This window comes from Bacillus rossius (assembly GCF_032445375.1).
Source record: "Bacillus rossius redtenbacheri isolate Brsri chromosome 9 unlocalized genomic scaffold, Brsri_v3 Brsri_v3_scf9_2, whole genome shotgun sequence".
Classification (NCBI taxonomy): Eukaryota; Metazoa; Arthropoda; class Insecta; order Phasmatodea; family Bacillidae; genus Bacillus; species Bacillus rossius.
Window position 1 is genome coordinate 2838849 of NW_026962013.1, and position 144179 is coordinate 2983027.

Here is a 144179-nt window from a genome sequence, read left to right on the forward strand (position 1 = left end):
CAGCCTGGGGAGTTCTGATCCCAGAATAATGTAAAGAAACAATGTGAAGTTTCAGCTAAAAATTAATACTGATGCCATTGCATTTTTTTTTTTAATATTAGGCTGGGGAAAAAGGTAGAAATTTTATTCTTCCACAGCAATAGTAGTTTTCCTTTTTATGGGTGATTAATATTTCTTTGTGTTATTTTTCTGTCTGAAATCATTTTAAATGTGATACAGTAGAAAATATTTATTTTGAGCCAAAGTTGTAGTCATCCTAAAATTGTATTTTACAGTCCCTAAAAAATATCATTTGAGGTGATATACAATTTTTTTTCAAGCATTAACTTTATTTGAAAATTTAGATTAAATTTAATATTTTCTTAGTTTGGTTAAAACAAACCTCATTATTGGAAAGTAACAAAATTATGGTCCCTTAGTTTGTATTGTTGAGGTTTGGTTGTATCACCTATTGAGATGATACAAATTTACAAACTGGATTTATTCAAGACTCAAACCCAGAGCTCCTCTCACGGAAGTGAAGATGAGGAGTAGGTACTTGCTGCTGGTGAGTTCCAAGACAGGGCATGAGTGTTACCATGGGTCAGGACTACAGGACAGGGCATGCGTGTTACCATGGGTCAGGACTGCAGGACAGGGCATGCGTGTTACCATGGGTCAGGATTGCAGGACAGGGCATGCGTGTTACCATGGGTCAGGACTGCAGGACAGGGCATGCGTGTTACCATGGGTCAGGACTGCAGGACAGGGCATGCGTGTTACCATGGGTCAGGACTGCAGGACAGGGCATGCGTGTTACCATGGGTCAGGACTGCAGGACAGGGCATGAGTGCTACCATGGGTCAGGACTGCAGGACAGGGCATGAGGGTTACCATGGGTCAGGACTGCAGGACAGAGCATGAGTGTTACCATGGGTCAGGACTGCAGTACAGAGCATGAGTGTTACCATGGGTCAGGACTGCAGGACAGGGCATGAGTGTTACCATGGGTCAGGACTGCAGGAAAGAGAAAAAGCACTTTCGTCAACAGTATCCTTTATTTCAATATTCAGTAAACATGAAACATGACTGGTCTATGAACAGACATGAGCAAGTGTGAGCGAGGAGAGGATCGAATGAACAGCTGTGTGTTTGGGATGAACAGGAAGGTGGGTAGAGAGAATACGGGGCAAGAAAAGCAGTTTTACAGTATAACACAGACATGATAAAACAGTCCACTTCTCAACTAAGGCTTCTGAATTCAGTCTCTTACAAAAATACTGACACATGGCACCGGAAATGTCGCACATCTCAAAGGGGCTGCGTGGGTGGTAGTGTTTTTCGTAACTTGCAAGTTTCTACAGTTTGCGATGTTTTCTTCCAGATGCAAAACCCAGCACTTTGGGATATTGTGTTCAAACTATTCACCTAGCCCAATTTACACTTTATAACTACGTATCAGAGAAAAAAAAAACTAAGTCTCCCCACCCTCCAATTTTTGTTGTCTTCAAGAAATAAATTTTACAAATCTGGTCCTGGTTACCATGCATCTCAACACTCATAATTTCTGTTGGTTTCTTTCCACTGCTGCTGCATGTGAAATTTAGATACAATATAACATTACCATTTTATAAAGATCTGTTAGCAATAAGTTATTTAAAAATGCTACTGTGCTATGTATGTTGTGGTCAATAATAATAAATATTTAATAGGTGTAGGGGCTACACATTAAAAGTATCTAAGAGGTTTTAAGCTTAATATGAATCATTATATTTTTCTGGATTCCTACTCTTTAGACAATCATAATGATAAACAGTGTTTTTATGATACCAACCATCTAAACCTTTTTTAAATACTACCTATAATGCAACATAAATATAATAAGCCTCATTTTAATATTTTTTTTTCCTATCTCAGAGAAGTTACTGTGACATATTTTTTTCCCAAAGGGGGTGGGAGGAAATGAAGTCCACCTCCAACATTAATCCACTTAAGTTATCAACCCCATAAAACATCGTGTTTTTTTTGCTCTACTGGCTTGCATTTGGAACAAAACACAACACAATAAATACCATCACAAACTGTCTAGCCAAGGTTCCCTACCAACACCACGCAGGCCCTACATGTGCCCAAAATTTCATCGATTGTAATTACAATTGATGCAGTAATACAAGCATTATTTCATTTTGCAGTGACGCAACCAATCATATCTCCATCACAAATCGCACAGACCCTCACTAGCAATTGCACTTATTTAACTACATTCCATCACTACATAAAGATTTTAGGAGCTTATGACTAATACAGACACTAAAATACTGAAACTGTGTTATACACAAGTTACTCTTTTCTGCAAATATCTGGATGAAGTGATAACAGATTTAAAAAAAAAATTATATCCTGAATAAAATACTTTTTAATAGAACCTACATCATATCATTAATCTTAAACATATCATTGTCTCATTTGTAGCATCACGAATCTGCTTACTAAAAATATGTTTCCTAAATTACCAAATTTTTCTGCAAGTTACCAAGGACGTATCCGATTCAAAACGGAATTCGACAGAAGGAGAGGTTTATTTGTTGGAACTCAGCATCTCTCATGGGTAGAGACCGGAAAAATTCGTGAATTAATTTCGCGATAGGCTAAAATACAAATAGTTATACCTCAGTGCTGCCTCTGCCATTGGCTCACAACTCATCTCGATGACTCTGGGCCAATGAGAAACACGCAACCAAAGCTTTATAGAATCACAGGCTGCTACGTTGGGACGTCTCACAAGACAGCAGCCAATGAGTGGATGACATTTGACCGAGTGTACGTAGAACTATGGAGTTCATCCTGCAAGTCATTGAACCCGCGAATTTTTCCGGTCCCTACTCATGGGTCTTCGACACCGTCCAATAATTAACAATAACGAAAGGAAAAAACTTTAGGAACTAAAAAAATTTTGGAACATTAGTTTGTGAAGATTAGTTACAAAATGTTTCTAACTACAGCTCCTTGTTTCTATTAATTTTTTTTCCATTTTGGAAGGGGGCAGCTGCCCCCTCTCCATTTGTAAAATCCCTTGTAATTTACTAAATACATAAAAATTTTAAAGTTATTGGCTAAATATTTAACAGGAGCCATATATATGGGTTGATTTTTTTTCACTACTAAAAAAAAGTATTTATTTGACTAGTACAGTTAAAAGGTCGAATTTACTCAAGGAAATAAAGAGAAAGAACAGAAATACCATGAAAAAATTAATTTACAATATTAAAATAATATTAGATGGCAATTTTTTGAAAATACTCGTTAGTAACAAATGATGACACATGAGACAGTACCAAATGAACATAATTTTTAAATACCAATTGAAATTAAGTTCTTGACAAATGCTTTACAGTTTACATACACAATATTAGTTAGAGGAACACTGATATTAAGAACTTTTTTTACATGTGTCTTAATGAAGTAAACAATATTTTGACTGCAAAAATAATGATTCCTTAAAATTAAATCAAATCGCATATTATATTAACAATTACTGTAATCATTAAATAAGATATTAAAAAATTAATTTGACATTATTTAGTTATAATCTAAAAAAATATTTTATCTAGGACAACATTAAGCATGTATTTAAGGGCAACAAAGAAAATGTAGCATACCATTGTATCAAGGAATAGTTCCCATTAAAAAAAAAACACAAGTCAAAAGAATTTTTGGATTCTTCGACAAGTACTGAAAAACACTGAAAAATAATATATTTGCTGGCGTACAGTGTTAGATCAGTAATGTTGTAGCATCTTTTCCAAAATAAAAATACTTACTGTGATTTACACTTACATACCATCTGGAAATACAAAACAGCTAAAATAAGTTCTTTCGTGCTGAGTTACAAAAATATGAAGAGCAACTTTAAAGTTCAGTAAAGCTATACAAATTATTACCTACAGTGCACTTTGCGCTATTAATCGTATACCTGTCTAATAAACAAAAACTTACATGATAGTTTTAAAATACTCTTACGGTAAAATAAAACTGTCTCCCAAAAGATATAATTTTTCCCTTTTGTTTACTTTGTATAATATATTATATTATAATATAAAACGTTTAACATCACATCTTAACTGACTGCTTTTGAAATTAAATTTCTGAACCTTAGCTGTCACAACTGTTTCAAGAGACCTGTACAAATCACAGATGTGCGTAGAGGCTATAATCTGCATCTCAGTAGGAAACAACTCTGCTCTGTTAACAACTCTGCTGTTTTAATTGAATATTATGAAAATAATTTTTTTCCAAAAATTAAATATAAAAAATATTATTCAACACAAAAACTAGTCTAATATAACAAGTTTTGATTGTATCAACAAGTTACATAAACAAAAAGACTGTGATTACTATCACATACATACTCTACTCTTAAATAAAAAAACACTAAATGAACAATAATAACAAGATAAAACCATGCATATAATATGTATTCCCCTTTTAAGTTTCCACATATTTAACAAAATAAAGTATCTTAGAGATAATTTAAGGATTTAAGTTAGTTTCGAATTAAAACCAACCCATACAGAATACAAAGGTACTCATACTTTATCCTTTACACTGATTCCACTATCATAATAAAAATATCTTTACAGTACACAACCAGTAATATAGCAGTTCATATTTAGCCCAATCCATCACTAATACATTTTATCTTATTGCATTATCATTTGGCACTATTTATTGCTTTACATCACTTTCACTTTTTAAAGTTTACTTAAAAAATTTTAATTTAAGTTTTCAATTGCATTAATTAATCATCAATATAAAAATATATACAAAATAAGTTCTACCAACTTTTTTAAACCAATTTATGTACAATATTGGGAAGAAAAATTTCAAACTAATAGTCATACAATTCAGTATAAACTTGCTTATAAAAGGATTTAATTAAAAATGGTTAATAAAACAAAATATTTTTTTTCTTAATAGTTCTGAAATAAACTATGTAAAAGGTTGTGTGACACAATGGAAAAAAAATAACTTTTTGCGAAATAATGGAAAAATCTCGACACTGAAGAAAAATTGTATCGCCTGCGGGAGGGTAAAAAAAAAAAAGTTGCTGTAATGGCTTTGAAGTGATAGAGTACTTAAGGCAACTTTTAATTTCTTTGAATTTAAGAAGCTCAGAACTGTTTCGACTGCAGCGGGTTCTGAACCCCCACGCGTCATACTGTGAACCACGCCGGGTCTCTGGGATCGAACCCGCGACCCACCAAACACCTTTACAACACACAATTGATTGCACTTAATTTCCAAAAAAAATTTGTGAACTGATACAATGCAACACGTATTTTCACATAGCTTACTTACCCCCTGCCCTTAAGGGCAGCGAGGCAGGGAACAACAATAATGATATTATTTCGAAATTTCAATTTAAATACCTATTCCTCTGGTATAAGTAGCTAACTACAGAAGTGTGTTTATTAAATAACTTCTTGTAAAAATCTACACACTTTGACTTTCAAACCAGCTTAAAAATTTTTTCAACTTGAAGTAATTTATTTGTGACTCACTTCCTAAAAAATTTTCATTTCTCTCAATTTAAACTTGACACCATTAGCAGAACATTACATCATATTAGAGGTGTATTTATTTCTGTACGAAAATAAAAATACATTAGAATAAATAGTTTCCCTCAGACTAAAAAAACTTAATTAAATACATAGTAATGCGCTTAAATAGTAGTATATTTCAGTTGATTAAGCATATGTCATAATTATAAACCACATTACATAATTGTGCAGTTATAACAATCCTCTTTATAGTTGGAATACCACCATGCTAATAACATATCATGGAAAAAATATATATAAAAATTAAAATATTTTGTTTCATGAATAACTTTCTATACCAGATGTACCACTTTGGAAAAAAATAAATAATTACAAGTGTTTTTACATAACAAACATACAATACATACCTATATCAGCTATCTAAAATTCCTGCCTTTTCATCAACTGTAATTACAATCTTTCTGTGAAATTTAAGCCCTTTTTTCACACTACAAGTCTCTGCACTTCAACAAATAAAAGTAGGAAGAAATACTCAACAATTTCACCATGAAATTTATTTCCTCTACAAGCAACAATTAGCAATAAACACACTGAGGTAGCAGCACATATTTATAGTTCAAAAATTGGCAAACATGCATTTGATCAGATTCACTAAAATACTTACATTAATAACATTAATAAGGATGCTATGAATTAATTGTACCTTGGAATGACTAAGTGGCAGTATACCTGGAAATATTTGAAATATTTGTGATAAAATTAAGTAACTCTTATTATAATATAATTAAGTAGTATTATAACTGCTGAAAAAATATTGCTTCCTTCTTTAACTGCCTGCTGTTAAGAAACAGCTGCCTACAACATTACCATAGTCAAGTTATTGCTTCATCAGACCACGCAAAACAATGCACCAACATTTATAAAGTGCACCTTAACATTAATATTAATAGTATGTAATTGAATGGCAATGATTATTGGCCTTGAAAAGCATATAAATAGTATCAAATTTATTTACCCTCACATGAATTTTGTTCCCATGTACACATATATAAAAAAATAAAAGAGAAAAATAAATCAAACAGTGCTCTTCCAATCATTACTTCAATCTGAAGTACATGCGTACGTAATCATTCAAAATATGCATCTGTTGAAAAATTTTTTTAAGTAGTACTGTTACATTCTCTTACTGTGGTTAGCACCAAATAAACATTGTAGTTTCAGAACCAGATAGCACAGCCACTATTCGCGCTGTCTGTCTAAAAAATAAGACAGAAAGTAAAAACCCTACGAATAAAAGAAATAATATAATACTCCAGACTATTAAATGGTGAATACCTATTAGTGTTTTACAAGCCACAATCAATGAGATAATAATAAAAAAACTTAAAATATTTAAAAATTAACAGCAGGTTGCAAACTGATGACAGGTTACAACACAAATTAATCCCATAGTTTTTAGACGTTAAAAGTATGAGGGATACCATTTTTTTTTCTCCAGTGTCAGCACCAAGAGAGAGGTAACCTTAATTTTGTAACATATCTTCCAGTAGATGTCGCCTCTTCTCCGCACGTGTGAAACATACTGGGCCACCCTCACGTCTCCACATGTCCATCGAAATGACGCGATGAACACTCCTCGCTTCGGCCAGGGACGTAACTAGGACGTAACTGGAGGGGCAGACGGGGCTAACCCGACAGTTATTTTTACCATCGATATTTACTTGAATGTCGGAGTTGACAGGAAGCACAAAAAATGTTGGAGAGCAGAAATAAACTGAATTACTTTTATCGAAAGACGCATACATATATGTATCATAAAATATTTTTAAAAACTGGTATTTTCCGCATACCATCCAACTTGCGATGTATTGAAAATTGAATGACCGCAAATAAATCTGTTGATTTACCATTAAACTCGGATAAAATATATTTGAAATAGTGTGGTGGCGATACGCGGTGTTGTCGGGAAAAGTTTTGGTTTTGGTTGGGGAAAAAAAAAAACAACTGGGAACCAAGATAAGTAGACACATGCAAAATTCGCGGATTCATATGGCGAGATAGGCTAGCATCAAAACAACTATACCTTCGTACCGCTCCTGCGATTGGCCCACATTTTATACGGGGAACTGTGAGCCAATGGGAAACACTAAACCAAGAAAGTGCCGAATTACGGACAGCCTAGTTGAGGCGTCTCACGCGTCAGTAGCCAATGAACAGGTGTCATTTCCGCGAGTATTTAAAAGACTGTGGAGTCTATCCTAGAGGTCAATGAATCCGTGAGTTTTGCAGGTCTCTAAAGATAAGTTCTTGCCCCGGGTGGTGACTAGTCCGGTCACGTCACTGGCCACGGCGGACAGCGATATGCCATTGGCACTCTGGAGACGTTTGTGAACTTCTCGGGAGCTCAACTGCACCCTCTCAGCGGCACCAACAGTCAACAATCGCACGCCAAGGGCCAGTGAACTGAATTCGCATACAGAAAATAACTTAAATTACCATTCCATTAAAATTCACATAAATATAAAAAAAAAATCAAGTTCAACCTTATTTGCATGTATTTACGGAGTTGTCAACTGAAACTGAAAGTAGGCGCAATACCTGCAAAAGCAACAAGCAAACCACTTAGGCGGAAATGAAGTGATGTTACAAATTAACAGAAAATTTGTGCTGCAAAAGCGAAATTAAAAAAAGGATACAGTCTACCATTAGTGGCATGTTTTAGTGGTCATTGGTAATATGTTATATTCTGAGCTGGTATGTCAATTTACATCTTACAAATTTAACTTACTAAAACTTTTGCAATAATCACATTATCTCTCAACTATTTTTACTATTGCAACGGGAATTGAAAGTTTTACATGTGTAAATTTAAGTTATTTTTATTTTTAATTTTATTTTGCTTTTGTGAATTTTATTATATTTTAAGAGTTCTTTTAAAATGATGTTTCTTGCTTACTCATTATCCTGTGGCAACCCTTAACACACGGATACTGGGGGTTCTCACAGAACCAAACGAAACTAACATCACCAGATATGCCCTCTCTGAAAGTGCTGTTCACCAGGTGATTGACTGACAGATCCTAACATAAGGGATAAGATGAATTATTTTTTTATTTTTCAAACAAGTACCAGTGCTACACTGCACTAGCTGTTCTTGTTTCGGTTGCATACATTGTGACTTGCGTGGACACAACAGGCATGGTAAAAGGTACAAAGCATTGCACAGGGTGGAGCAACAGTCATCAACGTTACGTAACATGCCACCACGGGTAAACGTAACAAGCAGATGTCAATAGACGGTTCAGCAGGAAGAAGGGTATAAATCTGGCTGACCTCTGAGGACACATGGTGTTAATACTGTTGACAGTTCCGGTGGGATTCTGGGAAACAATGGAGACAGTTTGGCATCGCAACGCCTCCCTCTTGCGTCGCACACAAACACATCCTCGTTTTCATTTCCATTTTTAATCTTTAAAGATGCACGCCACCGAAATGGAGAACACGAGCAAATTCTTGGCACTCTTGATTTATTTCAGCTCAGCTCGAGTATCACAAGGACAAACTACAACTAACTTAGCCTAACTTACATATCAAATGTACATCGGAACAGTGTGTCTTGATCGCAAGCTGAAAACATCAATAATTTGACAATATTGCCTTAATATTAAATTTACACCAGAAAAAAAACAACTTGTTTTTTATATATTTTTTAATAGTCAAAATAAACTCTATGTAACATATATAAAATAAAGCATAAACATCTACCATTACTACTGCAGGAAATCTACTGGATATCACGATATATCAGGAAAAAAAAGACAGGCTACAATAATTTAAAAAACCAATTAAATATACGTATGTGTATAAGGAGTTTCTAAAGTGGACACCTACTTGTGGAATGTAAAGCTGGGAGCCATGGTGTGCTCAATGAGATTACCCCTACTTCTCTGTGCAAGGCACTGAACTGTGTAGTCACTTCGTTGTGCTGCCGGTTACTACAGAAATTTGTGTAGCAACCTTAATTTTTTTTTGGTGATAGTTAATATGAAAGTTACATGTAGATATTCCGACAAAAAGTTCATTTTAATATCAAGAAACGCGATAAAAAATTTTTTTTTGCCCGGTATGAGGAACTAAAAAAATAAATAAAAACCTGTTTACAATAAACAAAATTAAAAAATATATATATATTTTTTAAATTAGTTTGAAGTTTGAATGTTATCCTACCATAAATAAAATCCGTTGTGGGTACGTTCAGGATATATGTGAATATGAGCCGGTGGTGCGGAAGTGTAGCTAGCGTCGACTTCCACCCGGCCACGAGACTCAGCTGGCTGGTCCCCCCCCCCCCCCCCCCTTATCCTGATGTGCCAGGTGTTTTACTGCAGTTCAAGTCTTTTTATTTTTGACGTGACAACGTCTAAAAAATTGATGAACGCCAGCTGCACGCAAGCAAAAGGATGACTAATTGTCCCGTTACGCACATTGCCCCGTTACTCAGTCCCGTTACGCTCATTGTACGCTTGCGCCGCATCTATCTCTCTTCCATTCGATTGGAACAACCATCGATTTGACTTTTTCGAGGCACATAAACCTTGAAACACTCCCATTCGTTTCCTACTTTTCCTATCATCGTCCTATCCTTAACAGAATAACACAGATTGGAAGAAGTTAAATAGCAAACATGTATAAAAGTTATAGTTAAAATAATCAACATATTTGAATTAATGAGTGCAAATAAAAGTAAATTTATCAATTAAATTGTAGATTTCATTTCACTCCTTCTTTGTATCCATGCAAAATAGTGATAATTCAATAAAAATGATTCAATTTTATTCATAAAAGTATGCAATTATTTCATAAATGTTTTGTTATGACGTCACGTTAAACTATCGTCCGTAAACCGACTTTACAAATAACCAATTTTTTTTACGAGGTTTCAACATCTGTCTCAGCTACTTTATTACGCATGTTGTTTAGGCCACTTGACTGTAATTGTAATATGCTAAACGAGGTTGAGTATCCTCCTGCTAGGCAAGTATATCATGGCTCTGGAGTTCGCACGATGTACTGTGAATTGGTTTTTTTATTATAATTATTCTCTCAAGCATGAAAGTCCTTAAACTATTTGTACAATAGTTTTTGCATTGCTAGTTGTTTAGTAGGCCTGCACCACACTTAAATGATTGATTATGGTATAAGCTTAGTTCTTTTGTAAACAGTTAGGAGGGCTAATAGGAATGCCTAATTATTTGAGGGGTCCGTTGATGCGAATTTTCTTATTTGATGATTGTGTTGTTGGTTTCCTAAAGAATGTATACAAATTACTGTAAAGTTACAACGTTAACACGAGACCCAAATGTTATTGAGCTTGCCACTTGACACGTTTCATATGAGCACAGGAGTTTCACCTTGATGTGCAATGAGTTGAAGGAAAGTGTGTACGACTACTGGGTCTGTGAATCCAAGACTTACACATGTATTCCCTTGATTATTACAGAGTCTTAAATTGCGTACATTTGTAAGTTTTTAAAGCCTAAACTACTTGCGCTAAGTACTCTTTTATGCAGCATAGAGGCTTTTGAAAATTATTGTTTGTGTTACTGGAATAAATTATAAATTGTTGCCTGCCACTTGAGTTATTTTTCACCGCTATACCTTACCTTACAATTGCGTTTGAATGTTTCTTTGAATACACGATAGAGTCAAACAGAGAGTTACTACAGTAGGACATAATGTGTGTTTCTTGTTACAAGTCTGCTTGCTTAGCTTGAAATAAAACTGTATTTTAGAACAATAAGCGATGCAATTCATTCACCAGACATGCAAGCACCTAAAATAGTTTTTTGGATTTATGCAAATTAAGTAAGTAAATATTTGTTAACGTTGCAAAAATATATGAGAGAGATAACATAACATTTTACTCTAAGCCAATAAATGAAATCCACAGATAATTTTTGTGGTTAATATATATAATAAATATTAAAATTAAAAAATTGTTAATTTGTTTGATGATAATGAATTTAATAAGTTTTTGGAAATTTGCGCTTAAGTGAATGGTCAGACTTGTTACTTTGTAAAACGATGTTAAATTCCATTATATTCATATGCTAACAAACAATTTTAACCATATCTCCTGCCCATATTTCACCCAACACAAGCCACTCAATCTCTGGCTATCAACTTTACCTAATCTCCCGTGGCTGGGATACCCACAAAATTTTTTTTAAGGAATGTTTCAAATGATAATCATCAAACATTTAGTGCCTTCTATGTCATTACTTGTCGGATTAATTTTCACAAAATACAGTATAGCAACTTTATAAACACCGGTGCCTTGCAAATTACAGAAGTTAAAAAAATCTTACTGCCCTGTTCTCCACACTACATTATTACATTACAGTTATAAGCACTAATTGTAACATGCATACAAAAATACACAACTTTAAAAGCACAGTACAGTATGTATTTACACGTCTCACACACTTAAACACTTGCACAAAACAGCAAGATATCATACCTTAAGTTGAGAAAAATATGATACTTTAACAGCGACTGCTGTGGTCACGACCCTCATGACTGTACTCCATTGTTTCCAACGCGATCCTCACCATTTTATTACAACCACATACTTCTAGAGTTAATATTAGGAGAGACATAATTCCAAACAGTTTGTTCAGCTAACACACATTTTCTTTTCACCCATTTGACACAAATCCCAACATCTGCCATCATTCAATGTGTTTGACATCACAGTTTGATCTTTCTTTCACACACAGAACATAAATGTTGAAGAAATCAAAATACGGCAAGGCAAGGAAAATTTTTGCTTCTAACTTTTGCGTAGTTGGTGAAGAACTTTGCACTTGCGCCTGTTCTAAATATTTAGGCTACTTGGGGGACGAGCTAACTTTATTAAACTAACTGAATGCTCGCCAATTTTTAAACTGCCCGAACAATTTGAGAAGTCACAAATTTTCGGTCAACCTGAAAGCAAGATGTCACCATTAACTGTTGGAGTTTGAACTTTTCTGAGATTCATTTCTCTCAAAACGGCAGTGCTCTCACTGACGACGAAGGAGATGGTGAAAAAGAGTCTGCTTCACTCGCAAGCAAAAAAATCATTAATAGGGTCCGGAAAAATTCGCGGATTCGATGACATCTAGGATAGCCTCCATTATCCTCTGCACATCTCAAGTAAACACGCGTGTTCATTGGTTACTAAATTGTGAGCCGTCTCCAATGGGTAGCTTGTGATTCGACGCTTCTTTGGTCGATAGTCTCTCATTGGCCCAGAGAGCTCCAGTTAAACCGCGAGCCAATAGCAGAACCAGCAGAATTGTACACATGTTTGAATTTCAGCCTGTCACGAAATGAATCCACGAATTTTTTCCGGTCTCTAATAATTAAGAAACAAAGTGTGAGGTTTGTCTCTGGCGCGTGCAAGCAATGTCACTCGACAAAGGGCTGAGTCTTCTCCGAGGAGATAGCCAGAAAACGTTTCTTTTCCTCCATCTGAAAGTCTGATCATTGGCTGGCAAGAGGGGAAAATGTTCCTTGCCTGTCGCCGCGAAGAAGCGACCTCTCGGGGGTACAGTCGGTCCACCAATGAGGTTGCTGGACCACGCAAAACCAGCAGAAACAAAAAAAAAAAAAAAAAAAGGTCCGGCACAGTTGCGCGGACAAGGAACGGGGTGGAAGGGGAATTTACCTCAACATGTTTCTCTCTATTAGTAACAATATATCACTGTGGTCTCACTTAGTTCCAGTCTGGTCTGCGGAGCTTGCAACTGCCAAATGCACTGACTGGCTACACCACCGCGCACAAGTCAACACGAAAACATACTAACCCAATCTGCTACGTGTGGAAAAAAAAATTGCTTTTCATCTTAAATTCGGAAGTAATTTTTTTCCACTGCAGGTCATTAGAGTTGGACGAGATGGTGCAGAATGTAATTCATTAATGCAGAAATTGGGAGTGATTCTAGAAAACTCAACTAGCTCACGACAACATCCATCATGTTTCCCAACTGCGGAAAATACAGGTTTGACCCGACTGGGAATTGAAAGTGGAACGAACACCTTTTGGTAAAAAGCAAAAGATTTCTTGCCTTATGCCGAAGGGCCTGGTAAGATAAGGCTTACCAACTTACTGTAGTCGTTAACACTCATTTACCCAAAGTGGGACTTATAATCACTGGACTAGCACTGCACTGGAGGCTTCAGCAGGAGTTGAAAGAAAAATGAGAAAAAAATATATTACTTTTACCACTTTCCAATTATGTGCGAGCAACGGGCAAAATATGTGATATTACTTGACTTAATGAACCTACGTGTATATAAAGGAGAAAGCATTTATTGTTCAATCTCGTCCTTGACAAAACTGAAATCCAACCAAAGAATACTTTACTCCCCATTTGAGGGTAGGAAAAAATTAAAAGACATATTATTGAAACTATATAAATTTTTTATTGTCTAATATATGTTAATGTGTGGGGGTAAACTCTGTGCATGAGTGCTAGTTGCAACCTTCACACACCACAACACATTGCATCACAGAACTCTTGTGGAAGCCTTTAAGTAATGGTTCGCAACTTCAGCACCATTTTCCTCTCACAAAATATCTTACCAAAATTTTTATATAGATTCAGTACCAATTATTGTTTTTACAATACTTGTAAAAATGCCCAAACTCTAAAATTCGATTATCACCTTTACAATAGCACTCTAAAATACATCACTTTATTTTTTATTTTACACAATGCACAGCTAAAAAAATTCCATTCGGTATCAAAGATGCGGTGCAGCTGTTCCGCAGTTGATTCGTTTCCTGCAAAACAGTGTGACCGAATCTTTCCAAGTTGATGTTTGAACAAGTAACTCCGTTGAAACACTCACGACAGTACACGGTACATCTAACTGCTACTGTGCATATTGCACAAACAGCTCACGTCAAGGTTAGGAGAAGCCACCCAAACATTTGTTAACAACAGGAACATTTGTTAGCAACATTAAACTTACAGCTGACACAGAACAAATGTTGAGATATTAGTAAATAATTAAAAGATCAAGACAAATACCGAGGTGACGTAAGTGAAAACTGCCCATTTTACAATTAAAGTGTTCATTTTTTTGGAAAAAAACAAATTATGTCCTACCTGAAAAGCAGTTATGACAATACCTTTATTTTAACTCAATTGAATGTTTAGTTTATTAACTACTTTATGAATGCTGGAATTTTCTCGAAATTAATGTTGATTTTGGAGTATGAATCTTGAATCAGAAATATATTTTTTCTTATCACATGATAATACATGTGACAGGTAATCTTGAGTGTGAGAAATATTTACAAGATTGCTTTCATAGAGATGAGGTACCTACACTTCAGTCAGAAAAAAATGAAACCAGTTCTATTTAACATGGCATTATTGATGTATATTTGAGTTTGATAAACGCTGAAGACTTTTGTAAGATTTTTTTTTCTCGCTGCAAGGTGAAAAACTCATGAGTCAGATAAATGAAAACTCTGATACACTGATGACACATTCTTGAGTGAGCGGCACAAACTGTGGTTCCTGTTCAGAGATAACATTGATGGACATTCTTGACAAGTTAACACATTTTGTTTTCTTATAGAAAACAGATATACTCTTGATGGTGTAATATATTTTTAAAATAAAAGGAACACTGATTTTTCCCAGCACGGTTGCTGCACATCCATAAACACAAGTGCATGTTAAAACGGAAGTTTTAAAATGACTAAAATAAACTGCTGCCAAAGGTTACTTAAAGAATGGTTAATTGTTCATGTTTCAAAGCAGACCTTTTGCTACGGCGCTTGGTTCGTTCTGCTAGTGCACTTTCTGCCATTGCCTCATTAAAAAATAACATACAGCACACGAGTACTTACTCGCTCTAAAACTGTCAACTAGTCTCCACGAGACAATAATATCACTGTTTGAACTACTTATGTCAAACATTTTTTTCATACTGTTGTAATATTGCCTTTTTTTGTAATTAAAAATTGAAACAAGTAGATTAATTTAAAAAAAAAAAGACTTCAAAAATATTCGAAATTAGCTATGAATATGAGCTTTATATTCTTCACATGAAAAATCATTAAGCTTATTTCATTCTAGTTTTATATTTGAAATTAACTAGTAACTAATTAGTGTAATTTCAAGTCGGAATGTCTCACGTGATAATATGTTTGGTTAACTTTTTATCAAAATAAGATGGATGACTTAAGTGTAGTACACAGATTAAAAACAAATTGTTCTGCATTACTTGACACTGACACTAACATATCTGTAGTCGTATAAGTTTGCACAAGTCATAAACTCATAACACATGTTCAGAGAACGCGGATACACATTTGAACAAAGAAAATACTTTTCAAGTTCCCATAAAACGATGAAGCACAATTGAGGAGACATTCATTGACATCTACAAAAATGTGAATTATTTATTTAAGCATCCTCTTTCACAACACACATTTCTCCTTGAATGGTTTTCTTCCTCTTTTTAACACTTGTGCTTCTGGTAAGACACTTGGTTAAGCACATGAGACTTAGAAAGTTTCTTCAGGTGGCTTGAGCAGATTTTAGATTTATACTTCATTTTATTACATTCATTTACTGTTCATTTTGACGTTATCAGATCGTAAGTACGTAGCATAAAACAGTTGCACCATCTACATACTCAGCAAACTGAACTCAAAATTTAATTAATTTTTAATTAAACAGACAAAATACTCCAGGTGAAAGATAAGTATTAAAAACCTAATGTTTTGAAAGATTTCTTGCTTGCATTTTAGTTTTGGTTGCTATTTATCACACCAAAATATGAAGCTTTTGAAATAGGGTGTTAAAGATATATGCGGTAAATCTGGTGGGTACATATGATAAAAAATGGAGGAGGGGATAGGGGGGAAATAGACTGAGGAAATACAGGAAGAGAATGGTTAGAATACACTTCAGTAGATTATAGCAGCTGTAGGATGTACTATTTGCGGGAAAATGCAAAATGACGATCAGGATTTGAGAGCCTAGAGTTGAATCAAAGTCGGTCCGGGGACTCAAAGAACATAAATACATCTCATTCGCTGGCCTCTGTTGTTCTGTAACACTAATGCACTGTAGTGTGAAATGATAAAATTGTTCCTTAGCTATTCTGTTCATCAGTCTTTGAAAAAGGAATGATAAATACATCGTCTATACACTACCACATCAATCAGAATGTCTTTGAGCATGTTTATGGAGGGAAACAAGGTTTAAAATTAGAGAGTTTGACACTCTTATTGCTGCAGGCACAGTACTGTTACTGTGTTATCTGCTAAAGTTGACAATATCGGCGACCCTGATAGTTACTGCTTGTTTCTCATCATATCACTACTTTCCAGCAGGCATGAAGATCAATCTATCATCTTCGGTGTGATGACTAAAAATCATTCTTAAGTTATTCCATCTTGTTAGTTAAATCTCATCTAGAAATTTCTCACTACATACAATTCAATACTGTGACCTACATGTAAGTATATTAACCACTAGTTTCAGTTTCTTTAGTTTTGTCACACGAACAAGAAAACTACACTTCTGTTGGATTACAGAAATACATAAAATGGCTGTCAAAGCTGACATTTACTACATACTTTAAAAAAAATTACACTCAACATTTTAATTATGATATTGGCACATTTCCTAACGAAAACTGATATTCTGAATACCTTTCCACCACTTACAAAGGAAACGGTACACAATACAGTAAACCCTGATACAGATGGTTATAAATATTTCCACACAAAAATAACATTGATACAACATAACAATCTTTGTTTGCAGAGACACTTAAAAGTGAAAAACATGTACACTTCATGAATTTTGACTAACAAATACTTGTCAAATTAATGTCTGGGCATAACTTTCCACTGGCCTATGACGTGAGCGGTACACAGTGTGTAGTGCTACCAAAGCTTCTTCGAATTGAAAAAAAAAAAAAATGACATTGAGTATGGAAGAAATAACTGTAATAATCATAAAGATAATTGTCAATGCATACTGTATAGTGACAAAAAGACTGCTATGGACAGTCACCATCAAAATGTAAACATCACAGAAATGCTAACTTATCAACACACTCTCGAGCAAGTAGCTGCATCCCCAAATGTTAAGTAGTTAATAGTTGATGTAATACATGAAACATATTATGTACTGTATTGTAATACAAGGACATCTAACAAGATTAACACCATGTACTAAATAAACGCTACTGTGATTCAAACATCAATTATATTTTGTGCAGCGTGACAAGTCTTAATAATTTTTCAGAGTTTGCAGGGAGGGAAACCAACATTTCCATTGAATTTTTCAAACATGACATTAGTTTTTTTTTTTTGAGAATGACTGAAAGTGAAAATATATTTCAGCGATCAAGACACAGGAACAATGACACGAAGTAACAGTTATTGCTAGTCTACGCTATCATAGAAGAATTCAGCTACTTACTCAGCAGGGTTGAGCATTTTCACGTCCTCCCAACAACACACATATATAATTATTGCACTGATCTCAAGAAGAATGAAGAAGGAAAATATTTGAAGTGGAAGGTTTTTTTTTTATTAATATTCATAATACTTTAAAATTTACTCTTAATTAGTCTTGACTACTTGGATCGGTCAAAATTCTTCACCTGAAGCAGTGACTTGGCTGTAAAGACGGATCACTTTGGAAAAAAATCACATTCTCACTCTTGGTATTGCTCCAGAAATGTTGCAAGTGTGCCAGTGATTCGCTCGGTCCGGCAGCAAAACGTTTGTTTGAATTCTCCGCTGGGACGAGCACACCCCAAAGTTTTTGGTCGTGTCTTGGCAAATCGCGCACCCCCCCCCACGTTTTGAATTCGGCCACCAGCCCTCGCGTGGACGGCCAATCACACGACACCGAGCATCGGACATGTTAAATCTCTACAAAAATAACGCTGATGCAAAATATTCTGAGCTACAATTTAACTAACTGCCCTCTCTTTTTTTTTATCACATACCACTGGGGGACTCATCTGCTACGTTGCGAGCACTGCTTTTTTTTTCTCCACCGGTCAAACCTGCTGTCGTTTCTTCACTGGCAAGTGTAAACCTTCACACGCATTTTCTTCTTGCAAATACAACTTTTAGGATCACAATGCTGTGTGTTCTTTCAAAACAAAATTAAGTTAATGTAAAATACTGAATTTAATTTATAAAATTTGATTTTTTTAGTATCTCTACACCAAACAAAAACAGTCCTACCGATCGCACAAACTGCGCGAGTTGCGCCACGGTTGCGCGCGGGCCTGCTGGCCGGACGACCAGCGGAGCTACTTTCACCGCTGCGAGTTGTGTATGTGCGTGGTGAGGTGCTTGGACAGGTAGTCGGCGCGCGCGAAGCACTTGCCGCACATCTCGCAGTGGTAGGGCCGCTCGCCCGTGTGGATGCGCAGGTGGCGCGTGAGGTCGCTCTTGCCGCCGAACGCGCGGCCGCAGAACAGGCACACGAAGGGCCGCTCGCCCGTGTGCTTGCGCACGTGCAGCTTCAGGTTCTCCTTGGAGCGCACGCACTTGCCGCAGAAGGGGCAGGCGAAGCGGCGCTCGCGCTGGCGCTCGGCGGCGTCCAGGCGCGCCAGGTTCAGGAAGGACGCCTCGTGCGCCGAGCGGAGGGCCTCGCCCGCCGCCCCCGCCGCCGCCGCCGCCGCCGCCGCGGACAGCGCGAAGGCCAGGGAGTCGGCGCTCTCGTCCTGCTCGGCGCCGCTGCTGCTGCCGGCGCGCGGGACGGGGGGTGTGACCCCTGGGCCCTCGAGCGACTCGTTGGTGCTGGACACCTGGTCGCTGCCCCCGCTGTCCGTGACCGTGGACGTGGCTGGGGGCGGCGCGACCCTCCCGCCGCCGTACGGGCCCTGGATCATCATGGCGAGCACCCGGTCCCCGTAGTCGGATCGCAAGGAGGGAGACGGAGACGACGACCCAGAGGAGCCATTCTGCCGCGCGGCGCGCGCGAACAAGTCCTCGCCGGGCGACTTGGAGTGCAGCCGCTCCAAGGCGTGGTTCAGGCGGTGCTTCTTGAAGGACTTGAGGTAGCGGAACTGCATGCCGCACACGTCGCACGTGAAGAGCTTGTCGGCGGGCAGGCGCGCGCGGTGGTTCTGCTCGCGGTGCTTCAGGTAGGCGGAGCGGTAGCGGTAGCTCTGGCCGCACTGCTCGCAGCGGAACGGCTTGTCCTCGCCGGCCTCGCCGTCGTCCTGGCCCGAGCACTGCCGACCAACCACTCCGTCAGACACAGTCGGTCAACCACCCCTTTTCACGTGACAACGTCTTATAAGTACAGACCTGCAAAATTCGCGGATTCATTCGGTGATAGGCTAGAATTCAAACACATATAGGCCTACCTCTTAGATAATTTTGCTATTGGCTTACTGTTCATCTGGACGAATCTCAACCAGTTATAAACACTCAAACCAAAGAAGGATCGTATCACAGACAAACCAGCTGAGACGACTTACAAGTCGGCAGCCAATGAACTTGCGTTGTTTGCCCGAGTGTACAGGGGTATGTGCAGTCCATCCTGAAGGCCATCGAAACCGCGAATTTTGCAGGTCTCTACGCAATCAGCAATCAGCAGGTACGGTGCGATGCCATGTGTTACGACGTGGCAATGACGAGGAAGACGCATAAAGCAGGGCATCTCCCAACACGTCCTACCTGCGTGGCGCGCACGGCGGAGACACGCGAGAAGGGCCGAGGGGACGCACGCACCTGCAGGGAGTGCTGCAGGCCGCAGTGCTGCTCCAGCAGCCAGGCGGACGGGAAGGCGGCCAGGCACACGGCGCAGCGGAACAGCCCGGCGGACAGCGGCCGGTCCTCGGAGAGCGCCGGCGAGGCGGCCAGGGCGCGCCGCTGCAGCAGCCCCAGCAGGGAGCGGTCCCCGTCCAGCCCCACGGCGAAGGGGAAGGGGAAGGGGAAGGCGGGAGTCGAGGAGCGGCTGCTGGGGCTGCTGAAGGGCGGCTCCAGGGGGCGGCGGTGCGCAGAGACCACGGCGCACGAGTCGTAGCGCCCTTCCACCAAGGTCACCTCCTGCGGCACGCACACTCGTCACACTCCTTCAGGCCCTGCTTAGTGCGTCGCTCGTCATTTTGAGGCGCTATTTCACAGAGACCCGGAAAACTTCGCGGATTATTTTCGTGATAGGCTGAAATTCAAACATGCGTACAATCCTGCTGGTTATGTTATTGACTCGCAGTTTAACTGGAGCTCTCTGGGCCAATGAGAGACCATCGACCAAAGAAGCGTCGTAATCACAAGCTACCCAGTGGAGACGCCTCACAATTTAGTACCCAATGAACACGCATGTTTACTTGAGATATGCAGAGGATAATGGAGGCTATCCTAGAGGTCACTGAATCCGCGAATTTTTCCGGTCTCTACTTATTACATATATTTATGAAGAACTATCTCAATACTGGGAATGTAGAAGTATATGTATGTCATAAGCCCAACACAGCTGAGCAAACACAGAAATTGAACTTCTAGTGAGTGGCTGCATCATTCAGGCAAGGAAAGTCAGTCCTTTGATATATTATTGAAGTAAAACACTGATTGGCAGCATTAAAATGATTTATAGTTACACAAATAAACCAAATTTAAGAGTATTTTTTACTTAAACGTCATTTATCCACAGGGAAATTAGTTATTTGAGGAGTTCTTCACTTTAATAATTCACCAGAACACCAAATGTACTTTCTTACTTCCAAGATTACATCAGTGAAGGTAGTTTCATACCATGTCATAAAATAGGCATTTAATACGGAAATGACAAAAAGCAAGTAAAACTTAGCTCTATACAAGTGGTCGGAAGGATATTTTTAACATCAAAGACAGTCTGGACTCTCAAAAATGGAACCCCTAAAACCAGAATTGAAAAATAAAAAAGTTAAACAAAAAAGAACTGTTTTGTTTACACCAAGTTTATTTTTTGTTTAAACCAGCTTTTTTCATTGCATTTGTTATTTTGGTTCTCAGCATGTTCAAATAAAATCCATACATCATCTTGCTTTCTGCCACTCATGCTGAACCAGAAAAGTTATAACATCAAAGAACTGAAGTCCAGCGAATCTACAAATCTGACTGGGACTTAACCACAGAAAGGGCGTTTCCACACAGGAGGCTTATTCTCCATAGAATGGGTGTTTCTCACATATGATTTTTTTTTAATAATAAATTTATTTATTTCCTCTATTTTTTACACTCTATCTACAATTCACTAATTAGTTAAATCTTACAGAAGTATTTAGCTGGGTATAATTTATATAATTAATGTTAAGATCTTGATTAGTACATATTTTTTGTTCCTGTAAATCACAAAAAAATTAATGAGCTAACTTTTGTTTCTATTAAAGTGAAATCAGGCCTTTCATTAAAAAAATTAAGATATTCTACTTAAAAGTACATTATTTAATTTTTTTTAAATATATAACAACAACTTGGTTTAAACCAGCCAACACTGCTACAACTGTTTCTCAAATTAACGTGGACATGTAAATTATTTTTTAAGAGTCTGAAAACTGTTTTTTTTTCAACCTCGACCTTTTATCTTAAATACAGTTGACTGTGCTTCCAAAGATACATTCAGGCACCTAATTCATGGCATTAGTTGAGTACATATAAAACAGATTGGCTTGATTACATCACGTCCTTTGAACGAATCTTGCAATAGAGAAGATTGTTTTAAAACATTTTTATGTATGTCCATAGATAATATCAATAGTGTTTTGTAAAAACAGCTTTATCAATATTGCCCACTATAAAAAACACAATGAACACTCATAACTTGAGCCACCCTGTTTTGCCGAGATTGAAGAAAAATATTTAAATGTAGACACCTGTACACGTATTTCACTTACTTTTCCTTAATTCACACAAACTATCAACTCCAGATTGCTTCTTGTGCCTTATAACAGATGTCAGTATCACCTGACAGCCTACTTCATCCAAAGAGTGCACATAAAACTTTGACGCCAGTCAAGTTTTTCAACGTTGTAAGATACATTAAAGCACGCAAACATATTTATTGCAATAAACAAATTTCAAAAGCAATATAGGAAAACCTACGTGTATATACTCGTATATACCCAACAAAATTATTATTTTTACAGTTTTGGTATAGCTATTACGATACTTCATATGTAATTATTCCTAGTGCCATGCTCATGTGCGATTTTAAGTGCAGCAACGTAAATTTATTTTTAAAATATTTTAAAAGCTGAAATAGTTACAACAGGAATTTTTATGTAAAACTATTTTGCAAGATTGCCTGTGGCTCAAATTCCAAAGATTTCTTTCAATTAGCAATAAACTTTATATATGAGTTCGTAACATGAACTCGTGTAACACAGCATTGAAATGTTTCCCTATCATCAGTTAACAAACAATAAAACTTAACTACAAAGTTACTGAAATGTTAGATAGGAGGTAGTGTCAGCTAAGTGACACTATATTGAAGAGCTTTAAATAAAATTAATCTTGATATAATGTTGAGCCCTTAATACATCATTCATTTCTAACTGAGAATAATTGTGCATGAAATTAGGAACATAATTGAGAGTAGCATGAAGATTGTGAGATTAAACATTTATAGTACTCTAATCACCAACATAGTGGATAGAAGAGTATAATATTACAACACAAACTAGTCATACCTAACTTTTCCAAAAACTTAAAACTATGCAGAAACACATGAAATTTTTTTTTATAATTTTAAGACAGGAACCTTAAATCATCTCAATTGTATTCACATTTGAGGAAACAACTCTCTTTACAGCTGCGTGATGTGATATAGAAATAGTTGAATTAAATACCAACACTTGGAAAGAAAATTTAGTGGAGATTTTAGTTAATTAATTTTTTAATTTTAAATTAAATTTTTTTGTCTAACAGTCAAATAATGCAACACACCTCTGCACAACTCAAAGCGTGGGGTGCTCGATATCATTTGTCTTAAATTTCCTATCACTAATTTTAGGATATAGTCATTACATAAATGAAAGAAGAGCGCACTCCACACTTTTTGTTACACAGAGTTGTGGTGCATTATTTGGCTGTTGGGCAAAAAACTTAATTTTAAATGATATATTTTTATTATTTTTAGTTCATTCAATGATAAAAGCTTCTTTTTTTTTAATTTTTTGAATGACAAGTTTATTTATGTTTCATATGTCATTGAGTTAACATTATGAACTTTCTGTTTGCTGTCATGTTAGTTCAAGCAATAGTGTCAAAGACTGGGCAGACACAGAATCAGACAAGACACGGCACAAAATGATGCGAAAACCCATGATGCCACGCAACAGCACAACATCATCTTTCCATTACATCATATCTTCTTGAAATCACATTTTTGTCGTGGTACTCCTTCAAAGATGGATAATATAAAATACATCTTTCCTGTACTAAATATATTAATAAATCTGCATCTAGCTCCATACTGAGGGAAAAATCGATCAATATAACTTACAAGTGAATACTTACTCAAAGTAACAATGAAAAACGGTATTTAACCAGTCATCCATAAACACACTACCATAGAGTAAATAAGGGTATGTACACTACGGGATGCCTTTTTTTGACAAATTTTTTTATACTCGCATATGCGTAGAACACTGTAGCCACCAGACAGTCTTGCTCGCGATGGAGTTGAAGCAGTCATTCGAGTTGTCGCCTTGCGTCTGATCGCGACAGTTTTGTGGCGTCGTGCCGCGTCTGATTCTGTGTGCATTGCTTTCGTGTAAAATACACGAAAGTCAACTGCTGCGAGACAAAATGTTGCAATGTGTCGTGTTACCTCATTCTGCTACAAGTGCCACAATAATTTACGTTTCAGGTGAACACGTTTCCCCAACTCCCTTATGTGACTATGTAGGAGTTCAGTAAAACTCTGCATATTTTATTTCTATTAGCCAAAGACTAGCCTATAATTTGTTTGATAATATTTATTTTTGGCTCGACAACTTGGGTAAATAGAGGGGGCGATTTTTTTGAGCTCTTAAAATTTTTTTGGTATTTCATATTTTTAATTGTATTTACCCAGAGTGTGTCGGGGAACCCCCCTTCCATGTTGGAAGGAAGGTGGGTTTCAGGGTCACACTACATCTTTCTTATTTCAAAGTTATTTTAGTTATAATAGGACATTTTATCCCCAAAACAAAATTTGGAAAATATTTTAGCAATATCTCCCCTATATTTCGTGTTCTCTAACTACTTATCCAATCCAAACGATAAAATCCATTTAGTCTGGAGCACTTTGGCATTCCAAAATTTAGAAATTTCTTCATCTTAGGATGTAGGTATTTACTTCTGAGGTTAGCTTTACGAACCTTTGATTAAGCAGTGTGCACGATGTTAAAAAAATTAAATACTGAAGCGAAGCAATTCGTGGCATAGGCATTTCAAGCACGTCTTTTGAACTGTCATACACGGTACTTCAAAACGAGATTCTGCCATAACGAAAATGTGTATCTGTTTCATGTCCGTTGGGACTGTGCTCGTGGTTCAGACACAGAAGGCCACACGACCAGAGCAGAACCAACGGCCAAATATTTTGCCACCTGCGTAAAAAAAGGAAGGTACGGTACTCACAATCTTCCACACGGTCGTCAGTCTTTATTCCCATGAAAATATTTAAAATATTTGAAAGCAATTGATAACCATTCTAGCAACTTGCACTTCTTTCACACGTATCTTTCACGTGTATCTTAAACGTGTGATGAGTTCCTTCAGACTGCCTTTTGCCTGCACCATTGGATAAAAAACAGTCTCAGCTGCTATCTCACAGTTTAACAACACTCAAGTTTTCTGAGTCACATCTGTTCATAATTAGCATTCAACAAACTGTTAATGATAGCATTCTACTACTTCTCTTGAGTTTTGTCTATTCAAAAATATATATTTTTAGAAAAAGTTTTTTTTTTAGGTATGGTAATTTCTCTGACACACATTATCTTAGATTTCATGAAGGAGCATCCGAGCCAAAATTTTACCAGAAAAGTATATAAATTTTGGTATCTCATCATTATATAATTAAACATGAAGCAATATAAATATTTACAAATAAAAATATTGTAGGAATAAATGTCAGTTTTTTACATTTTATTTTTCAAAAATTTTCATACAGCTATGATATGCATGTTTTGTTTTTTAAAAATGCAGAGAAAATAAAGCATTGTAGAAAGGCAAACTTAACATTTTCAACCAATTTTATGAACATAGTGAGGACACAGAATGAACAGAAAAAAACAGGAACAAAACACAGTATCACAATGAACCACAGAAGTCAAGTTTTCTTAATAAACTTTGAAAACACACAGGCAACACGAAAAAGAACACATGCAAACATACCTGCACTTTGTGAATGTTCACTAACATTTGCTATAAAATAAAAATTAAAAAAAACTCTGGCCAATAAGCTAAATTTTAAACTCAATTTCAGCACATCTCTCAGCATCTCACATGAAAGTACTAAAATTTACCAAAAATTATTCTTACCTCCACTACAGCAGTCAGTGACTGCTGATTTGACTAACATAACAGTACCAGCTTGTCCAGCATAAATATTTTGCAAATGAGAAACTAAAATGCTTTGTAATAAGAGATTAAGAGGAAAGAAATAATCCCTACCGGAAAATTCTGCGTCTTGATGATTTAGCGACAACCTCATGTAATTTTTTTATTTATTTAATTTTTTTTTTTACTGGGGAAGGAGGAATTTTTCTATGATTATTTTCAACCAGTGATGATAATGCATTTTGTTGATTTGTATAAAAACAAAGCTGCAAATTGTGCATGTACTGACAGTAAAAAACTTTAAATGATTTTGAAACAATCTTGGCTTGAAAATTTATTTGCATAGTTTAGAACTGAACCAATAAAACAGAAAAAAAGAAAATTGTGTCATCAATCACAACTCAACGCCAACCTTCAAGTTTATTTATATATATATTTATTTTTAATTACTGGGTAGCTACATACAATAACTAAGGATTGATGTATAAAAATCCATAATTCCCACAAACAAAAGGAAAGAAATTAAAAGCAAAACAATAAGCAAAGTGGTTCTCACACACCCTCTCCTCCCCCCCCCCCCAAACGAAATTCTGCATATGCTCTTGGCAACAGCATCACACAAAAACAAAACAAAAACACAAAAGATTTTTTTTTAACCTTCTTGGCAGCACAGTAGTCTGAATACAATTAAATTTTTTAAAGCTCATTTACTGGCTGTAACGTCTATTTCGTTAAATGAATAACTGTCCCGGAAATATGTGAATTTTTCAACTTTCTTGGTTTAACCCACAAAGCATGCTATGCTTGCTCACCAAACCATTCTAGAAACACAAGTGACTTAAGATCGATCAATCAATACCTTGTGGCACTCGTGACTGTAACACAGGATCAGTAGATGATACTGTTGTCAAATACTTGGCCACAATGGAATAATAATTTTATCAAGCCTATATCATGAATCAAATGGCACTTAGAAAAAAATCCACCAGTACATCCAACAGAACCATCCAGTTGGCAATAAACAATTGAACGACAACCACAGATTACAGATTCATGCAAAAACATACAACAGCTGGCAAACTTCACACAAATATTTGTAACAATAAATTCACTCCAAAGTAACACTACCTTTCCCTTCTACACCAAACAATAAACAAATTTTATAGTAATATGGCTTTAATTTTGGTGTGCAAATTAAAATTAGTGTGTGTTACAGAGTGTTACAAAGTTAGACAAAACTTTGAAAAAAAGCATATATGAGCCACCAGACATTTTCCGCTTAATGTTAATGTGAAATTCCTGCATAGAAATTTTTACAGGACTACAGTGCATTTCATAATGCACATTTAATACATTGCAGATTATAATAATCACAAACTATCACAGGTGTTTAAATATTGCCAATTATTATTATGTATTTATTTTCTTTAAAATACAGCCTAAACATGTGAATACATATGAGAAACTACAAATTCTTGCTTTCATTTTGCCTGAATACTTGAGTATTTTTGTTAAACTACGATTAAACTACTAAGTTTTTTGTGATATTTACACAAGGAATAAATTAATATTTAAAAAAAAAAAATTCAAGTACAGAAATGTAAAAAAAAAAATAATAATAAAAATTCTTTGCTGGTATTATCAAGAGCAAAAATTAATTCTAAACGGCCTAATCACCAAATATGAAAATAATGTTATGATTATGACCACTTACATAATCAAACCTACCTATTTAACAAATACTCAAAGTATTTAGATAATACTATTAATTTACACACTTAAACATTACGAAACCTATATTATATACACACCAATTAATTTATAGTTACTTTGAAGTCCGTGCTAAAGATCACTATAACATCAGCGTGGCGCATGCGGGCAATGAGTAGGGACCGGAAAAATTCGCGGATTAAATGACCTCTAGGATAGCCTCCATTATCCTCTGCATTTCTCAAGTAAACACGCGTGTTCATTGGGTGCTAAATTGTGAGGCGTCTCCACCGGGTAGCTTGTGATTCGACGCTTCTTTGGTCGATGGTCTCTCTTTGGCCCAGAGAGCTCCAGTTAAACTGCGAGCCAATAGCAGAACCAGCAGAATTGTACACATGTTTGAATTTCAGCCTATCACGAAATGAATCCGCGAATTTTTCCGGTCTCTAAAGATCACTATAAAATCAGCATGGCGCAGACGGGCAATGTGTGAGGAGGGGGCGCGCTATCCCGCCCGATTGACCGATGATGCCCAATGATAACCGGAGTCGATCTAAGTTATTAGTGAACATCGGTGACCACGACCCAAACCAGCACACAAGAGTGCACACGCTGTTGCGAAACGTCTGGAATGCTAATTTTGGAATTCATTCTGCGATTTTGTTGTTTGTCTTGTAGAACGTATAGAATCTCAGTATTTATTTCATAAGTAAAAGTAGGTATTATTATTAAAAATATATTTATCGTTGTCATAGTTTAAAAAGAAACCACTCGATAAGATCAAAAAATAAATGCCAGCAAGGATTTTTAGAATCAACATTCAATTTTAACATTTGATTTTGTAGGTATTTGTAGTTGAACCATACTTTATATTGATACTTTTTACATTAGTATTACAATTTAGTATTCATTATTGTCAACAATTAACATGTATAAAATAGGCAACTGTATAGTATGATTGTAGTCATTAATTTATTTTCTTATGTAAAATTATTGATTTAATTTCCAATTTCGGCGCTGACTTCGAAAGTGATAATAAATTAGTTGGTATGTATATGATATAGGTTTAGTCTTAAAGTTTAACTCTGTAATGTAAAATTATCGCGTAAATACTTTGTCCCATATTTCTGAATTTGGGGGTTTGATTATAGAACTGCACATAATCGCAATATTATTTTCATATTTTTTTATTAGGGCTTTTAGGATTAATTTTTTTCTATAAGTAATACCAGTAGTTTATTCTTTTTTGTGCATTTCTGTGTTTGAAATAGGTTTTATTTTCTCTAAAATTAATTGAATTTCAATTTTTTCAATGCTCAGCAATGAGTAGATCAAGTAAACACACTGCCCAAATGTGGAAAAAGCATTCGCCAGAATCAGATAGTAATAAAACTTGCATATAACAAAAAATGACGGATGTTTTGAGTAGTTCACGGCATTATTGCAGTTGATGAATGTTGTGAAGCCGCTACTTATGGAAATATGCCACCAAGTAATGTAATTCCAACTGATATAAAAAATGTTGGGAGTATCTCACATGTGATTTAGTTGGCCGAAGAGTATATTTGTTTGTGATGATCTTGTTAATGGAGCTATGGGTATAATAAAGAAATTTAAATGGCCAGCGCTACCAAGGCACCAGCTCAAATATGGTTAGTTGCCGGATGAAGTGTTGATTCAATTTGATGACGACACTATTGATAATCAACTGCACCTGCCAGTGCAACGTTTCAAGGCTTTAAAGGATATGGAGATATTGAACGTTGACTAGTTCCACTTACAATGAGTTGGGTCGTTATGGACATTAGTTGTAGGGAACTAAACTGACAGGCTGCCACAGATCTTGGCAAGAAAACATTTTGCTAAAGGTTAAGCATACGTGGCTCTAAGTTGTGTAAAATGCCTATTTGTGTGAAGTAAAACATAACAAACTGTTAGATAAACCACATGATAACAAGTCATTAGTTGAGATGTTAGGATTAAGAGCTCTGACTTAAGTTGGATGGGTGACCGCTAGTAGCATGTTCACCTTTCGGACTGGTTAGTTGTCACGCCCTGTTGTAATGTGTATTCTTTACTACAATAATTGCATAAATGACGGGCGATTTGCTGTCATCCGTCGAATAGTACAGTTCTCCAGCTTGGAAGGTTTCTATCGGATCTTGATCACATATATTTACAAGGAAACACCCTGAAGGCACAACCTATCAAATAAAAAAAAAATAATCGTTCAAATTGGTCGACCCCATAAAAAGTTATACCTGATAACATAAATGAAAAATACATACATAAGGAGCCAATTGAGAATCTCCTCCTTTTGAAGTTGGTTTTTAAATAACGTTTTCTACTGGTGCATATAAATAGGTCTCCTAAAAAACTGACACCAATTGAAGTCTAGTGCAATGTATAAATGACAATACATCTTTTGAGCATGTGATCATGACTCTAACCTTTTTTAAGTACTGAAGCCTATACTGGTGAAACACTACACAGCTGACATTCTGTGTCATCTAAACCCATTACAATGACTCAATAAATTAAAGATGAAGTTTGAACATTTTTAATTATACATTTATGTTATTCCAGAAGTACATCCAAGTCTTTGCCAGGAAGGTTGAGGCATTTCTTGCCTAGCTTTATTAGCATTTATTTTTGTATTTAGTATTATAATTAAAATTTTCAAGACGTACATTTTTTATATTCTTTTTTGTTTTAAACCACGCTCTAAGGACTTAAATGTTTACTCAAACAGATAAAGAACAAATAAGATTACAAGTTTTATTTTGTAATTTGTAATGCAGGATTAACGGAGATTGTACTGATAAAGTACGGCACGACAAACTAAAATGTAATTATAGTCTGTCTATAGTCTCATGTAATAAAAAGCAACCTAAATATTGTTCAGTCTTTATTTTTGTGGATAAAAATGAATACCAACTCACTTTGGTGAATATAAAAAAATTCAGTGTATTTTTATATTATATTTAGAACTTTATTATTTAAGTGTTTAAAAGTTAAGGTACAAATTTGCCTGGTAGCAGTAAAAAACAGTGTGTTGAACTTTTGAGCCTTTCAGATATGTCAAAATAATAATTAAAGATTTTGTTGCATTTAATTTAGCAAGTCATTCCTTGTATGAACTGTACAGCATTTTCTGTAAGATTAATACCATTTTCATCCAACCCGCATGCATGTAGATACATACAAATATTTATTGTCATACAGCGGTTAACTTCACTCTAAATTGTTTTGTGCCAAAAGAAAGACAAGGTATTTTTTTTTTTTCATTTGCCAACACTGTATTAGAAATAGAATTTGTACAATATATGACCATTTTGCAAGCATAGAGTTTATATAAATAGCTACGACTTGGTGATAAATTATGAAAATCTAACTGATATTCAGTGTCGCCATGTTGTTTGTCTGGAAGCCCAGGAGGGAGGCAGAAGAGAATCGTAGGACCCGAACATTGCCTAGAGAGGACCCTCGTAACACAGAGCACTCAGAATAGCTTTTCAAACACTTCTCGGTAAAACTGATTTGTTCCAATCAGCAAGCGAGCAGTATGTTTGAACTGATATCGAAAGCTTACGATAGAATAAACGAGAAATTTAAACCCCCTGCTCAAGATATCCGAGTGGGGTCTGTTTACAAAAATCATTCAACAACACACTAAGAGAGGATGAGTGATTCAGTTTCCGTATTTCCTTTTTAAAATGCAATTTTTGGAGATTGAAAATATATGTAAAAAAATTGTTGATAAAAAAATAATGTTTTACAAATGCATAAGAACAGCCATTAGAAATCCTATAATCCTCCATAATTATGCTGCAGTTTGACAAGGTCGGGGGATTCGGTAGTATTTATAACGTACTTTTAGTGGGCGCCACCGTGTCTAGGGGGCACGGACCCGGCGAGAAGACTCTGTCTCAGGCGTGACGTAGCCCGTGTGGCGGCGTGACTCGTTTCCCCCTTTCGCAATTACCTTAACCACGCAGTGGGATCTCAGGGCGCCCCACACGCCGACAAACAACACTCGAAGCACGCAAACACAATGTCTCTATGAAAACGCCTTCCTCGGAGAGCCGGAACGGAGCGTCTCTCTTCAGCTGGCGACGGGAAGCGACTGCGCGAGCAATGGCCGCAGAGGTAGCGTGGTGAAGAGGGGGGGGGGGGGGGGGGGGGGGTGTTTGGCGCCAAGCGCCCTGAACAGTTACCCTGTCTCCCGTCGTGCCGCGGACGTGGTTAAAATGCATAAAAATTACAATAAATTTTAATATAAAAACATATGGCACTTGGGGAACAAAACAAAAGATTGCACAGTATTATTATATCTTGGGGAGCGAAGCACTGATTCTACAGCGCCCTCTTGCGGCGGCGCGCTATTTAAAACACGTCAGCCGGGAGGATTAACAGGAAGGGAGGGAGGTGGTGGCACATCGGGCTCAGATGGGCGTAGCCCTGGACGACGTCAATTGCCCCCTCCTAAAGTAGGCCGATGTGATGACATCTCCCGACCTTGAGTGGGCGTGGCATTGTTTACCTCGCGCTCCCTGTGGCAATGTTTACATTTCGCCAGCTGAGCAGCAGCTCCGTGCCCTTGGATGTCTCCTGGGTCGTAGGTTGTACCTTGGAGCGGGCTCGGGTGCTTCTCTCTCCCCTTCACCTGCCTCGGATTCTGCGGGTTCTTCCACGAAGACCCGAAAGTCTGAGTCCTCTATGGAATAGTGGAATGGCCACATCATCTTATGGCTGTCCGGCGACTCTGGTCGTTCGTCCGCTTCGTCTGGCGTCCATATCAGAGGCAAGGGCATACCGTCTCCTCTCGTCGACAGTTCGTCTGTTTCCGCGAACCCGCGGAAGGGAGAGTCCTCTCCGTCTGTCTCTGTGAACAGCTGTCTTGTCAGGCCCGTTCTGCGTGGGGCTGGAACTGGCGACTCCACTTCCACTCCTGGAAACCCGTGGAATCCTGCGCCCTCGTTCTCCATAGGGGTTGATGTCGCAGCATTGGCGTGATGTTGGTCCTCGGTAACTGTGGGGGTCACGGGTTCGCTTCCCTCTCCCTCAGGGCCTCCTTCCCTGCCTCCGTGCGCGATTCGTACATCATCCCGATGGTACTTCGCGGCACGACCACTCGGAAGTGTGACTACGACCGCGGTGGGACCTGGTATGCGCAACACTGCTATGGGGCCGATCCACTTGGGTGCAAGCCCCGCACAGAAGTTTTTGTTTCCAGCTGAGAGTGGATGTAGACGCGCGTACACCATCTGCCCAGGTGTCAGTGGCGGCGGTGGTCGTGTGGTGACGGGTGTGTGTTGCGCCTGGTAGGCCGCCTGCCTGCGACGAGCCTCTTCATGCGTCATAGCGATGTTCCGCCCGCGCTCCTCTGGGGATTCTTCCCTGTCCTCCGCGCATCTCTCTTGCACCCGGTACTGGCCGGGCAGGGGTAGGTTACGTCCTTGCACGAGTGTGGCTGGAGATTCGCCGGTAACTGTGTTCACACGGCGCCGCAGGCAATAAGTGATTTCCGGGATGTGCGTGTCCCACAGGGTGTGGTCTTCAGCCAGCCGGAGTCTCAGCTGCGCCTTTATCTCCTGGTTGCGCCTCTCGGTGGGGTTAGCGCGGGGGTGGTACAATGGCGTGGTATGCGTCGTGACTCGCCACGCCTCGCATAGCTCCCTCCACTTCCGTCCCGAGAACTGTGACGCGTTATCCGTCAACACAACGCGTGGGTAGCCCCAGCGCGGGAAAAATTCTGTGTCCATGGTGCGTGCAATGGTGCCAGCGCGGCAGTTTGACAGCGGAAAGGCCTCGACCCAGCGCGTGAAGCAATCCGTCACAACCAACAGGAATCTCTTCCCGCGTGCTGACCTTGGGTACGGCCCCATCAAATCCAGAGCGACCGTGTGAAATGGCTCGGATGGTCGCCGGGGTCTTTGTTGTTCTCGCCCATCGGCTCGCCGCACCTTTCGCCGTTGGCAGTGTCGGCATCCTCGCACGCCGTCCCTCACATACTTGTTAACCCCGGGCCAAAAGAAGAGGTCTCGTACTGCACGTACAGTCTGATCCGTACCCGGGTGTCCGGCTAGTCTGTTCACATGTAACATTGTGAATATTTCGCGTCGCGTCACTGCGGGTGCAAATGTCCGCCATGGTTGTTGAGTGCCTGCGGTGCGTGCCTGTAACAATCCCTCGAGCACACGGTACCCCTCGCACGCAGCCTCCCCGCACTGACGTATTAGCCCTTGCGTGTGTTCGTCTCTGCGTTGTGCCGCGCGCACGAATGCGTCTAGATCGTCTAGTTCCGCCCCTGGCGGTAGGGTGGGGGTATTGTTTACATCTGTGATCGCACACAGCGCCGCCGCCTGACTAAGTGTGTGTGGCCTAGGTGTCGGTGTGCCGCTCGTGGGTGGGAGGAGCTCGTCCCAGTCCGCGTCGTCCCGCGCCTCTACCGTGTCGTCTGGGTTACGCGACAGCTCGTCGGCCAGCTCGTTCTGTTTGCCAGCGACGTGTTCCACAGTAAAGTCGAGTGCTTGCAGGACCATAGCCCACCGCGTCAATTTTGACCGCCGCCCCTGCATAGTGGCAAGCCATTTCAGGCACTGGCTGTCTGTCCGCAGTATGAAATGCTGGCCCTCTAGGTGTGGCCTGTACCTCCTCAGGGCCCACACCACGCCCAAACACTCCCTCTCATTCACACTGTAGCGTTGCTCTACTGCCCCGAACTTGGCACTCGCATACTCAATTATGCGAGGCTCGCCAGCATCTCCAAGCTGTAACAATATGGCTCCTATTCCCTGTTGGCTTGCGTCCGTTTGTACAATTATCTGCTTCCCTGGATCTAGTCGGGCCAGCAAGTGACATTGCCGGAAACGCTGTTTCAATTCCTCGAAAGCTGCTTGCATTTCCGTGGTCCACCGGTAGGACTTTTTTGGTGACAGCTGTTCCGTTAGTGGTGCGGCGATGACAGAGAACTCTGGTATGAACGCACGTAGCCAATTGGCCAGTCCGATGAACCGTTGCAGCTGCTTACGAGTGTTTGGGATAGGCTTGTTTACAATGACAGACAGTTGTGACGTTGGCCGATTCCCCTCCGCATTCACGACCAGGCCCAAAAAATCTAGTTCCGTTGTACCTACGTGACATTTCTCGGGGTTACATGTAAGCCCGTGGGCGGCTAGTCGCTCTAGGATCAACGCGAGGTGGTGCGCGTGTTCGTTCCATGTCTGTGACCAAATGATAATGTCATCAAGATATGCGGCCGCGAACTTGCCCGCGTAGTCCCCTAATACACGCGTCATCATGTTCTGGAACGTGGCGGGTGCATCCTGCAATCCAAAGGGCATGGCGCAAAACTGAAACCGTCTGCCGTCCGGAGTCGTAAAAGCGGTTTTAGGGCGGTCCTCTGGGCGTATGGGTACTTGCCAGTAACCCGCTTTTAGATCTAACGAGGAAAAAATCTTTGCATTACCCAACCCCGCGATTGTATCTGCGATGTTCAACAGTGGAGGTGGTGCGTTTACTGTTACCTTGTTAATTGGTTTAAAATTAACGCAGAAACGTAAAGTGCCATCTTTTTTTTCTGCTAGCACGACCTGGAAGTTGTATGGGCTCTCGCTGGGCTCGATAATGCCATCTCGCAACATTTCCCTCACTTGATTCAGGATGGTCTGTTTCCCCGTGTGCCCGTAGCTGCCAGGAGGGATGAACATAGGGGTGTGGGGGTGAGTAGGAATAGAGTGCTCTGCGACCGTCGTACGTCTCAGCGGATCGGCAGTCGCGAACACGTCACTGCGGGGTACAATTACACTCTGGATAGCTGCCTGGTGCTCACGGGGCACCCCATGCTTGAAAGTAGCGAGACTGACCTGGTGTTTGGTTGGTGGCGGTGAGCGTCCGAGGCCATACACTGTACGGCGGCCCTGGTTGCCGACATGTACGCACCCATCGCGTACCTCGATCATGGCACCTTGGTCGTACAGCCACGGATGTCCCAGGATAACGTCGTCTCGGAGGTCGTCGACCACCAACGCCGTGGTGCTCGAACGTTGGTCGCGCACGTCCACGTGCAGCGTTACGACGCCCCTGGTGTGGCAGGCGTTCCCAGTGGTCGCCAGCTGGAGTTGGCCCGGCCAGGCCTCGAAGGGCGTCCCTTCGGCGAACTGCGATGACACACAGTTGTGGCTGGCGGCGGTGTCAATGAGGGCACTGACTGCCCGCCCGTTGACCACGACCGGGATGCGAAGTAGCACGCACTCCTCCACGCTCACGTGCCCCAGGCTTGGTCCAGCTGTTGTTGTTGTGATAGCCGGTTGCGCGGGGGTGGCGGGCCGTGTTAGCGCGTCGCCCCCGGCTGCCCGTTTCCCGACGGATCGTTCCGTTGGGCTGCTGGTCGATATCGGTTGCGCACTGGGCAGTCCTCATGCCAGTGGAAGGTGCCACTCGGGCACGAGTGGCATTGCGGTGGCGGCCCCACGCCAATCTCGCGTCTACGCCACGCCGGTGGCGGGCGTTCTTGCCGACTGTTGTTGGCGGATGGGAAGTACGGCACCACAGCCGTTGCGTCAGCGGCTGTCACGGTCTCTGCTCGTACTGTCGATTTGGATGACCGTACCGACTTCAGGTCATACTCAACGGCGCGCGCGTGTTGCGTGAACTCCTCGGCCGTCTGGCGGGTTGCATGTCGTAGATGCGGGCGTAGCTCCGGACGCATCAGCTCGACGATGCGCTCCAACAATCCCTCCGGGCCGCTCGCCGGGAACAGCCGTCTATGTAGCCGGAGCTTCTTGACAATGAACGCCTCCGCCGATTCATTCAGACTCTGTTCCAGACAGTACAACTCCGTCCTGACCTTCATCTCCGCTTTCACGTCCGCGAACCGCGCCTCGAATCGCCGTGTGAACTCCGACCAGGGCATGTCGAATTCACTGACGATGCTCCACCACGTCTTCGCCTCCCCTCTTAGCGCGCCTCCCACGCGCTCTGCCCACTCCACGTCCGGCACGCCGTACCGATTCAGTCTCTCATGACACACTCGCACGAACTTCCCCGGGTCGTCACACGTCCGTCCAGAAAATTCGGGCAGCTCAATGTGACCCACAGGCGTAGGTCGCGCGCACGCATTTGTTGGCTCGACATAGACTCGCGTCCCCGTGGCGAACGCCGCCCCGCGTGTTGCGAACTTCACCTCCCGACATTCGGTGCAGTCGTACCAACTGTCGCGTGAAGAAGCCTGCTCGGTCTGGTCCATACACCGCACGTGTTTGAAGGCCCGGCAGTTTCGGCACCAAGCGTCCTTGCCCGCCTCTCCAGTACAGGTTGCCACAGTACACTTCAAACGTTCTATCCCGACTGAATTCATTCGCCCCGCAAAACCGTCCAGGCGTGGTTCGCAGCGTTCCAGACACACGCATGTGTCCATCCACGAGGCCCCCGTGACGCCCCCCACGTGCCTCGGACGTGCGCACGTGACGCAATACATACTGTTTATGTTAAACACGAGCTCTGGTTTAATTAAGCCCACTCCAGCTGCCGGTCGTCTATCGTCTGCCATGCTCGCATTAGTTCAACTCACATAAGCACTGCAACAAAATTACCGCTACCGGGATGCGGAATGCCTCTGCTGCGCCTGGATTCCTGGAAGCGCGCTAGTGGTCACTGGATCGGTCGCGACGGAGTACCGTTAGGCGCGCTGCACGGACAATGGCTGCTCGGCTCCGACGGAGTACCGTTAGGCGCGCTGCACGGACAATGGCTGCTCGGCTCCGACGGAGTACCGTTAGGCGCGCTGCACGGACAATGGTTGCTCGGCTCCGCGCACTCCGGTTAACAATCACACAACTCCCGCGCATCCGGTCTTGGTGGTTAAGGCAGCTTTTTGTCACGCCCCACGCTCTTGGGAGCCAATTGACAAGGTCGGGGGATTCGGTAGTATTTATAACGTACTTTTAGTGGGCGCCACCGTGTCTAGGGGGCACGGACCCGGCGAGAAGACTCTGTCTCAGGCGTGACGTAGCCCGTGTGGCGGCGTGACTCGTTTCCCCCTTTCGCAATTACCTTAACCACGCAGTGGGATCTCAGGGCGCCCCACACGCCGACAAACAACACTCGAAGCACGCAAACACAATGTCTCTATGAAAACGCCTTCCTCGGAGAGCCGGAACGGAGCGTCTCTCTTCAGCTGGCGACGGGAAGCGACTGCGCGAGCAATGGCCGCAGAGGTAGCGTGGTGAAGAGGGGGGGGGGGGGGGGGGGTGTTTGGCGCCAAGCGCCCTGAACAGTTACCCTGTCTCCCGTCGTGCCGCGGACGTGGTTAAAATGCATAAAAATTACAATAAATTTTAATATAAAAACATATGGCACTTGGGGAACAAAACAAAAGATTGCACAGTATTATTATATCTTGGGGAGCGAAGCACTGATTCTACAGCGCCCTCTTGCGGCGGCGCGCTATTTAAAACACGTCAGCCGGGAGGATTAACAGGAAGGGAGGGAGGTGGTGGCACATCGGGCTCAGATGGGCGTAGCCCTGGACGACGTCAAGTTTCAACTAACACATTTTTAACTTTCCTCGCAGACACTGGTATAAATTATTATTGCATTTTATTTTCTAATTATGCCAACTGCAGCTGTCTAAAAGTGACCCTTAAGCTATTACAAACAATGGACAAACGACTTTACTGCTTAGATATCACACACAACTTCTCAAAAAAAAATAATAGGTGGCTTAAAAATTAAAAATGAACTGCACTGCAAAACCAGGTGATCATCCAACAATAACTCAGAAACTTTGTACACACTTGAGACTATTGATGCAAACAACAATGTATGCCAACAGGATATCTTGCTAACAGAAAACAGAAAATTTTACAAGGTTATAAAATTGTATCTCATTTTATAACAAACTAGCTGCCCGACCCGGCTGCGCACGGTTGTATTAATGGGGGAAAATGAGACCAAATCTCTTATTTACAGTTATAATAAATGAAATAAAATGAAAATTAATTAATTTTGACAAAAACTTATTACAATGCTTTGTAATGTACCGAAGAAAAAACGAATAGCACCGATGGTTTCCCAACTCTCGAGCACACAACGTTGTCATGGAGATGAGGTACCCACTGTTTCCCGGGCTTAAACACCAATCAACATTGATAATCAGTTTATCATTAATTATAAATTATTAAGACCATTAATCAAAATAAAAACTATCCTATTTCTCAAGTTGGAAAAAATTACACATAAATGCCAATTTTCATAGAAATCGGTTGACTTGGTGAAGAGTTCACTGGAAACAAACATCAGGACACTGGATTTATATATATTAAGATAAGCAATCATTTGTGATGGTTTTAAAACATATACCTTATCTTTGAAATATATTAGTTTTTGTTCAAAATATTCATTTCTAACCATTTATGGATCCAAATTTATATTATTATAGTTTAAAATTTTAAAAATTCAGTAGTGGTTAAAAAAAACTATAAAACATCTATTAAGTGAGTGAAAACGGTATGGTATATGTGTCCTCATTATCTACTTTTATATGTTTATATTCTTATCATAATTTTTGATTGGACCTTGAATGTGTAAATGATTTAGTGTAATTTGTCAGTGAGAGTAAATTTAGTTCATGTACTTTGTCAAATAATGTTTCAAAATTGTAATTTAAAAATGTAACAATTATATATATATTTTTTTTAATATTTTGTGTAGCTACTGAACCTTGAGCACTATGTTATTTCTTTAATTACAGTGCGTGAAATAAAATGTACACTTAAACAGTTGTAAGTACAAGGAGTATGAAAAAACTTAATTTTAATATTTGGCATATATTGGACATGGATGTAAAACCAATTATGCCTGGTATGTTTAAAATGGTTGTGAAAATGGTTTCGGAAGGGTGGATGGGCGAAGAATTTTAATCACAATTTCTGCTCCGAGCAAAGGCAGCCCTAGATCCGTTCCTGACGACCCGCTGCATACAAACGCAGGGAAATTATCAGAGGGATTCAAACATTAAGCTTGTCGGCGAAACAGCTCACACGAAACACTAGTGGTCAAACACAATACTGACAGAAATGGACAAGGACAGAAGTCAACAGACTTTCAAGTTAGATGAGCCAAATGTTAAGTAAACCAATTCTCGTATTTCCTCTGTATCTGGCTAGCAACTAAACAGCAGAGTAAAGTACGCAGGCTGATGCAGTCACTGTATGCAAAGTCTGTAAAACCGTCACAGACTATTTTTTCAACTTTGATGTGACTAAAACACAAAAGTCTAGCCAATTTAGTGGATAAATTTTAAATCTCAGAAATAGAATTTTTTTTTATTCAGAGAACAAATATTTTGGACAGTTAATGATTTGTTGGATTTGGTTTCAACGCCTATGCATCCGTGAAAAAATGTTTTTCCTTTCCGTACGTGTCTTTCTACATGTACAAACTTGGAAACCTGTGATGCTGTCCATTTTTCACTTTACATTTTTTATTTCAGGGTAACCAAAGAAAATATTTAAAAGAAATGCACTTCCGACTGAATCGCCCCACTAGAAATGTATACAAAGTGTTTTTTATTGGTACCTAAATCTTTTATAATGCGTAATTAGATTCAAAGTTATAATTATTCATATTAATACCATATCACCTCTCTTTCACCTTTCAGAAATTGAATTTTGAAAAATGGTAAAATTGTGGTTCGTAGTTTTTGTTTGCTTAAAATTGAAACCATATGTATTATATTATGCTTAATTAAATTCGGAAATATAAGCATCAATTTTTTAACCTAATTTACTCCTTTTTCACCCCTTAGGGGTTGATTTTCATAAAATTTTAAAATTGTGGTACATAGTATTTGTATGTTGATTGTTGGTACCCAAAATATTGTCTTATGCTTCATTAGATTTGGAGATATAACAATAACTACTTATTTATGGAAAGTTAGTTTCTAGAATTCCCTAATTTTATTCCAAGAAGCAACAACCTGCTCAAAAATGCTGGCAGCAAGTATAAACATGAATCATGGCCTGGTACATAATGTCATGCTATCAAGGAAAGACTGAAAGCTGCAGTAAGCTACATCCACAAAAAAAAAAAATGCTTGCTCATGAAACTGACCATTTGTTTCTGTCCAAATGGAATCATACCTCTCAATCAATCTACACCCTGCTTGAACAATGCAACAAAAAAAAAAATTCTGAATTATTATATTGACGTGAACCGGGCCTGCGCCCCAGAAGCCTGGTCAGCCTCCGCCAGCTTTCCCCTCACCCCCGCCCCACCTCCCTCACTGGCAGCCGCTCCGTCGGGTGGTTGTGTTTGAATAGCAGCAGTGCACCACACCCTTTCAACTAGAGACAAGCATTGTAACTCTTTTTGCTTATTTTTCCCCAAGTGGCGTGTGACGGCAGATCGGCCGGAAGTGTTTTACGTACTTTAAGTAATTCATATTTAGTTGAGGCATAAACATCGAATAGACGTACCAAACATGCACGAGGCGAACCGAAGTCCGCCGAAGCCGGACTGGTTATCAATAATAATAAAATTGTTGCAATTTTAGTTAATAGTGTTTATCGTGCATTAGGTGTAATATAATTATCTCAAGAGTGTTTCATGTTTTACCTGTAGCTTCCTGTGGCACGTAATCGTAAATAGGTATAACGGTAATTGTTTCGGCGCAAAGACGCCATGTTGGGCTAGCAGAGTCCTTCGCCAGCACCGACCGAGAGCAGACGCATCAGCACCCCGGGGACCTCACCGCTTGCCTGCACTGCTGAGTAGTTCTGTTAAATCTTAATCATCTGAAATAATTGTACGAGTGACCACTATGGTCCTTATTGTGCTAATTACCTAATTGCAGAGTGTGACCACGTGGTCAGGTCGCACCACGTGAACCGATTCGTGCCGCAGGCGTTGCGTGATAGAATCAAAGGTGTAGGCGAAGTAGCGACTATAATGAACCAGGGCATACGATCTTATTTGTATTTGTTTATTTGAACATCCTGAGTGTGACGGCGTGTGGGACTACGTAGGTGAAGAGCGTACCCGACGCTGAGAGCGGACCAGTGGCGAGTACTAGGATTGGCTTTAGGGGGGTTAAAATCCCGCCTCACATGGGTGACATCACGGCCCTCCCGGGTCCGTGCCCCTTGCACGGTGGCCCACAAATTAATCTCAGTACATGTATCGACGCGAACCCCCGCTTAGCATAAGGACAGTTAGGCCGCGGCCATGTCAATATAATATAATTTACAAACATTATGTTAGTCAAAGTTTACAAATAGTGACTATTCCGAGAAAAAAAAAAAAAAGGTAAATATTCTCAACCTCATAACCAAACAACAGTTTAAACCTCATAATTAGCAACAGAAAAAAAAACATATTCTTGGATGGAAAAAAAAAATTGATTTAATCATTTCACATTCTCTTTAACGACATTCATTTCATCATTTAGAACATAAGAATTTCTTTTCACAGCACAAAACTATATCCAAAATTTTTAAGTAAAAATTTGACTTCTGCAACACCAAATAAATATATTTAAAAAAAAAAATTAGAACACAGACATCAACAACAAAATTATTTCTTTTTTCACAGTGTCTCAGTTATAAATATTTTTTTTTCCTATATACATACGTATTTACAACTACAAATTTACAGGCTATTTAGTAAAACCCATGATTTCTATGTTACACATTGTCCGTTCTCTCTTTTCAACAAAGAGCTTTGTTTTCTAAGGAACTGGTGACATTGCTAAGCAAAAACAATGAACATTCTCAACATTACCACCAACAACACACAGCCATTTCAATAAGGTACTTCAAAATATTTTTTTTTTGTTTTCAAAACCAGGCAGCTGCATTTAAAAGTCACACCATGCCGCTCAACACGGCAAACGAGATCTCAAACACTTTGTGCTTGGTTAGTTGACTGCTTAGGAACATTCATACAGTTGACAACTATGTTGACACCAACAATTATTTTGTAACCTGCATAACATAACAACGTTCTATACTCAAAACCAAGTTCTTTCAGATCACAATGCATTTTATGATAATTGCATTGTGCTTTGAAAGATGTTAATAACATTACTCTCATGATTATGTATATTTATAGCAGCCACAAATCACACAAGTAAAAAAATACCTGTTTATAAAAATTATTATCTCCCATAACCAAAGCAATATGCTTTCACCAATTGTTGTAAACAGATTATATTCACTATTTTTTTTTTTTTGCAAAAGATTAATTCCTTGCAAAAACAATCAAAACCAAGTTAAAATATGAGCAACATAACCCTTAAATGGAAACTGAAGAGTCAAACCACAAAACAATATGCCGAGAAAAAGGGGTTATAAACTATTTTCTGGAAATATTAACTTCTGAAACCAATCACGTCATGGCTTATCTTTTTGCTTAGATATGATTCAACGCAAATGCCTAGAAGTCATTGCAGACTTTTTTTCCTTGTGTTTCGTGAAGTTGCAAATACAGAGGCGGTTCTGTGGGAGATGCAGTGAGGACTACCGTGACATTGCCTGGGGCTACAGCCTTGAGCCTTACGTAGAGACCGGAAAAATTCGCAGATTCATTTTGTGATAGGCTGAAATTCAAACAAGTGTACAATTGTGCTGGTTCTGCTATTGGCTCGCAGTTTAACTGGAGCTTTCTGGGCCAATGAGAGACCATCGACCAAAGAAGCGTCGAATCACAAGCTACCCAGTGGAGACGCCTCACAATTTAGTACCCAATGAACACGCGTGTTTACTTGAGATGTGCAGAGGATAATGGATGCTATCCTAGAGGTCATTGAATCCGCGAATTTTTCCGGTCCCTAGTCTTATGCCTCCACCGCCTTCATCTATCTAGACTCATCCTTTCAACTCTGTTGGCTTGACGAACACAACATGTGCTGCAAGGGCTCTTCAATCACACGCCACACCGGCCCGGAAGAGGGAGTGAGCCACGAGCCCTTAAATTACCTAAAATCATATTATTTGTCTGTTTTTGACACCAAAGATTTTTTTTTTTTCCCCACAGCATCCTAAAATATGTCCCATTGCTTTTATTTGTAGTAAATGGTTTTGCAATAAGGCCACATCACGAAAATTTCCCAATGAAAGCAGAGTTCCCAAAGTTGAACACTTCTTGACATTCAATTAACAAATGGCGATTCTTAAGGGTTATTTGTATGTATAACAGCCTTTAAAGGGCCTATTATTATTATTATTATTATTATTATTATTATAATAATTATTATTATTAAACATTTTTGAATATCCATTTAACTGGGAGGTACTGCGTACCAACCAAGACACTCTGGTCAATCGCCCTTCCAACATTCCAAGCAGGGTGTGTCACTGAACTGAAAATTGTGGGATTCGTGCCACTAACAAACTTTAGTTCTCAGCTAGCAGGCTAGATGTACATAGTATGAGTATTTGTTTTTTGAACATGGACTTTATCCTAAATGGGACATGCGTTTTTTTTATTCACAACTAACTTACAGCTGTTTTCACATTACAGCCGAGAACAAAAACTGTTTAGGCTAAATGGACTACTGTGTGACCTCAAGGTTACAATATATATCTAGTTAAAAATTTAAAAAAACTCATGCACACACCTCCATAAGAAAAATACTATAATAATTTTGAACTAAATTTTCGTTTTTGCATCACAACAAAACGTAATCTGAGAAAATTTCAAGTTTTTGTTCTATGTAATTTCCTTAGCAGGCTGGAAAGCCTATACCATGCCAATCAAAATAACAGACAGGCAGATAGAGAAGCAATGATTGGTTTACTTTTTTTTTTTTTGGGAAACAACAGAACATAATTTTTGAAAATATGCATTTCAAGAGTAGTTTTGTATAAAAATTGTTGCTAGATTCAAGGGACAACGAAGAACAATACGCACCTGCATTTTAAAATAAGAAAGCAAGTGTGGTTCATGATAAGATATTTTAAATATCACACGCTGTTCTGTGTCGAATGAATACTAACAGAGGTGAGAGTTTCTATGGGATCCCATCCATTGGCGTAGCTGTGTTCATAAAGTTGGGGGGGACAAATAATGATTTTGATGTCATGTAAACCCATTACCCTCTTACTAAGATGGGGGGTCCGGGGGTCCTCCACAGGAAAATTTTGATTTTAAAAGTGCAAAATAGCGCTTTTTAAGCAGTTTTCGTATCTAACCATTGGAAACATCGATGTTAAAATTATTATTGTTTCCTTAAGATACAATTTGATGAGTGAAGAAATTACAAATAAAGTTGGGCAGAATAATATTATAAAATAAAAATATCACGGTTTACAAAGTTGGGGGGACAGTCCCCTCCACCCAAAAAGTTCAGGGGGACACATCCCCCCTGCCCCCCCCCCCCCCGGTTCCTACGCCCCTGATCCCATCATGCACAAGGGGTGGAGTGACTCATAATGGTTTAGTGTTCACGAGTAGAGACTGCCAGTTGGTTCCAAGCCCAGACGAGTGGGGCAACCCTGGGACCTAGCAGTGCCTACACTGGCCCTTTACACGTTCATTTTCCTTTCTTGTCTAGTCTTCTGTGGGGAAGAAAATATGGTTATAATGGGGAAAGGAAGAATTGAAATGTTATTAGAACATAATTCAAAGTTCTGGTCAATAACTTTTTTTAATTTCAATCGAGATTTCATGATTTCGTATTAAAAAAAAAATGCAAAAATTTTATTGCCTAATATAACAAAGCAATTTCTCCAGAATTTTGATTGTTAGAAAGTATGAAAATGACCCAAATATAATTTGTCACAAACGAACATCAACATTTTCTTCAGATAATGAGTGAATCCAACGTCATAATTTTAAGTTCAGTTTGGGTTATAAATGTTATTTTAAAAAGTTGATATTTTTGTTTTCAAATTTTTTGGGGAAGAGCCCCTCAAACCCTTTTTGATCTAGTCCATGCCCTCTCCAAAATGTAAGGATCCTGGAAAAGGTAAAAGTCCAAACCCTCGCAAAGTCGACTTCTACTGCAGATTTATAATATCTCTTCAGGTGTCATTGCTAACCAGCAAATTTCCTTATTTACATCATCATAAATAAATGTTTTTATCAATTATAATTCTCTGCAATCTCAATATTTCAACAATAAATGAATAAATATCAACACATTTGTGTTACTTCAATGACAAATTTATAATTTTTACAAACAGATCACGAAGCAATTATGAATATCCAACCTCATGTGATGTTAACAGGTCAACAACACATAATAAAAAAAAAAAACACAAAGTACAAATATTTTGGTTTGTGCCTTCCTTTTTTCCAGTCAATCTGATGCAGCTACTACAAGAATACATTGCACTTTTCCCCACGAGTAAAAACTATCATTATAAATTTGTCGTACATAGTCACAGTATTTTTTAATGCAGCTGCCTTTTCAATTTCTGTAACAATTTGCACCGTCAGACATCAAGACACTTCCATAACCAAAGTCAACACACATAAGTACTCTAATAAATAACATGCATACCTTAATTTTTTTTTATAAAACTCTCTGCTGGTGTTAACCTTAAATATTGTTTATTTTTTAAAAATTATCTTACACATCTTTTAAGTTTCAACAGACACTGGGGTGCTCAAAACTATTCCCTTTTAAAATTACGTTTGGTCTACTAAAATATAGATTCTCAATATTATAAAACCATTTTCTAGGTTATTGCTTCGGTTACATTTCCTGTTCTAAAATCAACGTTAAAAGTAGCATCAAGATCTAGTTTTGCAACAAGGTGGTTGTTTTAAACGCTGTGCTGCTTAAAGAAAACTATTTTTAACAGCAAGATTTTGGCAAACATCTCCAAAAAGCTATTAATAAATTATATCCTATGCACAATGTATCAACAATTCCAACCATATTTGTACACCAAGGAATGTTTCCAACTACGATTCTGACCATGAAGAATAAAGGTATGAGCAATAATTTAACGAGTAAGACTAAAACCCAAAAACAAAACAAAGAAAACTTATTAAAAAGATAAATTAATAAACTGAAATGTCTTCTTTCAAGTTCTGTCAGAATACATTTTTTTAAGCTCTGTCATAATAAGATTCTAATTCAGAAATTCAATGCATCATCTATAGGTTAAGATAATCTAAAAGCACATGCTTATATGCAGAACTAATGTGCAGTTATTAAAATTGCTACAAAAAATTTAAGTAAAACACAATAAAATTAAAATGGAAAATAAATAGCATAAAAAGCAATTAAATTCTTCAAAATAATCCAAAATGTGTATACAGTAGTATATGCTTCACTTTTCATAAAAACCTACATATAATATATAAATATAGGTGTGTGTGTGTGTGTCCATTGTATACAAGTTTGTGTGCGATAAATAATCATTTAACGTGCCATGAAAACAGATAACAATTTATAGTAATTTTTGTCGTTTTTATTTGATAAAATATGCCTACCAGCCTATTTAACTTTTATTTGCCTAATTTTCACCTTTTGCAATGGTAGCAAAGCCAGGACTGGAGTATAAGTTTGAGTTTGCAAACCAATGTTGTTTCCATCATACTGGCTCTATGAGGTGTACACCATTCATATCCCCACCACTTGGTTACCCACATAATAAAAGTAATTTTGAGAAAATTTTGTGTAAACACCTTGAACGATAAATATGTGGTAATGTACTATCACAGATGACAAAATTGTTGTATTCGCTGAATTTCTTCTTAGTTCAACCAATCTACCAGGAGAAAAAAAAAAAAAATAGGGAAAACTTTTTAACGAGGGTCATTTTAACACCCCGCGGGAGCGGTAAAGCCATATACACATCACCGAAAGGACAGTGCCGCATTCACTAGGAAATCGAGGGTCGTAATTTGGTACGCAAAAAAAACGGTTGAAAACAAAACAGCTTGGGTTCAATTTCGTTTCACAGCCAAAACTTGATCACAGACCGAGCAAGACAGCACGGCGCCAGTCACCTCCAGTCGTGGCCTTGGAGCACAGCCGGCTGTGCTGACGAGAGGCACAGCCAACCACTCAAAGCACTCCAGCCACAGAAACTACCGGCCAACCAAATCCTACCATGCATTTTTCTGACAAATTTTTTTTTCCCCCCCACTTAACTTTACTCCGTGTTCTTAAATATATATTACTATACATAGTATTTAATAATAATTATTTAAAAAAGTGCATTTCTAAAGAAAAGCGTCACGCATCACTCCACTAATAGAAATCTCAGGAACTTTTTTTTTTTTATCATTAAGTTGACTAAATCATATACACGTGATGCAGTAAGTAGGTTCCTACTGCGTTCCACAAAGCAAAATACACCAGTTTAAGTTCGTACTAACATAATAACAATTAAAAATAAGCTTATAAACCACTAACAATACATCCCTGCTTCAATGATGAACATAAAGCGAAGTCTATCAGAGTTAAATATAATGAACAATAATTAACATAACAATAGTATCACATCCTATAGTAACGAGCCCATTACTTGACACCCCAAAAACAACTAAGCTCAAAGGCATCATCATCATCATCATCATATCATCAACATCATATCATCATACAACACTCTATGCATGTTCAATAATACTGTAAAAAATAATCTCTCTATGATGACGATACAAAAGAAAAACGTCGAAAATCTCCTAATGCCACCTATTACAATTGGAAATCATTTGAAAAGGTGAATTAAGTCCAGAACATAAATGTACGTTTAACACAGGTTTCTGTCCGATGTGTTTGGAATAACCATTCATTTTAATTAACCAACTGTTTTCAGTAGTTGCTTACGGACATGGAACAAATATTTTATCTCCCATATGCCTATGGAAAATCAATTCCTTTTCATGTTAGATACTCTGCAGTTTTTTAAAACACATTTTGTAAATAAATAAGGTCTCACTGTCATTGTCAGAAGTTAAAAGCAATGATGTGAAGCAAAATTAATTAATACAAATTAGTTCTTTGCAATATCCCAATGGCAGGCAGGTTATGAAATGAGTTTAATGTTGTAATTAACCTCCAGGATAATTTTTGTTGTTTATAGCTAATAAATAATTTCTAACTGATTGGACAAATGGACAAATGATTTTAAATAGCCTAATTAGTATGCGTAGCAAATGTAATATGTGCAAACACAATATCTTAGCAAGAAACAAAATTGCATTTCAAGGTAAATAATTGGATAGTGCATGCAAAATGCAAGCACATCATAATTAATTAGTTCATAATTTTTGAGATTCTCAAATTTAATTTTCAGACAGTACAAAAAACATGATTACTGTCTGTTTATTTTGACACCAATTATTTCAAGTTAACTGTTTTTGCACACATCAAACAAATTCACGTTTCTATCACCATGCAAGTGTTTACGTATACACAAGCATAGAAAATTAATGTATCAGTATTTGTTCGCAAAAGTGCTTTCAACACCCTGAAAATGAGACGTCAAAATATGTTTATAAATAAATTTGGTGATTGCTGACGCGACAATGGTGAGAAAGGCGCTACACTTAAGACAACCTTCACCTATACATTGCAAGTACATACAAACATCACATAAAGCACTTTGTTTGGTTTTTAAAATACGCTGTCCAACTTCACATTGTGAATACTAAATATGCTGTTACTGTCACATAGGGGCGGTGATGAGTGATAACAAATTCCTATAAGAGGGAAGTGAGAAGATTTTTGGATTCTCTGAAATTGTTTGCGGTGAGTTTAACTAGTGCTATTTTTTTTCCAGCAAAACTAAGTTTATCTCCAAAATACATACTGTGAAATTACACGTAAGACACAATTAATTAATTTCGTACGTCTTCTAAAATGCCATTCTAAAACACTTGAGTGCAATGAAAATACTTCCAACCTCCACACAAACATTTTTTTTTCTGGATACTTAAGCACCACAAACTAAAAAAAAAATGTGGTCTGAGCTTCAGCGGGAGAACAATTTGGAGTCCTGATGAGTGGAACTCAAGTATCTTATGCCAATCGACTAGATAATTTTAACAGTCACACTCTCCAACTCGGCACATTCTAGATATCTCTAAATGCCTAACTAAATTAAATAACAGCACTCTGGCATGTGAGGAAGGGACGAGAAAGGGACAGGAGACAGTTGCTTCCCAAACCGCAAGCACCGTTGTGGCCAGCAAAAACATTAATCATCACTGCTGCTTGAAGCACCATCAGTGATCAAAGAATCCTCGTGCAGTGTTTTGTGATAAAAACACTGTTTACACAAGAATAAATCTTCATCACAATACCTCGAAATTCCCCATCAGACTTGAACCCCCAATATAAAAATCTATCAAAATAACCAAATGATCTCTGTCTAAAATTTCTACGCTGTAAAAATGTATAGTTTAGTTACTCTGTGCTGAGATTTAGATCTAAAGGAGTTTTAGGAAAGGCCACAAAATAAAATTCTATTTGTTTGTACGAGAGATGAGGCTTCGACTACTCGCGGCGAGAAGTTCAACAAGGGTGCTCGAGGTTCCGAACTCTACGTTCTCGCAGGCGAGACCGGCCGTACGAAATGCAGCAGATATGAATACGCGAAGCGAAGGAGAACGCGGGACCGAGCGGGCCGGAAGCCGCGTCTCTTGTACGGCGTACGGCGTTCGGCCTCGGGGAGGAAGCGCGTGGCTAGGGTTCCGTTTCATTATTGGTGGGGCGACTCTTCCTCGGCGTCGACGGGGCCCGGGGACAGGAACTTGCGCACGTACTTGGGGAAGTGCGTCTTCTCGTGAGCCTTGAGGATGGTGGAGCGCGAGAAGGTCTTGCCGCACAGCGCGCAGCGGAAGGGGCGCTCGCCCGTGTGCACGCGGCAGTGGTCCTTCATGTGGTGCCGCAGCTTGAAGGCCTTGCCGCAGAACTCGCAGCGGAAGGGCCGGTCGCCCGTGTGCACGGGCAGGTGCGCGATGAGCGAGCCCACGTCGGGGAAGGACTTGCCGCAGAACTTGCAGAGCACCACGCCGGCCGCCTCCCCGGGCCCCGTGAGCTCCCCCAGGTCCGGCGGCCCGGGGGGGCCGCAGTTCTCGTGCGGGGGCGGGCGCCCCCCGAACTGGCCGAGGGGCTCCAGCAGGCCCAGGGAGGGGTGCGGCAGGGGGACCTGCTCGCGGTACTTGAGCGTCTCCAGGCTGTGCGACAGGATGTGGCGGGTGAGCTTGCTCTGGTACGGGAACTGGGCCCCGCAGTACACGCACGCGAACGCCTCCCCCCCGCCCACCCCCACACACTCCGGCATCGACATGCCCTGCAACAAAAACAAAAAGAACATCAACTTCTTTTGGCTCTCATCTGCCTCTTTCGTATTATTTTTTTCCAAAAATATTTTCTAAAAATTTTTATTTTCACTACATTCTCTTCTTTAAAAATTCTCTCTTTTTTTATAAATAAGCCGAGAGGACAAGAAGTTGACGCTCAATTTGTTTTGGTTGCGAAGGTTGTAATTGTTAAAAATAAAACAAATACAAGAAGAAGGAAAAAAAAAATATAGAATATTAAAAATGTGTAAAAATACAGATGATTTTTTCCTTGTAATTGTAAAAAAAACCATCAAGATATTTCAAAACATTCATTTAAAAACTATATATAAAAAAAGAATAAACAACCATGGCCAAAACTGATGGTCAACTTCTTGACGCAAGGCAAAGTTAAAAAATTATGTTAAACATGCATGCAAAACATATAGATGAAAAATGAGCTCAATACCTATGAAAACTACTTGTTTTTTTAGTTGGCAAATATAGTCACATTTATCAATTGAAAAATATGATTATATTTTAACATCTATGATAAGTGTAAACATTAAATTTGGCTGTGTACAATGTTTAGTTGTGAAAGAAACAACTTAATGTAAAATTGATTATGAAATATTAAAATATTAGGACTGGACTAAATACACTTCACTATAAAAATAAGTTGCTAAATGACTAACACTCTATTTAACTGAAATTTTGCGCATTCAATATTAAAATATCACATAAATGTGTCTGTTCTGAATTCAATTTTTTCTTTTAGTTTTCCTACTGTGTGTCATTTTCATTTTGCAAGAATTTTTTTAGATACCTATCATGAGCACTTTGAGTACAATAACTGCTCTAAATATCACAATACTCTAAATATCACACTGAACGAATGCAATCAATTTAACTGTACGTGGTTTCTGCTCATTTCATTTCAAGTGAATGTAAATGCCACCATTATCAGAAGGAAAGCTTAGTTAAGAATCAAGCAAATATTATGTATTAAAGTCTAGGTAACTTTAGTGAAGTTCTTACCAATCCAAAAAATGACATTTATTTTTAATTTTAAAGATTGATGGCAATGGTGATAAACAACCTGTTATGGGACACTATCATTTAAGTTGATATGATAATCATCAAAATATTTAGAACATTATGACAATTACTTCACTATTGTGTTTATACTTTCGTTCTCTAATATTTTATAGTGTGTGTATGAAGTGTGTATAAAGTTGGTATTTACAATGCGAGTTATTTATATAGTTTTATTTTGTAACAATTATGACAATTGAATTAATGCTAAGTCATGAAAACTGCAATCCAAACGAGCAAAAACTATTAATGAAAGAAAAAAAAATTATTTATGTTCAAGGAAATTCTTTTAATTAAACTTGATGTAGATTTGGTTGATTAAGACTATAAATTTTTTTCTCCATAGTAACAGAGATTGTTAAAACATAAGGTTCTGAATGAAATTCGAACCAAAACCAGATTTGGTGGAGTAGTGTAAAAATAAAGTGAAATTTAACTGATATTTTTAAAGAAAAATATCCAGTGACTACAGTTAAGGGCATGACAAATGTACAGTGAATGAGAACTTCGTAAAGTTCACCAGTTGCCTTCAGTGTAAGTGATAATCTTTAACTTGTATAAAGTCAGAGGTTTTTGAATTAAGATTTTCGATCAAATGCCTTTTTTGCAAAATACCAACATTATGGCATGTAATAATGCCTCACTAATTTTTTCGGTCAGTAATTCAGAACAAAAATAAGTTGTTTAAACTTGGTTTTGTCATACCAAATATACAATTATGTATTTTTATTTAATTGAAACCACACAGTGGCAAAGCTTTTAAAATAAAAATTATCGGGAGTTTAATCTATGTTTAACTGTTGGAACTTAGAAAAGTCGGATTATGTAACTACGAAAATCCCAAGCTGATAATGGCATTACTAAAGTACAACACAAATATGTAGTCATGCCCAAACATCCAAATAACAAAACATGCAGCTGTAGAGGTACTTGATTACATATTAAGAAAAATTCAAGCAACACAGAAAGAAATACATCTACAAAGAAGAAAACTATAAAATGCATTCCAAGTACTTACGGTACCCTGGCACAATTCCACTACACACACAGTTTCACATAAACAAACTTGCAGTTCCTTCAAAAAAAGGGTAGCATGAAGTGCTAGATGATACATAATATTTACATAATTTTATAAATATTTGTGAATAAACACCAGTAGGACTTAACTCTGTCCACTGTTACCTGAGTTTCAAGGCCAACAAACACACATGTTACAAACAAGTTTACCCGCTGGTTTTTGGCCGAAGTGCATATATATCATCCACAATAATTATATCCTCGTTTGCTTCTGTGTGTGAGTAAAATCAGAGGCCTGTATACAAGTAACAATATTTTGTTTACAACTGTAGTATATTATTCCTGGATCAATTTTTTTTTTAACTTTTCCAGATTTTATTTAAAAAATTCTAGTGAAAGTCAGTTTACCTTATATGAAAGAACTAAAAAAAATTAACTAGTTTTAAAAAAAGAAGAATTGTTATAATAATGAAAACAATCAGAGAGCTTTAGTTAAAATCTTTGTACATACATACATTTATTACTAGTAGAAACAAATATGTATAAGTAAAAAAGACACTTGTGTCATGGTTAAGTGAATACATCAACCATAAAATAACATTCTCGTAACAGAACAACAGTCATCAAAAGGCAGCAATGCAAGCCTTCTAACTATTCCTGAAGGAGTTTCAACAGAGAGCCACAAGGATGAAGTTCCAAAAGTTATCAAAAGTTTATCACGACAGCTACTGCCGTTCTCGGATGGTATTTTATTTAGTCCAAAAACAGCCATGATCCAACAGTGCAAACAAAAGACAGACAACTTCCTGTTTCAATGGGTTTTGTGAGATGCATTTAATGGGTTTTAAGGAAGCAGAAAAGACGGAGTAAAGGGTTAGAAAAAAAACACATGGTGATCTGTGGCTGTACCAGCTAAGCTTTTGTATCCGAGCTGTCATAAGATCACATCAGCTTGGATGATAAAGATCTACCATACTTCAGAAAATGTAATTTTTTTTCAAGAGAATGATTTACGATATTTAATGAGAGTACAAACTCATTAAAATAGCTTAGGTACAAACAGATAATTATTTGCAGAACTGCTAATATTAAGTCTAGAAGATGGTAAAACTCCTAAATAAAGAGTGAATGATGTACAGCAAAATAACTGTTCAAGCTGTTCATAGCTGAACTGTAATAAATGGCTTTTAACCCTCTCTATTTCAAAATAAAATTTCTTCTCTCGAAAAAAATTACAAGATTATTAAGACTCAATCTCACAGGCAATTGTTGTCTTGTTATATTTTTATTACAGTTACCGTATTCAAGGGCATTACCTGTGAATTCATCATGATAGCAAGCACTCTTGAATTTAGTATTTTGTTACAAAATTTGTCAACAGATATTTACTATATTCACGTATTTGCTTCTAATTACAATTATTTACGTGACTTTTAGCAACTCATAAAAATTTTTTTAACACATCTGGTGACAAAATTTGCAATCAAACAAATGCAAAAAAAAAAAAAAATTGTGATAAACGTCCCCATATAATAGTACCGAAAACTAACAACATTGCATGTGAGACCCACCTTAAATAGCTCTTCCAGGGTTGCTAAAAAAAATTGCAATTTCTGAAGGAACCTAATTTTTCCAGGTTTCTGAAGCAACTTTTCTTCTGACCTTCCAAAATTGATTGGTCAAGCATAATTGTTTACCTTTTTTGTTTGTTGACCAGAGTTGGTTGTGTATTGCATTTTGTGATCTAATTTCATTTTTAAAAATTACGTACACGTATATAGATAGGTAAATTATCAGTTCAATGATAAAATCTGTATTTCCACAGGAAATCTCTGAGATAAACCTGGTGAATGCATGATTGCATATCCTTCCTTATGGTACAAATTATTCTGAAGTAAAAAATAAATTGAATTCAATTTATATTTTTATAATCAATTCTCTGATCTTCCCACAGTAAAAAAAAAAAAATTAAAAATTGAAATGGAGATAGCACACACATTTTACCACAATTTAGACAGTGCTACATGTTTTGAAAACAATGAAAGGTCATTAATGCCCTTGGAATAATACCATTTATTGTAAAGATGTCTGCCAACCAGAATTAAATTCATATGTAAGTAAACAAATCCCAGATTTTCCCACAAGACACCACTGAAAATGGATTAATGCATGAATATAGCTGAACTTGGATGGAGGATTTGCGCTTCATAAAGATTTTTCAAGAATGCCACTTAATTTGTAAGATATCTGCATATTGAATTATAAGTTTATCAAATAAAAAGTCTTGAATTTCCCACAATATGCTTCTGAAATCGGACATTACGCAAGTATATTGCTAGAAGGTGGCAGTTGGTATTCATCCAGCAGTTTTGGACAACAGAAGGTCATATCTATCATTCCAAGAAAAACTTTGAACTCTGAAAACTTAGAAATTAATAACCACATCAGGAATTAAATAAATATTCCTGAAAGAGTCCCTCAAACTGAACATCATATGAGCAAACAAAAAAAAAAGTTAGGCAGCGCTTGGTTTTTAAGATATCTCCAAGTAAGGAGGAGAGCACACGTGCACCTATTTGGGGTATCGTTTAATTTGGATAATATCTGCATACAATGTTAAAAATTACAAATGGAAAATTATGGAAGAGAGCTGGTAAAAAGCTGGTGTAAAGTTTCAAAAACATATTCCTTAATTTAATAAACTATCCCTGAATGGTTTTTGTGATTTTGGAATTATTGTTAAACAAATGTATATATATATTTGTGATAAGGCTAATGCACTACTTAAATGAGTAGAATTATATTTTTAAGTGGTTTGAATTTCAACACAAATGTTTTATACACTCTGTTACCCTACTATTCTTCACATACGTAACATGAGGAATGAAAAGTTGGCACTTATACAATTGAAAATTTTAAATTTCTGTTTTTCTGCTGATTCTGACAATAACCAGTATTTGTATCTCTACTTTTTGGACTCAATGTTCACTTCAAACATGCCTACCCAATAAAAGCATCAACGTTCCGTTCATGAGCAAGTAATTTTCTTATAAACAGGAAAACACTATGTTGTTGGGCACTGCACGTCAGGCAGATTTAAAGTCATGTTTCTCAAATTATGATGGAAATTAGTTTGTATGTTTGTGTGTGTGTGTAAGCCTGGATTATTACTTCAAGGGTTCGCCAACCTGGGAACACATCCAGTGTGCATAACTTCAGAAGAAACCATGAAACCTAAAAACCACTCAAAATATTAAAGAGGAGTCTGTTTACCAAAAGCATTTCAGAATAAGCTGAGAACGAACGAGTAGTTCTGTTTCTAGATTTTGTTTTTAAACTGTACTTTTAGGAGTGTGAAAAAGGACTAAAATGTGAGGCCTTCAAGATTCTGTACTGGGCGTTTCAAGTCTAAAAATTTATGTACTTGTATTATATTTTCCAGATAAGTTCAAAAGTATTTAAGCTTTTCATTATAATAAAATATAAAATTTTTTTCAGAAGGGATTTTTAAAAAAGACTTTCCTGCACCTAAGTGCATAAAGCTTTTTTTTTTTTTTTTAAAGCAACCCAGCAATCTTTACATTAAGGATATTCAATGAGTAACCTAAAAAAAAAAACTTTTGTACTTATCTGTGATAACTGTAATGTTGTGAGCGACGAAATGGTTCACTACAACCTTGTACAGTCCATTCCAACTAAACTGAAGTGTTTTCTTTGAGTCAAGGAGTTTGAATTTGTAATAACGTATATAATATGCTGTCATTGTAACAGGTGTACGACACGCTACGTTTCAGTTGAATTCTGGGCAGTTGTTGATGGGAATCATTTCTGGAATGTTGGGATCAACTGGAACGTACTGCAGTTGTACCAACCCCTCAGAGACCACCACACTCCGCTGCGGGTACTCACCGGGTCGTGAGGATGTCTGTAGTCTGAGGAACTGTCACCTGCTGAGCTCTTGTCGTCGCCTGCGCCTCGATCCCAGTCCACCTCCTTCTTCAGCGACTGCAACAACGGCACACGTCACTCCTCACCGCCCACCACCCACTGCAGTTGCACAAGGGCTCTGTTACTGACACGAACACATGACGTACTGACGCTCATCACCGCTCTCCACCCACTGCAGTCGCGCAACAAAGGCTCTGTTACTGACACGAACACATGACGTACTGACGCTCATCACCGCTCTCCACCCACTGCAGTCGTGCAACAAAGGCTCTGTTACTGACGAGAATACATGACGTACTGACGCTCATCACCGCTCTCCACCCACTGCAGTCGCGCAACAAAGGCTCTGTTACTGACACGAACACATGACGTACTGACGCTCATCACCGCTCTCCACCCACTGCAGTAGCACAACAAAGGCTCTGTTACTGACACGAATACATGACGTACTGGCGCTCATCACCGCTCTCCACCCACTGCAGTAGCACAACAAAGGCTTTGTTACTGACACGAATACATGACGTACTGGCGCTCATCACCGCTCTCCACCCACTGCAGTAGCACAACAAAGGCTCTGTTACTGACACGAATACATGACGTACTGGCGCTCATCACTGACTGTAACGCTGTGAGACAGTCTGCAGAATGCCGGTGTGCGTGGCGTGAAGTCTCCCACCAGGAGTCTGAGGCCGTCGATCTGCAGGTAGCCACACTTGCTGTTCTACACACAGCGACACTTTCATAATTTTTGTATATGTATGTGTTAAGAAGTGCATTTGTAATTTTTCACCAAAAGGTGCTGTTAAAAGTTTTTTTTTTTTAAAACAAAGGCATTTTTTTTTATTTGTGAGGTTTTAATCAATCTTCCATTTTTCGAATTTTGATTAATTAACTTCGCAAAGTAAGTAAATACTCAATTTAATGCTGAAATTAAATTTTGATTATGTATGTCGTTGCAATTCATTAAAGCTATTTTAATGAGACAATTCACATGCAATGTAGTTTTTCAAACGTTCTTCATTAAAAACAATTTTTTGTCAAATATATTTTTTTTTCATCATATACATAAGAAATAATTTTTATTTGCACAATATTAAAAGAAATTGAATTTTTTTTTAAAAATATTTAGTTAATATGAAATTAAAGTGTTTGTTATGTTCATCATATTTCAATGTGCACCTTAAGTGCCTTACAACTAACTAGTCCTACTAATATTATAAAAGCAAAAGATTGTGTGCAGGTTTGTAACTTGTTGACGCCCGAACCGCTGAATGGATTTGGATGAGATTTGGCATACAGCTAGCTAATAATCTGGATTAACACATAGGCCACATATTACTATGAAATTACATCACTAATGGATTGAAAAAAGGGTAAATTCATTTTTATAGCAGAAAATGATAGGTCTTAGACATACAAACAGTTAGTATGTGTGATTTCTCTATGTCCGCCACAAGGTCATACACATAGTAAGGTCTGGCAACTTCCTACCCTTCTCCTTGGTGAGACCACATCCGCTTAGTGGAGTCGCGGCGGCTAGCAAACTAACGGCGCTAATAACAGTTCAGTTTTGAACTTCGTCAATAGATGGCGTTGCCTTGAATTAGAAACACGCTATCATTTGGGGTGTCCGTCACATCTTGAATTTTTGTTCGTTTGTCCCATACGTGTTCCCATATATCATTCATCCGATGGCGATGAAATTTTGGTAAGTTGTTATGTGCATGCCCACAAAGGTTTCTGAGTTAGTAAAACTATTTTACAATAGGTGGCGCACTAATCATTTCAACAAACGTATGTATTTCATATAGTTTAGCGGCAGTATCTTGTGTTTTCGGTGTATGAGTGCACACACATTACAGAATTGAAATGAATTAAATAGAAACAGCGATAATCACAGAATTTAATTTAAGAAAATACAAACAGTGACATTTCAGTTCTAGGTAGTCTGACAGTCGTTTAAACAAATGTGCTTATTTAATATTGTATGGAGGCAGTTTGTCTATTATTGTTGTATGAGTGCCACGCATGTCACAATTGAATTGAATTGAATATAAAAGAGAGACAGAGAGAAAGAGAGACAGAGAGAGAGAGATAGATATAGATTGAGATAGAGACAGAAGAGAGATAGAGGGAAATAGAGCACGGTATAGAGCATAAAATGGAGTTAGATAAATAGATACATGTAGCTATTTAGAGCTATATAGAGACATATATAGAGGTATGGTGAGGTATATAGAGACGTATATAGAGGAGAGAGATATAGTGGGAGATATAGATGTATAAATGTAGAGATAAAAAATAATGGTTTGTTTCTTTCAAATATTAAAGTATCATAACAAATAAATTTTGTAAATATGTTGACAAGCCCTATATTAAGAGAGCCACTGCTCATCAACTGAGTCTATTGGGTGCTAAGAAAATAAATAAATAAATAAAATAAATAAATCTACTACTCAGATGACAGTCGTGGATAGGGAGGAGGCAGTACATTATCCACCTGAATTTATGAATTCTTTGACGCCTCCCGGAATTCCTCCTCACAAATTAATATTAATAGTAGGTTCATCTATTATATTACTAAAAAATTTAAACCCATCTAAACTGCGCAAGAGTACGAGACTCAAAATAGTTTTTTTTTTTTTTTTGACTGAATGTACAAAATTAACTGGCTACGGAACTGGTGAAACTGTTTTGATACAAGAATACCGATGATACCCTCAGAATTGCCTTTTCAGTTCAAGTGGCTCCAATATCCAATTAAATTAGTATTTGGAATGACTATTAAAAAAGCAAAAGGTCAAACTTTGAAAGTTGCTGGAATTGACTTAACCACTCAATGCTTTCACACGGCCAATTGTATGCTGCCCTGTCATGTGTAACAGCTAAACATAATATGTTATTTTTTACACATGATTCGGTAGAAGTTATCAGTGTTAATACTACCACATGCTCGACGCAACAGGCTGATACGACACTACGACAGAAAAAAAAATTAGGCTTGTATGATCTGCTACTAGTGTGAAGCCGGGGCTGGCTGCTAGTGTTAATATATTAATGACAGAACATGTTTCAAACACATAAAAATTTTCTTTGCTCATTAATTTTTTTTTTCTGATTTGTTCTGTTCTAGTCATGCTTATTACTAATGATTTTACTGTATATGTGCATCAAGTGTCAATTTAAATGAGACTATTTGGTGGAACAAGTATTAAGAAAAAAAATTATTTCATATCTGAGTAATACTACAATTTTTTTAAACCAATATAAACTGTAGTGTAGCGAGTAAAGGTTGGCGACAGTGAAAAGATGAACATGGCGGACTAGAATGCTGATGTGGGTCAGCAAGAGTAATGCGAATGTGTATGATATTAGTAGTGATGTATTTAGTAGTAATATAGTGAAGAAATAAATAAACATTACATGGCGCAGTCGGTAGAATGTGAATTGGTAACGGCAACATGACTGTGGATCACTAGTTGACAATCTCAGCGCGGCGTGTCACGGTGTAAAGATGGCGAGTTCGTTTAACGTACCAGCAAAATTGAATTTAGAAGGGAACATCAGTGAAAACTGGAAGAAATTTAGACAGGCCTTCGAAATATATTTGGAAGCCTCCGATTTGAAGACGAAAAGCGAACAGAGGAAAATAGCAATTTTTCTAAATATAGTTGGTGACGATGCACTAGACGTGTAAAATACTTTCACCTTCACCGATGAAGAAAAAGAAAGAACCTTGGAAATAGTGCTGGCTAGGTTTCAAACGTACTGCAACCCAAAAAAAACTTACTCCACGCACGTTTTTTATTCCACTCACGGACACAGAAAGACGGGGAGAGATTTGATAACTTCCTCACGGACCTCAAGATGCTATCACGGGACTGCGAGTTCAAACATCCCGACGAGCTACTGAGAGACAGAATTGTTTTCGGAACAAATGATAAAATTACTCAAGAAAAAATCATAAAATCTGGAAGTGTTGAATTGGCGGAAACAAAACAACAGTTCCGAACAGCTGAAATAACCTCTACTCAGGCGAAGGAAGTGATGCAGCCAACACGGGACTCTACTTATGCAAGTGTGGATGAAACGAAGTTTCACAAAACTGTGGCCCCACCTTTCTCAAAACAGCCTATTCTCCGTTCACTCTTACCTGAGTTTTGGAATAAACAAAGCCTCTTGTAAACAAACATTTTCATTGGCTGCCGGCCGCCGCGCACATTATTCGTGCGCAAGAAATAGTCCCTTGGTTACGTACCATTTGTAAGTATTTTTACACTGTCTTTTTTATAACAATTGTTGATATATAGCATTATAGCGATTCATCATTAATTTTTAATACAGTTTAATGTGTCAGCAAGTATGTACTTACAATTATGTTAGCAGACGCCGTGTGTACGGTGGCATAGACAAAAGGTACTGTACAGTGTACAGTTGATGCCCGGCGCAACAGTTGCATTTCGGATTCGCGCGCGCACGGTTTGTTATGGCTGACGTCGGACCGAGTTTTGTAAAACACAGAACGGGAAAGCCTTTGAAAAGTGCACAGAAAACTATTGTGTTGAATGTTTTTAAAACATTTTCAGACAAATATCCGGATTGTCGTGTGAACGATATCGCGAGCAGTGTGCTTCGTGCAAGGAAAGAATTACAGGACACCGGGACATTAACATCTTCCGGGAAGAAAAGGAAACTTGAGTATCCTGTTATAGAAACTTGTGATGATTTTGTGAAGACGGTTATTAGGCGTAAAGTGCATAGTTTTTTATTCGCAAATGAACCACCTACGCTGAACAAAGTGCTACGGTGCTTCCTGTTATATTACGTCTCCGTTATTTTATTAGCACCGACTGTACTGACGTGTGTGTGTTGCAACTAGTGCTTGGCGCGCCAGATGAATTCAGCCTATCACTTGCTGACGCGGCGCAGTGATACGGCGGTGTTTGTTTATTTCAGAACTCAGCTAAGAGTGAACGGAGAATAGTAGGCCCACACAAAGTACATCTGGTGAGGTACTGTGTAAGTGGTGTGGCTATCATCATATTAAAGATCCAGTGAACTGTCCGGTGAGAGGAAAAACATGCTCTTTATGTGGCCGCAGGAATCATTTTGCGAAGGTGTGTAAGTCACATGGAGAACTCCACATAGGAAAGTCTCAGAACTCAAAATTAAATGAGGTTAAAGAAGTGTACACTGGTAGGAATAACAACACACAAGCTAATCAACAATGGGAGAATTATTACTGTAGCTTGGTTTTTGCACTCAAAGAAACCGACCATATTGCAATAATTTTCTGGAAAGAAACAGGGTGTTTGGAAAATGTAATTGATGTAACTTTCAAGCTGGACTCTGGTGCGTGTGTGAACATACTGCCTCTGGAAACATTTTCTCTTTTAAAAAAAAATGTGCCCCTAAAACTGTGATACTTAAGAAAGAAACTAGATCATTGGCTGCATATAATAACTCAGAAATCAAGGTAGTGGGATGCACTGATATCAACTTGACTATAAATGGGGTTTGCTTGCGAGAAACATTCATAGTAGTTGATGAAAAATCTGTACCTATACTAGGTCTTCAAACGTGTGAGAAGATGGGACTGCTACATCAAAATGTAATCAGTGAAGTTGGAGACCAGTCAAAGGACAACATAGTCACCCAGTATGCAGACGTCTTCTCAGGTATTGGTAAATTTAAAAATGACTATTCACTTAAGTTGAAAGACAGCTGTGTTCCCTCATCCAGTCCACCAACAAGGGTACCTTTGGTAATAAAAGACAGACTTAAAACAGAACTAGATAGGCTGTGTGAACTAGACATCATAGGAAAATGTACATCACCCACAACAGAATGGGTCAACAGACTAGTGGTCGTAGAAAAGCCAAATGGCACCCTTAGACTTTGTCTCGATCCACAAGACTTGAATGATGACCTGATTAAAGGGTATTTTGAAATACCTACAGTTAGAGATGTGACAGCCAAATTAAAGGATGCTAGGTATTTTAGTGTTCTTGACCTCAAAGATTCCTTTTGGCATATACAGTTGGACCAGCAAAGCTCAACATATTGTGCATTTTCAACCCCATTTGGTTGTTATTTTTTCAAGAGATTGCCATTCTGCATAAATATCTCGGCAGAAGTGTTTCAAAAATATAACACACAAACTTTTGGAGACATTGACGGAGTAATAATATATGTGGATGACCTACTTATCTATGCCCCAGATGAACAAACACATGACAGAATACTGACACAGGTATTAGACAGGGCACGAAAATGTAATGTCAAGTTTAATGTACAGAAATTTCAGCACAAGGTACAAACTGTCAAATTTGTAGGTCATACATTTAGTGGTGGCTGTGTTAGTCCTGACAAAGATAAGGTTAAAGCACTAGTAAACTATGATATTCCAAAAAAATATGCAAGATCTTCAACGTTTTCTTGGTCTAGTCAATTACCTGAGAGATTTCATCCCAAACCTTACAGAAATCACGTCTCCATTGGGAAGTCTGCTTAGAAAAGACACTGAGTTCGAGTGGAACAAACTTGTTCATGGTAAAAGTATTGAGACATTAAAAACTGTTCTTGCATCGGAACCTGTATTACAAACTTTTGATAAGAGTAAACCCATAGTAATTCAAACAGACAGTAGTAAAGTGGGCATCAGGTGTGTTTTGTTGCAGGAACACAAGCCGGTATGTTATGCATCGAAGACACTCTCCCAGACAGAAGTAAACTATGGACAGATTGACAAAGAGTTTCTAGCAGTCCTCTTTGCATGTCGACACTTTCACCAGTACATCTATGGTCATGATATAACCATCCAAACAGATCACCAACCATTGATCTCCCTAATGAAGAAAGAAATTTGCCGGATTCCATCAAAGCGACTTCAAAGTATTAAACTTAAACTTAGCATATACAGGATCAATCTTGTGTATGTACCAGGATCAAAAATGCTCATAGCAGATGCCCTAAGTAGAGCATGTTCAAAAGCTCCAGAGCGTGATGTAGATGTCTCTCTGAATGAAGTTGTACACTCCATCAATATGTCAGATGAAAAGAAACTTTTGTTCCAACAACACAGTAAAAATGATGTTTTACTCACACAGTTAAGTACCTTGTTCCAGGAGAGCGGGCCGACGTCGAAAACAAAAGTTCCTGACATAGCAAAATTTTACTTCAAGTTCCGACACGACATCGTTGTTGAAGATGGTTTAGTGTTCCTAGGTGAGCGCGTCATAGTTCCCACTGCACTGCAACAAACAGTGCTTAGGAATCTCCACCAATCTCATTTTGGCATGTCCAAGACTAAAGCTAGGGCAAAGACTCTGTTTTACTGGGCAATAATGGACACAGACATTGAGGAGTTTGTAGCAAGGTGTAGGCTATGTGGAAATACAGCGCAAAAAATACTAACGAGCCAATGATCACACAAGACCCTCAAAAGTATCCATTCCTGAAGGTGGCATGTGACATTCTTGAATTTAAAACACATTCATACCTTGTGCTCTGCGACTACTACTCAAAATAGATAGAAATGGTTCCCCTAACATCCAAAGATTCACCTACTATAGTAAAAACTCTGAAAGTCATTTTCTCAACACATGGAATACCTAATACCTTGATTGCTGACAACATGCCATTCAGCTCTCGACATATGAGCCAATTCAGCTCTGACTACGGCTTCAAAATCCAAACATCAAGTCCATACTACCCTCGGAGCAATGGCCTAGCTGAACGAGCAGTAGGAATTTGTAAACAAATGCTAAAAAAAAGTACAGAAGAACACCAGGACATATACATGATGCTCCTAGAATATCGCAATACACCAGTGTTGGGTTCACAGTTCAGCCCCTCCCAACTTCTGTACAGTAGGCGAACAAGAACAACACTACCGATCCATAACAACTTGTTAAAACCTCACATTGTAACAAACTTCCACAACACACAGTTAAAGTATGACTACAGAAATAAGAAACATTATGACAAAAACACCAAGTCCAGATATCTTGAGTTCAAAAAAGGGGAGCACATAGTATACCATGACCAGGGTACTTGGAAACCAGCCACAGTGATACAGGTGTGTGAAGCTCCAAGGTCTATCCTCATTGAAGATGAATTTGGGAGAGTCAAAAGAAGAAACACATTTCACCTCAGAAAATCCAGAGTCCAACAGGAACGCTCAAAATCACACCAGTCTGTTCAACACACACACCATGTACAACCTTACTGGACGGGAGAAAGAGTAACAGTGGAACACGCAACTTCTAGGGGAACAGAAAGAAAGAGTCAGGAAGGGGGTTTTAGAGGTTTTGCACCTGATGAAGTTATCCCAGTTGAAAGACAAAGAGATGAACCAGTGCACTCACGACCACATCGAACTGTCAGAACCCCCAATTACCTAAGTAGTTACGTGTTAAAGTAAAGTTAACATAAAAAATAAAACAGTACTGAAATTATAAAGAATAGGAAGATGTAGTGTAGCGAGTAAAAGTTGGCGACAGTGAAAAGATGAACATGGCGGACTAGGATGCTGATGTGGGTCAGCAAGAGTAATGCGAATGTGTATGATATTAGTAGTGATGTATTTAGTAGTAATATAGTGAAGAAATAAATAAACATTACATAAACAATATATACAAATAAAAACTATAAAACCAAAATCTCTTGCTTGATAAAATAAATAGTCCCCAAAAATAAAACCATAAAACTCTTGTCTCTAATTATTAGCAGTCCAGAAATGAAATTGAAGTTTTTGAAATGAGGATGTAATAGAGATGAACGCCAATAATTTGTCGGGTGGAAAAAAAAAAAAAACAGTAACCAAAAATATACGACTTGTTGGGGGGGGGGGGGAGGGGGGGGGGACAGAAATTTAAGGAAAAAAATATGTCGGAGAGAGGAGAAATATAGACAAAACTTGACCAAGGTTGTACATCTGTAACAAAAGCAACGTTTCTTTCGTTCAAGTTTTTACAGCATGTGGTTACGCATCCATTCGAAGGAGACCACCAGCAATTGAACACGTGGCAGAAGAATACACGATATACAGAAGCAGTGGCGTAGCCAGGATTTGTGTATGGGTGGGGGTTAAGAAGTGGGGGGTCCGGGGGTCCTCCCCCGGGAAAATTTGAATTTTAAGGTGTAAAATAGTGCTATTTTAGCAGTTTTCGGTACTTAAATTTAAATATTGTAATGGTAAAATTTTTATTAATTTTAATATGAAATTTGTTTGAGTGATGAATAAGAAATTAATTAAAGATTTGGTGCTAAGGGGGAGGGGGGGGTTTGAATCCCTAACTCCCCCCCCACCACCGGCTACGCCCCTGTACAGAAGCCTCCTGCCCCTCTGGAACTACAGCTCTGGGCTGACTAAACGCTGAGCTGCAGGAAGACCTTTCTATCACACCTCAAGGCTGGGGAGCTCGAAGGGGGGCGGGGCGGGGGGGGGGGGGGAGCAACCAGGATCTGCGGTCCGGGCCTCGGCAATGTCAAATCAGGCAGGCAGAGCGAGAGAGAGAGAGAGAGAGGGAGAGGGAACGACCGAAAATGCCTTGGCCACGCACACCCAGCCGTGACCTTGGCGGGCCTTGCGGTAACACCCACCGGACACCCGCCGGCCTTGGCCTTCACATGAAGTGGAACACGACTGCTCTCCAAGATGGATTGACCGCCGGCAGCGCTGGGCATATATGTATATATACCTCCGTGTGAGAGTATTTTTATCTATGTGTATTTTGTATGCTTTTTATATGCTATATATAATATATAAAATAAATACAACAGTTAATAATAATTTGGTGAGAGACACATGAAGAATTAGAACTCAAAATAAATTATTATTATTATTATTATTATTATTATTGTTTAGGACATTTGTGATTTTGTCATGTGCTCAGTTTATCACATTTTATGTTTGTGTTGTCTATTTTTGTGAATGTCGCTGTGTACTATTATGTGTTAACTATGTATTATTTTATGTAATATTTGTTAAGTGCCTGCCTATTAATCACACTCAATGTTATCATCATCATTATTATCATCATCATCATCATTATTATAGAAAATCAACATGGACACTGCACCCCAAGCAAATCAACCTTGCAGTAGAAACAGAAAGAAGACCTCAAGACATTGATATACCCCCTGAGGGTTCAGTTTCAGGAGACGCTGCAGGATTGCCAATGTGCACTTTTATTTGTAGTGCAGTACATATTTCTATCTTCAAAATAGCAACCCTGTTGCTGAGAATAATGAGGTTTAGTGGTCAGGTCATACCGAACATAGGCAACACCTCCACTAGTCACGTCAACAAATGTCACAGCCTAGGACAGGGTCCAAGTTAGGCCTCTAAGCCCAAAAGTTTACCAACACAAAATACAAACCCTCTTAATGGAACTCTAATCAAGACGTACAAACGTTCATTTTGGAATGACACTAGGTTATTACTTCGTGCGGAAACAGAAAAGCATTTAGTATTCAGTAAGTAAAAAATTACTGAATCTATTATCTCTGTCAATAATCAATGATGTCAAACCTGAAATTGATTATAAAAAAATTTTTACCTTCTACAGGGACTCAAAAGACTGTGTTTTCCTAAAATAGACTGCAGAAAAAGAGAACATTCCAAAACATTCTACTAACCAAACAAGTACCAGTCGGACTTTTGCACAGAGGGTTTTATTGCAAACTGTTTCAGATGGACGTTTTCTTAGTAGGTATGTATTTGTTTGAATAATGCTATCTCTTATATTAGTCATGAATTACAAATCGGATAATCTCTCAAACAGTAACAATTTGTCTGAACTTTTAAAATAACAAATACTTATAGTCTTCTTAACAGTTCTAAACAGCAATATCCTACTTGCTAAGTAAATTAAATTATTATTTTTTTCATGTTTTCCTTTACATTCAAGCCAATAAAACTCCAATTGTAAGATTCCTACAAAGTTTCAACAAACATTTTATAGAATCTGTGAAAATGTAAAGTTTTTGTCATATTCTCTTTATGAGCTCCAAACAGTGGCTTTGCAAGGCCCTAATATTCTTATAGAGGAAGATAAGCGGGTAACCGGGCGATGTAATAATCCTCGGGGAACAGGAAATATTTAAAAAAATTAGCTCTTTAAAACAAAGTTTTTTACGCCAAGGTGGAACTTAAATTTGAACGAAGGCTTAGCTAATTTCTCTAAGAATTTAATTTTTGATATTCTCGTTAAAATTCTCATAAATTGAGTTAACATCTAAAATGTTAATGTTTGTTCGTAAAAAATCTTAAATCCCCGAAAGTTCTTCACCGATAACTTTGAAATTTTTTAACAAAGTTGCACTAAAATACACACGTGTTTTATATACTGAAGTCACACCTGTGACATGTAAAAAGATAGATAAAAATATAGATAGGTAACCACATATATTTTTAATATTTTCATTGCTATAGTGTGACATAAAGAGATGTATATAATTATAAGTATTTAGAGGATAGAGATAGACAGATATAGAGGGAGACATATATACATATGTATATAGAGAGATGCAATAACTGTATCTATAACTTTGACCCATGTTCATTTGACAATCATTAAACTGATCCATCTCAAGAAATCTTACGTATACTTTACATTGATCACAGAATTTCTGAACATTAATTACCAGTTTGCATTTCCTGGTGTTTATTAAGTGTAGAATACTTTAACTTAAATCATGTAACATCATAATTAACATTCTATCAATTTTCAAATTAAATTATGTTAGCTTAAATTAGGTATATACTGTATGATTGTGCTTATGCATATCATAATGAACAAGTCTCACATTTTTTGATCAAATAAAGCTACAGCACCACTCATGTTTTAATTTTTTATTTACGTAGCAGAAAAATGTAAATGTTACTATTTAATTGAGATTTTCAAGTGCAACAAAACAGATACCGTAATTTAGTTTAAATAATTGTAAGTATGATAAATAAATTTTGTCTGCAAGAACAAAAAAAAAATCCCTTTCGGCACAGCTTACAAGCGTAGGTAGATTTCGTAGTACCTATTTTTTCCGGAAATATTTTGGAAATTTCTATAAAATTCTGGAAAATTTAAGAACTTAATGTACATTACATAATTTATGTTCTCCAATATTACAAAATGATTGATTGAACATTTTCTCATTTTCCATGCAGAGAAAATATTATGACTGTTTTTAACTCAATGCATCCAGCATTGACTGGTTTAGAACAAATTGTTATTTCAGCTTTACCACAATTCCCCGTACAATCTTATCTCTACCTACCTATTGCTCACCGGAGTGACTTCAGCTTTAGAACCAACGCCCACTCCACTGGCTAATACCTCCGTGGATAGGAGTGTGCGCACAATGCATGTCAAGGCGAAGGCAGGTGCATCGGGAAAGAATAAGACTGGTTTTCAAACAGGGGCCCTCCAGGGCAGGGCAAGCCGGGAAATCACTCGGAGCCCGCGACTATCGAAGCCCCGCTTTTAATTTTTGAAGTGAAACGTCTTTGGGTGCAATGAGAGTAACATTTCAAGGCTGAATTTTAATGCAACATTTTCGTGAAACACTGTTGTGAAACGTTTCTGACGTGAAAAGGACAGAAAATAGGTACGTGGCCAAAGATATATAAAGAGAGAACTATGCTATCTACATACATAGCTGGTCTCGTTTTCGTTCTCCTCTTTGCATGATGATTAGTCCCGCACCCAAAAAAAAAAATAGAACCGAGAGAGATAGATGAACAAAAGAATGAGATAGTGCGCATGCACTTGTTTCAGAAAATAGATATAGGTATCCTATACAGTCAGCTGTGAATGTCTTGAATTTTATATCTGCTAACAGCGTGCTCGCGTTCCTCCTTGTTCAACCAGCAGCGTAGAGAGAGCTGTTGAGACAGTCCCTGCGATTCCCACATAGATAGCGCTGCCTGTTATGAATATAATATTTTGTTCAGAGATTTGGCATGTTCCAAATGGCGGAATTGTTTTGACGAAACAGTAGCACGCACATTTTTTTTCTTTATGGTGTATTTAAACAGTGGTAAATATTTTGTTAATCATTATTGATTGATCAATAATTATTTATATTCTGAACAGTTATTTTGAAGTGTGGAATAATTTTGTTAAAACCTGTTTATTAATTTATTTTTATTTTAATCAAATTTCTAATCCTCAGATATTCCAAAAAGAAATGAAAGCCAAAAAACCCTGCGCTGTGTTATTTTTAGAAAATTGTTTTCTTTCTCTCTTTCTCTGCTGTTTTACTCCTTACGATATACTTACGAGTCGATGTTTGAATTGCCAAAGAAGTTTCACTTCTATCACATGTACTGAGTTACACGTGCTCTTTTTTATTACCTATTGTTGTTTGTGTAGTGTACTTTTTAAGATATTACTAACTAATTTTTTTTTTTCACACTTGTCCATTCCCCACGATACTGTACTTTTAACATGTAATTATATAAATAAAATTACAAAATGTATAGATTTTGGAAACTTAGTTTGTGAAACCAACATTTAAAGGGTAAAATGGTTCAATAACATAGTTAATAATTTTCTTTTATTGTAAATTATTTTATTTTTGACCCTTTAATCTTATATTTGATTCATGGGGTATATTCGAAGCACTCTCTATGATTTGAATTCAAGATTCGGATTCGAGAAAATTGGGATTTGAACCATCACTACTATGAACTGATCCTTGTCTTCACACGCAGGGCCATCACTGGCATGTGTACTATGACGTGTGCATTTGTTATGTTTGACCTTCCAACAAACATGCCCTGTAGTTAATAAAATAAGAGTAAAGTTTTTATTTGATGTATAGTGCAGGCCAAAAATCCTTCAAGCTGTCAGTGCAGGGATGAGGAGCGTAAGGGGTGAGCGGAACGGAAGAGGAAGTACGGGGAGAGAATACGTATCAGCCATGGAGGTTGAAAAAACTCCTCGAGTGCAGCAACAGCCTCGTTTCAATATGTTGATGTTGTACGAACAGCTGATGCTTGACTGAGTTGGCAGTATTTGTTTCCATAGGGTTCCACCGTTTGGTTCTTCGGAGCAAAGTGTTTCCATCAAACTATGAAGCCCAGCACGCAAGAGTTTTGGCCCACACTAGAATTCATATTTTAATCTACTGGTTATGGAATATCAAATACCTATCGCATCAAAACTGGGTCATTTGAAGTGCCGTGAGACTTGATGAGCTCTGAAACGGCGGAGAGGAGACTCACCAGGGGAACCTGCTGCACCGGCATCATGCCCGACGGCCCGGGCACCGGCTCGCTGCCGAGCGGCGAGGGCAGTCGACTGCCGACGCCCGAGCAGGGCCCGGGGGCGCATCCCGCGCTCACCGTCATGTCGCAGGGCGAGAGGTCGTCCCGTCCCGCCTCCCCCCCTCCCTCGTCGCAGCTGTCGTTGTCCGAGTCCTCGCGCCGGCGCGACGGGGACGGCGTCTCCGCCTCCTCCGCCCCCTCCAGCAGCCTCTTGACGGCGCCCCCGGCGACGGGGGGCTCCTCCGGGGTGAGCCGCGGCGTCTCGGGGGCCTTCTGCCCCTCCCGCACGCCGGTCATCTCCGCCAGTCCCTTCACCTTGAGGCTCTCGGCCGTCTTGAGCAGGGCCGACAGCTGGCAGTACTCCACGTTCACCTCGCCCTTGTACATGAACTCGACGAGGGTCCGCAGCTCCGCGAAGCGCACGTCCTTGAGGATGACGATGGGGTGGCGGCTGGGGTGGTCGACGAACAGCGTCTGGAAGTAGGACGAGCAGGCGGACAGCACCACCTTGTGGGCGCGGATCGAGTGGCCCTCGGCGCAGGCTAGCGTCACGTCCACGAGGCTCTCGTCCTGCAGCAGCTGACTGAAGACGCCCAGAAGGTTGCTCTGATGATTGTTCCACCTCAGGCAGTAATGCTCACTTCCCATGTCTGTGATCTCTGCAACAACACACCGCAATAGCATGACAGCATGTAGGCCTAGAAACTTCACAATTTCATTTCAAAGAAAGGACTCAAAACACTTTAAATCTTTTATTCCTTTAAGGTTCCCACAGACGACTGATCATTATTCTTGTCCTGACGGAGGGTTGTTAAAACTGTTTCCTGCCTTGCTAATGTTAGGGCAACAAAATTAATTTTTAAAAAATTGAATGTAACAAAAGTTGTATACAATTTTATAACAAACTTGCCTTAGTTCAACGACTAGGAAACCATAGTGTCTCCTTTCATTGATTTCTTGTTTAGTTTCATTGATAATTTGTGAAAACAAAAAAAATTAAGAAATAATTTTAGGTTTTCTTGTACCTATACTGAATTCTAAAAGTCCTCTTTAATTTTCTCTTATAGACATAATTTATTTTAGCTAAAATTATTTAGCGATGGTATTTTCTCTGACAATCATATTAAGTAGATTTAGAAGAAAGACTACCTATTGTACCTTTTGTACCCCAAAAAAAAAATCAACTTATTAGTTATACAGGTATTTTACACAAATCATTTTCAAATTGATACATAAAATATAGTAATGGAAAATTGATCATTACTGGGCAACATCTGACCAAAGGGGTAGAAATGGAAAAGATTTTTTGCTAAAACTCCCTTAATATAACAAATATAACATCTATATGAAATATGTAGGCCTATATCTTCTTAGAGTAATACCAAAATATTTTATCAAAATAAATTTATCATGCACCATCAAATCTGTTCAAATTGTCTGTAAACCTATTAAATATTATACAAATTTTTTCTGAAATTGGTTCAACCAACTGGAGTTAAAATAAAATAAAATAAAATAAAATAATACTTGCACCATATAAAATAGCAAATCCATTCTCATTTATTGTACAACTGTTGTATTAACAACAACTTTTGTCTGAAATAATTTTTGAATTAACCAAACATTACTTTAAGAAATAATAAGAGTATGAAGGACAAAATAAACATAATCCTTTAGTAGGTGTACAATCCAAACTGTTAAAATTTATTGTAAAAATAAAACTGTTGGCTAAAACAATTTTTGACAAGACAATCTATTACTGCAAAAAAAAAAAAGGGTTTAAAATTAAAAAAAAAATTCAAAACTTCCTTAATATGTACGCTATCAAATTTCTTCATAGTTATTATAAATCTTCTAAATATTATTTTAACCCAGGACCAAAAAAAAAAATGTTTATATGATCACTTATTAATGCAAGGTATGAAAAATAGTATTTGAAATTCATAACTATCTTAGTAGACATAGTATGAAGTTAGTTCTATAAGCAGTGGCGGATCCAGGATTTTGGTTTGGGAGGGGCTTGACCCAGCTGAGGCTAGGCTTTATCAAGGCAAACACTAAAACAATAGTGGACCCAGATGCTCTTGGAGGGGGCTTGAGCCCCTTAGCCCCCCCTCTGGATCCGCTACTGTCTATAAGTTATTCAATGCTGGATGCATTGAATTAAAAAACATTCTAAACATGTTAGCTGCATGATATATGAGAAAATGTTAAAATTATCATTTTAGAATATTAGAGAACATAAAGGATGTTATGTACATTAAGTTCTCAAAAGAAGGTTCTTAAAACATTGACACACTATTTATAAATTCCTACTTCTAATAATTTTTTTTTTTTTTTTAATTCCTGACTTTTCTTGACTTTTGATGACCACAGACATTTTGACAGCAATGGAAAGGCTATTAACCTTGTCAGAAAAACAAACTAGCAATCTAACATGTTCTGCACCTATAGTGAAGGCTATCGTGACCAGAATCACTAACTCAGTGGCGGATCCAAGGGGGGGCACCAGGGGCAAATGCGCCCCCCCCCCCCCAAAAAAAAATAACAGTTGTCTGCTACATTAATATTGCCGACAAAAATTATTGTTTCTGAAACCAATAAAATATTTTAATATAATTAATGAATTTCTTGTAGTCATAAAATCTGGTGGTTGGATGTTTTGTGTAGTATGAGTAGATTGAATACAAGTTTAGTAATTTTAAGACATTTTTTCTCTGGCTGTTCTGAAATCCTAGAGTGCCCCCTCCAAGATGAACCTCTGGATCCGCCACTGTGTAACACGCAACTGAATGAAATTGATTCCAAGGAAGAAAATTCTCACTACACTATTCAACTCAATGCTAGCAGCTTAAGTAGATGGGAACACTAATGTCAAACTTAAAAGTTAATAAAACTGCAAAATTTCAAGAACACTACTTAATATGAACTAAATAAAATATTTTACACCAAGTATGAAATAACTTTAAACTATAGCTGAAAAAATTACAGAAGCATAAACAAAATAGTTTGTCTGGCTTACAAAATTATTTAAATTATTCCTATTTCCGTTATTCACAAGGTCAATCTTTCTGATAATGAATTCCAGTAAGTGCATTGGCCTACACTTGGTGCATTGAGCAAGTGCACACAAGTGCAATAATTCAGTTCCCGCACCATCTACAGATAAGTGCATAGCAAATATTGCAAATAAATAAGTATGAACAAAAATAAAAATATAAGAATTCTTGAATTCATCCTAACTTATGCGCCTCAGATGACAGAAAGAGAGGATAGGAAATGTCTTATAGTAAAATAAATGTTAATTGCTAAACAAATTCAAGATCGAAAACAGATGTGCATATAGGTATTTAACTGCTTGATGTCAGAGAAATTTCTAAGAGTATTTTTTTTTCTTTCCCAACCATTTTAAACATCTAGGAAGAGAAATTTACACAAATAAATAGGGACGATATTATATGGAGGATTGCAATAAAACCAAAATAACACTAAACAGCATGTCAATAGAACATATATAACACTGAAATGCAAGTTAATACAACATGAAGCACCCAAATACACCTGAAAGCACAAAATAATCAACATTTTTAATCAAAAATTTAACTCAAAACACTAAAACTTATTTCTTTTAATTTATTAAACTCAAGGAATGTAATATATTTAACATGAACGTTGTACTAAATGGATGTAGATACTAAATAGATTTAATTTTTTTTTTTTTTTTTTTTTTTTTACTTTTTTGACTTATTAACTGTTATTAGTAACTAATTTTTAAATTACAGTATTTGTATATTTTTCAAACACAGTTAATTACTTGAGGATTTATTTTTATTGCTCCAAGTACCTAGTTAAAAATGCTTATTACAGTTTATTATATTGTAACAAGCATCAAATATCAGTCACAATAAACTGTTTTGGTGAATTAAGTACTATGAGAAATTTAAGTGTCATATTTGTTTAATAATATACCCTACTATATTTATGAATAAACAGAATTCATAAAAAATACAAACCATAACATAGAAATCTCCTGTTTTTTAAAAACAATATTAGCCCTAAAATAAAACCATAATATATTGTCCCTACTTATAAAATAAGAGCATTTAAACAATGTGCCTTAAATATGCATTTTTCTCAGTTTGCAGCCAGTTGCTGATGGCAACAGCACGGTCACTTTCGCAATTCCAGTTTCCGAGGACCACTGAGTGTGCACTTAATGCAGTCCCCCTGAGAATGTGCATTCAAACCAACCACTAATACATATTACTGATGTATAACTTGCATTTGTTGCTTGGTCATAAATTTTCTCACCAGATATTCACCAACATTTTTTTTTTGAGCTGTAAAAGGTCACGCAAGTGATTAAAATTTTAAAAAACTTGCTTGATTTTTTACTGCTCTTAGACAACATTTAGTAAATATCTGTCCAGAAAATTTGAGAATAAATACAACATGTGAGAGTGCTATTGTGATAAGTTTACACGAAAAGCCCTCAAAAAAAAAAAAGTATTTGACAGTGCCTCAAGAGCCTGCAAGCTGTTGTAACTCATTCCCCAACTTGCTTTGGAAGTGCTCCTCGCTTTATTCCCGTCAACCGGTAACGCAACAGTCAAAACGAGGAGATCTACATTCAGTCAGTAAGTATACTTGAAACACGCTCAGTCGCACTGTTATGCAGTTATGCACAAAGGTTTCAGATGGTCTGTGGCTTTCGCAGGGGAAGAGATTGGGAGGATATATCTCCCCCTCCTTTTCTTTTTATCAAAATCTTAAAAAAAAATCTATCATTCCTACCAACAAATGTAAAGAATTTGAAAGCAAGCCATAGACAAAGTAGTTCTATCTCCCCCCCCCCCCCCCCCCCCCACAATCCTTCCTCAATGTGCGAAATGAAATTCTGCGTATGCTCGTGAAGATGATCAAAATGTCACTGACCCACATGCATATTCGCAGTGAATCACACACAGTGTTTGGGATCACACACATGAGCCACACTCATTGACACATATAAACCATGTGTTAGCCCTTTACTTATTAGCCTGTCCACAGTAACACTCCATTTTATGCCATTCTAATGTGTAGTTCAAGCCTGTTGCCTTGGAATTATGTACGACTATGAGTGGCTGTGGCCTGTAACAGAAGGAGCGTAAATCAAGCGTGGGGGTACGCCCTGAGCCCGAATATTTTTATTATGATTTATTTTTGAGGGAACATTAAATTCATGTGTTAAACTTTTCTTTCAACAAAAGTTGTATGAAACTATTATAGTTCAGAATTTGAGACCATAAATTTGTAAATATAACAAGGCCAATCTCTGGGATGCATTCTTCCCTTGTAAGACTGCCTTTCCCCAGACGTCCCACTGGAGCCACCCATGAACGTAACTCAAATACGTACTTTTGCTTACGACGCCCATCCAACGATTGCTTGAATTACCCGTTTTTCATGCACAACTACTAAGGCCTGTATGTACAGTCGATCGAGAACTCATGCTGTTTAACTTAATAATATTGACATTTAAACTCTTCAACATGTTCAAAATGCTAGTTTTGGCCTGTTGTAACTAACTGGACACTTGCAAAACTAGAACAAGTAGGCACAAGGGGAAGCCAGTTTATGTTTCCAAATATATATTTTTTTTTAATGCGTGTGTTTAGGTACCCTGATGGGACAAAAATTACAATTCTATTGCTGATATAATCCATTGCAAACATTATAAGTTATGTGATAGGTGAAAGATGACCTTACAATTAAGGCCATAGTAACATTTGGTATTTTCTTTTTTTTAATTTAGGGGTTTGAAAAAATTTGTACATTATTTGCACCTGGGCTCTTAGTTCCTCTCGACAAAAACTGGCTGTGAGTGTTGCCTTTTGAATAAAAATTGAATATGAACCTCATTCACATAATGGGCAGAGCCAATAGTATAACAATAATAAGCTGCCTATAATCTACACACAGAGAGTCTAAATTCATTAGTTCTTTAATTTTTTTCTAAGCCTAATTAGGGTACAAGAATGGCAAACTATAAATACCCTACTTGCAGTTAGCCATAGTTTAAATTAATCAATCACTGGAAAGACTACAGTAAATGTTTCTGCAGCTGGGAACTGAACCTCGGACTCCAGATAATCTGGTACAGGGGACCAAGCGAGTACGTAGAAGATGTAAAAGAAATCTTGAACCACTCCAAGAAGTTATAAAGGACCAGCTGCAGTGCCTGGCGTTGCCCGGGCTGAACACAGGGTGACAGCGCTGTATTACAGTGTGGTGGACATAGAGAAATGACACACAATTGCTGTTTGTATGTCTATGACCTATGATTTTCTGTTTACCCATGGTGATCGGTTGAATGGTTTAGAAGTTAAAGTGCTCCAGTGCTATCTAGTGGTAAGTTATAGCCAGGGGCGTAGCAAGGGGGGAAGGGGTTTAGGGGTTCAAACCCCCCCCCCCCCCCCTTAGCACCAAATCTTTAATTAATTTCTTATTCATCACTCAAACAAATTTCATATTAAAATTAATAAAATTTTTACCATTACAATATTTAAATTTAAGTACCAAAAACTGCTAAAATAGCACTATTTTACACCTTAAAATCCTAATTTTCCCGGGGGAGATCCCCCCCACCCCCCGCTTTAATACGGGGGGTCCACGTTTCTGAACACCCCCCATACACAAATCCTGGCTACGCCACTGGTTATAGCAAATTGGATAGCATAAAAACCTTCGCCATGAAAAAACACTTCAATGTGCCAACTTTCAAAGCGATTGGTCCAACGGTGTCAGAGTTTATCGACGTCATACATACCAGCATCCAATATTATATATATAAAAGTCATAATTACAAAGAGAAATATAGCTTTGACAATAAACTGTAAAATGTTCAATCAAATGATACATGCTAAAATATTATTTATTATGCTTGTAGGACTGGAAATCTAGGGCAAACCTTACAGAAATTTTCAATGGAAAGAACAAACACCTTTTGTGAGGTAATAGGTTCAAGTACCCAGGGAAAGAAAGATTTTTCCTAAATACTCTTTATAGGCTATATGTGAGATTAAAACAATGGTTTGGACACTAAGTAGTTAAGTTTAAATAATGCAACAGCTCAGTGTGACTGAATAAAAAAGTTTTCTTAACAGTTTACCACTACATATGTAAAATATCAAAGAAATTATGTACCCTTCAGATAAAGTTAGTAGCCTATTATGTGCAACCAGTATTACAACCATTTTTCGCTAATAATACACACAATATTCCCAACTGAACCGACAAATTTTAAAAGTTTTTAATTTTAATAGATCAGTATTTTCGTTATTAAAATGGTATGGGACTACCATAAATCATATGACCATAACTTGCCTAAACAAAATACTTCACTAAAAACTTGGATTGTCACAATAATGCTACATAGCCTACTCACAGTTATTAATATTTTATTAAAATTAATATAAAACAATGTCTGGTGAAAATCAAACTAATTAATAAATTAAAGCATTTTAACACTTACAATATGTAATTATAAACCCATTTAAGATGTGGTTTACATAATATTTAATAAACCTAAAGGAAATAAGTAATTTCTATGCAGCATGTTAAAGAAATAATTAAATATTCCTTGTGAACCTTTCATCAAACTTTTAAGAACAATTAAAAACTATTTTGCAACTAAGGATTTATAATTAGGCATACAATTTCTCAGAACTGGAAAAAGATTTAAAGAAAAAATACACATATAGGTAACTTACCTTACTTTTTTGAAATGTTATTAAAATACAAACTTATCCATAGTAAAAAAAAAAAAATTAAGGATTTGAAGCTGATTAATAGTGGCATTCAAAATTCAGTTCAATTTTCAAAATAATTCTAATTTTTTTATTAGAATGCAAAAATGGCTGGTTCTTCCCAGTTAAAAATTTAGAAATATCAAGCACACCTTGTTAAAAAAAAAAGAAGAGAATAAATAATTTCCGCACATCAGAAGCTTATGCACTGATATTCTCTAATACCTAATGCTTAATAAACTCTTAAACTCCCGCCAAAAACACAGCTTTTGAAATTGTAGAAGTGCGCCAAGTAACATAACAGTCACATAAAAAAAAGTAGAAATTATTCAAATCGCATGACGGTATTGAATGCCAACCATTGAGAACTACTGTACTACATTGGATTTGAGAAAATGCTTGGGCGGCAAAATTATACACAAGATAGAACAATAAAATTAAAAGAGCAGAGTTTAATAATTAAACTTTTTATTATTAATAATATTAATATATATTATTATTAATTACGGGACTGCCTAACCAAATATTTTAATAGCTAGGGACAATAGTTGACGACTTGAAACATTTAGAATTATTCTCAAAATCATATATTTGAATGACAATATAAATACTCATTTGATTTTTTTTATGGTAGCCGAGATGTTCTATTGAATGAAATGTATAAACATTCGTAATAAACCCAATACTTAAAAATAAATTCGGAATTCAATTTATGTCTTATTTTCAGGTTTCCTGCCTGGCGCACTATATTTTATTGGTTCAAATACCTAGTGAGTAATGTCGCGGGTAAATTGTTGTACAATCGAAAACGGTTACATTATCTTCAACAGTGATGATAAATAGTCACTCAAGAACATAATTCATAATCAATTTCTCGGTGACCGTGATTATTCACATTTTACTCAGGTGAGTTACACTCGTTTCTGAAGAAGAAGAAGAAAAAGTGAGTAATGCATGTAATTTGTTCAACAATTAGAAATATTTTGAAAGATTGGAATTATATTACCTGCACGAATTTGTCTTGATTATTCACATTTTACTCAGGTGAGTTACACTCGTTTCTGAAGAAGAAAAAGTGAGTAATGCGTGAATTTGTTCAACAATTATAAATATTTTGAAAGATTGGAATGATATTACCTGCACGAATTTGTCTAAGTATAACTTATTAAACTAGCATTATTAATGTATTCGCAATATTTTCAACAAAAAACTATTTTCGTATTGTATATAAACTACATCTACTTACTGCAGTTTTATATCGTCTTCCTTTCTGTTGCATAGCCGACAATGTTGACGTAGGTACATCAATAAAAAGCAAATAAAAATCTCGACAAAATTAAAACACGCGAGAAACACTTACTACGTAGCTAAGTGTATAATAGATTGCGCCTAGTAGTTATTAAACATCTATATATACCTAACCAGCCACGAACTAAATTTGCAAAAGCATTGGCCTACTTCACTTTATCTCATGTGCCACATTATCTAAATGTCGTATTGTGTTTATATTTATATGCTATTATTGTTTTATTTTATAATATTTATTTAGGTTATATATTCTAAACCAGTCAGAATAATCAGTTTGCACTAACCTTACACATGGCAGGATTTAAATAAATTTGGTTAGGTAGTAAAAGTAGCGCTTAAGTGTAAACACTAGAAATACAGCATGTGTTACACTATATTTGCAAAAATAACGGCGTGTAAATATGTTAAGTTTTACAGCACACAACCCAACTCACAGTATCGTAACACGAGAAAAACAGTTTTTGCCACGTGTTTCTAATGCGTCATTTCAAGTTCATGAAATTCCGAAAGCCTGCGAAACTCCGCAAGATCGTAAATCTGAAGAAGGAAGGCTATTAGCAACGTACTTCGGCTAAAAATAGTTCGTGACGATTTTAAGCGAACTACACTTTGTCGAGTTGTAACCGGGAATTTCACAGTCGCGTCATAAAAAAAAGAAGTGAAAACTGACCACGTAACAAGACTGCACATTACCTCAACATTTTTTTTTTAAAGCTAGTTACATTTTTATATCCCCGTAAGAAGCGCGACGGCCTTTATTTTGAAGGTCAAATAAATTACGTTGGGACCGGTACGCGACGCCGAACAGGAACTTTGGCGTCCGGCGAGACCGCCATGCACGCCGCGGCAACGAAAATAGCATTTTGACGTTGCAGCGGCCGAGAGAGGGGAGAACAGCTGTGGCGGGGCGTCGGGCATCAACACACGGCCGCTCGACGCAGGTTAGGGCACGACGCAGGCTCGATAACCGCCGGAACGCCTTGTCTCGCTCGCACGCAGCGTGTGTGGAAACAAGCCCAACAGAAATACACACACACTTCCCTCTCTCTCTCTCTCTCTCTCTCTCTCGCTCTCTCCCGCGGGCGATGCCAATTCTCGAGTTGTCAATCACTCTTCTCTCGCTCCTTTCCCTCGTGTGGGGCCCCACCAACCGGAACCTCGCATTGTTGGGGTAGTCCGCAAGGCAGACGCATATTCCCTACGGTGATCTAATGGTCGAGAGGCGCGTTATGTAATCTTTAAGTTTGCACGCAACGACGCACTGCCAACTTCGATCGCAGCCGAGTGAGAGGGGAGAAAGAAGGGGCTTTTAAAAAAAAAAATTCTGAAACACACCGCTGCCGACTGCTGTCGTCAAAATGGCGGAGTGTTTTCCTCTAAACACGCCGATGATTCTTTCCGGGACCTTCATTTTTTTTCATCACTCCGGCAGCCGTGACCAAACATAAAGACTATGGAATTTCTTCCGGCAGAAAGCACTCGATCGAGAGGGTTCTCAAACCCATGGTCGACGCACAACAAAAACAACTCGAGCACACACGACGTGACACCTCGGACACTTCCAAGCCTCTCCCAAAACGCACGTGAATATTTACCTTGCTACATGAAACAGAACTTAAGCCACGCCACTTCTTCATAGGCGGCACGACCGGCCAGCTCTGACGTCGGCGGCCGACTGAGCCGCCCGCGCAGGAGGGAGGGGGCGCGCGAGGGGCGGGCAGCACCCGCCTCCGGCCGAGTCACGCCGCCGTCCCTGAGGTCGTGCAGCTCCGCGGGGCCTCTCGCAGAGCCTCGCTGCGCCGCCGCCCGCCCGTTCGAGTCAGCCGCGGGGGTGGGGGCAGTTTCTGCGCGATGCAACACCTCCGGGCCGCGTCCGCGAACTGCATGGCGGGCGGCGGGAAGCTGGTTTGACTAGCCGAGTAGAACGGCCACGACGGAGCTCCCTCCCCTCTCCCGCCTGCCTCCCCCTCTTCCTCGCCCGGCGACACTGCGCTCCTCTCTCCGTGCGAAAGGAATCGACCGGGGGCGGGGAACCTAGGGAGGGGGAGGGGGACCCGCGGCGTCGGAGGGGAAGTGGGGGCGGACTAGAGAGCAGTTCTCGCACGCACTTCGTGTTGTCGCTTTTCAAGTCGCGCGAGCGGACGAACTCTTGGTAACAACGGCGTTCGGAGGTGGACTGTCACCGGAACTTGAAACTCGAATAAGTCTCTAATCGACCGAATGCGGGCTTAAACTAAGATAATATTGCGTTTAAAAAAATCAAGAAATGCATGCCCCCTTCACAAAATATTTGCAGGGTAAAAACACTTCACTCTGAAATACTTTCATCGTTTCATGTTGAATGTTACCAACATCAAAGTTAGTTTTAAGCATGAGCTGTATCGATTTAACCGATTACTCATGCCTTGGAGCTAAATATAAATGTGCGTCATGCCTGGCAATGTTAGCACTTGCTATTTATAATTTACATACCTGAAGTGTTGTGTACTTCTCATGTTACTTTTTAACTTTCGTATCATGTGTGACGCAGTGTTATCCGTGCAATGCAACTTGAAATAATCAGCTGGTAACTTTTCAACTGCACTAGATGCAGAAAAGTGGTTTTTGGATAGGAAAATGAATTTTTGTATTGTTAAGCGTACCAAGACTGTTTTTTTAATCCCATTAAGAAATTAAATGACTTGGTAATAATATAAATATTTATATGAGGCTAAATGTTTGTACAGAAACGCAAAAGAGTTGTATCTCAATTTTGTGCATGATTATTACGGCAATGAAACGTGCATGTTTTCTATTCCCAAACATGAACCAGCAAAATATGCACGCACACATGACGAAACAAGCGCTTGAATAACCACCGCATAAACTAGAGAAGACCCACTGCAATTGCTTGCTACAGACATTGTCACGCCTGAGAAAGATGGAAACGTTGTGAAGTCAAGTTTTGTACTTCCTATCAATCATAGGAGTTGGTGTTTTCTCGGAAACAACCTGGTAGAAAAGAAGACTTCAAACACGTATACATGTGCTTTATTTCTAGAGGTACGAAAATTCGACGATTCATTTGTTCTCAAGCTAGAACGCTAACCTTCATACTCTCGCACTGAGTTCATACTTCGACCGTAGTTATTGAATACGCCCCTCTGCGACCGTGAGCCAACGAAGCTCACCTATGGATAGGGAACGGAAAAATTCGCTGGGTCAATGACCTCTAGGATAGCCTCCATTATCCTCTGCACTTCTCAAGTAAACACGCGTGTTCATTGGTTACTAAATTGTGAGGCGTCTCCACTGAGTAGCTTGTGATTCGACGCTTCTTTGGTCTATAGTCTCTCATTGGCCCAGAGAGCTCTAGTTAAACTGCGAGCCAATAGCAGAACCAGCAGGATTGTACACATGTTTGAAATTCAGCCTATCACGAAATGAATCCGCGAATTTTTCCGGTCTCTACTGATGACGTTATCACGTAAAATTATCGTCCGTAAACCGACTTTACAGACAACCTCCCCCCCCCCCTTTTTTTTTTTTTTTAATTTTTTGAACTATAATTTTCATTGTTGCAAAAACAGTATCCGGACCCGTGTCTCGTGTCCATAAAGCTCTCCTCTGGAGGTTGGCGGTGCTTGTAATCGACCGCACGCACGACCCGCCAAGTAGCGCCGTGCTGGTGCGGCGGCCTCCCGGGGCTGACCTTGACATTTCGACACCGCGAGTGATAACGCCCGGCTCGAGTCGTTACTTCCCGAGCGACTGCCCCCCGCGTCAGGCCGCATGTGCGTGCGCGCGGTCGGCTTCGCGACTTGTCGACCCCCTCCCGGTGATTTTTTTGACGTGATAACGTCTTATAAATGGATGAACGCCGGCTGCACGCACGCAAAGTTGTCACGTTCCGCCCGAGCCCCGAGCGTGCAAGAACCGGCCAACCACCGTGCGAGAAAATCTTCTATAATTTCAAAGAGGTTAAAGCGGGCTTTAAAGCTGTAAATCATATTTGAAAATTAAAAAATATATGCAATTTTTCATCAGTGTTTTCTTTTGGCGTTATCACGTAAAATTATCGTCCGTAAACCGACTTTACCGACAACCGCCTTTTTTTTCCATAACCTTACTAGAACTAAGTGTATATGTAGGAGGGGTCCGGGTTAGGGGAGGGACCTAGGTGCGTCTCAGGCCGAAGCCTATACGCCTGGTCATGCTGGGATCAGCCATGCAGGGAGAGGGTCGCATGCATCATGTGCTAGGAGGGGATTGGCCAGCCATGGCAGCGATTGGCGCCATGACTAACTACCCTCACTCACAAATCTAGACTATAACTAGAGATAAGTTTGGGCCCAGGTAAGACCTGCACAGACACAGGGAAAACCCTGGGCACTGTCATACGGGGTGCAAATTTGCATGCAGAGGGTGCCTCCCATTTTAGGTCAAGATTTTATATTTACAGTAATTACAGACAAACTTGCAGACTTTTTCTATTGTTTAACTTTCACGAAATGAAAAATATATACGGCGCATACTTTTTGCATAATTAGCTGCCAAAGTTACATTTTTAACGTTTTTGGGTTGTACAAATAAGGAGAATTTAATTGATTGCAGAACTGAAACTTTTAAGGTTTAACTGCAATGCCACTGCTATTTCATGATATGGTTTGAATTTCTTTCAGAAAATATTAATACATTTTACCTGGCATTTCAAAATTCTCAAATTTGTTACGATTTGGAAAGCCAAGAAACATTTTTGATATAAATGCAAACCATATCATGAAGTAGGCAGTGGCATTGCAGTTAAACCTAAAAAGTTTCAGTTCTGCAATAAATTAAATTCTACTTATTTGTACAACCCAAAAACGTTAAAAATGTAACTTTGGCAGTTAATTATGCAAAAAGTATGCTCTGTATATATTTTTGATTTCGTGAAAGTTAAACAATTGAAAAAGTCTAAAAGTTGATCAGTGATTTGATTAATATAAATATAAAATCATGACCTGAAATGGGATGCACCCCCTTTGGTGTAGGAGAATACAGGAGACAGAGGGATGTTCTGGAAGAAGAGTTGAACAGAGTAGAAGAGAGTCTACCATGCGGGGGGTTGGGCACTTGGACTCGTGGTCCGCTTTGTATCTTATCCATAGGGACCGGAAAAATTCGCGTTTTCAGTGACCTCTAGGATAGACTCCATGATCCTCTATGTACTTGTGCAGATTTCACCTGCTGATTGGCTACTGACTCGTGACACCTGTTGACTGGAATGCTTGTGATTCGCTGTTTCTTTTGTCGAGCGTTTTTCATTGGTCTGTGGCCAAATCACTGAAGCAGCAAGAAAGGCATATGTATTTGGATTCTAGCCTATCGCGAATTGAACCCGCGAAATTTTTCAGGGCTCTACTTATCCAGGACTGGGTTTAGTGACCGGGGACGCAAGCGCCCCTGGTGGTGAGTGGCCACACACTGACCACTCACTCGGCTGCCGGTCAGCACCTGAAACTAGACGGAGAGCTGACGCTGAGACGGGGAACAGACTGGTCTCTGCCGGGCCTGTCACGTGCGCTGAACCCACGCACGCGTGCAGCAAGTGTCCGCGGCTGTGTCCACTCGCCCGGCGATGCCTTGATCACGGCCTTGCCCACGACCTGGTCAACTCTCCGTCACCTGGTCTCCTATACCGGCCCGATGCCGTCCGGGGCATGCCGGCCGAACTGGTGCCTCACCTCCACCGGCTAAAAGGCTTTCCGTGTTGCCAAGTAGTTTATCGACTTCAGACCGCTGGTTTCAATGTTTTCAATTTCCAGATGGAAAAAAAAAAAAGAAAATGCAATTTCTAACATGTGATAAAAATTTATTTAACAATTTAAAAGGCTATGTCAAGGCGTAGCCTTGTTTTTTCGTCCGTTATGGACACCGCAAGTTTAAAACTTGCGGCCGTTGTTGAAACAGGATTAATTCACGGTTTTTTTTTTTCCCCGCAATTGGCTGAAGTATATAAAATAGTACGTGTGACTAAGTACACGTGATTTTTTTGGCAATTCGAACCTCGAATCGTAAGTATATAGTATAAGGGGTAAAACGGCGGAGAAATAGAGACAGAGAAAAAAGAAAGACGAAAATTTTCTAAAAATATCACAGCGCGGGGATTTTTGGGCTTTCATTTATTTTTAAAGTATTTAAGAATCTTACCCTTTTTTATTTATTAGAAATTTGATTAGAATATAAAAAATTAATAACATTAATCAACAAAATTATTACATACTTCAAAATAACTGCTTAGGATATAATTAATTATTGATCAATCAATAATGATTAATTGACTATAAATATTACTCACTGTTGAAATACACCATAAAAAATTGTTCGTGTTACTGTTTCTTTATATCAGCCATACAGCCAACACTTCAATAATATAATCATTATTCAATGTCGGCGCAAGTCTTGATTCAATGCACAATGCTCCTGGATCAGTAAGTGCTTATTGACCTGTTGTTGATCTCAGGCAACTCTTTAGTCTGCTAAGCACGATAAGAGATCTTTCTGCTTAAGCAACAGAAACGTGAAGTACGCAGAATACGCGTAGTGCAACACACACATTCGGAAATAAATTTGCAGTATTGAGTTCTGTTAATTTGTTGAGCAATTTTAGTGGCTCCAGAGTAGATTTAAAAATATTTGTCTTGTGAATCTTTAGAACAATGGGGAATTTTGAACGAATTATTTGCATCTTTAATTTGTTTTTCATCTCCGACAGATGACACAAACCAAATATTAAATAAATTTGTCTGATCTTTGTTAGCGTTTTCTCCGTTTTGATTTTTTTTTTCTTTCCGCTTTTGAGCACCTGATTTATATCGGTATTCCACAATTTCCTTGAAAAATTGATCACATTGCATTTTACGTGACTCGCATTTTTAAATAAGTAGATAAAACAAAAACAAAAAGTGGCACATATCGACGAGGTCCAAAAATCTTCTCTCATATTTCTAATTTCGAACAAAATTAGACTTGATGTATATTTAATATGTCATGTAACAAATAGTTTTTGAGCTACCCTATTTTATTACCTGCAAGTTAAGCTATATACGCCACTGTTTCTTGTGTGAGATAACGGACTTTGGCTCGACCACGAAAGTCTACGATATAAACAGTGTTTTGGAAGTCTAACGAGCAATCAAATTGTTTCCGTCTCTCCCAATATTTTAAATGTAGACTACTGCGCCGCGGAATGAATACTGCCTAGCTACTTCGTGTAAGTAGTACCTAGTTGTGAAGATGAGGTGGCGTTGTGAGGCATATACTGGCTAGAATCGAATCATTTTCGGAAATGCAACCGCCTATAGCTAGTGCTATCAATAGATAGTGACCGGAAAAATTCGCGGTTTCGTTGGCCTTCATGGTAGACTAAACAGTCCTATGTTTACTCGGGCAAATATCGACAGTTCATTGGCTGCTGACTTGTGAATCTTCTTAACTGTTTTGCCTGTGATTCGATACTTCTTTAGTAGAAGGTTTCTCATTGGCCCAGAGCCTATAGCGAAAGTAGCTTAAAGGTATGCGTTTATGAATTTTAACCTATCGCGAAATGAGTCCGCAAATTTTTTCTGTCTCTATCAATAGATTCATGATTAGTAGAGACCGGAAAAATTCGCGATTTCAATGACCTGTAGGATATACTGCATGATCCTCTATGCACGCGGGAAAATTACATTTGCTCATTGGCTACTGACTCGTGACACCTGTTAACTTTTAGGTTTAAAGGTTTTTCATTGGCCGAATATCATTCAGATAAACTGTGGCCCAATCACTGATGCAGCAAAAGGGCAAACGTTTTTGGATTTTTCCGGTCTCTAATGATTAGGGACCGGAAAAATTCGTGGGTTCAATGACCTGCAGGATGAACTCCGTAGTTCTACGTACACTCGGTCAAATGACACCCACTCATTGGCTGCTGTATTGTGAGACGTCCCAACGTAGCAGTCTGTGATTCGATAAAGCTTTGGTCGCGTATTTCTCATTGGCCCAGAGTCATCCAGGTGAGTTGTGAGCCAATAGCAGAGGCAGCACTGAGGTATAACTATTTGTATTTTAGCCTATGAATTCGCGAATTTTTCCGGTCTCTAAACTTGATTAATTAATGGATTCATTTCACTCCAGACTAGACTCAAATTGCCTGTATATAAACAACCCCCCCCCCCCTTATTTAGTGCTCATTAGTAGGGGCAGGCATTTTTCGCGAAAATATCTGAACGCATATTAGACTGCAACAATTTATATCCACATCAGCTGTTTTTTTCCCTTGTGATTGGTGGCTTTCTGCGAGAGAAGTCGTTGCCTTATTTGGCCGAGCCACTCAGGACGCGTTTGCTTCCGAACTGAATTACCGTGATTGGTGATGTAACAATCGAAATTTACCTGAAAAAAATTCACCCAACTGTGAAACACAGACGACGCTACAGTGTTTTAACTTTCAGCTAGTCTCGGAATTTATTTCGCGAAATATGCATGCCCCTACACATTAGTCGATAACATTGTTGCATCCTTCGGCACGTGACTGGATAACCACTTCTCCTCCTTGTTTATAACTAGGGTCCCGGAAATTTCGCGGATTCCTCTGGCTTCAGGATATAATTCAAAGTTATAAGTGTGCTCGACCCATGTTTACTTTCCCATTGGTTTATTTCTTAGCGAGAACATATTTATCCTTGTTATTTGGCACTACCTGATTCGCTTACTTCTCTCTTAGCCGGACATCGTTGGCTCACGGTCGTAGAGGGGCGTGTCCAGATAACTGCGGTCCAATCATGAACACAGTGCGACAGTCTGGATGTTTTCATTCTAGCTTGCGACTAAATGAATCCGCGAAATTTCCGTGGCTCTATTTATAACTGGTCTGAGGTCAAGGACGTGTCAAGCGCACCCCCCCCCCCCCCCCCACACACACACACCAATCACCGACATGAAGTTTATACGTATATATGTGCTTCAAGTCTATTGCATACACAATGAACCCACGAAATATTCGTCATTGTCTATTTGTAGAGACAGGAAAAATTCGCGGATTCATTTCGTGATAGGCTGAAATTCAAACATGTGTATGTTTATGATTCTGCTGGTTCTGCTATTGGCTCGCGTTTTAACTGGAGCTCTCTGGGCCAATGAGAGACCATCGACCAAAGAAGCGTCGAATCACAAGCTACCCAGTGGAGACGCCTCACAATTTAGTAACCAATGAACACGCGTGTTTACTTGAGATGTGCAGAGGATAATGGAGGCTATCCTAGAGGTCATTGAATCCGCGCATTTTTCCTGTCCCTACCTATTCCATAGCGCGAAACTTGCGTATCGCCTAATTGTAACCAGGTCGGCGCGTGGCCTGCTCCGGCCAGTGGGAGCTGTCCCCGGGCTAGAGGGGGGACGGACGACATGGCAACAGTCCCAAGGTCGCGCCAAGGTCACGCTCGTGCGTGCAGCCTCATTACCGCGTGATAGCGCCGCGCGAGGCGGGGGCCGCAGAACAAGGAGGGATACAGAGGCGGACCCTCAGTGGGAGCTGGCTCGGATCAGTTGCCAGTGCGGACTGCACAGCAGGGCGTCCACAGTTAGTACTTTCCTACTGGATCTAGTACTGTTAGTGGTCTAGTACATTTACGCTCAGATCTAGTACTTTTTTTTCTTTAATATAATAATATTACTGTAACTCCAATATGTTTTATTATTAAGCATAACTATTTTTAAAAACTATGGAATGTATGTGTGTGTGATGTGTAGAGACCGGAAAAATTCGCGGATTCATTTGGCGATAAGCTAGAAGTCAAATACATATACCTTTTAGAGGATTTTGCTAATGGCTTACTGTTCATCTGGACGAATCTCAACCAATTATAAGCCTCCAACCAAAGAAGGATCGAATCACAGACAAACCATCTGAGTCGACATACAAGTCAGCAGCCAATGAACTGGCGTTATTTGGCCGAGTGTACAGGGAAATGTGCAATCTATCCTGAAGGCCATTGAAACCGCGAATTTTTCCGGTCTCTAGTGATGTGATATTTAAGTTATATCATTGCAATTTCATAATAACTTCCTAAATTGTTAAAACCATAACAAATTATAATTTAGTACTTTTTTTCTAATCTAGTACTTTTTTCTGGCCTAAGTAGGTACGAAATATTTTTTCATTGTGGACATCCTGCAGCACAGTCAGCGACCAGTGCGTCGCGGAACTGACACCGTCATCATTGCCGGTAGCGAGCCGCCCTGTCCGCCTGTCTGTCTGTGCCTGTCTGTGGCATCCATCCAGGGGCTCGCAAAGAGTCCCAGGCAGCGGGGTGCCGCCCATTGGTGTCTGTGTGTACGTTTTAGATGTGTTTGGGTGTAAATTATTGTGGAGTATGTGGTAGCGGGTGGCTGTGGCGGGATGCTGGTGGATGTATGTGGTGGATTCACGAGGTCTGCCAGGGCCTCCGCTGAGCGCCAGCCAGTCTGCGCCTGGGCGTTGTCTTGTAGTCGAGCTGGAGTGGTCTGTGTCGGCCGCCGACGTCGACCTAGGTTCAGTGGGAGCTGAAACCGTGCTTCGCGCGACACTTGACACTATCTGTTGCGTGGGTCCATAACTACTCTGAGTGCAGCTTCAAATCCTAAAGTTAGTTTTTAACTGCTTGACGACCTATTGCTAGGGGCAGGCATTTTTTTGCGAGAGAAAAAAAAATCTGAACGCCTATTAGACTGCAAAAATGTACATCCACTTCAGCTGTTTCTTCCTTGTGATTGGCGGGCCGTCTGCGAGAGAAGTCGTTGCCTTATTTAACCGAGCCACTCAAGACGCGTTTGCTTACGTACTGAATTACTGTGATTGGTTTTGTAACAATTGAAATGCACCTGAAAAAATATTCACCCAACCATGAAACAAAGACGATGCCACAGCGTTTTAACTTACAGCTGGTCTCGGAATCTTTTCGCGAAATATCCATGCATAACTACTGCGCTACGAAGGTGACAGGAGATTTTGAGGAGAATATGTATTGTAATTGTTGTGATACGCAGTAACCTTAGTTTTTTTTTAAATTTGAAATTACTCTCAACAATGACTATTTTAGTTTACCAAATATATTCCAGGGTAGTTTCCCTATCATAGAGATTCATTTGTCCCACCAATACTTTTGTTATGTCCCCTACTTTTAATGAAAGTGACTGTATATGGGTTTATGTTCATACACGTGGGTTCGACATCTTCCTGTGAAAATTTCGTTACGTGGTACGCGTGCATCGTAAAAATTCACTAATTTTTCCATAACGCACCTAAAGAAGTGTAACTTCAAAATAAGTAAATCATTAGCTGGTTAATTTAACTGATGAAGAGATTTCTTTAATATTTAAGTAATGTTTTATATACTGTTGTAACTTATTTACTTGTACTTTTCCCTTTAAATATTAATATTTGACTTTTTTTATAAAGCTATAGGTTTTTTTATTTATGAAACAGTGTTATACTTTATTTTTTATTTAAATTAATTGTTCGCTTTAACTTAAAACTTTATAAAAACTAGCGTAAGATTTCTGATGTTATTTTATTTATTTATTTATATGCCAGTTTCAATTTTTAAAATGTTTACATAAGTCAAAATACCACACGTAGATTAAAGTGGTTGTATGCACTCACACACAAGCTTGCTTTCGTGAGTGATAAATTTTCCTGTGTTATTTAGTAAATTGTAGCCATAGTGCAAAAAAAATGCAATAAATTTATTACATTATTATAACAAAAAAAATCATATGTAGAGACCCGGAAATTACTAGAATTCATCCGGTGTCGGGTTTAAATTATTCACACTCCTGCGCGTTTTCTACACACGCACATCCTATATTATTTTCTATTGGCTGACTTCTTAATGTACTGCGGAACCACTCGTTTTGAGTGAGTCGACGTGATTATGTCACTCTAATGCTAGCTCGTTGTCGTAGAGAGGCGTGACAAAAGAATTGCTTGCGGGACCAGCATAAACGAGGTGTGATCGAAAAAGCCCGGTGAATTAATATTTTTGCAGCAGAAACGCTACATCTGTTTGAAGTAATAAGGCCGATAGCCTTATCCGTTGAGACAGTCAATAGTAGAGATAGAGAACAAGTTGTGACCCGTCAAGTCGTCAGTCGGCTTCCAGAGCCGGAAGAATGAGGTCTGTCGCGCATCGCGATCGTGGATTAAGGGCGTGCCTCCCATTGCAGGTCAAGATTTTATATTTACAGTAATTACAGATAAACTTGTAGACTTTTGCAATTGTTTAACTTTCACGAACTTAAAAATATATACAGTGCATACGTTTTGCATAATTAGCTGCCAAAGTTACATTTTTAACGTTTTTGGGTTGTACAAATAAGGAGAATTTAATTTATTGCAGAACTGAAACTTTTTAGGTTTAACTGCAATGCAACTGGCTACTTTAAGAAATGGTTTGAATTTCTTTCAGAAAATATTAATTAATTTTACTTGTCATTTCAAAATTCTTAAATTTGTTACGATTTTGATAGCCAAGAAACATGAAATGAGTTTTTGTGATAAAAATGCAAACCATATCATGAAGTAGCCAGTGGCATTGCAGTTAAACCTAAAAAATTTCAGTTCTGCAATAAATTTAATTCTCTTTATTTGTACAACCCAAAAACGTTAAAAATGTAACTTTGGCAGCTAATTATGCAAAACATACGTGCTGTATATATATATTTTTTTCATTTCGTAAAAGTTAAACAATTGAAAAAGTTTACAAGTTTATCTGTAATTACTGAAAATATAAAATATTGGCCTTAAATGGGAGGCACCCCCTTAACACATTAACATTAAGTTTTGTTCGCAAAGCGGAGATCAGAACAACTGGTCGTGCTAAAAGCAAAACGGTTTGACACCAGTCCTGACACTGTAGAGCCACGAATGAGCAGCTGAAGGCCCTTCCAGAAATGCTTCCAACCATGGAATAAACTTTGGGTAAGAGCGCATCGCTAGCCAAGGAGATTATTTTGATGGAGATTAGTGTTCAAATGTGATCTAAGCTTATTAATTTGTTCATAGTAAAATTATTCGCTGTATTTTTTGATCACATCTGCCGGGGCTGGACTGGTTTGGCGTTGGCTCCTTTTTTCATCGTGAAATGGATACGTCATTTTATCGCTACTCGGAGGAGTATGGGGAAGAGCTACAATGAGTGGCTGAGGGTGTCTCTCTCTTTATCTCTCTCCCCCCCCCCCCCTTCAAATAAAGGCATCATTGCCATCCTTTCCTTTTAACCCATTCAGCTAACCTGTGTTGGACTCGAAGTAAACCCCATCCTAAGAGTGTCACTAGGCGCTTGTTACCAAACCAATGATAACATCTGTGAAACGTATAATGGTATACATTCTAGCATGCCTCCAAATAACAACGCGGATTTCGCAGCTCGACACTCTTCGACCTTCGCCAACTACCGGGCGCGGACTACCAGCTGTAGGACGTCCCAAGGACGACCTTGCTCGTATCCTCCCTTCCACAAGGTCGTTTCCTCTCCCCCCTCCTCCTTCTTTATTCCGCCCGGAGCATGTGTCTGGCGTGGAGAGAGTTTCAAATTCCTCCCAGGAAGGAAGGAAAGGGTCGTGAAAGCCGCGGGAGGGGAGGTGGAGACATCCAGTGACCCAGTAACGCCCCCGTTGCTAACCCATATAAACCTCGGGGCCCCGGCGTGGAGGTCAACGAAGGACTCTTGTTATTGATCCTCTCCCTCCCGCTCCGCTCCCCTACCCCTTCCCCTGCGGCCCTTCTCCGCCACTCGCCGCCTGGCGTGCGCTGCCTGCAACCCGCAGCGCGGACCACCTCCCCCCTCCACCGGCGGCCTCGCTCCGCCCACTTCTAGAGGCTTCTCCTTTGTGCTCCAGGAAGGCTTGCGTGGCGCGCGGGCCTTAAGGGCCCGGCGTCAAGTGCGTCGCAGCCGCCGCGCGTATCCAAGCACCGGCAAGTCCCACGGCTTCAAACTCACCCGTGTTTCGCGGGGGAAGTGGTTTGCGTGTACTCGTGTACGCGCGTTAGAAGTTCTGCTTACTAATTTTAATTTTGCATGCAAATAATTCATGGAAATGAAATAATGAAAGGACTCGAGTGATATTATAAATACGGTCGCTAAAAAAAAAAAAAAAAACTCAGTATTCAATATTATTATAAACACATGTATAAAATTAATTATTGAATTTAGTAAAACAATCGAAATAAATTTGAATTGATTATGAAAATCAATAAAAATTGTGAAATTTTATTATAAATTATTAATTTTAATTATTTATTAAATTATAATATAATATTCATAATGTAAATAATAAATAAATGTTTAATAAATAAATAATGTTTAAATAATAAATGCATAAAGTTTAATAAATAAACAATAAATAAATGTTTTTCGTTATATGGAACCGTATACAACATCAATCACTTAAGTATATGATGTAAAAGCACATATAATTTTTATTTGAAGTCTTTTTTTTTTTCATACTGCGAAAATTTTGTTGCATGGTGCACGCGCATCGTAAAAATTCACTCTCAACATTTTTTTTTTCATAACGCGCCTAAAAAAGTATAACTTCAAAAATTTACCTGTTTCTTGGACATCGACACTACTTTTTTTTTGCTTGATTCGGTTTATTAATGACTAACTCGTTTATTTCCCATTCCCATTAGGAAGCGGTGCCTTACTTCGTCGTTGATACGCACTCGGACATTATTCACATTCATTTGGCGTCAGACTAAAATTCACAGTCCTGCGTATACTATGCCCACATTGACTTTTCCATTGGCTGATTCATCTTTCTTTCAGATGGTTTAACTTTATTCGGTCACGCTAGCTGGTAGTTGACTGGCCCACAGCAGAAGAGGGAAGTGTCTAAAGAATTGTAGTCCAATCATCAAAGCAATGCAGAGGTAAGCATGTTTGCAGTCTACTTTGGGACGAAAATATTTCGAGCGATATCCGTATATCTAGTCATTGATACACTATAGGTATAGACCTGCAAAATTCGCGGATTCATTCGGTGATAGGCTAGAATTCAAGCACATATACCTCTTATATAATTTTGATATTGGCTTACTGTTCATCTGGACGAATCTCAACCAGTTATAAACCCTCAACCAAAGAAGGATCGAATCACAGACAAACCAGCTGAGACGACTTACAAATCGGCAGCCAATGAACTTGCGTTATTTGCCCGAGTGTACAGGGGTATGTGCAGTCTATACTGAAGGCCATCGAAACCGCGAATTTTGCAGGTCTCTAATTATAGGTCGCAACAGTAAAAAAGACTCACATATTAATCATACTTATAGGCATTATTAATTTCATATCTGCTTCCGGGTCTGAACTCTGGTGAAGGTATCCTAGCAGTGTGTTTCCAGATTATATTGTATCTATTTATTTTCATTTCATCCCATATTTCCGTTTTTCAAGGCCATAGCTGTGGTCATCATCAATCAATTTATTTTCTGGCTTCTGTGTTTTTCTTGACTATTTATTATATTGTTCTTTGCTATCGCCGTCTACGCAGTCTCTGTTGTCTCATATATATATATATACATATATATATATATATATATATATATATATATATATATACACACACACACATATATATACCCACACCTTCTTCACTTATAATTTGCTTAATCGTTGATCTACATCGTCTTGTCATAAATTGTTATAATACTCCTTATCGCCTTATCACTTCAATCTTCTTTCTCTCTTCTCTTCTTATATGTCAGCATATAATTTCTATCTTTCTTAAGTTATTTTCTCCCATTATCTATATCCAAAAGTCTTTCTCTTCTCAATCTTAACAACCTATATATGTATATTATTATTATTTTGTTGTTATCACTTATTCCTATTACGTCTTGAGTTTCTTGTCTGCTCCATATTTGTTTCATTATAGCATTCCTTTTTTTTTATATCTTATTTTCGTATGTTTAGGCTTCAATTTACCTTTTGCGTGTTTTATCCATGTTCTTCTTCATCTTCTGTGTCCAGGATGGTGTCTTGATTAGTTTACCCTGAGTCAAAGTCTTCCATTCTCTTCCCCATTGAGTTGCTTCCATGTATTATAGGTTTCCTCATCTTCAACGATGGCTTACAAATCTTTATATCTGCACTTGTGATTCAGAAGCAGTTCTTCTCTTAAAAAATAAGTTAACTGTATTTTGAGTGATGACTTGAAACGTATTTCTATTTATACAGTTAGAATTGATCTTTTTATTTGGCGTTGTTATTTTAGGGCGAAACATGGACGTTATTTATTTCAGTGTGTGTTTTCTAATTGGCTAAGTTGTTTTAATTTAAGGTTGTGCTTCGTGAGCCATGAGGAAAAAAAAAGTGGCAGATATCAACAAAGCCTATCAAATACTCCAATCGTCCCACGATGAATCGCTAAAGGCTAGATTTCAAAGCCATCTGTATATAAAAACCAACATCCTTTGTTCATTGGCTGCTGATATTAAGGTATCTTGAAGATATGTTATTCTGTTCTTTTTTTTTTTTCTCGTTGGATTACCATTGGCTCAAAGCCCATTAGGCATTAACACGGCATCTTGTCCAATAGCAGCAGTAGCAAAAAATTACAAGTGTCTAAGATTAAGTTCTTTCTGGACCAATTCGATAAATTTTCATTCACAGCCTATTTTTGCGCGGGAAAAAAAATCATAATTTAAAAGAAATTTTTTGACTTGTATATAGCCGCGTCGAGGGCTAAGGTTTTACCAGATAATTTTAAATGACGTAGTTTGAATGTTTTACCATCAAAAAATTACAAGTATAAGTAGAGACCGGATAAATTCGCGGATTCATTTCGTGAAAGGCTGAAATTCAAACATGTGTACAATTCTGCTGGTTCTGCTATTGGCTCGCAGTTTAACTGGAGCTCTCTGGGCCAATGAGAGACCATCGACCAAAGAAGCGTCGAATCACAAGCTACCCAGTGGAGACGACTCACAATTTAGTACCCAATGAACACGCGTGTTTACTTGAGAAGTGCAGAGGATAATGGAGGTTATACTAGAGGTCATTGAATCCGCGAATTTTTCCGGTCCCTAAGTATAGGTAGGGACATGCATATTACACGAAAAGATTCCGAGACCAGCTGATGGTTAAAACCCTTTAGCATCGTCTTTGTTACTTGATTGGGTGAGCTGTATACTTATAGCACGCCAATCACAGTGATTCAGTTCGGATTCAAACGCGTCCTGAGTGGCTCGGTCAAATAAGGCAACGGCGTTTCTCGCAGACGGCCGCCAATCACAAGGAAGAAACCCCTGGTTGCGGGTATATCTTGTTGCAGTCTAATAGGCGTCCAGATTTAATAGCGAAAAATGCCTGCCCTTAAGTATAATATAAAAAATATATATTTAACCAACAAATAAAATAACAGCTTTTTCATATATATATATATATATATATATATATATATATATATATATATATATATATATATATGGAGACCGGAAAAATTCGCGTTTTCAGTGACCTCTAGGATAGACTCCATGATCCTCTACGTACTTGTGCAGATTTCACCTGCTGATTGGCTACTGACTCGTGGCACCTGTTGATTGGAATGCTTGTGATTCGCTGTTTCTTTTGTCGAGCGTTTTTCATTGGTCCAGAGTCCTTCAGATAAACTGTGGCCCGATCACTGAAGCAGCAAGAAAGGCAAAATGTATTTGGATTCTAACCTATCGTGAAATGAACCCGCGAATTTTTCAGGTCGCTTACATATATATTTTGAGAGTGGATGGTACTGGGCCCAGGTGTCGGGACGCCTGAGGGCCGGGCGAGTTGAAACTGATTTGCCAGCCCAGTGCTCAATGGAAACACTTGTTTGCGCACGCGCACTGGTGTGATTCTGCAGAGTCGCGACGTGTTTGTTTGTGCCCGCGCTCCTCCGGCCACCGAGCAAGCGACCACTCGGCGGATTCCACTCGTTATTGTTTGGTCGGGAAAAGTAGCGGACTCGTCAGAAACCCACCGGCTACCTGTCGCGCCGACGTGTGGATGCGAGGATGTCATTGCGGCGTCCAACTGCAGCGCGCGAGTTTCCTGACCTCGCCTCCCCTCCGGACACCTTCGCCTGCTCCCTCGTCGGGGCAACTGATGCACGTGACAATCCTGAATTTTACGACCGATTATCAGTGCCGTTTCTCCAATTCAGCTTCTCCACCGACCATCACGAATGAAATACTGGCAACCAGCTGCCCAAATTATTAGAGACCGGAAAAATTCGCGGATTCATTTCGTGATAGGCTGAAATTCAAACATGTGTACAATTCTGCTGGTTCTGCCATTGGCTCGCAGTTTAACTGGAGCTCTCTGGGTAAATGAGAGACTATCGACCTAAGAAGCTTCGTAATCACAAGCTACCTAGTGGAGACGCCTCACAATTTAGCACCTAATGAACACGCGTGTTTACTTGAGAAGTGCAGAGGATAATGAAGGCTATCCTAGAGGTCATTGAATCCACGAAATGTTACGGTCCCTACAAATTCTTGAAGTCTTTTGGGCCTCAGCCAGGTCTGTCCCTATTTCGCGGATTCATTGATCAGCAAATTAGACGTGAAACACACATAAATCTGCTTCACGTCGCTGATTGGACTATACAGCGCTCATGGCACGCCCGTGACGATACTGAGTTAGTTATAAACAATAAGGAGTTGTTACCCCATCACCAGGAACAGGCATTTTTCTCGAAAAAATCTGAACGCCTATTAGACTGCAACATGGTATACTCGCAACCACGGGTTTTCTGCCATGTGATTGGCGGCTGTCTGCGAGAGAAGTCATTGTCTTATTTGACCGAGCCACCCGGGACGCGTTTGAATCCGAACTGAATCACTGTGATTGGTGTTCTATAAGTATAGGGCTACGTGTACCTGAAATAATCTCGCCCTGTCAAGAAACACAGACGATGCTGAAGTGTTCTAACTTTCAGCTGGTCTCGGAATCTTGTCGCGGAATATGCATGACCCTAATGCACTATACTCGATGACAGATTATTCCGACCTTGCGGCCGGCGTTCTCACGTTCCCCTCCCAATATGCGCCCTTGAAGGGTAGTGTGGGAGTAATTTCCAGTTCTCTTTGATTAGACATTCCAGAGCTTTTAGTAAACAGAACTGTGAGGGATCGCTCCCTGTTGTTTGATCGGGAGGGTGTTAGTGCTTCGGCACCGACCAGCGGCTGGGGCCACCAACCCAGCATAGTCGCCGCCTCAGCCTTTCTACCGCACTCAGCTGACCAGACAGTTGGCTGTGTCCTGAGCCCTGAGACTGTATCAGCACTGCTGGCGCCTACATCACACTGGGACCCAGTGAACCCGTGGTCCGGTGGAGGCCTATCCAACCTCTGCTAGCTGTCCAGGCTAGTGCATGAACGATGACAAGTTGTTTCGGGCCGAAGCCCGGCCAGGCCTCTCCACCTCCACCTCCTAGGTCTGAACCCGTTAGGGTATACCAGGAGCACTAACTTTTCTTCTTTTTCATCCAGATGACAGCTGGTGACTTGCTGGACATCTGGATGTTGGCCTCATATGTTCTGTGTGCCAATTTAGAATGGTATTCACCACTCTCTTGCCTCTACCAAAAACAACTCATCCATTCTGTTCACCGCCGTGCCAGCAGCCAGAATAAAGCTTTGTCAATGAGTAAATATTCCTTGTCCTCTTGCGTCCACGCATAAGATGGTTGCACGACGGTGGTTGTTTAAAAACACTACTTGTCAAGCCACGCGGGATCTCACGCGTGTTTCTGCACTGGGACGGTTGCCTGTACCCAGTGCAGCCCCATACACGCGGCATGAACGATGACGGCGACACGGACACACGTGGCGTGGAGGCGACCCGGACCTGTCTGCGGGACGGTTGCCTGTACCCAGTGCAGCCCCATACACGCGGCATGAACGATGACGGCGACACGGACACACGTGGCGTGGAGGCGACCCGGACCTGTCTCCGGGACGGTTGCCTGTACCCAGTGCAGCCCCATACACGCGGCATGAACGATGACGGCGACACGGACACACGTGGCGTGGAGGCGACCCGGACCTGTCTCCGGGACGGTTGCCTGTACCCAGTGCAGCCCCGTACACGCGGCATGAACGATGACGGCGACACGGACACACGTGGCGTGGAGGCGACCCGGACCTGTCTCCGGGACGGTTGCCTGTACCCAGTGCAGCCCCGTACACGCGGCATGAACGATGACGGCGACACGGACACACGTGGCGTGGAGGCGACCCGGACCTGTCTCCGGGACGGTTGCCTGTACCCAGTGCAGCCCCATACACGCGGCATGAACGATGACGGCGACACGGACACACGTGGCGTGGAGGCGACCCGGACCTGTCTCCGGGACGGTTGCCTGTACCCAGTGCAGCCCCGTACACGCGGCATGAACGATGACGGCGACACGGACACACGTGGCGTGGAGGCGACCCGGACCTGTCTCCGGGACGGTTGCCTGTACCCAGTGCAGCCCTATACACGCGGCATGAACGATGACGGCGACACGGACACACGTGGCGTGGAGGCGACCCGGACCTGTCTCCGGGACGGTTGCCTGTACCCAGTGCAGCCCCGTACACGCGGCATGAACGATGACGGCGACATGGACACACGTGGCGTGGAGGCGACCCGGACCTGTCTCCGGGACGGTTGCCTGTACCCAGTGCAGCCCCATACACGCGGCATGAACGATGACGGCGACACGGACACACGTGGCGTGGAGGCGACCCGGACCTGTCTCCGGGACGGTTGCCTGTACCCAGTGCAGCCCCGTACACGCGGCATGAACGATGACGGCGACACGGACACACGTGGCGTGGAGGCGACCCGGACCTGTCTCCGGGACGGTTGCCTGTACCCAGTGCAGCCCCATACACGCGGCATGAACGATGACGGCGACACGGACACACGTGGCGTGGAGGCGACCCGGACCTGTCTCCGGGACGGTTGCCTGTACCCAGTGCAGCCCCGTACACGCGGCATGAACGATGACGGCGACACGGACACACGTGGCGTGGAGGCGACCCGGACCTGTCTCCGGGACGGTTGCCTGTACCCAGTGCAGCCCCATACACGCGGCATGAACGATGACGGCGACACGGACACACGTGGCGTGGAGGCGACCCGGACCTGTCTCCGGGACGGTTGCCTGTACCCAGTGCAGCCCCATACACGCGGCATGAACGATGACGGCGACACGGACACACGTGGCGTGGAGGCGACCCGGACCTGTCTCCGGGACGGTTGCCTGTACCCAGTGCAGCCCCGTACACGCGGCATGAACGATGACGGCGACACGGACACACGTGGCGTGGAGGCGACCCGGACCTGTCTCCGGGACGGTTGCCTGTACCCAGTGCAGCCCCGTACACGCGGCATGAACGATGACGGCGACACGGACACACTTGGCGTGGAGGCGACCCGGACCTGTCTCCGGGACGGTTGCCTGTACCCAGTGCAGCCCCGTACACGCGGCATGAACGATGACGGCGACACGGACACACGTGGCGTGGAGGCGACCCGGACCTGTCTCCGGGACGGTTGCCTGTACCCAGTGCAGCCCCGTACACGCGGCATGAACGATGACGGCGACACGGACACACGTGGCGTGGAGGCGACCCGGACCTGTCTCCGGGACGGTTGCCTGTACCCAGTGCAGCCCCATACACGCGGCATGAACGATGACGGCGACACGGACACACGTGGCGTGGAGGCGACCCGGACCTGTCTCCGGGACGGTTGCCTGTACCCAGTGCAGCCCCGTACACGCGGCATGAACGATGACGGCGACACGGACACACGTGGCGTGGAGGCGACCCGGACCTGTCTCCGGGAGGGGGCCTAGGCCCAGGACGGCCGCCGGTATCGACCAGGGCTCCAGGAGGCTGGAGGCGGCCCCGCTTCTTGGCCGCCGGCCTGCCGGGCCGAGCCTCCCTGACCCCGGACCACCAGACCAGCCGTGCGTCCCTTTTCAAGGCCACCGAGTCATTTTGACGTTTAACACTGTTGCATTTTGCACACCTTATTGAGAGGCCGAACTTTAAGGGGAAAAAAAAGCGGGGGAGGGGGGGTCTGTAATTTCGGTTTACGGACGATATTTTTACGTGATAATGTCATAAGAAAACATTGACGAAAAAATTGCATACTTTTTAATTTTCAAATATTTATTATTTACAGTTTTTTGCAAATTTAATTTAAATAATTTGGTTAAATATAATCACGAACAGTTAGTAGAGACCGGAAATATTCGCGGATTCATTTCGTGATAGGCTGAAATTCAAACTTGTATATAATTCTGCTGGTTCTGCTATTGGCTCGTTTTTTAACTGGAGCTCTCTGGGCCAATGAGAGACTATCGACCAAAGAAGCGTCGAATCAAAAGCTACCCAGTGGAGACGACTCACAATTTAGTAACCAATGAACACGCGTGTTTACTTGAGAAGTGCAGAGGATAATGGAGGCTATCCTAGAGTTCATTAGATCCGCGAATTTTTCCGGTCCCTAACTATAGGGATCTTATAGCCTGCTAGTCCGTGAGCTGACAGGGAAACTGCCTCAGTTATGTCCGCGAGGTCATCTCGGTAATCAGACTAGCCCCTCAGACACACCGCTTTACGGCTTTAAGGCCCGGTCGCAGACAGCTCCAGGTCTGAAGCCCCGCCCAACCACAGCTCGGCTGTGAATAGCAGTACACGAACAACGCGCCAGCACAGTTGAAGATGGCTGAAACAAGGCAGTGCCGAAACATTGGGCACGCCTTCATTCTCCCTGATGTGGTCTGCACCCAGCAGCCAATAAGTAGTCAGGTTACAAACAGCTGAGCTCGTTCCGTCCGTGGTTGGGTGAGATGTTCTCAGCAGGGTCTGGTCGTCCTCGGTCTGTGACACCAGCTTCATGCTCATTGGCCCAATCAAGTGAGGTACAAACGTTTGCGACCAATGGCAGTAAGGATTTAAATGTTACAAACTTGAACAAAGCTTTTGAAAGCCAAACGTACTGTACATATTTTCAAACGATAAATAACCATCTCTAACCTTCGACATATACCTGTAAGAAACTCGTCCATTAACGAAAAAAAAAAAAAAAAGAAGATGCTACTGTGTTTTAATTATCAGCTAGTCTAGGAATCTTTTCGCTAAATATGCAGGTCCCTAGTTACTCATTATTGACTCAGCTTCCTTCAGAGCAACTGTGGTCTAATCACTAAAATAGCAAAAAGTTAAGTGCATTTGGATTCTGACCTATCGCAAAATGAATTCGACATTTTTTTCCTGTCTCTAGTCCAGAGTCATCTGGGTGAATAGTGAGCCAATATCGAAAGCGGCTTAAAGTTTATGTGTTTTAATTTTATCTTATCCGCTAAAATTCGTGGGTTCAAAGACCTCCAATATACACTCCACGATCAACTACATACGCGGGCAAACGTCGCCCGTTCATTGGCTGCTGACTTGTGAGACGTCTCGACTGGGCAACTTGTGATTCGATACTTCGTTGATTGAAGGTCTGTAATTGGCCCAGAGTCCTCCAGTTTTAACAGTGACCCAATGGCAGAAGCAGCAGAAAATTATAATTCTTTGAATGTTATCATGTAACGAAATGAATACGCGAATTTTTCCGGTCTCTTCCTAATGACGCAATGAATCTACGAATGTTTCCGGTCTCTAACTATGACGCAATGAATCCGCGAATTTTTTCCGATCTCTACCTATGACGCAATGAATCCACGAATTTTTCCGGTCTCTACCTATGACGCAATGAATCAACGAATGTTTCCGGTCTCTACCTATTACACAATGAATCCAAGAAATTTTCCCGTCTCTACCTAACACGCAATGAATACACGAATTTTTCCCGTCTCTACCTATGACACAATGAATCAACGAATGTTCCCGGTCTCTACCTATTACGCAATGAATCCACTATTTTTTCCCGTCTCTACCTATGACGCTATGAATACACGAATTTTTCCGGTCTATACCTATGACGCAATGAATCCACGAATTTTTCCCGTCTCTACCTAACACGCAATGAATACACGAATTTTTCCCGTCTCTACCTATGACGCAATGAAACCACGAATTTATCCCGTCTCCATCTATGACACAATGAATCCACAAATTTTTCCGGTCTCCACCTATGACGCAATGAATCAACGAATGTTTTCGGTCTCTACCTATTACGCAATTAATCCACGAATTGTTCCCGTCTCCACCTATGACGCAATGAATCCACGAATTTTTCCGGTCTCTACCTATTACGCAATGAATCCACGAATTTTTCCCGTCTCCACCTGTGACGCAATGAATCAACGAATGTTTTCGGTCTCTACCTATTACGCAATGAATCCACGAATATTTCCCGTCTCCACCTATGACGCAATGAACCCGCGGATTTCTCCGGTGTCCAGCGACGAATCGTTACCACAACGCCGAAATAGCATAACGCCGAATGTCAAAATTGACCACAACGCCGACAGCTATCAAACTGCTGTGTACCACAACGCCGAAATAACAACTGAATGAATTTGTGTGTTTTTCTTAAAATGTATCTTAACGCCGAAATAACGCAATCAAACCTAACCTAACCTAACCTAGCGTAATATAACCTAACCTAACTTAACCTAGCCTATCCTAGCCTAGCCTAACCTAACCTAGCCTAACCTAACCTAGTCTGACATAGTCTAACCTAACCTAGTCTAACCGAACCTAACATTTGTGGCAGTCCTGCAATGGGATTTTTCGGCGTTAGTGTATTCTGGCGTTGTGGTCAATTTGGCATTTCGGCGTTGTGATATTTCGGCGTTGTGGACACAGCAGTTTTCTAGCTGTCGGCGTTGTGGTAATTCGGCTTTGTGATACACAGCAGTTTTCTAGCTGTCGGCGTTGTGGTACACAACAGTTTTCTAGCTGTTGGCGTAGTGATCAATTTGGCATTTCGGCGTTGTGGTCAATTTGGCATTTCGGCGTTGTGGTCAATTTGGCATTTCGGCGTTGTGATATTTCGGCGTTGTGGTACACAGCAGTTTTCTAGCTGTCGGCGTTGTGGTGCACAGCAGTTTTCTAGCTGTCGGTTTTGTGGTATTTCGGCGTTGTGGTGCGTCCCCTCCCGCGCCACGGCGGCAGCGCGGGCGACGGAGCGGCGGGCGGGGCTCGACCTTGCAGCGCTGCGACGGCGAAGGGACGCAGGGCCGCGCCGCGCCCACAGCCTGGCGTCTAGACGCTTCGATCGGCGGTGCGGCTGGGACCCCCCCTACCCCCTGCGAGGGCTGGAAGGGAGAGCCAGCCACGCACCGGCCCCCTCCTGCCCCTCACCAGCCCCTCGCTGCAGGCCTCGAACCCTGGGCCGGCCCGGGCAGGACTCGCGCAGCGCCGCTGCTGATTGGAGCCGGCGCGCACAGCTCCGAGCCATGTCTGCTTACGAAAAAGTATTTAAGAGTTCGCTGACGGCCGACAGGAAAATTTCGCGAATTCATTTCGCGATAAGCTAAAATACAAATAGTTATACCTCAGTGCTGCCCCTGCCATTGGCTCACAACTCACCTGGATGACTCTGGGCCGATGAGAAACACCCAACCAAAGCTTCATCGAATCACAGGCTGCTACGTTGGGACGTCTCACAAGACAGCAGCCCAATTAGTGGGTGGCATTTGACCGAGTGTGCGTAGAACTATGGAGTTCATCCTGCAAGTCATTGAACCCGCGAATTTTTCCGGTCCCTACCGATAAGTAGTTTTGTTCCCGGATTAAGTTTTTAAAAATGTATTTTTAGAAGAGTTAAAATGGCTACAAGGCGTGTATTTTAGAGTGACTTTTAGGCATAAAACAACCGGTACAGATTTTTGAAAGCACTTTAGGGACTTGCATTACACCTTTGTCTTTATTTTTCCGCCGTGTAATTTTACGGTCGCCGCTCGATGCACGACGAGAAGACTGCGCGCCAGCTCAGAGGAGACACCGCGCTGGAAGTCACTTATGATGCTTTTGATGAAGTACACCAGGAAAATGTATTTCCACAGCTCTTGTTCCAAAATTTCACCTTACAAAATACAGTTTTTCCGATACATTGAAAAGTTTTACGTTATATTAAAAATTTGCGCTGTGTGGCGCGCATCTGGAAACAGAGTTCACCGTAACAACATAGCAGAAATCGTGTAATGGAGAGAGAAATTAAACGCCCATTTGAATGCATAACGCAATCTAAGGATGAGATGAGCTTCATACTCTTCTGCTATGTTGGTGATTGGACCGCAGCTATTTGGACACGCCCCTCTGTGACCGCGAGCCAACTATGTCCGGCTATGAGAGAAGTAAGCGAATCAGTTAGGACCGATTAAAGAGAACATAAAGGTTCTCCGCGATTCAGACCAAACATAAGGCTTTGAAGTTTAGCCTGACTCCAAACGATTTCGCAAAATTTCCGGGTGTTTGCAGATAAGCGATTGTCCAACTACACACATTTTACACAATGTCAAATAGGTTTATGTAAAAAGAAAATTACAGGATTCTTTATTAAATGTTGTTAATTTATCGCGGAAGATTCAATATTAATATAACCACGCGTTTAAAATTAATTACTGAAGTCAGTAAAATAATCGAGATATATTTTAATTAGTAATGTATATCAATAAAATGCTGAAAATTTATTCTAATTTATTAATTTTAATTATTTATTGAATAATAAATTAATAATGTAGTAATTTATAGTTATAGTACAAATAAATTACGCATGCGGGAACATAACCTCACAATCACTCCCATGAAAACGGCCAGGAGACTACTAAACCTTCCACAGACACTCCCTGCCAGCGACAATGGAAGCTTACAAGCAAACTGACATCGTTGTACAGACGGGAACATAGACTCACTTACGTAAATATACTTACAAAAGTTTATGTACACAGTCTCTATCACTAAAATTCACAAAAATAAATGTTTTTAATCATAGGGGCCAGTATTCAATATCAATCACTGAAGTTTAAGTTTTAAAAGCATATATAACAGGGGTGCCCACAAGGGGGGGTAACGACGCAGACTGCGTCATTAAAATTTCAGGGTGGGGGGGGGGGTTAAAAGACGAGAAAAATGTATATATTATTTACATAATTATAGTTTCTAATGTGAAAATACGTTTCTGGTGCTTTGATAATTGAAAGGGATCTTGTAAATCAAATTGGCAACCCCGCACTTTCCTCAACAAAAGCAGTTTGGCATCTGTCGGTTCAGGATGGAAATATTACCTGATATGACCAAAATTATTATTAGAAAATCAGTTTTAATTAATGCAAAATGTGATAAAATATAATACTAAAAAGGTGTAATATTATTAAATAATTGAGTAAATCATTGAGAAAATGGCATAAAAAATTTCGGGGGGGGGGGTGAGTCATAGTGTTTGGGGGGGGGGGGCACCTCTGTATATAATATTTATATGTGGTATGAACTCATCGTAAAAATTCACTCTCATCTCTTTTTCATAATGTGCTTAAAAAAATATAACTTGAATAAAAATTTTGAACACTTTTTTTTTTTCAAGAAACTTACACTACTGTTGACAATAACTAGGGACCGGAAAAATTCGCGGATTCAATGACCTCTAGGATAGCCTCCATTATCCTCTGCACTTCTCAAGTAAACACGCGTGATCATTGGGTACTAAACTGTGAAGCGTCTCCACTGGGTAGCTTGTGATTCGACGCTTCTTTGGTCGATAGCCTCTCATTGGCCCAGAGAGCTCCAGTTAAACTGCGAGCCAATAGCAGAACCAGCAGAATTGTACACATGTTTGAATTTCAGCCTATCACGACATGAACTAGCGAATTTTTCCGGTCTCTATAAATAACGCACTAAATGAACCTACAGCATGGCTGGAAGTGATGTGGTTTCTCACACAGTACCATTCGGTCGCCATTGATATTTCGCTAATTGTTTGAGTACTTCGGAGGAGGGTATGTACCACGGTATTCTCTCATCTCCCTCCCCCCCCCCCCCCCCCCCCCACCAAGACAAACATGTGGCCGCTGTCTGACGACTCCTCAGCACCCCTCACCACGCCGTGTGACGGTCTGTTTACCCCTCCGCAACACGAGAGCAGGACCCAAACACAGGAAGGACACGTGTGTACGAGGATGAAACCCGGTGAGAGTGGGAAGGAGGTGGGTGGTGGGGGGTGGGGGGAGGACTCTCCGCGAGTTATATGGAGCGATAACGGCTCCCCCCTCAAGCAGCGCAAACACGACAGCCAATGGCTGTACATAAACCTTTTATTTACGACTGCGCTCTCGCTGGGATTTTCTTTGTAGCGAGCTTTCCTGCTTCCCTCGACGCGACGCAACTTAGAGAGAGAGAGAAGAATAAAAAAAGAGTACATATTAAAAGTAAACGACTAACATCACGGTTTCAACGTTTAGTATTGAAAATTTGGTTACTTTAAACCATAACTAATAGCTAGAGACCGGAAAAATTCGCGGATTCATTTCGCGATATGCTAAAATGCAAATAATTGTATTTTTATGAAACTTCTGCCATTGGTTCACTGTTAACCTGCAGGACTGTGGGCCAACTATAGACCCTCAGTCAAAGCAGTATCGAATCACGAGTCTCCCAATTGAGACGCCTCACAAGTCAGCAGCCAATGAACAGGCGACGTTTGCCCGAGTATACACAGGATCGTGGAGTCTATCTGGAGGTCATTGAATACGCGAATTTTTCCAGTCCCTACTAATTAGCCCTCTGTCCTCCAGATTAACAGTGAACCAATGTCAGAAGCAGCACTAAGGTAAAATTATTTGAATTTTAGCATAACACGAAATTAATCCGCGAATTTTTCAGGTCTCTATTGATTATACATAGGCAATCTTGTCTGTCCTGGGATAAAATTAATTAGCTATGTGATTGTGGCTCTTAGCATAGCAGATAGTTTAATCTAATTTTTTTAAGTTAATAGTGATTGGTTGCCATGATCAGTTTTATCTGTTATGTCGTTGGCGTTTAGTACCGAATTCGAATTTATAATGACTCCAATTGGAATAATGAAGTCAATAGAAACTATTCCCTTGTTTCAGAGTGCTCTCTGCCATAACGAAGGAATAGTTTACATATGAGAACGATAAACAAAAAATGTCGACATGAAGGCATTGGCGTACCGAGTGCTTCAGATGCGTTTTGGCGTGTTTGGAACTTCAAATCTATGTATTGCATTCCTCTGAGGTGAACACTTGGAATCTTACGAAACTGATCAGACCACAGCTTCCCATACTAAGAGAGAGAAATGGTTGGCATGACCATTATTAGTAACCTACTGTATTAACTTTATTTACGCTACTAACTTAGGATATACTCTACACGCTTATAAATAGTACCCCGGAAATTTCACGAATTCGTTTGACGCCAGCTAAATTTAACTAACTTTTTTTTTCATTGGCTGATTTCTTAGCGAGAACATTAATAAGTGAGTCTCAAACCTTGGCTTACGCTTCGTAGTTGCAGTACTGAGGGTACAACCTAGGCTCACGCGCGGTAGTTGTGGTACTAAAGGTCAAATGAGGGTCACGCACCGTAGTTGTGGTACTGAGGGTCCAACCTTGGCTCAGGCACCGTAGTTGTGGTACTGAGGGTCCAACTGAGGCTCACGTACCGTGGTTTCGGTACTAGAGGTCATCTGAGGCTCGCGCACCGTAGTTGCGGTACTGAGGGTCCAACCTTGGCACACGCACCGTAGTTACGGCGAGTGTGGGAACTATTCTCGCCACCAGCAACTAACTGCCTCCACCGCCGCGCCGGCAACATTATCGAGCCGCCCTGGCCGGAACTACCCCCTCCCTCAGCCCACAGCGTGGGAGGTCCAGGCCATGCCAGGACCTGGCGACTCAGTGGTTCCCGTCGCAGCCCCCAGGTGCCGCCAGCCTCGCGGCTCGCCCTGCAGTGGCAGCCGGCTGCGGTGCTTCGAACAGCCGATATGCACCCAACACTACAACTAGCGACATTCCCGTTTCTCTACCGATAACACACGTCTCAGCCAATGAGTAGAGACCGGAAAAATTCGCGGATTCATTTCGTGATAGGCTTAAATTCAAACATGTGTACAATTCTGCTGGTTCTGCTATTGGCTCGTAGTTTAACTGGAGCTCTCTGGGCCAACGAGAGACTATCGACCAAAGAAGCGTCGAATCACAAGCTACCCAGTGGAGACGCCTCACAATTTAGTACCCAATGAACACGCTTGTTTACTTGAGATGTGCAGAGGATAATGGAGGCTATCCTAGAGGTAATTTAATCCGCGAATTTTTCCGGTCCCTACCAATGAGTAGAGACCTGAAAAATTCGCGGGTTCATTTCGCGATAGGCTAGAATCCAAATGCATTTGCCTTTTTTTGCTACTTCCGTGACCGGGCCACAGTTTATCTGAAGGACTCTGGACCAATGAAAAACGTCCGACGGAAGAAGTATCGAATCACAAGCTTCCCAGTTAATACGTGTCACGAGTCAGTAGCCAATCAGCAGGTGTAATCTTCACAAGTACATTAGAGGATCGTAGAGTCTATCCTAGAGGTCATTGAAAACGCGAAATTTTCCGGTCCCGACCAATGAGTTGTTGACATTTGCCAAAGTACTTATCGCAGGGTTAGGGTCTAAGGACTGTGAATATTCGCGGGTTTAATGACCTTCAGGATGGACTTCACTGCCTTTCTGTTCACTCGGGCTGACGCTGCAGTTGTTCCGTGGCTGATTTGCATGGGGTAAAAATTTCCGCGTTCCTCAAAATGAATCCAAGAACTTTTCAGATCTGTCTAGACACTGTAGCTCGCCCATATTTCTTTTATTGAGGAGTAATTTAACTAGGGCCATGCATATTTCGCGATAAGATACCGAGGCCAGCTGAAAGTTAAAACACTGTATGATCGTCTGTGTTTCGGGACTATGTGAGTTTCTTTCAGGTAAATGTCGATTGTTACAACACCAATCACAGTAATTCAGAGTGGAAGCAAACGCGTCCTGAGTGGATCGGTCAAATAAGGCCACGACTTCTCTCGCAGACGGCCGCCAATCAGAATGAATAATCCGGTGATGCGGGTATACCTTGTTGTAGTCTAATAGGCGTTCAGATTTTTTCGCGAAAATTGCCTGCCCCTAAACTTAACACAGGGCTTTGTGGCTTTTAAAAAGGATCTTGGACGTCCTTAGTAAAATGGTCGCATTCTCATTGGACGAGCGAGGTGTGAAAAGATTATTACGAATACAAAACTAACGTTTCAAACATGAACATTGCCATTCCAAGTTTAACAATAAGTAAATGTTTTCCCCTCTAATAAAACTGTACCTGCAGATTCGTACAGTGAAAGACACGATTTCAGTGCCGATGATCAGTTTAGCAAGTCTCAACTATCCGGTACGGAAAAATTTGCACCTGAAGTCAAGATATAAAAAAATGTCGCGGCAAAATTCATGAACTTGTACGACTTTTTTTTTTTTTTTTTTTGGCAGCTAGTATCCAAAGAATTTGTTTGACAGCTTACTAATTTTTTTTTTCAGGGAAGAAAAGATAAGTAAGTACAGTGTTTTTGAGGAGCATCTTGGCACGCAATATTTTCTCGAACTAAAACGGCATCTGAACATTTTTTGTGAAAACTGCGCACGATAAATTTTACTGTATTCTCAGCCATGAATGTTGAATGAACGGAGGTTAGAAAAAAACAAAAAAAAAAAACAGACAAAAGCGTCTCTGCTCTGTCGTGCGTATTTTCTTTATAAATGAACTCCAATGTCACGTTCCAACTAATTCAATTGGCGCGCGGTGTCCAGAGTATTGTCTGCGGCAAGTACGTGGAAATAAAACTCCTCAAATGGAAAAAAAAAAAAAAAATACTCAGGGAAGTTAAAATCGCCTTCGTTTCGTCACGTATTATTTACGATCACTTCTTTATTTTTAGAAGTATGTCGTCAGAATCGTTCAGAAAAAAATTCTCTTCCGGGATTCAAGAATGGAAAACAGTCTAATTATTTTTTGGCTTAAAATAAATATATTTAATTTAATTAGGTTTGTCATGTACTACGGAAGTGAAATTCATGCTTTGTGCTAGCACATAACAATTATCAAGCATTACTGAAAATAGGACGTCTTTTCTTGCAAATTCTGATTTATTGCTGCAGGTATGGTTGGAAACCCAGAAAAATCACAGTTTCAGTTAGCGTTTGGCTAAAATTCTTATTTCGATGAATACTTTGTCAACATTGGCTTTTTTATTGACTGGTTTTTAATGAATTTATTTGATTCGGGCACTCTATTGCTAGCTGATAAACAATTGCTATATGCCAGAATAATTTGCGGATTCATTTCGTGATATTCTAAAATTCAAATAATTATTTCTTGTGCTGCTTCTGTTAGTGGTTCACTGTTAATATGGAGGACTCTGGGCCAATCAGAGACCCAGGATCCAAGATGTATCGAAGCCCTCTCAAGTCTGCAGCCAATGAACAGGCGACGTTTGCCAAAGTATGCTGGAGATTGTGGAGTCTATTCTGGAGGTCATTGAACCCGCGAATTTTCCCTGTTCCTAACAATTGCCCACTTTTGTGAGTGGCTGTGTCGAAAGAATTGTAGTCCAATCATTAGAACAATGCAAAGGCATGCATGTTTGCAGTCTACTTTGGGACGAAACTATTCCGTGAAATTTCCGTATCTCTAGCTACTCTGATGGCCGGCCGAGTAGACCACTTGTTGATGAAAATTAGTTACGATGCTTTGGTGCGAGAATATCAAGTTTTTGCAACAACTGGATTTAAATCTTTGAGGAATTGAAATGAATTTTTTATGTGTGTACGTGTGTGGGTTGATGTGCGTGCGGGCTGTGTTTTTTTATACTATTTTATCAAAATAACATTTTCTTCAAAATTAAGTACTTATTTTTTAAGACATCAGCAGTATTTCCTTATTTCCAATTATTGAAAAAAAGTGTTTTACTCATTAAGGTAAACTAATTTATTTTTTCGTGACGCATAGCAAGAGGCGGCAAATTTCGAGTATACCACTTTCTGTGATACATTTTTATACGAATCATAAACGCAGAATATTTATTTTAAGTATTTTGTACTGTTCTCTGAGAAAATCCAGGCATTATCGGGAAGAAGCCAATGATCCACACGTGCAAATCACACATTCACCACGCAGGTACACACAACAATTGGGGTAATTAATTAGCTCCTGATGTTTCTTATCACTATTCCTAACTTAAGATAATTTATCTTCATTTCTAGAATGTTTGCCTTATTAAAATACAACTATGCTCTGTTTTAATTCACTCATAGGTAATTAATCAACTTAAAAAAATTCAGAATATTTTTAATAAATATAGTATACAAATGTAGTGTTTCAATAATTTTAAAAATGATTATATCCAAACATAAACTCTAATATATTTTTTTTTACTTTTTACAAGGAAAATACTTGGAAACCCAGTGCCCAACGATATCACTTGTAAAACTGCAAGGCAGAGCTTTGTAAATTTGTCAATGGTACGAGGCTCTACCTTGAAATTTTACAAGTGATATCGTTAGCAACCGAGTAACCAAGGACTATCCTTGTAAAGGTACAAAAAAATTTACAGTGTACGTTTATTACTTTAATATCCGCATTTCTTTAAATATTTCATTATGCACCTCAAAAATATAAATTTGCTGTTTACCGAAGTTAGCTATTACTAGGGACCGGAAAAATTCTCGGATTCAATGACCTCTAGGATAGCCTCCATTATCCTATGCACATCTCAAGTAAACACGCGTGTTCATTGGGTACTAAATTGTGAGGCGTCTCCACTGGGTAGCTTGTGATTCGACTCTTATTAGGTCGATAGTTTCTCATTGGCCCAGATAGATCCAGTTAAACCGCGAGCCAATTGCAGAACCAGCAGAATTATAGACTACACATGATTGAATTTCAGCCTATCACGAAATGAATCCGCGAATTTTTCTGGTCTCTATGTATGAGTTGTATTAATGTCTAAAATTAATGTTTTTGCTAGAGACCGGAAAAATTCGCGATATCAATGACCTACAGGATGGACTCCAATATCATCTACGCACTCGGACGAACTACACCTGCTCATTGGCTACTGACTCGTGACACGTGTTAACTGGAATGGTCGTATTCGATACTTCTTTGGTTAATTGTTTCTCATTGGCCCAGAGTCCTTCAAATAAACTGTTGCCCAATCACTGACGCAGCAAGAAGGCAAACGTATTTGGATTCTAGCCTATCGCGAAATGTATCCGCGAATTTTTCAGGTCTCTAGTTTTTGCTCATTGAGATAAATTAACAATGAGGGTAGGTGCACTGGTTTCTCGACTCACTCTAATGCACTGAGTCTCAACAAGTGAGGGTCTGGGCTTGAACTGAGCGGTCTCGGCCGGGAGGAGCCTGCGTTAATTAAATTATTTGAAAATGATAATTATTGTGCGTTAAAACACTCAATTTAGTTCAAGGCTAAATTGCTACATAAATGCTGCGGCATATCTATTTTAAGCATTTGAAAGTTATCGTCGAGGTTTCGGGATCACACTAGTCTTATGGCAAAAATGTTTCGTGTTTCGAAATGCAACACGACTAACGTATGTATTTGGAAAGTTCCTGCATGTAATTGCCTGTCACATAATGTTGCACAAGAAGATAATAAAACATCTTGTGTTTCTTTGTGCTCTAGTCGGACGGACGGACTGTCAGTTCATGTTAAATGTGTGGCTTTAATAAAGCCGTAAAGAAGTAGGCCTACTACTTTACATGCTCTAACCTTTCCGGCTATTTTTGTTTTAGCACAGTTATTTCGGCAAATAATTACATGAATATATACAAACAATATAGTACCTATTCTCGTCGCCGTGTCTGATTGCTTCTGTCCGACCCCCTCCCGTTTTCTTACGCGGTTCCCTTGCCAGAATGGAAAACAGGATTGGTTTAACTGCAATGCTACTGGCCACTTCAAGAAATGGTTATAATTTCTTGCAGACAATATTATCTAATTTTACCTGGCATTTCAAAATTCTCAAAATTTGTAAGTATTTTGACAACCAAGAAACATCAAAATAGTTTATTGTGATAGAAATGCAAACCGTATCAATAAGTAGCCAGTACTATTGAAGTTAAACATAAAATGTTTCAGTTCTAAAATCCATCAAATTCTTCTTATGTGTACAGCCAAATTACGCAAAAAATTATCCGATGAATATATTTTTTTATTTCGCGAAAGTTAAGCATTGAGCTTCTGTAGAGCGGCCTGCTCTTTGCCCGTCGTCCGTCATCGCAGTCGTGCCCGCGGGGTTGCGTGATAGCGGTATACTGCAGTCTACCCCCCTCCCCCTAACTGCTGCAGCCATCTTGAAGAACTTCCGGAAGTGCGGACCGGTGAAGGGGGGAGGCGGTTGCGTAGCCGGATTCACACGCTCACGCAAAACGCACATCTCATACTTAGAGACCTGAAAAATTCGCGGATTCATATCGTGTAATGCTAAAATTCAAATAATTATACCTTATTGGTGCTTCTGCCATTGGTTCACTGTTAATCAGGAGGACTGAGGGCCAATTAGAGATCCTCACTCATAGAATTGCCGAATCACAGGCCACCCAGTCGAGACGACTCACAAGTCAGCAGCCAATGAACAGTTGGCATTTTCCCGAGTGTGTAGAGGATATTGGAGTCCATCCTGAAGGTCATTGAACCCGCGAGTTTTGTCGGTCTCTACTCATACTTCGATGATAACTTTGAATATATATACTGTATAGAAGTCGCGAGTGGATAGGATTTACTCTACGTTTTTCAGAAGCGTATGAAGAGCAGCTTGGGAACTTCACCGCTGCAGTGCGCTGCCGTAACGCCCTGTATCGTCTTAGTTGTTATTTACACGTTAGAGTGCAGCACTGTCGCCCGCTGTCATTCCCCGCACCCCCCATCTATCATTCACTGCAGCTCAAGGTAGTTCAACAGGAGGGGGAAGGGGTGTTTGAAGAGTTCGACACTTGTCCGCTAGGGACCACCACAAGTCGATGCCCTAGAGATGGTGGCGATTGCGGCGGTGAATTAACCAACTACATCAAAACCGTATTAGAAATTTTAACCTGGGCTGGCGACTTCTATACAGTATATATATTCAAAGATGATAGGTAGCGGGCACATATTTTTCGCGAAAAGATTTCGAGCGTTAAAACACCGTATCATCGTCTGTGCTTCGTGAATGGCCGAGTTTCTTTCACGTGCATGTTTACTGTTGGCACACGAATAACAGACATCCGGTGCGGAAGCAAACGCGTTCTTAGTGGCTCGGTCAAATAAGCAACGACTTCTCTCGCAGACGACCGCCAATCACAAAGAAGAAGAGAAACCGCCTGGTGCGGGTATACCGTGTTGCAGTCTAATAGGCGTTCAGGCCTGCGCCCAATATTCGGTAGTGACCGGAAAAATTTGCGGTGTTCATTGACGTTCAGGGTAGACTATATACCTATTTCTCTGTATAGTTGGGGGAAAATGGCGTCAGTTTCTTGTTTGCTGACTTGTGAGCCATCTCAAATGGTTTGTCTGTGATTGGCTACTTTCTTTGGTTGAGGTATTCTCATTAGCCTTCCTTAGAAAAAAAACGGCAAGGCAGTAGTGAAACAGCTCAGAGGTATGCATATTTTAAGTTTAGTCTATTGCAGGGGTGCTGCGTCATTAAAATTGCAGGGGGAGGGGTGGTTAAAAGACGAGAAAAATGTATATATTATTTAGATAATTATAGCTTCTAATGTGAAAATACGTTTCTGGTGCTTTGATAATTGAAAGGGATCTTGTAAATCAAATTGGCAACCCCGCACTTTCCTCAACAAAAGCAGTTTGGCATCTGTCGGTTCAGGATGGAAATATTACCTGATATGACCAAAATATGATTAGAAAATCAGTTTTAATTAATGCAATATGTGATAAAATTTAATACTAAAAAAGTATAATATTATAAAATAATTGAGTAAATCATTGAGAAAATGGCATTAAAAATTTCGGGGGGAGGGGGGGGCGGGGGCGCATCATTAGGTTAGTGGGGGGGGGGGTGAGTCATAGTGTTGGGGGGGGGGGGGCACCTCTGCCTATTGTGAAATTAATCCGCGAATTTTTCCGGTCTCTACTAATCGGAAAGCCTGTAGAAGCGCGTGCATCCGGCTGGAGGAAAGCCTGAAGAAACGCGTTCATCCGGCTGGAGGAAAGCCTGAAGAAACGCGTGCATCCGGCTGGAGGAAGAGAAGGTACTATGCAGTCACGTTGCACTCGGTCATGACTCGGCCAAAGCGCATATTGCTTCTGCCGCCTCTTTGATTTTTTTTTTTTTTTTTTTTTTTTTTAAACGTTTACTGCAAATTGACGGTTGAGCTACCTCGCAATCCGCTTCGTGGGATTGCCTCCCTAAACATTACAAGCTACGATGTGCTACAGTCTCTGATGCGGGCAGTTCCCGCCGAGCTGTTGTGGTGTGTTCCCCCCCCCCCCCCCCTTCACCGAGGCACCCCCTCGGAGCCGGTTTGTATCCTGCGTCTGTGTTTGTGCGCAGTCCTGTCTCATCACGACGACCCGCGGCTGCTGACGTCACGTGGGGGCTGGTGGTGGCCACGCCGCCCTGCGTGTGCTGGAACCAGAGACCGGAAAAATTCGCGATTTCAAAGACCTGTAGGATATACTGCATGATCCTCTATGCACGCGGGAAAATTACATTTGCTCATTGGCTTACTGACTCGCGACACCTGTTAACTGGGACGCTAGTGATTCGATACTTATTTCGTTCAAGGTTTTTCATTGGCCGAGTATCATTCAGATAAACTGTGACCCAATCACTGATGCAGCAAAAGGGCACACGTTTTTTGGATTCTAGACTATCACGAAATGAATCCGCTAATTTTTCCGGTCTCTAGCTATAACCACGTAGCATTACGATAGCATAATAGTTTCAAGGCCTTATTTTGAATTATCCTCCGGACAGTGTTTGCCCCTCCTAGAAGCTACACGAGCACCAACTGTGTGTGACCAAACGAAGAAGGAAACCAACATCGATTGCTTCTGTTTCATTTCAAAACACGCAACAGGCAATAGACCGAAATCTTGAAAATTTATCTCGCTGGGAATATGTAGTAACTCTGGCAACAGGCAGTATACCGAAAAGCACTAGGCCGAAAGTCATTTAGCCGCAAAGCAGTAGACCAAAAGGCAGTAGACCGAGAGGCAGTAGGCCGAAAGGCACTAGGCCGAGAGGCACTAGGCCGAAAGGCCAAATTGTATAAATATGTATAATACCAAAATGTGAACATGCAAAAAAAATCTTTGAATTGAATTGAATCCGTATTAGATGACGTTATTTTTTAGTGGGATCAAACCCCGCAAACGGATTTTTTAAAAATATTTCACTATACTTACAGATTGAACTTTAATAAAAAATGATTTATTTGTGTTCTTTGTATCTAATGTCTGTAATATCTTTTAGTACATAGTTAAGTCTGTTGGTTCAGTTGTTTCACACTACGCAGCCTTTTTTAAAAATATACAAGAGAATGTGCGTTTGATTAAATGTAGAAAACTTGTGAAGAATACCTAATTGTTAAATAATATGCATTGGATTTACGGAGATAGTCAACATCCACATTAATTATTAGATCACATTGCCAACGATTCATACTTTTTAATGCGTTACTTTTTGTTAGTTTATTAATTGTATAACTTAATAATATTTTGAGTTGTTACGTGTGTAACGTATTGTTAGGTACCGGAAAAATTCGCGGATTCAATGACCTCTAGGATAGCCTCCATTATCCTCTGCACTTCTCAAGTAAACACGCGTGTTTATTGGGTACCAAATTGTGAGGCGTCTCCACTGGGTAGCTTGTGATTCGACGCTTCTTTGGTCGATGGTCTCTCATTGGCCCAGAGAGCTCCAGTTAAACTGCGAGCCAATAGCAGAACCAGCAGAATTGTACACATGTTTGAATTTCAGCCTATCGCGAAATGAATCCGCGAAAATTTCCGGTCTCTACAAATGTGGAGTTGTGCGAGTTCCCCCCTGCGACGGACACGTACGGTACGGCTCGACTTCTGTAACTCGGCAGCAAGCAAGCCAGGACACAGCGACGGAGTTTGTAAGCAAATGAAGAATGTTGTAGTTTGTTGGCCACAGGACTCTGTGATGTTTTATGTAAACTACACGTACGTCGTTTAACTAGGTAAATAACATTACAATTTAAGGCGAAGGATTGAAACAGGATTGAAACACTAAAAAGGGTAAAAGTATACGCTAATTGCTGCTATATAACTTTTTTTTTTTTCAATTTCTCTGAGAAATACTTTTCCCTACAACACCTCATTAATTCCATTGTTAAAAATATTTTTTATTCAACTATATGTGTTTATTTGAAATCGTTTAATTTTTTATACTCTGCAAGTTTAATATTACGTTAAAAAAATTGGCTGTCTGTAAAGTCGGTTTACGGACGATAGTTTAACGTGAAAACGTCATAACAAAACATTGATGAAATTATTGCATACTTTTATTAATAAAACTGAATCATTTTTATTGAATTATCACTATTTTCTATGGATACAAAGAAGGAGTGAAATGAAATCTACAATTTAATTGATAAATTTACTTTTATTTGCACTCATTAATTCAAATATGTTTATTACTTTAACGAAGAGATTATTTTAACTATAACTTTTATACATGTTTGCTATTTAACTTCCTCCAATCTGTGTTATTCTGTTAAGGATAGGACGATGATTGGAAAAGTAGGAAACGAATGGGATTGTTTCAAGTTTAATGTGCCTCGAAAAAGTCAAATCGATGGTTGTTCCAATCGAGTGGAAGAGAGATAGAAGCGGCGCAAGCGTACAATGAGTGTAACGGGACACAGCTTAACGGGATGATGTGCGTAACGGGATACTTTTTCTTGCGTGCAGCCGGCTTTCATCGATTTATTAGACGTTGTCACGTCAATACAATTTTTAAATATTTGACGATATACGTGTATGTATCTTTCAATGCAAATAATTCAGTTCATGTGCCCTTCGACATTTTATTTTTTGTGTCCTAACACTGCGATATTCAAGTAAACATCTATAGTAAAAATGGCTGCCGGTTTAACGCCTAGGGCAAAGCCGCGTCTGCCCCCATTTCCCCTTTCTTCCCCCCCCCCCCTGGTTATGTCCCTGGTCGGGAAGCATTGTACTCCATAAGTAGAGACCTGCAAAATTCGCGGATTCATTGACCTCTAGGATAGACTCCACAGTCTTTTAAATACTCGCGGAAATGACACCTGTTCATTGGCTACTGACGTGTGAGACGTCTCAACAGGGCTGTCCGTAATTCGGCACTTTCTTGGTTTAGTGTTTCCCATTGGCTCACAGTTCCCCGGATAAAATGTGGGCCAATCGCAGGAGCGGTACGAAGGTATAGTTGTTTTTATGCTAGCCTATAGCGAAATGAATCCGCGAATTTTGCATGTCTCTATCCATAAGTTGTGGAATGATTGTTTCGCGTTGAACCCTTCAGGCCAAAGTGTGTCGAATCAATCCGACTCATCATGTACGCGTCTGCGCACTGCTAGGAATCACAGTTGATTATTTTACGGACTTTTTCGACGAAGATTTCACCTCAAATAAACAAGGAGTTCTTCGTGATTACAGATAACTGGATCACCATTTAAAATTTCTCAGTATTTCGAATTTCGAGTTGTGTTAATGTGTAAGAACACGCGTAGAAGAAATTATAATGTTTCTGTAGGAGTCTTAACAAGTTTTTGAATGTTTTGCTGTTATACCAAGATTATTCATGTTCGAAGTAAGTAATTTAGCGAAGATACTCGTACATTTACGAAGCTCCCTGGAGGATAATTCGTAGAGACCTGCAAAATTCGCGGATTCATTCGGTGATAGGCTAGAATTCAAACACATATACCTCTTAGATAATTTTTCTATTGGCTTACTGTTCATCTGGACGAATCTCAACCAATTATAAACCCTCAAGCAATGAAGGATCGAATCACAGACAAACGAGCTGAGACGACTTACAAGTCGGCAGCCAATGAACTTGCGTTATTTGCCCGAATGTACAGGGGTATGTGCAGTCTATCCTAAAGGCCATCGAAACCGCGAATTTTGCAAGTCTCTAAAAATTCGTAACCAGCTTTCTCCGTAAATTTGAGAAGGAGATGTTGAGCAGCGTGGCTGGTGTAAGGTTGCCAGCACTGGCGGCGGGACCCATGCCAGCGGCGCGCGCAGGGCGGAAGTGCTCCACTTCTCCACTTCCGCTCCACCGAGTCCCCGCGCGCAGTCGCTGTTGCGTGCGGGGCTGTCGCCAGGTGGTGTCCAGACTGACATGTTTTAATGAGAACATTTTTTATGAAAATAGTTATGTGTAGGGGCATGCATAATTCGCGAAAAGATTCCGAGACCAGCTGAAAGTTAAAACACTGTAGCGTCGTCTGTGTTTCTCGATTGGGCGAGTTTCTTTCAGGTGCATTTCGATTGTTACATCACCAATCACAGTAATTCAGCAGGAAGCAAACGCGACCTGAGTGGCTCGACCAAATAAGGCAACGACTTCTCTCGCCAGACGGCCGACAAACACAAGGAAAAAAACAGCTGGTGTGGATATACATTGTTGCAGTCTAATAAGAGTTCAGATTTTTTTTCCGCAAAAAATGCTTGCCTCTAGTTATGTGTAGAGACCGGAAAAATTCGCGGATTCATTTCGTGATAGGCTGAAATTCAAACATGTGTATAATTCTGCTGGTTCCGCTATTGGCTCGCAGTTTAACTGGAGCTCTCTGGGCCAATGAGAGACTATCGACCAAAGAAGCGTCGAATCACAAGCTACCCAGTGGAGACGCCTCACAATGTAGTACCCAATGAACACGCGTGTTTACTTGAGAAGTGCAGAGGATAATGGAGGCTATCCTAGAGGTCATTGAATCCGCGAATTTTTCCGGTCCCTATTATTGTGGGGATTCCCTGATCGCCCACCTAGCAAGTGTGTCCGGGAGTGCGGCGCATTGGCTGCGCGCGTGCGAGGTACTGCCCCTCCCCCGTCCCTGATCCCCGGCAACACGACGCCCCGTGCTTGTTTACCGAGCAGGGCGGGCTGTTTACCGGCGCCTCGGTCGTGTTGGCGCAGCGCTGTCTTATCCGCAGCGCTACACGCCCCCTCCCCTCAACTGCTATTGGCCATCGGCCGCTACAGGCAGGGATTACCGGGCGAAGCGGTGGGGGTAAAACTCTTCCACCCCCCCCCCCCTACCCCTGTCTACCCTTCACGAAACAAACAATATAACAAGGGACTGGAAAAATTCGCGGTTTTAATGACCAATAGGATAGACTCCACGATTCTCTATGTACTCGGGCAACTATCACCTGGTCATTGGCTACCGACTCGGGACACCTGTTTACTGCGATTCTTATCATTCGATACTTCTTTTTTTGAGTGTTTGCAATTGGCTCAGAGTCCTTCAGGTAAATTGCGGTCCAATCACTGACGCAGCATTAAGCTAAACGAGTTTGGATTCCAGCCTGTCTCGAAAGGAATCAGCGAATTTTTCCGGTCTCTGTTTATGACAAGGACCGTTTACTTTTCGCGAAAAGATTCCGAGACCAGCTGAAAGTTAAAACGCTTTAGCATCGTCTTTGTGTCGTTATTGGTAGGGGCATACATATTTCGCGATAAGATTCCGAGACCAGCTAAAACTTAAAACACTATGGCATCGTCTTTGTTTCATGGTTGGGTGAATTTTTTTTTCCAGGTACATGCACATTGTAAGCGCATCAATCACAGTAATTCAGAACGGAAGCAAACGCGTCCTGAGTTTCTCGGCCAAATAAGGCAACGACTTATCTCGCAGACGGGCCGCCAATCACAAGGAACCAAACCTCTGGTGCATGTATGCCTTGTTGCAGTCTAACAGGCGTTCAGATTATTTCGCGAAAAAAAAAAAAATTGCCTGGCCCTGCCTGTTCCTGATTGGTCGGACTGACGTATGCGGTCCGCGGCTTCGCTTCTGCACGCCGATCTTTTCTCTTCCCGACACGCGCGAGGATGTTTTGTGAATGACCGGGGAAGCCACAAAGGATATTTTCCCCCAGCAGCGCGCTTTTGTTTTCCCTTGGCACACATTTGTCACCGCCCACAACCACCTGTTTACAACTCCGACACCCTCCTCCCCCCCCCCTTCCTTACAGCACCGCCCGCGCGGCGGTTAATTAAAGCACCGCTAATGAACTCCGCCGGTACAAATGGGTTCGTGGTTAACTGAGAAACTTCAGGGAGGACGAGCAATTCGTTATTTCAAGAACTTTATACGTCCTTACGTCCCTGGTCAAAAATTATTGTAATGACTGGAGCACACAAGAAGTAGGGGCATGCATATTTCGCGAAAAGATTCCGAGACCAGCTGAAAGTTAAAACAATTAAGCATCGTCTGTGTTTCTTGATTGGGGTGAGATTCTTTCAGGTACACGTATACTTATAGCACACCAATCACAGTGATTCAGTTCGGATTCAAACTCGTCCTGAGTGGCTCGGTCAAATAAGGCAACGACGTTTCTCGCAGACGGCCGCCAATCACAAGGAAGAAACCCGTGGTTGCGGGTATACCTTGTTGCTGTCTAATAGGCGTCCAGATTTATTCGCGGTAAATGCCTGCCCCTAACAATAAGCCAGTGACCACATAGTTCATATTTTACCTTCCTGCCGGATCGCGTGAGTAGAGACCGGAACAAATTCGCGAATTAATTCCGCGATAGCCTATAATCCAAAACTAGATCAACATCATGCTTCTTTCAGTGATTGGACCACAGTTTACTTGAACGACTCTAAGCCAACGAAAAATACTCAACAAAAGAAACAGCGAATCACAAGCATTCCAATAGACAGGCGTCACGGATTAGTAGCCAATCAGCAGGTGTTATTTGCACAAGTACTTAGATGATCGCAGTCTATCCTCGAGGTCATTGAAACTGCGAATTTTTAGCAGTCCCTAGGCATGAGATTAGGTTTTTTTTTTTGAATTTTTAAACCTTGTTATTGGTTTCTTGTGCGCGCGGATGTGTCAAAACTACCTAGAGTCTAAAAATAATGCAGTTAAAGTTTATTATGGTCTACATTGCAGTCCTTTCTCCAAATAATACAGCGAATTTTGCTACGTCTAGTAATGAACTACGAGGAGTGATAGAAAAAACGATGACTGAATTTTGATAGCAGCGACTGCTGACACTACATCTATTTGAAGCCTGATCCGTTGAGGTAGTCAGTGTCAAGTTTGAACAAGTTGTGACTCGTCAGTTTGCTTCTAGAGCCGGAACAGTGAGGTTATGTTCACCGTGTCTGTCGCGCATCGTGGTCGAGGTATTTCGAACAAAGCGTTAACATTCAGTTTCGTTCGAAAAGCGGAGATCAGAACAACTAGTCGTGCTAAAAGCAAAACGGCTTGACACCAGTCCCGACACTGAGAGAGCCACGATTGAGCAGCTGAAGGCCCTTCCAGAAATGCTTCCAACCATGGAATAAACTTTGGGATTAAGTGCGCATCGCTAGCCAAGGAGAGTATTTTGAAGAAGATTAGTTCAAATTTGATGTTAGCTTATTCTAGAGACCGGAAAAATTCGCGGATTCATTTCGTGATAGGCTGAAATTCAAACATGTGTACAATTCTGATGGTTCTGCTATTGGCTCGCAGTTTAACTGGAGCTATCTGGGCCAATGAGAGACTATCGACCAAAGAAGCGTCGAATCAAAAGCTACCCAGTGGAGACGACTCACAATTTAGTAACCAATGAACACGCGTGTCTACTTGAGAAGTGCAGAGGATAATGGAGGCTATCCTAGAGGTCATTGAATCCGCGAATTTTTCCGGTCCCTACTTATTACTTTATTCGTAATAAAATTATTCACCAAATGTTTGGTTCAGACTACGTATCGTGATCTTTAGTTAACAAATACACTAAGCATATCGTAGCTTCCGCGTTTAACAATGTCTGTAAAATTATTTTTCATTGAAGTTATTATATTTAAGAAATTTCGATACTTGTTGAAGTGAAAACTTCTTTAGCCGCGTTGAGCGATTTTTGGTAGGGGCAAAACTGATGGGTTCGCGTCACCGACATGCTAGTGACGTGTTGCGCCAGACTGGCGAATCGCAGCGGCCTGTGTACATGTATACGCATATATACACTAATAAATTGTATATACTCGACTGTATCATGTGCGTGTTGGACTCTTTTTTTTGGATGCGTAAAATCTTGTGAGTTCGCATCACCGACATGCTGTAGTAGCAGTAAGTGAAGTTAATTTGACCACGTGAATACAAGACCTAGGTCTGACGTCACTGGGGTAAGTCATAGCTAGGTAATGAATTTTTACGTAATTTTGACATACTACTAACATCTGTTGTGACTAAAAAATGATGTAAGGATAAATTATATCATGCTGACATCGTACTGATATAATACAAAAATCATTTTCTTACGTACATTTGACATAGAAATTATGTCATATTACTAGGGACCGGAAAAATTTGCGGATTCAGTGACCTCTAGGATAGCCTCCATTATCCTCTGCACATCTCAAGTAAACACGCGTGTTCATTGGGTACTTAATTGTGAGGTTTCTCCACTGGGTAGCGTGTGATTCGACGCTTCTTTGGTAGGGACCGGAAAAATTCGCGGATTCAATGACCTCTAGGATAACCAGCAGAATTATACACATGTTTGAATTTCAGCCTATCACGAAATGAATCCGCGAATTTTTCCGGTCTCTAACTATTACACTTTTAAAAAACAAAGTTTTAAGTTTTCACTTCTGTTGACAGTCCCCAAAACTGGCTCTCTCTCTCTCTCTCTCTCTCTATATATATATATATATATATATATATATATATATATATATAACCACCCTTTCCCGAGTCCCACCCCTCCCCCCCCCCCCTCCTTAATCCTCCAACCACTCGGACGGCGAGTCACGACGGACATTTTTCTGCAATTTCGAGGTCAGTCGCTCTCGCCGAACCGTTACCTCCAGACGTCTGGTATTCCCCAGTCCACGAACAAGGGAAGGGGACAAATCCCCGGCCCGACTTAGCGTCAGGATGGACTTAAAAAAAATTGTAGGTTTTTGTTACCTCTGCATCTTTATCCCGGGATACTTTGGCATTCAGGAGCGAAAACCGTCGTGTTTATCGCGTACTATCCCCGACACGCCGCGCAGAAAAAAAAATTCTGTACTTTTACAAAAAGATTCCTTTGTAAACCAGTTGCCAAGATATAGTTCGTTATTCTTAGGGACCGGAAAAATTCGCGGATTCAATGACCTCTAGGATAGCCTCAATTATCCTCTGCACATCTCAAGTAAACACGCGTGTTCATTGGGTACTAAATTGTGAGTCGTCTCCACTGGGTAGCTTGTGATTCGACGCTTGATTGGTCGATAGTCTATCATTGGCCCAGAGAGCTCCAGTTAAACCGCGATACGATAGCAGAACCAGCAGAATTATTCACATGTTTGAATTTCAGCCTATCACGAAATGAATCCGCAAATTTTTCCGGTCCCTACCTTTTGCGTATTTCGTATCACAGTTTCTGAAGTTTTATAGGCAATTGTGCCCTTAGAATAACATTAAAAAAAATTGCAATATATTCGGACCCACAAGTTGATGTTTGAAAATAAATAATTATACACTGTTAGAAATTAAAGTAAATTTACATAAAATAAACGAAGATATGTTCATAATTTGATATAAGTAGAGTCCGGGAAAATTCGCGGATTCATTTCGTGATAGGCTGAAATTCAAATATGTACCTATACCTTCTTGCTGTTTCTGCTACTGGTTTAATTTTAATCCTGAGAACTCTGGACCAGTTATAAACCCTCAATCAAAGAAGTGTCGAATCACAAGTTACCCGGTTGAGACGCCTCACAAGTCAGCAGCCAATGAACAAGCGACGTCTGCCCAGACGTGCAGATGATAGTGGAGTCCATCCTGAAGGTCATTGAACCCGCGAATTTTTCCAGACCCTAGATATAAGTAATTCTTCGTAGGAACAACGTCGTATTTCAACTTCCAATTTCTGTTATCTTTTACAACCAGGGTAAACACGCTAAAGAAATAAGTGTGGTTTTTGCATGAGTATTAACTAGTTTTTGGATATTTTGATTTTATAAAAAAGTTATTCTAGTAGATTCATGCTCGAAGTAGAGTACTCAGTTCACGTTAATTTACGTAGATGACTATAATTTTTTACGGAGAACCCTGGACAATTTGTAACCAACTTTCTTTGTACATTTTAAGTTTGAAATTCTTACCAGTGTAGGTAAATTAACATTTAATTGGAAATAAATGCAGCGACAAAGATTTGGTTTTTGCGTTGCCAACTTGCTCTCTTTGCTCGTCTGTCGGTTTCTGAGTAGAAGGCATCGCCTCGTCCGACCTTGAAGCCGGACTTTCTCGAGCGTGCACCCGGGAGAAACACAGCCCCCACTCAGAAAAAAAAAACAATGTCCGTACTTTTACAAACGATTCCTCGGGAAACCAGTCGCCAAGAAATAGTTAGGGACCGGAAAAATCCGCGGATTCATTTCGCGTTATGCTAGAATCCAAACAACTGTACCTTCATGTTGCTTCTGTGATTGACTTACAGTTTGTCTGAAGGACTTTGAGCCAATGGAAAACCTTCAACCAAAAAAGTATCGAATCGCAAGCGTCCCAGTTGACAGATGTCATGAGTCGATAGCCAATGAGCAGGCAGCATTTGCCTGAGTATGTAGGGGGTTATGGAGTCTAACCTAGAGGTCACTGAAAGAGAAAATTTTTCCAGTCTCTGGAAATAGTTTGTAATAATACAAGAAATATATTGTAACATTGCGCAACACATTTTTGCATAAACGAAATACGTTTTTCGAGATAGTAATGAGTAGGGGCTGGCATTTTTCGCGAATAAATAAGATCGCCTGTTAGACTTCAACAAGATATACCCGCACCAACGGTTTATTCCTCGTGATTGGCGACCGTCTGGCAAGAGAAGTCGTTGCCTCGTTTGGCCGAGCCACTCAGGATGCGTTTGCTTCCGTACTGAATGGCTGTGACTGGTGGTTTAACAATCGACATGCATCTGAAAGAAACACACCCAATTCATGACACACGAACGATGTTACATTGTTTTAACTTTCATCTGGTCTCAGAATCTTTTTGCGAAATATGCATGCCCCTAGTAATGAGTATTTACTACGAAATTTGGCGCATAATTTTATATTTAAATGGATGTCCCATTCAAGCAGGATTTCTTTAAACCACTGATAAGATAATCTAAAACTCAACAATTTGACTTTATTTTGTTTCATTATGCTTATTAATGTGCGCAGTTGATTCTGGAAAGCTATTCAGGGAACAGTTTACAAAGAACTAGAAGCATGCAGATTTCGCGAAAAGATTTCGAGACTAGACGAAAGGTAAAACACTGTAGCACAGTCTGTGTTTCGTGATTGGGTGAGTTTCTCCGAGGTGCAAATCTATTGTAACAACACCAATCACAGTGATTAAGTGCGGAAGCAAACGGGTCCTGAGTGGCTCTTGTCAAATAAGGCAACGACTTCTCTCGCGATAGACGGCCGCCAATCACAAGGAAGAAAACCCAGGTGCGGGTATACCTTGTTGCAGTCGAATAAGTGTTCAGATCTTTTCGCGAAAAATGCCTGCCCCTACAAATAACCGTAACTCCTGGAGGTACTGGGACAACACAAAGCATAAATTCTCGGACGAGAATCCGAACAAAGTGTTCTGCGAGCACTATTATGTAGTGATAACTAGGGACCGGAAAAGTTTCGCGTTTTCAATGACCTCTAGGATAGACTCCATGAACCTCTATGTACTTGTGAAGACCACACCTGCTGATTGGCTACTGACTCGTGACACGTGTTAACTGGGAAGCTTGTGATTCGATACTTCTTTTGTCGGACGTTTTTTCATTGGTCCAGAGTCCTTCAGATAAACTGTGGCCCCATCACTGAAGCAGCAAAAACGGCAAATGTATTTGGATTCTAGCCTATCGCGAAATGAACCCGCGAATTTTTCAGGTGTCTAGTGATAACGTTTGTTTTCCTGTGAACTTACAAACTTATGAATAATTTTATTTTTGCGCTTATATTTCTGTTCCATTAAAAAAAAAAAAAAAAAAACTGCACTGCACGTTGTCAGCCGGTTTGAAACAGAATCGCCAACAGCGGGCCATCTCCTCTTCACGGCTCAGGAAACACTTAGTCGCGACGTGTGTTAACGAGACCGAAAAAGAACAAAATAAAAAAAAATGAAATGTTTCAGCGTTTGTTATTGTTAAGTTTTGTTTTCCGAGTTGCCTAGAAAATGCAACCGCAGGTAGCCCGCCCCCGGGTCGCTCTTCTTACAACAAACAAGCACACGGCGTCTCGCGTTTCCCCGCCGCTCGGGCGTTTAAGCCAGCGGCGTCGCCTGGAGGACTTTCCGCGGGATTCCTTTGTCGCCGCTGCTCTCGGTCCGACGGCTGACGCAGGCGACGAGTGTCGCGCGTGTGTGTGCTGCCAACTCACAACGTGGAAAACTCCCAAAATACTACTCACATTCAGGGGCATGCATATTTCGCGAAAAAAAATTTTTTTCCAGACTAGTTGAAAAGTTAAATCATCGACTTCGAGACCCGTGAATTTCGCGGATTCAATGACCTCCAGGATAGACTCCAATATCATCTACACACTCGGGCAAATGCCAACTGTTCATTGGCTGTTGACTTGTGAGTCGTCTTGACTGGGTGGCCTGTGATTCGACATTTCTATGAGTGAGGGTCTCTAATTGGCCCCCAGTCCTCCAGATTAACAGAGAACCAATGACAGAAGCAGCACTAAGGTATAATTATTTGAATTTTTAGCATAACACGAAATGAATCCGCGAAATTCACGAGTCTCTATTCAATAGAGACCGGAAAAATTCGCGGATTCCTTTCGATACAGGCTGGAATCCAAACTCGTTTAGCTTAATGCTGCGTCAGTGATTGGACCGCGATTTACCTGAAGGGCTCTGAGCCAATGGCAAACACTCAACAAAATAAGTATCGAATCATAAGAATCGCAGTAAACAGGTGTCCCGAGTCGGTAGCCAATGACCAGGTGATAGTTGCCCGAGTACATAGAGAACCGTGGAGTCTATCCTAGTGGTCATTGAAACCGCGAATTTTTCCAGTCCCTACTAATCAACGTCTGTCTCGCGAAGTGTAATTAATAGGGACCGGAAAAATGCGCGTATTCAATGACCTCTAGGATAGTCTCCATTATCCTCTGCACTTCTCAAGTAAACACGCGTGTTCATTGGTTACTAACTTGTGAGTCGTCTCCACTGGGTAGCTTGTGATTCGACGCTTCTTTGGTTGATAGTCTCTCATTGGCCCAAGAGCTCCAGTTAAATCGCGATCCAATAGCAGATCCAGCAGAATTATACCCATGTTTGAATTTCAGCCTATCACGAAATGAATCCGCGAATTTTTCTGGTCTCTAGTAATTAATAGGGACTGGAAAAATTCGCTGTTTCAATGACCACTAGGATAGACTACACGACTCGGGCAACTATCACCTGGTCATTGGTTACCGACTCGGGACACCTGTTTACTGCGATTCTTATGATTCGATACTTCTTTTGTTGAGTGTTTGCCATTGGCTCAGAGCCCTTCAGGTAAACGCGGTCCAATCACTGACGCAGCATTAAGCTAAACGAGTTTGGATTCCAGCCTGTATCGAAAGGAATCCGCGAATTTTTCCGGTCTCTAGTAATTGATAAAGGAAGGAACAGGGAAGGAGTAAAACTAAAAACTACGCATTGAAAGTAGAAACAAACGGCAAAGAAACGGACTAGAATTGCCCTTACGAAATTTTGCTGTACTGTATAACCTAAATACATTTGAATTATATTATCCGTGATTATCGGTTATCCGTGCTAACCTTCCCCCTATTACACCTGTTAATCAAGGTTCTACTGTATGCACTAAGAGCATGAAAGCTTTTCAGTCAAATTTTCCCACTAAGAATCTTCGTCTCCAATTGAAATTCTTGTTTCAAGAATGGTATGACTCCACTTTTAAAAAAAAAATATTGGAGCTATCCACACTCTCATGTCTGTTTCACTTTTCTTATGGTTTCGTGTCAGTAGGGGCCTTCAGAAATAGCGTTATTATTAGAGACCGGAAAAATTCGCGGAATCATTTCGTGATATCAAAAAATCAAAATATTATACATCTAAAATTCTTATGCTATTGGTTCACTTTTAATCAGGAGGATTCTGGGCCAATTAGATACTCTCAGTCAAAGAACTATCGTTATCGAATAAGAGGTTACCTACTTGGGACCCTTATTACAAATTCAGCCGTCAATGAACAGATGTGTTTTGCCTAAGTATACAGAAGATCGTGGAGTCTATCCTGGAGGTCATTGAACCCGTGAATTTTTCAAGTCCCTACTTATAACCTCTAGTTAATAACTGATTCAGTAGTCAGGCAAAAGGAGGTTGTGAATAGTTGCCAGATTTTTAAACTTTTTCTCTCTTAAGTGCATTATATATACCTATATATATATATATATATATATATATATATATATATATATATATGTATATATATATATATATATATATATATATATATATATATGTATATTCAAAAGCACATTTATAATTCTTTAATTATATGTAGTTTTTTTTCATTCTGTGAATATTACGTAAAAATTCACTCTCATTATATATATATGTGTGTGTATGTATATATATATATATATATATATATATATATATATATATATATATATATATAGTGATTGCTGATTGATATTGAATACTGGTATTAGCGGGAACCATTTTTGTTCTCTTTGTCGGCACTACCTGATTAACTCCCTTCTTCACTGGCTCTCGGTCGCGGAGGGGCGTGTCCCAGGTAGCAGCGGGCCAATCACGAACAAGCACACTGCGTGTGCGTGTAGGTTCTGCGTCTCAGCCCGCGACGGGGCGGATTCCGCAGAATGTCCGCACCTCTGGCCGCGAGGTCGGCCGGCTAGCCTGGTGTGCGGTGAGGTGCGGTGGGGTGGAGGGAGGGGGAGGGGGGGGCAGTCACGGGCGACGACTGGTTTGCGCACGCAGCAGGAACTACTTCCGGCCCCCACCTGCCCGCGTGCGAACAAGGGTGTTGAATCAGGGCCGGCGGCGGACAGGCGCTTCGTGCTGACACGCACGCACAAGCGACGTCTACCTAACACCTTCCCCCGGCTCTGGGGGGGGGGGGGGGGGGGGGCAGGTGCGCGAACTTCTCGATTCGCCGGCGTCGACGGATAATAGAGACCGGAAAAATTCGTGGATTCATTTCGCGATAGGCTGAAATTCAAACATTTTTACAATTCTGCTGGTTCTTCTATTGGCTCGCGGTTTAACCGGAGCTCTCTGGGCCAATGAGAGACCATCGACCAAAGAAGCGTCGAATCACAAGCTGCCCAGCGGAGACGACTCACAATTTAGTACCCAGTGAACACGTGTGTTTACTTGAGAAGTGCAGAGGATAATGGAGGCTATCCTAGAGGTCATTGAATCCGCGAATTTTTCCGGTCCCTACGGACAAAGTCGTCCTGTCGGCGTGGTGTCGGCGCAGAGTAGACGCCTCCCGCAAGAAGCGCAGTGTAGCTACTCGGTCGTACATTGGTCGCGCGGGCCCCTTGGCCGCTGATTGGCTGACCGTGCTCCGCCATGTTGCTGGCCGGACCGGCCATCTTGTTGTCCTCGGTTGTAACATTACTAGAGACCGGAAAAATTCGCGGGGTCAATGACCTCCAGGATAGACTCCAATATCCTCTCCACACTCGGGCAAATGCCAACTGTTCATTGGCTGCTGACCTGTGAGTCGTCTCGACTGGGTGGCCTGTGATTCGACACTTCTACGAGTGAGGGTCTCTAATTGGCCCTCAGTCCTCCAGATTAACAGTGAACCAATGGCAGAAGCAGCACAAAGGTATAATTATTTGAATTTTAGCATAACACGAAATGAATCCGCGAATTTTTCAGGTCTCTAAACAATACCCTTCAACTAGAGACTGCAAAAATTTATTTCGTGATACCATAAAATTCAAATAATTAGTAAGGGCAGGCATTTTTCGCAAAAAAAATAATCTGATCGCCTATTAGACAGAAACAATGTATGTAAATTCACATTTTATTTTGATTACTTTACAAAAATAAATATTAAATTTTATACACGTGTTTATATTAAATGAATACTGAGTATTTTTTTAAAATAATCTGATTGAATTTATACTTTACTTACCGTATTCTCATAATATCACTCCAGTACTTTTATTATTTTATTTCTGTTAAATATTTGCATGCAAAATTAAAGTTGTTTTTTTTTTATTATCACGACAAGTAATTTAAGTAAGTTAATGACATGTCGCCTGTTCCTGGCGAACACTCTCGCAACCAAAAAAAAAAAAAAAAAAAAACAAATAGCAGAATGCGATGCCAATGCAGTGAAACATCGGCGTGGCTGACTTTTAAATGAAACTCGTTAAAAAATAATAAAAAAAAAGAGCTTCGCGGGTCTCGAACGTGGAGCAACGTCATCTCGCCGACCATGACCAGCCCCAACGGCCGCAACCCCCACCCCCTTGGTGTATCACTGCGGGGCGAGGGAGGGAGTTCCACCAGGCGTCGCGACCCCTCCTGCCGGCAGCCTCGCTCCGCCTCTGTGCCGGCCGCAGAGCAGACACCGGCACAGAGGCGCAGCAGCTGCGCCCTGTCCAGAGAACAACCACACATCATTAGAGACAGGAAAAATTCGCGGATTCATTTAGTGATAGGCTGAAATTCAAACACGTGTACGATTTCTGCTGGTTCTGCTATTGGCTCGCAGTATAACTGGAGCTCTCTGGGCCAATGAGAGACCATCGACCAAAGAAGCGTCGTAATCACAAGCTACCCAGTGGAGACGCCTCACAATTACCAATGAACACGCGTTTTTACTTGAGATGTGCAGAGGATAATGGAGGCTCTCCTAGAGGTCGTCTAATCCGAGAATTTTTCCGGTCCCTATCGATGGTTTCGATGCTCTTGAAACGCCAAGCGAAACCTAAGGTGAGCGGAAAAAATTTTTAACACTCTCCGACACGGAGCTGAATAACAGGGGGGTCATTATACGTCGAGGCGGGTTACGTACTGAGCATCAAGTGGCACTCGCTTGGGAGAGATAATCGTCTTGCAGCGCCGACCCCGCCGCCTGCGGTAGTTAATGTTTATTGCCGGGTGTCGCTGGAGTCTGCACGTGCGAGGCTTACACCTGCAGCTTAGCGCATGTCGCGGCCTGTCTCGCCTCCACAGTCCTGGGCACTGCAGGACTCACAGGAGACAGTCGCCAGCGCTCGCCGAAGGGAACCACGCATAACTCAGAAACACACAACTTAGAACAGTCATAACTGGGGACCGGAAAAATTCGCGTATTCAATGACCTCTAGGATAACCTCCATTATCCTCTGCACTTCTCAAGTAAACACGCGTGTCCACTAGTTACTAAATTGTGTGGCGTTTCCCCTGGGTAGCTTGTGATTCGACGCTTCTTTGGTCGATAGTCTCTCATTGGCCCAGAGAGCTCCAGTTAAACTGTGAGCCAATAGAAGAACCAGCAGAATTGTACACATGTTTGAATTTTAGCCTATCACGAAATGAATCCGCGAATTTTTCCGGTCTCTAGTCATAACTTAGGAACCTCGAAAAAAAATCCACGTAACTTGGAAATGTCATAAGTTAGAACGATCAGAACTTAGAAACACGTAACTTAGAAAAACATAGCACAGAATCACACAACTTAGAAACGTCGTAACTTAGAAAGTCATAACTTATGTAGAACTATCACAAGCCTCGCCATCAGGGTGGCCGGCACGCACGCCTGACAGATGTGTTACGACCTTGCGGCCGGAATTTCTCAACGTTCCCCTCCCAATATGCGCCCTTGAAGGGTAGTGTGGTAGTAACTTCCAGTTCGCCTTTAATAACATTCCAGAGCTTTTAAGTAATACAGAACTGTGAGGGATCGCTCCCAGTTGCTGATCGGGAGGGTATTAGGGCTTCGGCACCGACCAGCAGCTGGGGCCACCAACCCAGCATAGTCGCCGCCTCAGTCCCTCTACCGCACTCAGCTGACCAGACAGTTGGCTGTGTCCTGAGCCCTGAGACTATCAGCACTGCTGACGCCTACCCCGATCTCCCACATCACGCTGGGACCCCTCAAAACACCCAGTGAACCCGTGGTTCGGTGGAGGCCTATCCAACCTCTGCCAGCTGTCCAGGCTAGCACCGGAGCTGTGTCGTCGCTCACCACGTCGACTCCGCATCGGGCTAGGGAACCCTTGGAGCCTGCTCTAAGCGATCGGAGCACCACCGCCTGACATGTAATTAGGTTCACACCTCATAGAATACACCAATACTCCCCCAGGCAGCTGATCCCGTAAGGGCGTAGTCCTGGTTAGGAGAAAAGATGGATCTTTTACATGCCTGACACTGTTGCCAGTGCCCAACATGGGTTCCGAGAACAAGGGAAATAGATTCGCCATTTCCAATCGCGGCATGTTGCTGGCGAGCGCCCGGCTAGGTCGAGAGGTTGAGGAGACCCAGCCCAACTTCGGCCCGACCGACCCGCCCCCAGCTCCGCCGTAAACCCCCAGACCACCTGCAGAGCTGGCCCCCTCTGAGGTATCTGAGCAGCACCGTCACGGAACCATGCCTCTCACATCCCTGGGACCCCTCGGTCACCCAGTTGCTCGTGACAGCACGCACGCCTGACAAGTTGTTTCGGGCCGAAGCCCGACCGAGCCTCACCACCTCCTCCTCCTGCGACTGAACCCGTTTGGGTACACCAGGAGCACTAACCTTTTCTCTTCATCCAGATGTCAAGTGCTGATTTGTTGGCATCTGGACGATTGGCCTTAGATGTACCATGTGCCAATTTTAGAATGGTGTGTACCATTCTTTCTCCTCAACCAGAAACAACTTATCCATTCTGTTTGAGCCGCCGTGCCCGCAGCCAGAATATAGCTTTGTCAGATTTGATTATAAAATTCCTTGTCCTTTTGGATCCATGCATAAAAAAACACGACGGCTGATGTTAAAACACTATTGTCATTCCTTGTGGGATCTCTTGCATGCCATTGCTCCGGGACGGTTGCCTGTACCCGGGGCAACGAACACGCAAGGGCACTGATCCCACAGCCATTCTGGGTGTTCTCGATCTCTGCCTTCTGCGTCTTGTCCTCTGCCTTTCCTTGTCCTGTCTGCTGATTCTTCAGCCCCTTTCCTTCTCCTGCTTTCTTGGTCCTCCTTCTGTTGTCATTCTGATAAAATTATGTCCTTTGATAAAAATTTTTTGTCCATTTATTAAATCGCCTGATAGTTGGCAGCACTGATGCTTCCGCGGTCCTGGAACCCGCGGCGCTGCGGCCCGAAATGCGACACCCCCGCCGTCAGCAGACTCCCCCCCTCTTCCCCCCCGGGCCCAGCCGGGAGCAGCCTCGAGCAGCTTGCGAGCTGCGCGCGACCGTGTTTTGTTTCCCTGCACGCGCCTCGTGTTCCAGGAACGAGTGCGTGCGGCGTGCCGCCTCCACAGGCTGCAGGATGTCCGCCGGCCGCCGCAGCCAGGCCGGCACGGAGGCGGATCATTTAACCGATCCAGAGAAATTTTTGACGTGACAACGTCTAATAAATCGAGAACAATTACGAGTCGGGGTTTGAACTTCCAAAGAAGTTTCACTGTTATCACATGTACTTACTCAGTTACATGCTTTTAGGTAAATTAGAAAGAAATACTATTGTAGCCGTTACCAAGGTGTGACTTTCGGAAAATTTTTGACGTGACAGCGTCTAATAAATCGATGTACGTCGGCTGCACGCACGAAAAAAGTGTCCCGTTGCGCACATTGTCCCGTTTCGCTGTGTCCCGTTTCGCTCATTTTATATTGCTCTTTGCTAACCTGAACCTCCTTAGCATTGCGACCGAGTCCGTGGCGTAATTCTGTTTTCGTGCATTTCAATGTAACATTTTCATTGCTCTTTGCTAACCCGTTCCTCCTAGCATTGCTGCAGAGTCCGTGGCGCAAATATATTATTTTTGACTGCATTTTGGTGTTGGGTAAGCCATTTTCCTTCACATCGTCCTTGAAACACTCCCATTGCACACTTTATAATTTTCAAATATTATTTACAGGTTGTTGCAAATTTAATTTAAATAATTTGTTTGAATATAAATCACGAACAATTAGTTAAAAAGCCCGCCTTAAGTTGTTTGATATTATAGAAGATTTTTTCGTAAGGTGGTTAGCCGGTTCTTGCACGCTCGGCTCAGGCGGAACGTGACAATCTTTCGTGCGTGCAGCCGGTGTTCATCGATTTATAAGACCTAATCACATAAAAACAAATAGGTTGTCTTTAAAGTCGGTTTACGGACGATAGTTTAACGTGACAACGTCATAACAAAACATTGATGAAATGATTGCATACTTTTATGAATAAAATTAAATCATTTTTATTGAATTATCACTATTTTGTATGGATACAAAGAAGGAGTGAAATAAAGCTACAATTTAATTGATAAATACTTTTATTTGCACTCATTAATTCGAATATGTTTATTACTTTAACGAAGAGATTATTTTAACTATAACTTTTATTCATGTTTGCTATTTAACTTGTTCCAATCTGTGTTATTCTGTTAAGGATAGGACGATGATATGAAAAGTAGGAAACGAATGAGAGTGTTTCAAGTTTAATGTGCTTCGGAAAAGTCAAATCGATGGTTGTTCCAATCATGTGGAAGAGAGATATTTGCGCCACGGACTCTGCAGCAATGCTAGGGGGAACGGGTTAGCAAAGAGCAATATAAAAAGAGCGGTACGGGACACAGCGAAACGGGACAATGTGCGTAACGGAACACTTTTTCGTGCGTGCAGCCGGCGTTCATCCATTTATTAGACGTTGTCACGTCAAAAATTTTCCGAAAGTCACACCTTGGTAACGACTACAATAGTATTTCTTTGTAATTTACTTAAAAGCATGTAACTGAGTAAGTACCTACATGTGATATAAGTGAAACTTCTTTGGAAGTTCAAACCCCGACTCGTAATTGTTCTCTTAATGTATCTTTGGCGTCAGAAACGATTCAAAACAATGTTTCACGGAGAACGTAGCATTAAAATTCGGCCTTGAAATTTTCACTCCCATCGCGTCCAAATGGTTTCACTTCAAATGGTTGATAGTTAAAATAATTCTACTTCTAAGAGCAACCAGACAGCATTTTAACCTACGAATCTGACGGCTTTCAAAACCAAGATGTTCAACTAGAAGTGTAGGTTGTAGGTGTTCACTGTTCTTTCTGACAGTGTAGGTTGTAGGTGTTCACTGTTCTTTCTGACAGTGTAGGTTGCAGTTGTTCACTGTTCTTTCTGACAGTGTAGGTTGTAGTTGTTCACTGTTATTTCTGACACTGTAGGTTGCAGGTGTTCACTGTTCCTTCTGGCAGTGTAGGTTGCAGGTGTTCACTGTTCCTTCTGACAGTGTAGGTTGCAGGTGTTCACTGTTCCTTCTGACAGTGTAGGTTGCAGGTGTTCACTGTTCCTTCTGACAGTGTAGGTTGCAGGTGTTCACTGTTCCTTCTGACAGTGTAGGTTGCAAGTGTTCACTGTTCCTTCTGACAGTGTAGGTTGCAGGTGTTCACTGTTCCTTCTGACAGTGTAGGTTGCAGGTGTTCACTGTTCCTTCTGACAGTGTAGGTTGCAGGTGTTCACTGTTCCTTCTGGAAGTGTAGGTTGCAGGTGTTCACTGTTCCTTCTGGCAGTGTAGGTTGCAGGTATTCACTGTTCCTTCTGACAGTGTAGGTTGCAGGTGTTCACTGTTCCTTCTGACAGTGTAGGTTGCAGGTGTTCACTGTTCCTTCTGGCAGTGTAGGTTGCAGGTGTTCACTGTTCCTTCTGGCAGTGTAGGTTGCAGGTATTCACTGTTCCTTCTGACAGTGTAGGTTGTAGGTATTCACTGTTCCTTCTGACAGTGTAGGTTGTAGGTGTTCACTGTTCTTTCTGACATGGTAGGTTGTAGGTGTTCACTGTTCTTTCTGACATGGTAGGTTGCAGGTGTTCACTGTTACTTCTGACAGTGTAGGTTGCAGGTGTTCCCTGTTCCTTCTGACAGTGTAGGTTGCAGGTGTTCACTGTTCCTTCTGACAGTGTAGGTTGCAGGTGTTCACTGTTCCTTCTGACAGTGTAGGTTGCAGGTGTTCACTGTTCCTTCTGACAGTGTAGGTTGCAAGTGTTCACTGTTCCTTCTGACAGTGTAGGTTGCAAGTGTTCACTGTTCCTTCTGACAGTGTAGGTTGCAAGTGTTCACTGTTCCTTCTGACAGTGTAGGTTGCAGGTGTTCACTGTTCCTTCTGACAGTGTAGGTTGCAAGTATTCACTGTTCCTTCTGACAGTGTAGGTTGCAAGTGTTCACTGTTCCTTCTGACAGTGTAGGTTGCAGGTGTTCACTATTGGAGCCCGCAAGGGAAGCACGCCAGACCCAGAGCTGGGCACGAGCGGGTTTGGTCCGGGGGCAGGTTGGCACGCCTGTTTCCTTCTGTTGTCCGGGGGGGAGCAGGGCCGCAGGGGGGAGGGGGCGCGCCATCACGCGATGGGCGACCCACTTCGGGTGGTCGAACCACGCACACGCCTTCATCTGCCCCCCTCCCCCCCCCCACCCAACTGGGCACAGACCTCCTCTTCCAGGGGCGTAACCCCGCGGGGTCAGCGACCAGCCGCACCGCACCGGGGCCTTTTCAAAACCAAAATGTTCTATATTTAGGGATCGGAAAAATTCGAGTGTTCAATGACCTGCAGGATGAACTCCATAGTTCTACGTACACTCGGTCAAATACCACCCACTCATTGGCTGCTGTCTTGTGTTACGTCCCATCGTAGCAGCCTGTGATTCTTATAAAGCTTTGGTTGGGTGTTTCTCATTGGCCCAGAGTCATCCAGGTGAGTTGTGTGCCAATGGCAGAGGCAGCACTGAGGTATAAGAAATATTTTTATTTTAGTCTATCGCGAAATTAATTCGCGAATTTTTCCGGTCTCTATCTATATGCCATTCGTTATATCATTTTCAGATCCGATCTGATCAACAAAAAGTTTCGTTTGATCTAGTAGCACACTTCGTCAAATAAACATGTTTAAAAAAAGTGCGTAGTTAGCAACCCTTCTTCGGCGAAGGAAATGAAAATCTCAGGGCCGGCGCGTCCATATAGGCGAACTAGGCAATGCCCAGGGCGCTAAGTAGCTGGGGGCGGCGCAGCACGACACAAAACAGCTGATATAATATGTTTAACGATTATTGAAACTAGATGAAAATGGATTTTTGTAACAGTTTGGAATGTTTATATTGATATAAGTAATTATTTAAAGTCCACGGTGACCTGTTTATGATTTGTAATAAGTAAAAAATTAAAAAAAAAAACACAAGCCTTCTTACATTTGATTCTTGAAAAAATCTTAAGGCTTACGTGATGTATTTTGAGGCAAGGAAAATCTTTTTAGGGTGTCCGGCCGGGGGGGGGGGGGGGGGGTTGATTAAGGTTTTTCGCCTAGGGCGCCAATTTACCTTGCACCGGCCCTGGAAAATCTAGGATTTTATGTACGCCAATGGTATATTTGATCAACAAAAATGTTTCACTTGATCATGTAACATTACTTTCAAATAAACAGCCAAACTTAGCCAAACAATGTTAAACTTCTTTAGTCATGTCATGAGAAAATGATGAGAGGTAATTTTTACGATGCGCGCGCACCAAGCAGCGAAATTTTTACAGGGTTAAAAATATATATATATATGTATATATATATATATTTAAATCTTATAATTTAGTGAATGATTTTTAATTCTAATCCATATAATTAAAAACATTTATTTATTGTAAATATTAGTTATATCAATTGTTTATAAACTTTTTCAAGTGTATTTATATAAGTGAGGTTATGTTCCCGTCTGTATAACGATGTCAGGTTCCTTGTAAGCTTCCATTCTCGCTGGCAAAGAGTATCTTAGTAGTCTCCTGGCCGTTTTCATGGGAGTGTTTGTGAGTTATGTTCCCGTATGCGTAATTTATTTGCATTATAAATTATTACAATATTATTTAATAAATGATTAAAAAATTAATAAATTATAAATAATTATTTATTATATTTCATATATATTGATTTTCATTATTAATTTGTTTTACCAAATTAAATAATTTATTTTATATACGTGTTTATATTATTATTGAATTGTGAGTATTTATTATATTTCATATATATTGATTTTCATTATTAATTTGTTTTACCAAATTAAATAATTTATTTTATATACATGTTTATATTATTATTGAATTGTGAGTATTTATTTATTTTTTAATTTGATTGAATTTCTACTTTAACAACCGGAATATAATATCACGCAAGTTTTTTTTATATATAGTTTATTTTTAATTATTTGCATGCCAAATTAAAGTTAGTTGTTTATTACGCCATTTAAGTATAACTACATAAGTTGAGACCGGAAAAATTCGCGTACTCATTTCGTGATAGGCTGAAATGCAAACATGCGTACAATTCTGCTGGTTCTGCTATTGGCTCGCGGTTTAACTGGAGCTCTCTGGGCCAATGAGAGACCATCGACCAAAGAAGCGTCGTGATCACAAGCTACCCAGTGGAGACGACTCACAATTTAGTAACCAATGAACACGCGTGTTTACTTGAGAAGTGCAGAGGATAATGGAGGCCATCCTAGAGGTCATTGAATCCGCGAATTTTTCCGGTCCCTATACATTCCCCCCCCCCCCCCCTGATAACAAGATGGCGGGGTACGATGCGTCGCCGGACGGAGTGTCCTGAAGCGCTCCCGAGCGGCCCGAGGCTTAATTACTAGAGACCGGAAAAATTCGCGGATTCAATTCACGTCAGCCTGAAATTCAAATAGTTATACCTTGGTGCTGCCTCTGCTATTGGCTCACAACTCACCTGGATGACTCCGGGCCAGTGATAAACATTCAACCGTAGCTGTATCGAATCACAGGCCGCTACGTTGGGACACCTCCACAAGACAGCAGCCAATGAGAGGGTGGCATTTGACCGAGTGTACGTAGAACTATAAAGTCCATCCTAGAGGTCATGGAACCCGCGAATTTTTCCGGTCCCTATTAATTACTCTCGCCTCGGGGGACATATTAAACCACTGCCGCCCGGACAACACAGGCGCAGCGGCGGTGGGGATGACCAGACACTCGCCGGGTCCCTGTGCTCGCGTGGTGCATGCGCGTCTGCTTCGCGGTGATTGGTCGACGCCGCTCCGGACACGCCCGTGACGCCCTCGCCTCGTCACCATGGCTGCCTGGGCAGCTGTGGCTCGGCTGACGCGTGAATAGGGTTACCAGACGTCCGGCAAAAGGAGGACATGTCCTCCTTTTTATGTATTTTTTTTTGCGTCCGTCCGGATTTTCCTTAATGCTCCAAAATGTCCGGCTTTTTTTACAAAGTGAGATAATTCCTGCAGTTACACTCTGAGTAAAGCGCGCGGTGCGCGCAAATGCGCTGTCCGCAGTCACCCCACTAGTAAGTAGTTCTTATGACAGCTTGACAGAAGCACGTGTTTTTAATATGCTGTATATGCGTAGTTTGTTTGATTCTTTATACTGAAACTGTATTAAATGCCAAAACATTGTAAAATATCGTACTCCATTGTAATTAATTCATGGCTTTTTAAGAAAATATGTTGTCCTCCTTTTAAATGAAACGTCCTCCTTTTGCGAGCTGAATGTCCTCCTTTTTTATTATCAGTGTCTGGTAACCCTACGCGTGAAGTCGCCCGCCCCTGGGGGCGCATGCGCCCCTGGTTAATAATAACCCAGGAGCTCCCAACTTTAAATGCGGGCCGCAAGGCCCAAGCACCCAACTCCAGCAAGGTTGATTTTTCAGCCCCTCCAACTCTTCTTACCTGGACCCTTCTTCCCTCTTGTCCAGTAGTTACCTGCTTGCGTAATGCATGTTATTTGATCCCCGCATGACCCGGCCCAGGGTTTTCCCTGTGTCTATGCAGGTTTTACCTGGGTCACATTAGCTAGCTTTTAAGCTAGGCGACCAATGGGGCGTCAGTCATGGCGCCAATCGCAGCCATGGCTGGCCAGTAAACCCCAATAAGCACACGATGCACGCGCCCTTGTCCTGCATGGTTTAAAACCCGCATGGTAGAGTGTATAGGCTTCGGCCTGAGACACACTTAGGTCCTCCCCTAACCTGGACCCTCCCCTACACACTTAGAATTAACTTAGGCTAGGAAAAAAAAAAATCTCGTCACCAGCGGCCAGGAAACGAAACACAGGCCGTGCCGTAATTATGGCACATGGTGGCACAGGGCATGCCAAGGGAAAGCAACACTAATTCACTCCAAGCCGTCGCAGACGTAAAGCCGTTCCCCCCCCCCCCCCCCCCCCCATTTTTTTCTTCTTCTTCTGATTTTCACACGTCAATATGGTGGACGTTTGTTTATATTTGTATCAGCTGTTCTAACCTGATT

General features: G+C 40.5%; 1 protein-coding gene across 1 annotated transcript; it reads right to left on the bottom strand.

The window, feature by feature from the left end:
- Positions 1 to 18896: 18896 nt before the first annotated feature.
- On the bottom strand, positions 18897 to 82379 carry LOC134543226 (zinc finger protein 837-like). Its single transcript, XM_063388128.1, has 5 exons — positions 82107 to 82379; positions 71375 to 72075; positions 57103 to 57198; positions 20323 to 20640; positions 18897 to 19820 (listed from the first exon to the last, which is right to left on the bottom strand). The coding sequence occupies exons 2-5, from the start codon at positions 72062 to 72064 to the stop codon at positions 18897 to 18899; spliced, it is 2028 nt and encodes a 675-aa protein (XP_063244198.1). The 5' UTR covers positions 72065 to 72075; positions 82107 to 82379.
- Positions 82380 to 144179: the final 61800 nt, after the last annotated feature.

Bases quoted from the DNA above. Each gene is read 5' to 3' on its own strand.
- LOC134543226 (XM_063388128.1), bottom strand. From the start codon at position 72,064: ATGGGAAGTGAGCATTACTGCCTGAGGTGGAACAATCATCAGAGCAAC. The intron at 57,199-71,374 runs GTGAGTCTCCTC...CCGTTGTTGCAG, and splicing joins CGGTGCAGCAGGTTCCCCTG to TCGCTGAAGAAGGAGGTGGA. The intron at 20,641-57,102 runs GTGAGTACCCGC...TGCGTGCCGCAG, and splicing joins ACAGACATCCTCACGACCCG to GAGGTGACCTTGGTGGAAGG.